Source organism: Schistocerca gregaria, chromosome 6 (assembly GCF_023897955.1).
Source record: "Schistocerca gregaria isolate iqSchGreg1 chromosome 6, iqSchGreg1.2, whole genome shotgun sequence".
Taxonomy (NCBI): Eukaryota; Metazoa; Arthropoda; class Insecta; order Orthoptera; family Acrididae; genus Schistocerca; species Schistocerca gregaria.
In genome coordinates, this window is record NC_064925.1 from 171,986,253 (window position 1) to 172,108,148 (window position 121,896).

Below are 121,896 nucleotides of genomic sequence, written 5' to 3' on the forward strand. Positions count from 1 at the left end.
AACTCCCATCCTGACTTTAAAATCCGTTATCCAAATCAAAGGCAGCCTTGTGAGATGTGACAGTGGTATGTTGTAAAAATAATATTCCAACAGCTGTTATTTTTATAGCTCATAATCATGTATACTCTCTTGGGGCATTTTGTTAGTGGCCATGGAGAGTGGGTTGTGAGTATCATGTAGGATATACAGGGAGGTACAGAGGCTGTGGTAAGGTTTCATTGAGTTCCTGGCATTGGGAGAGAGTGTGCTTAAATAATGGTTCATTTCTTGTGAAAGAAAGGATATTGCGGAACATGGTGTTGTACAGCTATGACACCGTGATGAAAGGTGCCTGGAGTTTAGGCTCAGGTGTTGTGATGGTTAAAATCAAAGCGTACTTGATTGGGCTTGAGTGTTTATGTGGAGTATAGACTAGGCTGCAAGGGTGTGTGATCTATGGAAGGGCAGAATATTTTGCAAAACGATGATTACGAGCCATACTATGTCTTTCGCAGTGAGAGTTGGGTAGAGTGAATTATTTGGATGGATGGAATTATCAATGGGACGAATGAATACAGTTGGCTCTGGTTTTGTGGCTGAGCCATGGCTTTACACTCGGGGGAATATGTGAGATTGGCGACGTCATAGGTGTTGCAAGTGGGAGGGGGCGATAAGCTTGAGGAAGTGTTTTAGAAAGTGAAGGCCTTCCAATGGGGCGGGTGGATGTGTTTTAACAATCGGCAGTCAGGTGGTCATTATACATTAGGCACTTTTGGCAATGGTAAGACTGGAGTTCGAACTGGGATTTTGAGGGTTCAACTTTCTGATGCCAGTGGTAAATCCACCCAGGAAAGATGGTCTTTTGTGGATGGGAATTCTGTGAATATTTAGACAAGGAAGTTGGGACTATGGTCATTTGTTACTCAGAGAACTTTACAGATTTCTGTGTCAGGATAGGAGTTGAATTCAGATTCCACTTCCTCATTTGTGGTCTGAGAATACCTTTGTGATCACAGGGGTGAGGTTGTGGTGTTTTGGCACTGGAGGGAGAGGGTGGTAGTGGTGACAGGATTTAGGTGGGAACTAGGGTGAAAGGAGTTGATAGAGGAGGTTGGTAAAAAAGTTGGGATTGGGGGATTTGATTAGAACTGAATCTTTCCTGGGCATTGTTTGATTTATGATGGGTTTTGGAATATATTTTTTTGGAGTTCTGGAGTTCTGGTTCAGAAAGAGTGGGGGTAGAGGTGTGAGCTTACAGTAAAAGAGGTGCAGGCATTGTATTTGTGTTATGTGATTTGATTTGGGGTTTTGAGTGTGATGTCAGGAGTAATGTCTGTATGTCATTTAAGTGGCTTATTGTCTGTGGTAAGATGGGATGCTGGCTATAGAACTAGAGTTGGTGGTATATGTCAGATCTGTAGATTACCTGAAAGTGGTGCAGATCCTGTGGGACGGCTTGTTGATGGAGAGGGTGAAAGTGTAACTACAGTGACTCTTTGGTTACTTACTCTTGTTGGGGTGGGTGCCGATGGTTCTGAGGATGTTGCTGCAGAGGAAAGTGTCAGGAGGGGAGGATATGTATGGGGGATGGAAGAATTGGAGAGGAGACGAGAGGAGGGGGAGGAAACATATGAAGCAGTGAGTAAGAGGAAGTGGTCCTTGTTGTGTTAATGGGAAAAGAGGATTTTTCGGTGAAACTTTTAATTGTACTTCTCATCAACAAATTAATAAAGTAAAATAATGGAGAGAGGGGGTAGAGGTGTGAGCTTACAGTAAAAGAGGTGCAGGCATTGTATTTGTGTTATGTGATTTGATTTGGGGATTTGAGTGTGATGTCAGGAGTAATGTCTGTATGTCATTTAAGTGGCTTATTGTCTGTGGTTAGATGGGATGGTGGCTATAGAATGTTAGATCTGTAGATTACCTGAAAGCGGTGCAGGTCCTGTGGGACGGCTTGTTCATGGAGAGGGTGAAGGTGTACCTACAATGGCTCTTTGGTTATTTACTCTTGTTGGGGTGGGTGCCGATGGTTCTGAGTATGTTGCTGCAGAGGAAAGTGTCAGGAGGGGAGGAAATGTATGGGGGATGGAAGAATTGGAGAGGAGACGAGAGGAGGGGGAGGAAACATATGAAGCAGTGAGTAAGAGGAAGTGCTCCTTGTTGTGTTAATGGGAAAAGAGGATGTTTCGATGAAAATTTTAATTGCACTTCTCATCAACAAATTAATAAAGTAAAATAATGTCTTATAATATCTAGGGGTACAGATAACTGCATTAGAATGAAGTGGTGAAAACAGCATTGTGATCTGAGAATCAGGAGATATTTGAATTTTAATTTAACTTATTGATCATAATTTACAAGGAACGTAGGTGCACACAGCCGCGCGGGATTAGCCGAGCAGTGTAAGGCGCTGCAGTCATGGACTGTGCGGCTGGTCCCGGCGGAGGTTCGAGTCCTCCCTCGGGCATGGGTGTGTGTGTGTTTGTCCTTAGGATAATTTAGGTTAAGTAGCGTGTACGCTTAGGGACTGATAACCTTGGCAGTGAAGTACCATAAGATTTCAAACACATTTGAACATTTCAACATAGGCGCACAAGGGGTAGCCATTGTTCAGCAGCAAGACGGTGTGGGCCACAAGAACATTAAAGTCACTGGTAACATGGACAGCCCACACCATCGGGTATGTTTGTATGTTGGTTTAGTTATACTAACTGTGTGCTAATGAAAAATACAGTGTACTTTACAGAAGCGGACAGCGCTGGGTACAATCTTCTTGAGGATTTGAAGGCAGTGTAGAAGGGCAGAAGAAAAATCTGTAGTGCATTATAAACTTACAAGTTGATATAGTTAAGAGATAGGAGGTATTCTGTCACATATCATTCTGAGAGTTTCTCCAGTGGAGCAATCAATGTACATTACTGTAGTACAAAAAGCATTAACAATTCTTAAAACGGGTTGCATGACTTCACTGACACCTAGGATGAGCATCAATGCAGCAATGAGGAGTGATACGCCATCGTTAGAAGAACGTGTCTTGTGGCTTGGAGCGAGCAGACGTGGGGCGAACGTCAGCTGCCCATTTATGACATAATAAGCTTTGCTTTTCCATATATTAAGTTAATGATGTGTCAGCAAATAAAGTCGCTTTGGAAGTGCATTTGTTACGTGTTTTCAAAGTATCTTTTGATTGCTAACAACTTCCACAGACTCTGACGGTGTCAGACAATGTGCAGCACATATATCAGACGTGACGCCGTCACAGCTCATGTTGTAAGTTGAATTCTTGACTACTCTAGTTTTTACTACCTCACTGTTGTGATTTTATTGTCACTAATGACCACTTAGTGGCGACAGTGAGATTATTTTATAATTTTGTGTCCGGGAGAATACCAAATTTTTACATGCCAATAATCCCTCGACTATCCTGGCGTTATGTTAAGAAGTACCATGTGGCAGATTGCAACAAACATATGCTACAAAACAAAGCAAAGGTGTGGAAGCTTAGCAGTGTAAGTTGGTGTGCAAGTCATTTTTTCTTGTGTTTCAGTATTGTCGGGTCATGAGTACGAACTTACAGTCATGTGAGCTCTGCGAATTCTGGTCAAAGAATTTGTAACTTTGTGCAACCACTATAACGAAGGTAAATCTAGAAAACTGAAGGACACTGGGCTCAACATTATATTTAGATTTTAGCAGATTTGTCTGTTATTCATTTATGGGTGTACCATGTTCTCCAAGAGTGTTCTCATAGTACAATTCTTTATCAGAATTCATATGGTGGAGCACAAAGTACAGGCACCTGCACTGCAGGTAAGATCAGGTGAGTTTAACAGTTCGATGAAGTGCTTTTGGACTTCAAAGATGGCAAACCAACAGGTAGGTCTGCTGTTCACTAGATCACACATCCCTGTTAGGTTTCCAATTGTTGGTTTTTTCTCGTCCTCAACCCTCACCTGGTCTGTTTTCTTTCGCTAAACAGTAAAAAGTCCCAAGTCACTTTAATGCAAAACATAAAAGGACGTAACAAAGAATGTTTCAGGCGGTTTCACTTTCCCCATTCGAATTGACACAGAAACTGCATCCATAACAGACAACTTACTTAAAGAGAAAGCCCTGCTCTATCATCGTTGTCATACAACTCAACCTGCAAAATCCCAGTCCCATCTTCAGTCCTACTACTCCCATAAGTACCAAATGTAAAAAGATTACCTCACAGCAAACTGATAAATGCCTGTCCACTTGCTGATATTTCAGATCGTCTCACTTCCTAAAACAGTTCCCCAAACTTTCCTCCCTTCCACCTACAACATATGCAATCTGTCCCATCCTTCCAAGTGTAAAGTCAAGCCCCCATCCATGAAACCAGAATTAACTGCGCCCATTTTCTCATTTACAACCCATTCATGCTAAAAATCCCCTCTACCCACTCCCACTGCTAAAGACATAATCAGATTTGTAACCACCGTTTTACAATATATTTGCCCTTTCCAAGGACCACATACCCTCCAACAAATCTTCCTTGCAGCCTAGTCCATATTCCATCGAAGCATCCAAGCCACGTGTTCTCACAATCAAGTCAACTTCGATTTTAAGCACCTCAACACCCCACACTAAATTTCTCCTAGTCCTCATCACTCCTCAACGCATCCTTCATGCTACCCTGATGTCTAAACCTCTTATCAGATTCAACTCTTTCCTCATATCTTTTTCCGATTTCAAGGCTCCCTTTTCTTTCCTCTTCACCTATGGACTACTCCCCATCCTATCTACCCACACACTGAATCCCATTTTCTCCCACCAATCACACTCTCATGTTACACTATCCACATGACCGAACCCACCTGAGCTCAACAACCCCAACACACTGTAATTACCCCAAAGGATTAATACGCCTCCCCTCTTCTCATGATTTCTCCTTGTTGTAGGTGTCTTCCATCAGGTGTTAGTGAAGTGTACTGTAGCTCAATGTTTGTTTTGCTGATAACTGTTTTTAAATGTTCTACAACTTTTTTCTCTATTTGGTAATTTAATTGGCATCTATAACAACATCATTTCATTTATTTTAGAATTCTCATGTATAGCTCATCCTTTCAAATAGCTTATCCCACCTTTGTATGTTTTAAACTCTTTTAGCTGAAGAGAGGAGTATTGTTCTACTGCCAGGCCACCCTCATCCCTCTGTAACGAGACAATGAAATGACAATAAAGAAAAAAAATTGGGCGAAACATCCAAGGGTTAGAATTCAACATAGTAGCTACTGCTAGCTTAGCCAGAGCCACTCTCTGGCCCTTGTCAATAGCTGTTGTTAATTATCGTCAGTTCTTGCTTACACAGGCTGGAGCTACCCTCCAGTGTTTCGCAAACATTACTCCATCACTGCTATCTGTCGTTGCCTGTGCCGCACAGGGTAGCCACGCAGTCTGAGGCACCTTGTCGTGGTCTGTGCATCTCCCTCCATCAGAGGTTCCAGTCCTCCCTTGGGCACGGGTGTCTCTGTTGTCCTTAGTTAGTTTAAGTTAGACTAAACTGTGTGTCAGCTTAGGGACCGATGACCTCAGCAATTTGGTCCTATAAGATCTTACCACAAGCTTCCAATGTTGCTGCCTACTTATCTGCGTGTTGGTCTTCTCATCAGTGTTGTGTGTCCCTGCCTGCTCATCTACCTGTTGATCTCCTCATCACTGCTGTATTTTGTCACTTGCCCATCCACATGTCTATCCACTCATCTCCTGAGTGGTCACATGACACCTCCTCTCAGTGCATGTTTCCTCGTAGCCTTTGAGTGAACAACTTTTGCTATCCTTTTCAACACAAACCACAGCTCATACTTTCACCTCCACAGACCTTCCACTGTCCAGTGGAACTCCCAACTAAAACTTTCATCTACACATCCTCTTTTTCCCATTAACACACCAAGGAGCACTTCCTCTTACTCACCGCTTTATATGTTTCCTCCCCTTCCTCTCGTCTTCTCTCCAATTCTTCCATCCCCCATGCATATCCTCCCCTCCTGACACTTCCCTCGGCAGCAACATCCTCAGAACCATCGGCACCCACCCCAACAAGAGTAAGTAACCAAAGAGTCACTGTAGTTACACTTTCACCCTCTCCATTAACAAGCCGTCCCACAGGATCTGCACCACTTTCAGGTAATCTACAGATCTGACATATACCACCAACTCTAGTTCTATAGCCAGCATCCCATCTTATCACAGACAATAAGCCACTTAAATGACATACAGACATTACTCCTGACATCACACTCAAAACCCCAAATCAAATCACATAACACAAATACAATGCCTGCACCTCTTTTACTGTAAGCTCACCCCTCTACCCCCACTCTTTCTGAACCAGAACTCCAGAACTCCAAAAAAATATATTCCAAAACCCATCATAAATCAAACAATGCCCAGGAAAGATTCAGCCCTAATCAAATCCCCCAATCCCAACTTTTGTACCAACCTCCTCTACCAACTCCTTTCACCCTAGTTCCCACCTAACTCCTGTCACCACTACCACCCTCTCCCTCCAGTGCCAAAACACCACAACCTCACCCCTGTGATCACAAAGGTATTCTCAGACCACAAATGAGGAAGTGGAATCTGAATTCAACTCCTATCCTGACACAGAAATCTGTAAAGTTCTCTGAGTAACAAATGACCATAGTCCCAACTTCCTTGTCTAAATATTCACAGAATTCCCATCCACAAAAGACCATCTTTCCTGGGTGGATTTACCACTGGCATCAGAAAGTTGAACCCTCAAAATCCCAGTTCGAACTCCAGTCTTACCATTGCCAAAAGTGCCTAATGTATAATGACCACCTGACTGCCGATTGTTAAAACACATCCACCCGCCCCATTGGAAGGCCTTCACTTTCTAAAACACTTCCTCAAGCTTATCGCCCCCTCCCACTTGCAACACCTATGACGTCGCCAATCTCACATATTCCCCCGAGTGTAAAGCCATGGCTCAGCCACAAAACCAGAGCCAACTGTATTCATTCGTCCCATTGATAATTCCATCCATCCAAATAATTCACTCTACCCAACTCTCACTGCGAAAGACATAGTATGGCTCGTAATCATCGTTTTGCAAAATATTCTGCCCTTCCATAGATCACACACCCTTGCAGCCTAGTCTATACTCCACATAAACACTCAAGCCCAATCAAGTACGCTTTGATTTTAACCATCGCAATACCTGAGCCTAAACTCCAGGCACCTTTCATCATGGTGTCATAGCTGTACAACACCATGTTCCACAATATCCATTCTTTCACAAGAAATGAACATTATTTAAGCACACCCTCTCCCAATGCCAGGAACTCAATGAAACCTTACCACAGCCTCTGAACCTCCTTGTATGTACTACATGATACCCACAACCCACTCTCCATGGCAACCAAAAAAATGCCCCATTCGCCAACAACCACTGTACAATACTCCTACCAAACATCTTATCCACACCATCTTCGAAATCACGACCAAAACCTGTGTCACCAAACATATTCGACATAGTCATCGTATTCCTTATTCCTTCCTCACCCATATAGAAAATACCTTCTCTTTCTATATGATTCTCACAGTCCTTAATGCCCTTAGCCATTTCCTGGCTGAACTACAGTTACAGAGTCAACTTACTGATTTCCATGAAAGTGACAGAGTCCTTAGTCCACATCACACTCACCCCAAACATAATTCCATGTCCAGCGTCGATTCTCTACCTTCCTACGGCATCCTACTGCAGAAGTCATTGATCCACCTGGAAGTGACCACCTACCCACCCTTCTCACTATCCCCTATACACTACTCCATCCCCACACACCCAAACTTGATTTCCATCCTAAAGTTATCCAAGACTAGCCCTGCATCAAATGGAATGCCTACTGAGAATCAATCAATATCCATATTGGAAGTCACCCAATACTGTTCTAGCCCCTTGGTGATGCTTCCAATGCTGCTTCCTTTCTACAACAGGGCTTAATAGATGTCATATACTCCTATTTCCTAAGAGCCCCACTCTCTCTCCACAAGCTCTACTGTTCCTCCAGGAATCCCCTTGATTCTGCTGGTCATTCCTACAGTCTAGTGGCCAGAACACACTCACATATCACTGGCAAATTCAGAGACATTGTAGAAACCTACAGAACTCTAATTGTATGAAATGTCAGAACTAGAGCCAGATAAGCACCAGACTTCAGACTCGTAATAAGTTCTCCAAGTACTGCAAAGATTTCCACTAGCCCATCGGTAACAACTTTTCACCTCACTACTCTCCCCTCCACAATAACTATCTTCTACCTGATAATCTGAGTACAGCTAATCACTTTTCAGCTTATCTCTCTTCATCTTTGTGCTTCTTGATAACTCTCCTTTCAACTACTCACTATTCCTTACAGTCCATGATTGTACAGTGGCCACTGTCCCACATTTTGACCCCAGTTTCCAGTACCTGAATTCTGTTACAAAGGCAAACAGAACTGAAAAAGCCAGTCACAACTCAAGACATTAAAGCCCTCTACAACAAAAGCAACTTTTTTTTTATTTTGGAAGATGGGATTTTAGGATTTATGAGTTCAGTGTCTGGCTGTGATAAGAAGAATGAGTGTGTTGTAGATGTTTGGGACAGGATGGGGGTGGAATCCATAGTTTCTGCTGTGATGTGTTTCTGTGGAGGTTTTTGGGTTTCAGGAATGGTTGGGGAGTGACAGCTCCTGGATGTTTGTGGGGATGTTTTGAGGTTTGGTTGAGAGGGAGTATAGATTGTGGAGTGGGCTAGATTTCTTACATGTAACCAGTGGAGTTTAAGCTGACTGAGATGAGGGAGACACAGCTAATATTGTCACAACTGCTGCATATGAAGCTGAAGTGGTTTTCGATATGGTTTGAGTAGCTTTAACTTGTGCTACTGCTTCTGGACACATCACAAAGCTGCAGCACATTTTGGAGCAATTATCTCTGAAGGAGAAGCCTGGTAAGTCTGAGGATTGAGTTATGTGAGTGGAAAGACTCATCGAGCCGGTAGACTAGTGGGGAAGGAAAGAAACATGAGAAGAATGGTGGTGACAGTGAATTGGGAGTGTGAGTGACATACAAGTGCGAGCAGGTGATTGTTGATGTTGTAGTCATGGGCTAGTTCATTGTAGATTATGATGGCAGCAACACTGTACTGGAAGGCAAAGAAACTTTGGTGATGGCTCTGACAAACAGGCAATGAAATGGTGGTGAAAGTGATGACTGGCAGTGAACATGGTGACTAGTGGCAAAGGTCATGACTGGCAGTCAATATGATGACTGGCTAGTGACAGTGATAACTGGCAGCAAAGGTGGTGACTAGCAGAAATGCTGATGACTGATTGTGAAGGCAATGATCAGTAGCAAAGGTCATATCAACGATAGCAATGGGTAGAGGAGGAAACCTTCCTAATCAGCCTTTCAGTGCTGATAGCATCGCAGGCAATTGTTATCCAGTGAAGACAGAGGTTTCAACACTCAGATGTTGTTTTTATTACTCCATTCCCTCCTCCCAGCGGATCAATGGTGGGCTAACAGTGGAAAAATACTTTACTCCTCAGCCAAAATACTCGTAGTATAAAATTTACAAAGATCAAATATTAATTTTAAGAGAGTGAACTACATAAAAATGCTTTTAGAATACATTAAATGATATGTTTCATTGATGGTACTTAAAATATCACATAGGGAAAATGTCTGACATAATGAAGTATGAGGAAGAAAAAACAAAGGGGGCATAGTATTACACCTCACTGAGCCTTGATGGGAGGGACCTGCATTTAGTTTGGGTAATGAGAAGAGGGTGGTTTATTGATTCTGTGGGGCAGTTGAAGTCATTATGGAGACACTTTGTACTTTTTTTTTCGTTGATGGTTACCACAGCAATGAATTTACAAGAGTGTAATGAAAAGTAAGCACCCGAATTTCTTACAGGAAAACTTTGAAGCTTTATAAATAAAATAAACATTAGTAACATTCTAACCACAGCCACTCACTGACAGACAGCAACTATGTCATCTGCTCTGATTCTCAAACAGAATGACCTCCATGCCAATCAATGGATTTCAGAAACACTGGCTGTAAAATCCAAAGTATGATTTTTGCATGACATCCTGAAATTTACTTACTTACTGGTCAGCCACTAAAGTCCACAGAAGCTTGGCCTCCTTTGTCACCTGCCTCCATTCTTCCATTTTCCCTTTCCATTGTCTTCCTTCTCTGATTCCTAACTCAGATTGGTATGAGGTCTTTACTCATACCTTCAAGCCATCTTTTCATGTGTCTTTCTCTTCTCCTTATCCCTTCAGGCGTTTCTAGAAACACTTTCTTACCACTTCAAGTTTCTGGAATCTCTGTACATGACCAGCCCTTCGTATTCTTTCTTGCTAGATTTTCACTACAGTATTCATTGGTTCAAAAAGTAGCAGCAGTTCTGCATTTGTCATTATTCTCTAGCAGTGAAGGTGCCGTTGATAAGGCTATGTCTTGTGGGAGGGATACTGAATGCCAGAGATCAAGAAAATTAGGCAGCTGTAGTATTTCTTGAAAACCAAAAATCTGTTGATTCAGTACCACAACAACATTAAAACAAGTATGGTTATGTGGTGCATTAAATGAAGTCTGTGATATTAATGACCCGATATACAATAATAATAGCAACCTCAGCCCTTTTGCAGATTATGCACTTATCCATAATGAAGTGTCACCTGAAAATAGCTGCAGAGATATACAATCAGATGTGAATAAGATTTCAAAGTGGAGCAAAGCTTGGCACCTTGCTTTAAATGTACACAAATGTAAAATTATGCACTTCACAAAAAAAAGATGTAGTAGTTTATGACAATGCTATCAATGACTCAGAGTTAGAATCAATCATTCAAATACATTGATGTAACAATTTGTGTCGATATTAAATGGAACGATAACATACGCTCTATCTCAGGTAAAGCAAGTGGTAGGCTTTTTTTCATTGGTAGGATTCTGGGAAACTGGAGTCAGGCTACTAAGGAGATTGCATACAAATTAACTGAGCATCCAGGTGGGATCCAGACCAAATAGGACTAACATGGGATAGTGAATGTATACATAGAAGGGCAGCAGGAATGGCCATAGGTTTGTTTGACTCATGGGAGAGCATCATGGAAATGTTCAAAAAGCTGTACTGGTGGACTCTTTATAATAGATGCAAATATACACAAAAAACCTATTTAAAAAAATTCGAGAACCAGTATTAAGTGATAAACTAACGATATTCTTCAGATTCTCACACACTACTCCCACAACTGCAAAAGTGTCACAATGATCTCTCCATTGGCAAAAGATTCTAGACTAGTACCCCATTCAGATCTACAGGAGGGCACCACCAAGCACGAGAAAAAAAATTGAATAACCAGCAAAAGGATAATGTTATATGAGTTGGGGCATGGAATCTCATAAGTTTGAAGTGCTAGAGAAACTAGAAAATTTCAAAAGGGAAATGCTACAGCAGCAGAAAATGATATAACAGTAGTAGGATTTGACATGAACAGTAGGGCAGATAGTGATTTATTGTGAACAGTTCAGTGATAAGGTCATTCTCATCACAATCGACTGCAAACAAATACTTATAATGATAGTTCAGGTATACATGCTGAATTTGCAAGCTGAAGATGAAGAGACAGAGAAAGTGCATGAGTATATTCAGTGGGTAGTTCAATATGTAAAGTGAGATAAAAAATCTGGTAGTCATGGGGGACTGGACTGTGGTTGTAGGGGAAGGAGAGAAAGGGTTACATGAGAATGTGGGCTTCATACTAGGAATGAAAGAGGAGAAAGACTAAAAGAGAGAGGAGAAAGACTAATTGAGTTCTGCAGTAAATTTCAGCTAGTAACAGTGAACACTGCTCAAGAATCACTAGAGGAGGAGGTTTACTTGGAAAAGGCTGCAAGATATGAGAATATTTCAGTAAGCTCATGTCATCATCAGGCAGAGATTCCAAAATCAGGAATTCGATTTACCCAGAAGAACATACAGATACAGATCACAATTTAGTAATGATGAAGAGCAGGCTGAAGTTTAAGAGACTGGTCAGGAAGAATCAGTATGCAAAGAAGAAGAATACAAAAGTACTGAGGAATGAAGAGGTACAGTTCAAATTATCTAGGGCTATAGGTATTGTGATAAGAAATAGCCCACTAGGCAGTTCAGATGAAGAGAATAACATCTCTGAAATGGCAATCATAGAAGTTGGGAAGAAAACATGAGAGGTACAGAAGAAATACTTCAGCTGATCAATGAAACAAGGAAGTACAAAAATGTTCAGGGAAATTCAGAAATACAAGTCACTTAGCAATGAAATAAATAGAAAGTGCAGGGAAGCTAAGGTAAAACTGCTGCATGAAAAATGTTAATAAAAATAAAGATTGTCAGAAGAACTGAATCGGCATACAGGCAAGTCAAAATAACCTTTGATGAAATTAAAAGCAAAGGTGACAACATTAAGAGTGCAATGTGAATTCCACTGTTAAATGCAAAGAAGAGAGCAGATAGGTGGAAAGTGTGTAATTAAGGCCTCTGTGAGGGGAATACTCATTCGATGTTGCAACAAAAGAAGAAACAGGAACCAATATGGAAGAGATAAGGGAACCAGTATTAGAATCAGAATTTAAAAGAGCTTTGGGAGAATTAAGATCAAATAAGGTGGAAGGGATAGATAACATTTTGACGTCATAACAAAATGACTATTCACGTTGGTGTGTGGTGATACACCATCAAACTTTTGGAAGAACACCATCCACACAATTCCCATGACTGCAAGAGCTGACAAGTGCAAGAATTACTATACAATCAGCTTATTAGCTCATGCATCCAAGTTGCTGATGAGAATGATATGCAGAAGAATGGAAAACAAAATTGTGGGTCTGTTACACAATAATCAGTTTGGCCTTAAGAAAGGTAAAGGTAAGAGCCAGTTCTGATGCTACAGTTGGTAATGGAAGCAAGACTAAAGAAAAATCAAGACACATTCATATGATTTGCTGTCCTCAAAAAAGCATCTGACAATGTCAAATGGTACAAGATATTCGAAATTCTGAGAAAAATTGTGTGTCTTTTATTTCAGGTTTTGCACTTTTTTAAAGATTTTGTTCTGGAAGTGTACTCATCGTCTAGGTGTTTGTTCTACAGTTTCTGAATCTAGTGAATTTGAGTTGAGTCCTTACCTAATGATGAGGCACAACAGATGTTGCTATTACTTCATGATTTCCCTCATGTGTTAACTAACAGTTTGACAGTTTGGGTAGACCAATAAAATAGAGTACTGAATTCAATTATCAGACTGAGAGCTCGTTAGGCAGTCGCTCTACAGACTTTCATTGTGAAGACAGGAAGTTGACAAAATTTTAACAGGGGATATGATTTATCCTTTGACTTCCCCCCCAGGTATCACCCATATTTTTGAGGATGTGGTTCTAGTCCTGTGGTGGGTGATTGCACCTTGAATCTGAAGGTAGTTCTTGAATCTGTCCCTCTTCCTCGTTTCCATCATTGGTTCACCTGATTCACTGGCACCAAGTACTTTACAGTACTTGATCTAAATCAACAGTATTATCAAATACCACCAGCAAAGGAATCCGAGGCTGCCACAGACTGGAACTTTTATGAATTTAACTGGGTGCTCTTTGGTTTCTCTACGAGCACAGCCGTGCTATCCAGATTGCTGGCTCGGTTTTGTATTTTGGTACATTTTAAGTCCTTTTCTGAGCATTTGGAACATGTCTGTCAGTTGTTGGGTAGGCTTGGTGAGGTAGGTTTAATGATGAAGGCATCAAAGTTCAACCTCTTGCACTTTGAAGTTTCTTTCTTGAGGCACTTGGTTTCTGCTCGTGGTGTCTGTGTGGAAAGCTCATACACTTTGGCGATATATAGGCTGCAACCTCTGAAAAGAAGGAAACGAGTACCCCGGCTCATGGATATGATTCTTTTTCAGCTAATGGCCCCTTTGAGTGAGTTGGGTTGGAAGGGCATGGAGTTTAAGTGGACAGAAACCCAGCAGGTAGCAATTAGTAGTTTTAAGGAAGCACTGAGTAATGCTGGCTGTCCTTGGTTTTGACTTCCCACTTATTGTGCAAACTCACGACTCCAACTCTGGAGTGTGCTACTCCAGAAGCAAAATGGAGAGAGACCGCCTATTGCTTATGCTTCTTGTTCCCTTACTCTGACTAACATTAAGTATTCCACGTATGAGTTGGAGGCACTCACGGTTCTGACTGCATTAGGAAACTTTAAGTTTTATGCCGAGTACCGAGAATTTGAACTTGAAACTGACAACCAAGCCCTTCCCTGGGTTCTGGCTCACCCATGTAAGACCAGCCACATTGCTTGTTGAATTGTGCACCTATCAGCTTTAAGATTCTTGGTAAGGCATACTAAGATCAATGAGAAAGTGGTGGCTGATACCCTCAGTCACTTGTTCTATTAGCAAGAAGTGTCACATTTCATTCGACCCTTTGGTGAGCTGGAAATTGATTAAGTTAGCAAAGCCCAGTTCAGGTAACCGGAAGGGGTTGCTGCAGTCCTCCTGTGTAGAATGGCCCATGGAAAGAATTTTTGTTGATTATGTGAGTCCATTATCCCAACTCAGGCCAGGTATAGATACATTTTTATGGCCACTGATGCTTTCACAAGCTTTGTTTGGCTGTGTTCCAGAATGGGAGTGACTACCAATATTAGTGTCAAACATCTAAGCAGAATATTTTTGCTCTTTTGTCCACCAAAATTATTGGTCAGCGACAATGCTCCTGCCTTTGTTTCTCAAGAATTTCAACGTTTTTGCTTTCAACATGGTGACATCCATGCAACAACAATGCTATATTATCCTCAGCCTTTTTCTGGCAAAACTTGTAGGCAGTTTTGATCACCTTCCGTAACCAAATGGGATCATTCCTTGCCATGGTTCAGTTGTGCTTTCAACACAGCAAGGCATGAGGTCCATCAGGCCACTCTGCTTCCTTGCTTTTCACCCACCCTATTAACTCCCAGCTTGCCAACTTGTGGGTCATTACGTATTTACTGCCAGGTAAAACAACACCTGATGTTCTTGAAGAAAGTTGGCAAAGGGCAAAGAGGAACATTGAAAGAGCCCATAAGAGATAGATGGAGTGCTGTAACCACAGGAGCAAACTTGCTAACTTTAAAGAAAGTGATATTGTTCTTGTTAAAAACTTTGGAGGGAGGAAGCAGGAAGATGTGATATTGTGAAAGTTAGCACTCACTTTACCAGCCCTTGGAGTGTCTTGGGTGTGCTCATCCCAGTCACTTTGCACATCCAGAATGAAGAGACTGGGCAAGTCAGGAGCGTATGTCAGCGGATTTAAAAGTGCTTTCCCCGACTGACCACAGCTTGTTGGCCAATCTCAGCCTGGTGGTCGAGTTTTTGGCAGGGAGGCTGAGCTGTGTTGTAATGTCGAATCCTCATGCCCAGCTCACCAGTACATCTGTGGTGCTGCACTGTGAGGCTTTCTTTGGTTTGCTTAGACAGAGCACAAGCTAAGGCAATGCACCAGGAGAGATTTACCTGGAGGTTGCTGTTTAAAGATGTTGCTGACAGTCTGTTTTGGTTACAAAGCACTCAGTGCAGAAGATTTGTCTTTGGATCTCACTCAGCAAATAAGGAGAAATAGCATAGAACATCAAGGAGGACATTCCTGCACTGGAGACATGCTGCAATCGAAAGACGTGTGGCATGTAACAACTTTTGTTTTCCAGATCTCTGTGTTTGTGCTGGTTTATCTGGAGAACAAAGCTTTGCTGCTCCTGGACTTATTAAGACTTGGTCAGCACCATAATTATCTTCATGCATTGGTGGTTTTCCTTGGACCTGACAGTGAAGTGTTTAGCACAGTTCTTGGACTATTATATGGTAGCTTGCCCGTTTGTCCTGTTGTGATGCATCAATTTCTTCTTTATTTTGACACATGCACATACTGCTTATTTAATGTACCTTTGGTGTGCTCATGTCAATCTAGCAATGCTACGGTCATAGTCCCAATGCAATTTGTTTTCACTTTTGTCTTCTATTACCAAGCATTTGTGTTTTATTGTGTTTACCTATTAACTGGGCTTTACATATCGTCATGTCCAGGCTAGTGTACCCGCTGTAAAGTTTTTGAAGCCTGTTCAGCTATCTGAGACACCTTTTGGTATTTCATGTTTGGATTTGTTAAAAGCTGCAACCTCTCTTGATGCACCTCTTTCCTTAAAATTATGTTAAAAATGGGAGTTGTAATATGAACCTGTTTTGGTTGACATGTCAACTGGGAGCATTGACTGGTCCAAAAAATTTAAGATGTTTTTAAATGAAGAACGCTTAGCCATTCTTAAGATGCTAAGACGAGCATAAGCAGAGGTACTGTAGTGCCACACTACACAGGAGACACTGTGTGGTCTATGTAAACATAAAATAATTGTTGTGGGCATTCTTGAAAGATACTTGTTGATTTTAGTATGTAAATGAAGAAATAAAAAAAGCAAATAATTTATACAGAACAATCTGCAATACTTCCTCAACACACACTTCCCTGTAGTGGATGATATGGACAGAGATGAGATCATTATACAAGGCATGAAATGAACTTAAATAGAAATGGAAAAGCTTTCATGAGTCAAAAAATTGTGTATTTAATAAACAGTGACTATTCTAGGGCCGGATTAATGAAGTTTTGTGGGTGGGGGGCAGTTGCCTAGAAGAGAAAGGAGATGCAGGGGTCCTCTCCTTGAAAGTTAAGGAAAAAAAGTTCAAAAATGACTGTTTTATGCTGTTTTGATACTCAAAAATATCAAGAAACTGCAAAAATGTCTTTTATTTTAGACAAAGAAGCTTTAAATTTCTTGAAATGTGTAACATTCACAACCTTTTCTAAGTAACTTCTTTTATATAACTGTTAACACACAGCAACAAGCTTATAAGGCTTTTGTTAACACAATGTTGATAACCAAATCAAAAGCAAATAATCTGAAATTAGAGCAAAATACTAAATCAAATGGCTCTAATCACTATGGGACTTAACATCTGAGGTCATCAGTGCCCTGGACTTAGAACTACTTAAACCTAACTAACCTAAGGACATCACACACATCCATGCCTGAGGCAGGATTAGAAACTGCGACCGTAGCAGCAGCGCCTGGTTCTGGACAGAAGCGCCTATATGCACTCGACCACAGCACCTGGCAACAAAATACTTTTAAAACTGTTGTTATGTGTATTTCAGACTTATACTTCCAAAGAAGTACAATGTAAACAGTGATGGTGTGGTGGTGTGTTGGGGCTTATGGGCGCTCAACATCGAGGTCATCAGTGCCCTGACACACATTGAAAGGAACGAACGTGGACAGACCTAAGAAAACTAAAGCACACACTCAAAGAAAGCAGGAAAAGAAGGAAAATGCTACATAAGAAAGTAAAACCTAAGGAAAGGGGAAACATAGCAACAAGAATGTCACAGGAAACTGTTATTGGCTGGCCACTTACATAAAACATGGGTTAGCTTGACACACAGTGAGCAAATTAAAATCCACTCCCTAAAATCTTTGTAAAAACATTTGACATGGCACAGAACTTTAAAACTTTAGCCACATTCGTCCGAGTGTTGCCTAAAAGAGATGGCAGGTCCGCTGGCAAGTCAGCTGCGTCCCGCTGGTCTGAAAATAAAACGCAATCCAATAAAACGTGGCGCACAGTGACCTGGACGCCACAAGCACCACACATTGGAGGGTCCTCTCGCTGGACCAGGTAGCCATGCGTCATAGGGCTGTGGCCTATTCGAAGCCGAGTGAGGAGAACCTCGTCCCGTCGATGGGGCTGAAAGGAAGTACACCACACACGCGTTGTGGGCTTGACTATACGGAGCTTATTGTCAGTCACTTCCAGCCACTCATCCTCCCACCGACGCATAACCCGTGAGCTCAACAGCGAGGTGACGGCGTGCAAGGGGATAGCACACTGAGATACTTGTGGGGCGAGACACGCCTCCTTGGCTGCGAGATCTGCCCTTTCATTCCCAGCAATGCCGACATGCCCCGGAACCCAGCAGAAAGCTACAACCTTCCCCAGTCGCTGTAGTCGGAGGAGGGCATCCTGGATGGTCTGGACAGTTTTGTCTGCCGAATACAAACGTTGCAATAAGTGAAGGGCACTGAGTGAATCGGAACAAACAATAAATTTAGGAGAGGAAGAATGTCTCATGTGCTCCAGTGCCCGCAAGATCGCAGACAATTCTGCATCAATGACAGCGAAAGTCTGAGGCAGGTGGACCTTGAAGACACGATCTGGAAAAACAACTGAGCAACCAACAGAATCCCCTTGTTTCGGCCCATCCGTAAAAACAGCTACATAGTCGTGGTGCTCAGACAAAATGGCAGAAAATGTTGCATGAAAAACGGTGGCAGGAGGGCAATCTCTCTTGTACTACAATAAATCTAAAATCACTCTTGGCCTCTTCAGTAACCAGGGTGGCAGGCAGTTAAAACCCTGCATTTGGGGTTGTACAGACTCCACACTGAGGGACTTTAGTACACGTTGCACACGGATCCCAAACGGCAACGTAGCCCGGGGACGGCGGGAAAAAAGGCGGTCCAGAGGGGGATGGGCAACAAGATGGTGAGGAGGCGAGCTGGGAGCTGCAAGAAACTTACAAGCCTGGCGCACCAGCAGGAGCTGCCGCTGGATGGTAGGTGGTGGTTCCCCAGCCTCAGCACAGAGGCTGGGTATGGGACTGGTCCGATAAGCACCCGTGGCCAGTCGAATCCCAGCATGGTGAACAGCGTCAAGGATCTGCAAATAAGAAGGCCTCGCTGACCCATATACTGTGCACCCATAGTCCAACCGTGAACGCACGAAAGCTCGGTAAAACTGAAGGAGACACGCCCTGTCTGCTTCCCAAGACCTATGGCTGAGGCACTTGAGGATGTTGAGTGTCTTCAGGGTTCCGGCTTTCAAGTCACGTAGATGTGGCAGCCATGACAACCTGGAGTCAAAAATTAGGCCCAGAAACCGCACTGTGTCTCTAAAATGTAGGACAGTATCCCCCATATGCAAGGCAGGCAAAGTAAAAAGATGACAAGAACGATTAAAATGAACACAAACACACTTATCGGCAGAAAACCGAAAACCCGTCTTTGCAGCCCACTCCTCTAACCGTCGCACTGTTAGCTGCAACTGAAGGCTCACGGTTGCAACACTGGAGGAGGAACAGAAAACAGTTGTCCACAAATAAGGAGCACTGTACTGGACTCCTCACTGTAGACGTTATACTGTTGATGGCTATGGCAAAGAGGGTAACACTTAAAACGCTGCCCTGGGGGACACCGTTCTCTTGCTCAAAGCAATCAGACAGTGTGTTACCAAAGCGGGTCCGTAAAAACTGCTGAGACAGGAAAGACCGAATGAAAATCGGGAGGCGGCCATGAAAGCCCCATTGATGAAGTTGTGCAAGAATACAGTATCTCCAAGTAGTATCATATGCCTTACTGATATCAAAGAAGACACCAATACAGTGATGCTGATGGAGAAAAGCCTGCTGAATAGCCGTCTCTAGGTGGGTCAGGTTGTCGACCATGGACCAAAATTTTCGGATTCCACACTGAAAGCAGCTAAGGAGCTGTCTGGTCTCTAACAGCCAGACCAGATGCCGGTTAACCATCCGCTCCAGTGTCTTACCGACACAGCTTGTCAAGGAGATACTACGATAACTACTGGGACATGTGCGGTCCTTTCCCGGTTTGAGGAGAGGGATGAGGATTGCCTCCCGCCACGAGGTGGGGAACACTCCTGTCTGCCATATGAGATTAAAACATTCGAGGAGGATTTCCTTTGACGCCGCTGGCAGATGTCGAAGCATGGAGTACCGGATGCGGTCGTAACCTGGTGCAGTGTCAGAAGTCTCACTAAGTAACAGTATCTGAAACTTTACTTTCAGGTACACAAAGCCATAGTTTTGAATGTAGTATTGTTTCTTTGATACACAGTGAGAATGATATTACATCATTACAGTATCTCAATCTTTACTTGCACATACATAAATAAAGCCATAGTCTTGAATGCAGTATTGTGTTTCTTGGTTAAATATCTGGCACAGAAAATCCTTTCATGAAAAACAATTGTGTTTGTATTTTTCATTTTAGTTCTGAATATAATAGAGGGAAACATTCCACATGGGAAAAATATATCTAAAAACAAAGTTGTTGTGACTTACCAAACAAAAATGCTGGCAGGTCGATAGATACACAAACAAACACAAACATACACACAAAATTCAAGCTTTTGCAACCAACTGTTGCTTATTCAGGAAAGAGGGAAGAAGAGGGAAAGACGAAAGATTGTGGGTTTTAAGAGAGAGGGTAAGGAGTCATTCCAATCCCGGGAGCAAAAAGACTTACCTTAAGGGGAAAAAAGGACAGGTATACACTCACACACACACACACACATATCCATCTGCACATTCAATGTCTGCTTGTGTCTGTGTATGTGCGGATGGATATGTGTGTGTGTGCAAGTGTATACCTGTCCTTTTTTCCCCTTAAGGTAAGTCTTTCTGCTCCCGGGAGTGGAATGACCCCTTACCCTCTCCCTTAAAACCCACATCCTTTCGTCTTTCCCTCTCCTTCCCTCTTTCCTGAAGAAGCAACCATTGGTTGCGAAAGCTTGAATTTTGTGTGTATGTTTGTGTTTGTTTGTGTATCTATCGACCTGCCAGCGCTTTTGTTTGGTAAGTCACATCAACTTTGTTTCTAGATATATTTCATTTTAGTTCTCTACACATACAGTGTATATTTTGCGTGCTTCATGCATATTAGCAACTGGTTTGCACTTTTTTCAATTTTTATACAAAATTGTAATCTAAGTGTGTGAATGTGAATTACTCAATCTTTTTACATCACAGAACAACAACTGTCATTGTATCAAATATTATCTGTACTTGAGTGAACATACCTTTTCTGTTCTTTCCACCCTTCTCAATACACCTACCTACAATTTTTTTCTTTGTTAATGATTATGTCTCTATGGACACAAACAAAGTGAGCCATGTTAAGTGGTTTTGCCCATAACAGTTTCTCAACCAGTTCTTATTGTGTTTGAGTGCTGAAAAAGATCTTTCCACTGTTGCAGTTGACAAAGGAAGGGAAGAAAGGATCAACATCAAAGATCTAACTGAAAGAAAAATTTCTGGACTGCAAAACTGCAAATACTCAACTGCATAACCTGGCAGGAGTTTTTTGTTTGCGTCTTCCACAACACCGCATGCACAGATGCCCTTCTCAGTGGCATTACATAAAGGTGCCCAAACTGTTTGGACATGCTGCTGAATTCTGGGCAAGCAGTCTGGCATTAGTGGGAATGACAACAATGGGGGCAAAGCAGAGAGTGCCATAAGGGAAGCACAGAGCATATGCTGTTGTGGCAAATCGGGAAGCCCTGCTAATATTTGGCACCCACAATTCGAGCAGGAGGGGGAGTACAAGTCACTGGTACAGGTAGTATATTCTCTCAGGCACACAAAGTAAAGTGGCTTGTGGAATACCGAATTAAATGACTAAAGCCATCAAAACTCTAAATTCGCTTGCTTGACTTTGGCAGAGAATACAAAAATTACCATTTGATTTTAATTTAGCTTCAACTCTTGGGGGGGGGGGGGGCACCCTCCTCCTCTGCCCCCCCTTCTCTTTAATCTGCCCTTGGACTGTTCTGTGTTGCAGTGTACTAAGACATTATCTCAGATTATCGAAAAGGCTGCAAAATGCAGTAAACTAGAATACAACCCTTCATCAAATGTCCCACTAACCCACACAGAAGAGCAAACAGGCTATTAGATAATGCTAAAAGTAAATGTAGAAGGATCAGCAGGTGCAGAAGCAACCAAGCAAGGACAACCATTGACATGATAAACATCAGAGGTGTCAGAGTAGAAGACTCCGGACAGGGTAGGTGCCGACTTAGGAGGACTGCTGCATTCAGCGAGGACTTTTTATGGCAACATGTCTGCAGAGGAAGAACTTGGAAAAACTCATAAGTGAAAGTACTCATCTCAGTTAGCAGTGTAAAGATATTGCTAAGAATTTAAATACAATACAAAGAGATGAAACAGTTTTAGTGCCACAACCTGGAAAAAATCAGTGCAGTGGAAGTGAAACACAGGGAGCTATTGAAATGCTTCGTGCATGACAGGAAGGAGAATCATTAAAATTAAAGACAACAGTCAGAATAATTCTCCAGATCTTTCATTACATAAACAATAAAGCAGACGAATTATAGGTAATATTCCAAGAATGTAAACCAAACATTCTAGTAGTCACAAAAGATGGGCTAAAAGAAAATCAGATGGATGTCTGAAACTTGAAAAATTATGACAACATAACCAGTTTTTGTAGTAAAGCTGTCCAAAACACCACAAAATATGCTATAGAAATGAGCTTTGAAGCAGCAGCACTGGAAATAAATGTGTATGGAAACGGGCTGTGTATTAGGCTTGTACCAATATCAAATGGTGTAAAAAAATGTCATTACTGAACAGTAATTGGAGATTTGAATGTAGACACCAGGAGAAATACAAAAAACACTAAGACATTACTGGACTAAATGCTTACTTCCAAACTAAAAATAAAAATAGATAAACCCACCAGAGGAACTAAGAATAGTGAAACTACTGTTGATTACATAATAAAAATGTTCCTTCATGCTATTGTGACATCCAGGTAATAAACCCCCTACTAACTTACCATTTTGCCATCATGACAGATGTTAACATACAGACTGCCAGAAGTGAGCAGAAGATATGGGAACAGAAAAGACAGATAAACCCACAAAACCTAATTCAATTACAAATATGTTAAATGGTAGAAAAGGATCAGCAATGTTTCCATAAGGTGATGTTCAACAGCCATAATGTATTTTATAAAATGCATTTTAACCATTAGCTGTTTATTTGTCCCATTAGTCATCTACCAATTTTGGTCATTAACCACTATCCAGGATTTAGCATACAACAGATTAGTTAATAGCATCCCATATTCTGTTGAAGCTGAACAATATCAAAATCGTCCATTAAAATGGTATAAACAATTTGTCTTAGAGTTCTGACAGTCATAACTTACGTCCAGTAGATAGACATCACAGGAGAATGTCTGTCTGCCTGTTTGTCACAAGGTATGACTCTCAGTATTCTAAGACAAATTGTTTGTACAATGTCACTGGATAATTTCGATATTGTTCAGCTTCAAAGGAATATTGTATGCTTTTAACTAATATTCTGTACCCTACATAAAGTATGATGGTTAATAACCTATACCAGTAGATGACTAATGGGACAAATGACCAGCTGATGGTTATAATGCGTTTCACAAAAAAAGTAGGATTAGTTTTTATCTTTATTTAATTTTTGTTGTAACCTCTAATGTCCTATCAGCCGAAGGATAAAAAACAAGTACCAAAAATAAGACAGCTGTGTGACTGGATAGGACACTCTAGGACAAAAAAAATTATACACCATAAAGAGTTAACAGAATGGAATGAAAATCAACAGATGTAATGAACATGTACAGACAAACAAATAATTACAGTTTCAGAAAAATTGGGTGGTTTATTCTAGAGCAAGTATTGGTCCACCTCTGGCCCTAATGCAAGCAGTGATTCAACTTGCCATCAATGAACAGAGCTGTTGGATTTCCTCCTGAAGTTATCACACCAGATTCTGTCAGTTGGCATATCAAATCATCAAAATCCCCAGAAGGTTGGAGGGCCCTGCCCATAATGATCTAAATGTTGTCAATTGAAGAGAGATCCGGTGATCTTGATGGCCTAATTAGGGTTTGGCAAGAATGAAGACAAGGAATAGAAACTCTTTCCAGGTGTGGGTGGGCAAAAATTTAAGTCCATGATGGCGTGCCATGAATGGCAAGAAATTGGGGTGTACAGTGTTGTTGATATACTCCTTTGCTGTACGGATGTCACAGATGACAACCAAATGGCTCCTGCTATGAAAAGAAATGACACCCCAGACCATAGCTCCAGGCTCCCAGATCATATGGTGGATGACAGTCAGGTTGGTATTCCATTACTGTCAGGACCATCTCCAGACACATCTTCAGCCTGGAATCTCAGTAACTCTAGTAGAATAGTCTTCAAATAGAGTTCTAATGACCTGTGAGGACATATCTTAAATAAAACATCCAATTTTTCTGAAACTGTAATCAGTTTTTTTGTACATATATGTCACATCTATCATTTCCATCCTATACAGATAATTTTTTCATTGTGCATCATGTTTTTTCTTCCTCTTATTCTCTTAGAGTGTATGTTATGACCTCTTCAAGTAAAAAAAAATTGAGACATACAATACTTTGCACTGCAGTTTCATCAAAGGGCAATATTCATGAAGACTGCTGTCGATAAAGGAGAGAATTACTTCAAAGACTTGTAGTGCTCCATAAATGAAGAGAGAGAACTGCCAAAATTGACAGAGAACAGCTTTTAGATAAGATTAGATTAGATTAGTTTTTTGTTCCATAGATCCGTGTTGAGGAGATCCTCGTGGATGTGGAACATGCCACTTTTTTTTTTTTTTTTTTTTAAGCTGAAATAACAATACTGATAGTATGAATATATACAACACATCATTTGTTTCAATTAAAAAATTCGTGAATGGAGTAGGAGTTGGCCACTAGTAAGTCTTTCAGGCTCCTTTTAAACTGATCTTTATTTGTAACTAAATTTTTTATGTTTGCTGGCAAATTATTGAAGATGAGTGTTACTGAGTAGTGGACCCCTTTTTGAACTAAAGTAAGTGCTTTTAAGTTCTTGTACAGATCATTTTAGTTCCTGGTATTGTATGCATGAACTGAGCTGTTTGTTGGAAAAAGAGATATATTATTTAGGACAAATTTCATTAAGGAGTAACTATACTGAGAGGCAGTAGTCAGTATACCCAGTTCTTTGAAGAGGTTTCTACAAGACGTCCATGAGTTTACTTCAGAAATAATACGTATTAAATGCTTTTGGACTCTGAAAACTTTTGTTTGACTTGAAGAGTTACCCCAAAATATTATACCATATGACATTATGGAATGAAAGTAGGCAAAGTATGCAAGCTTTTTCACTTTTATGTCGCCTATGTCTGCTAACACTCGAATTGCAAATACAGATTTGTTAAGGCGTTTCTGCAGTTCTGTGGTGTGCTCCTCCCAACTGAATTTATTATCAAGTTGTAATCCCAGGAATTTAAGACTGTGAACCTCTTCTATCTGCTCTTCTTCGTACTTTATTCATATGCTGGGTGGAAACCTCTTACAGGTTCTGAATTGCATATAGTGAGTCTTTTCAAAGTTTAATGCCAGTGAGTTGGCTTTAAACCATTTATTAATATCCATGAAAATATCATTAGCAGATCTTTCTAGAACTACACTTGACATACTATTTATTGCAATACTTGTGTCATCTGCAAACAAAACGAACTCAGCTTGTGGCAGTGTAACTGATGAGAGATCATCAATGTACATAAGAAAAAGCAATGGCCCTAAGATGGATCCTTGTGGGACACCACATGTAATTTCTTCCCATTCTGATGATGACTGATGACTTAATTGACTATTCCCTTGCACTGACACCCTTTGTTTCCAGTTAGTGAGGTATGACATGAACCATTTTGTAGCACTGTCAGTTGAAAAATGACAAAATTGATGTAGATCCTCTAGAGATAGTGAACACCTTTAACAGATTCTATATAACTGTAGCGACGAACTGCTAAAAAGCTTAAAACAGATTTAGAGAGTACAATTCCAAAAATCCCACATATAAACCCTACCACTGCATTCATTCCAGCAACTGATATCTAGATATTTCAAACCTAATAAAGAAACTAAAAGTCGAACACACATCTAGCCTAGATGGCTTTGCATCACATCCCATACAGGCATTTAAGGTAAGTGCGCTAAACCATTAACACATCTGTTGAATGCTGCTACAGAGGAAGATGTTTAAGGAAATAAAGATGGGTTATTAAACTACAGGCCAATATCATTGATCTCCACTTTCACTAAAATTTACGAAATGGTAATAAATAATAGAACTGAAAGTTTTATAAATAAATTTAAAACACTGCACTCATCACAAAATAGTTTCAGAAAAAGGAAATCAACAACAACAACATCAACTGATTTAGCTGAACATATTCTGAGTTCACTTGACAGGCAACAGATGAGTTGTAGGATCTTCATGGACCAGTCTACAGCATTTGACTGCATAAATCATCCCAGACTAATGGAAATACTCTATCAGTGTGGAATTCAAGGGAAATGCTATGATACTGTGATCAGAAGCCTATATCCAAATATATTAGACACAGCTCAGATGACGGCTGAGTAAGTGTGTAACTAGTTCACACCAAATAGTTTAAATCTTAATCTTATGAAGACCCTTATTATGTAAATCCAAACAAATAAAAAATTACTGCTGGTACCACAAATAGTAATTAACAGTTAAGGTCATATACAATTTGTCAGCTGCATAACAAAAATAGAATCAATATCTAGAGAACCAAATCAAAAAGCTCATTTTGACAGGTTTTGCACATGGAAATAGCACACATTGTGTTGATACAGTAACACAGATTTTCTTCTCTTATTCTTTGCCTATTCCTATGTTGCCATGGGACTGGCATGTTACTTTGGTTTTGATAATGTTAGCAATAGTTGGTCGTCAGATGCCCTTTCTGACACTACCACTCGCCCCCTGCACATGGGTGGGATTTGTATATATCATCCATCTGTGACTAGAAGAAATCTCATATTCAAGTGTGAGAATTTTTTAAATGTATGCTTAATGTGTATCTGAGGCAGAATGTGGCTGTCAGCTCAGAATTTACCTACCCGAATGTGGAAAACCACCTAAAAAGCAAATCCAGGCTGACTGGCACACCATCCTCCATCATTAATCCACTGGATGGATTTGATCCAGGGGCAGCACATCTCCCCACATCCTGGAAGCACATTAAGCTATCCAGGCAGTCTGGAGACACAGATGGTAGTTCATTTTATAAAGATGGTTTTTGGAATTATCTTTAGCTGAAATGAATAAAGTATCTACTCAAAACATGCATGCAATAAAAATATTGTACAAAGATATACATTTTGTAGGGGCTGCTACTGGAATTGTTACACTCACTTCCTAGTTCGTTTACTCCTTAACAGTACTGGTGAATTTTGATGCAGTAATCAAGGGAGTGGACTCACATTTAAAAGGAGTGGCTTTCTAAATCGCAACTAGATTTCTTATGTTCCATTTGTTACTTTAGGTGCAGAAGAATGGGTCCTTTGAAAATGATGCAGTAATCAAGGGAGTGGACTCACATTTAAAAGGAGTGGCTTTCAAAATTGCAACTAGATTTCTTATGTTTTCCATTTGTTACTTTAGGTGCAGAAGAATGGGTCCTTTGAAAAGGAGACGGCTAATTTCCATTCCTGACAATCTCTGGGCTTGTGCTTCCTCCTCTATTACTTTAACATCAACTGGATATTAAACTATAGACTTCCTTTCTTTCTTCTCTTAAATACAAGGTGTGTTTAAAACTAGCCTAAGCTTTGCTTGGAACATGTTTATTGTTCATTGTACTTTATTTTAAGCACTCTCTCTTTCAAAGTAGTTCCCTCCACTGGCAGTACACTACTGCAACATCCAAGTCTGGGTGTTTCCTCTAATCAGGCTGCTTCCTTCACAAAGTATCCCCCAAACATCATAGAATTGCCTTGCAAACCTTCTCATTTACCTTCTAACCAGGTGGTACAAATCGTGATGAAATGTCTCTGTAGGAAATACAAAGAAAATATCACCTTGATTTTTCACCAACCTGTGCATTATTATTATTATTATTATTTCAAGAAGACTAAAGGTTTTGTCAGTTTGTAACAAAATTTTGCTATCACACATTGCTCCGTGAGCACTTTCATTGTTGTAACTTTGTTACAAATCTGACAAAGAGCTAGCACATGTGCTCACTTCAGTGGTTGTAGCTCAGCAACTAACAATCAGAGTGAAACAACCACAGTGCGCTCTGCTTGCTGGTTGATGTACTATTTCACAAGGTCAGTTTTTTTTTTCATATTTGTATCTATCGATAAAAGTCCAATTTCATGTGAACTGCAGTTTATATGATCATCACACAAGACATCAATATTAAATCCATATAGACTTTATCATCTGTTTTAGGGTTCAGAAAGGGTTGCTGCTTTCTGATGCCAAGGTCTTTTGCAAGCTGGTGGGAGATAAACAGCCAGGAATCAAGAATCTCTGCAAATGCAAAAGAAAATTTAAGTTGTTTCTCGTCAGTCACTCATAGAAATGATTCACTTAACTGGGTCCAAGTTATGTGAATATCTACTACCTTTGTGGCAAGTAACAGTGTTCTGTCTATGTAATTGTTAGTCTTTCATAAATATCAATGGAATCATGCATACATTAAGCAGGCACCAGCATTAGTGTAACACAAGACACAGCAGTTTTTTTAAGTAACAGTTTTAATGTTAATTTTACTGCATTCATTTTAGCATGCATAAGTATAAATGAGATATAGCTTTTGAGTAATATACAGTTAGTGTAGTATACAATTATTTTGCCACTACTGTTTCTCTTTCTACATGTATTTCTTTACCTGAAAGGACTCGTTCCTAACGTGACCTATAGTATCTAATTTATGGCTGGGAATATTCATTAGTAACAAACTGAAGGAGGCTCAAGTGGCTCTTGTGAAATATAAGTTCCTGGGTTTAAAGGCCAATCCTGTTCAGATTTTTTGCATTTTAAATAGCAAACAATCAATTAAACACATCACATATCTCATTTCACTGAAGGTGAAGAGAATCCAATTGTCATAATCCTATAAGTACAGTAATGGAAAATCCTAAATGGAATGTTAACAGTGGTATTAGGATACCCTGATCTACAGACAAGCCTATAATGAGTGCATTGGTGACTACTGCAGTTCAGCTATCGAATTTGAACAAAGAAAGTACATACAGCAACCACAAATCGCTGCTCTCTCTCTCTCTCTCTCTCTCTCTCTCTCTCTCTCTCTCTCTCTCTCTCATGATGCTGCGCAGTTGGGAGTTACATCATCTTATAAAATAATTTTGTGTAACCTATCTGACACTAGGTAATAACAGTATTATAGGTTTGTTTCTTTCTGGAAGTACTCATTATAATTTACAGAACTAATGACTTTCAGCCATGTTAATGTGTTTTAATATGCTTAAATGGTTGAATACCAGTGCTACAAAACCATTCAAAGAGGAAATTCATTCATGCAGATAATATTCTAATAAGCATGCTGAGTAATAAATGCCAACGAACTCTAATAATAACATCTCCCTAGCGACCTCCAGTTGCATCATTAACGGACAACAAGAATCACTTTTTAGGTAATAGAGAATCTGTGTGATTCACTTAACCATTGTTATCTTCTATAGTTGGAATCTTTTGTATAAAGTCACCAAGCACATTTTCCACACACATTATGATTTTTTTCTTCTGTGTTGATAAGGACCTTCGCTTCTAAGCCATCACTTACATGGGAAAATACCTGCAATTGATATTATAAAGCATTAAAAAATGGAAATTCCAGAGTAGAAATAACATTTACATGTACGTATAAGAGTCAAACTTGAATATGCACATTGACTATCTAGAAGTACCAGTACCTAATGCAGGTTTGCATATTAAAGTGTTATAGACTTGGGACATAAAATAGTATGCTCTAATTATTCCCAACCAGTAACATGTTATGGTACTCTTTTATTGTGGGAGCTTTGTAACATATTGTACATATTGAAGTGCCAAGAAAATTCAGTACAAAAATGTATACTGCACATTCAAAGGGTTCATGATGCACATTATTAATAAAAACTGTAACATGTAGCATTAACCTTCTTACACATATATCAAATCATCATCATCATATACAGTAAATTAAAATTATTCAAGGTAAAACACTTCAGTTACAAATATAATACAAGAAATAAATAAAGTTTTACACATTCATTCAACACTTAAAATTATTTGATCAGGTTCCCCAACACATGAACATAGAAAAAACGCTTTCAGCATTGAAAAGCAAACTTCGTAATACTCTGTTATAGAAATTTTACTTTTCAATGAAAGAGCTGATGAGGTATGAATTTAAGCAAGCCATCATTCATCACAAGCCTTACTATGTAGAAATAGCAGCTCATTCTCAGTAACAAATCATACTGATTTTCAGATACTGTTTCTACCTCATTAGCCTTAATTTTACATCTGTAGGTTACATTACAAGGGATGAAAGCTGAAGCTGTCTGGTAGAGTTTTGCACAGAGCATAATTTAATCATCACTAGCACTTGGTTTAAGACTCAGAAAAGAAGGTTGTATATGTGGAAGAGAGCTGGAAATACTGGAAGGTTTCAGATTGATTATGTAATGGCACGACAAGATTTTAAATTGTAAGACACTTCTATGGGCAGATGTGGACACTGAACACGATTTACTGGTTATGAACTGTAGATGAAAGAAATTGGAAAAGGATAGGAAATTAAGGATATGGGACATAGATAAGTTGAAAGAACCAGAGGCTGCTGAGAGTTTTAGAGGGAGCATTAGGCAACAGCTGACTAGAACAAGGGAAAGAAATGCAATAGAAGACAAATGGGTAGTTTTAAGAGATGAAACAGTAAAGGCAACAGAGGATCAAATAAGTAAAAAGATAAGGTCTACTAGAAATCATTGTATAACACAAGAGATATTGAATTTAATTGATGAAAGGAGAAAATATAAAAATGTAGAAAATGAAACGGAGACAGAGAGTACAAACATGTGAGTGCAAGATGTCTCAGCAGGAATGGCTAGAGCACAAATGTAAGGATTTAGTCTCATGTTTCACTAGGGGAAAGGTGGATACCACCTACAGGAAAATTAAAGAGGCCTTTTGAGAAACGACAAACAGCTATGTGAATATCAAATGCTCAGATGGAAAACCAGTCCTAAACAAACAAGGGAAAACTGAAAGGTGGAAAGAGTATATAGAGGCTCTATACAAGGAAGATGTACTTGAAGGCAATATTATAGAAAGGGAAGTGGACGTAGGATGAAGATGAGATAGGAGATATGATACTACAAGAAGAATTTTACAAACTTCTGAAAGATCTAAGTCACAATAAAGGCCTGGGAGTATATGATATTCTGTCAGAACCATTCACAGCCCTGGAAGAGCCAGTCATGACAAAATTCTTCCATCCAGCGTGCAGGTTGTATGAGATAGGCAAAATACCCTCAGCTTCAAGAAAAATGTAATAATTCCAATTCCAAAGAAATTAATTGCTGACCGGTGTAAAAAATTCTAACCTACGAGGCGTGTTTTTTAAGTAAGGTCCATTTGAACATAAGTACACAATGAAAGGTTATTTCAAAAAAAGTAAATTTATTTTCAGAAAGTACATACTTCACTATATTTTTTGACATAGTTGCCAAGTTTGTTCAAACAAGTATCATACTTGTCAACCAACTCTAAAATATCCTCTTCATAAAAACTTATCATCTATTCTGATAACCAAGAGTTCACTGTTGTTTTCATGTCGTCATCATCATTGTAGCAGTTGCGACTGACTTGTTGAAGTGAAGGAACAGATGGTAATCGCTTGGCACAAGATCAGGACATTAGTGTGGGTGGTCTAAAACTTCCCAGCCAAAACTGTCCAATAAATCACAAGTCTGACCTGTAGTGTGACATCTTGGATTGTCATGGAGATGGACAATTCCTTTTGTCAGCATGCCACATCTTTTGTTTTGAATCACTCTGTGTAGCTTTCTCAGGGTTTGGCAGTATGCTTCTGCATTGATAGTGGTTCCTCGTTGCATGAATTCGGCCAACAAAACACCATGCCTATCCCAAAACACCAACATCACGATTTTGCACTGAGACAGAGTCTGTTTGGCCTTCACCTTTACAAGCAAGTGTGTGTCTCTCCATTCCATACTCTGTTGCTTCGATTCGGGTGTGATATGCGAAACCCACATTTCGTTTCCAGTTACAATCTGACTCAAGAAGCCGTCACCTTCTTCATGACAACGAGTCGAGAACTTCATCACACACTTAAATCTTTGGTTTTTGTGGTCCTCTGTCAGGAGCTTCAGGACCCAACGGGAGTACCGTTTCCTAAACTTTAGGTGTTCAGAAACAATGTTGTAAAGCACTGACCTCAACACGTCACGAAATTCACTTGAGATACCAGTTATTGTGAAGCACCTGTTCTTGTGAATCCTCACTTCAACTGAAGGCACCAAATTGTCTGTAATCAAAGAAGGGCGACCGGAGTGGTCCTCATCATGGACGTTGTCATGGTCATCTTTGAATTCTCATACCAACTTACACACTTTACTTTCACTCATAACAGCATCACCGTACACTTCGCAAATCTGTTGATGAATTTCTGCAGCAGACAGGTTTCTTGCTGACAAAAACTGTATCACTGAGCGAACCTCGCATATGGTGGGTGATTTGATAGTCTTAAACATTTTGAAAGCACAGAACAGAACCATTCAGGTTAGCTACAGAGGTGAAACTGAGCACAGTTGTTCCCGAGGCATGCCGGTATACAATGCACATGCTCATTGCAGTACGCGCACGAACTACTAGTGTCCACAACAAAACGGACCCTACTTACAAAATATGCCTTGTATCAGTTTAATAAGTCATGACTGCAAAATACTAACACAAATTCTTTACAGAAGAATGGAAAAACTGGTAGAAGCTGACCTTGGGGAAGAACAGTTTGGATTCTGGTGAAATGTAAGATCACAAAAGGCAATACTGACCCTATGATTTATCTTTCAAGATGAACATCAACAAAAGCAAAATGAAGGTAATGGAATGTAGTCAAATTAAATCAAATGATGACAAGGGAATTAGCTAAGGAAATGAGACACTTAAAGAAGCAGAGGGGTTTTTCTGTTAGGGCGGCAAAATAACTGATGATGCCTAAAGTAGAGAGGACACAAAATGTAGACTGGCAATGGCAAGAAAAGCATTCCTGCAGAAGAGAAATTTACCAACTTTGAATATACATTTAAGTGTTAGGAAGCATTTTCTGAAAGTATTTGTCTGGAGTGAAGCCATGTGAGGAAGGGAAACATGGATGATAAACAGGAGTTAGACAAAAAGAGAATAGAAACTTTTAAAATGTGGTACCACAGAAGAATGTTGAAGATTAGATGGGTAGATCACATAATTAATGAGGAGGTTCTGAATAGAATTGGGGAAACAAGAAATCTGCAGCACAACTTGACCAAAAAAGGTACCTGTTGAAAGGACACATTTTGAGACATCATCAAGAATCACCAATTTAATACTGGAGGGAAGCATGAGGATAAAAATCGCAGAAGGATACCAAGAAATGAATACAGTAAGCAGATGCAGAAGGATGTTGCAGTAGTTATTCAGAGATGAAGCAGCTCACGCAGGACAGAGTGGCATGGAGAGCTGCATCAACCTGTCTTCGACTGACAACCACAACAACAACAATTTTTGTAAGTACCCTTTACCTTAATCAAATGATTAGTAAATTTAAGTCATGAGATGAATAAATCAAAACTCACCACCACACTACAAAAATAAGGATGCCATCCACATATCTGCACAGTTGTAAATGTGAGTTGTGCATGTTGGTGTAGTTGTGTACAACAAAAATAAAAATGGAAGAATATTAGCATGACAAAGATAGTTAGATGATACCCAGCTTTACTGCACATGATTTGTCATCAGAAGATGAGTAGTTAGCTATCATTTTGAGAACTTGCCTGTTGGCTTCTGTCTCAGATTCTTCAGCTGACATTTGTTTGATGATATTTTTGACATTTTCCCAGCATTATCAAAGCTTCACTGCATTGTCCCACCCCCCCCCCCCGACCCCACCCCCACCCCCTGAATTGCTGGAGGTGGACTGGAATCAAACTCATGATTGCAGATTATATGTATCTGGTGTACTAGTGACTGAGGGCTTTTCTGTGTACTCATTACGACTGTGATTATCCCCTTGCTACCTACACCAGTCGTTCATTGCAGCACTGGAATCCAGATTCCATTCATCTTGGGGCTTTCCTCTTCCTTTTTGAAGCTATTGTCATTTCTGTATATTTCTGTAGCTTCCCTAAATAATAGGGTGTGGCATATCTTCTCCACAATAAGAACTTCCAAGTTGGCAAATTTTTATTATGTGCTCAGTATCACACAGTGTGATTTGTCCACCTGCCCTACTTCCAATACTGCTTATGTTTGGTTATCCTATTGTTGACTGACTGTTCAGTCATTCCAACATAGACTTTTTCACATGTACATAGTATGTGCTACATTTCCGGCATTGCAAGTGGGTCCCTTATTTCTTTGCCAATTTGAGAGACTCTTTGATCTTCTTTGTCAGTTTATAAATATACTTCACGCCATGTTTGCAGAATATAAGGCCAGTCCTGTCCATCAGTCTAGCAATGTATGGCAGAAACATTGTACACAATATTTTTGCTTTCATTGTGTCATTTTTCCAAGTGTTTGATTCCATGAAACTTTTTAAATAGCAGGTGGAGTATCTGTTGCCCCTCAGAATATAAGTGTTCATTCTTTCCACACGCTATACCAGATTGGAATAATTGAGAATTGTGAAGGTGGTTTGATGAACCCTCTGCCAGGCACTTAAATGTCATTTGCAGAGTATCGATGTAGATGTAGAATACTTTCTACGGGACAAATCTTACATATGAAGTGTTACTGCTCACATATTCATCCCATTTGTGTTATGAGCATATTAATCATGCCTCTTTTTTTGGCATGGGTGTTGATTTGACAGTTCATGCAGGTATCAGCCCATGTGTTTCAGTTTTGGATACATACTGTATTCCAGGTTTTCACAAGCCCTCATCACCAACACATCTAGAAGGGGTAACTGTTGTTCTCTTTATACCTCCATAGTAAATTTTATGTTGGCAAGGAGACTGTTCAGGTGCCTTAGGAAAGACATCGAGGTGTTCCTCACCATGGATCATGCAACAAAGGTATCATCAACCCATCTGTACAACACCTTAGTTTTACGTAGTGCGAAGTCCAGTGCCCGTGCTTTGAAATGTTCCATAAAGAGTCAGTCACCACTGGTCTAAGAGGACTACCAATGGTGATGCCTCCCAGCTGTTGTCATTCCACATGAAAGGGTCAACAGCTACCCTCTCTAGATGTGCTGGTTACGAGAAATGATGAAACGCTGGGACATAGCATGGACATGGACAACACAAAATCACCATCCAAGCCACAGAAAGAGCATGATTAATACACTCATAATGTTTGAAAGACAAATATATGAGCTGCAGCACCTAAGACACGAGATAAAACACCAGAAAGCATTCTGAGGAGCAATCGGTACTCCAGCAGTTTATTAAGAAGTGTTACAGAATCACTCAGTGAAGTGACACAACAGAAAAAGAAATGTTGGATAAGGCCTTTCTACCATACGTTCATAGAGTGATGGACAGAACAGGCCATATATTGTGAAAACACTGTGGTAAGATTATTTGTAAACTGACATCAAAGAATGTCTCAGATTGGCAAAGGAAAATAGGGCTTCACTTGCAATGATGGGTATATATCACACACCATGTACATGTGGAAAAGTCTATGTTGGAATGACTGGATGATCAATCAACACCAGGATCACTGAACATAAGTGGCATTTCAGGTTGGGACAAGTGGATAAATTGGCCATGACAGAGAATGTGCTGTGTGAGACAGACCACATAATAAAATTTGCTGGCACAGAAATTCTTAATTTGGAGAATAGCTATCGCATCCACTTGTTCAGGAAAGCTAAAGAAATCCACAAAAATGACAATAGGTTCAACAAGAAAGGGGCATGCCTCAATGTAAACTGACAATGTTGACAATGTAAACTGACAATGCCAGCCACTCGTGCTGGTGAAACATCAGGAAAATCATCAACCAAGTGTCTGCCAAGGAACCCAAGACAGAAGAAAACAGGTAACATGGCAATAAGTGGCTATGAAAGCCTTAAGAGTTTTGTATCCCCGTTTTAATAATATTACAGAAATTTTATAACTGACATTCGTCGTTACTACTGTCAGAAAACAGACATTCTAAATGCAGTGATTATGTCTTCAGGAGGAATAATAATTATTTTAAAAGGTGTAATAGAGACAAATTTGAAGAAAACATACCATATAGCATGTTTCGAAACCAAAACAAATACTCATAGAAGGTGTCAGGCAAAAGGAAATGATTAAGTTGAAAGTTGTTTTGATAAATTCCACCTGCAACTTCAGTACACTTTTGAATGCTCTTGATATTCCATATGTAGCACTTTTGAATCTACCCTGCCATTCTTTTATAAGGGCAGCCTATTCATAATTCAGAATAGAATAGAATAGAATCAGTGATCAGTTCATCTCCAGTGCTTACTTTCTCTTTATTTCAACCATCCTTACAGCCAAAAACCTAAAGAGATAGGTTCTCGGAACTCTGGTGGCCAAGAAGGTGATCACTTCTGCCAGCGTGTCTTATGGGAATTGTCAGGATTAGATAATATCATCTGATGACTAGAATGCTGGAAGAACATTCTTTTAACCAAAAGGAATCTCTTCCAGTACTGCTGGAAGCAAATTTTCAAGAGAGTCCATATAATGAGCCCCTATAAGATGATATGGCAATACAACTGGCCTAATTAACTGACAGTCTATCATACAACACAAATTTACAGATAAATGTTCTTGGAAATATGTCTCTAAAAAGGGTGTGAATTTCTATTGGGCAACTGATGTGAGTTACGAATGTTATCGATACCATCACAAGTGAAAGTGACTTCATCAGTAAATAATCTTAAGGAAAAGATAGACAAGGTAACATAAAATATTAAATACTCAGCAGAAGTAAATGTAAAATGAAGGATATTTGCCAAAGGTCTCCCAGTCATGCACACATAACTAGACATAATATGGCATGAAGTCAGTGTGACTATAGTGCCAAATGGGACTGGCACAACACAAAACAGTTGGAAGAATGGAAAAAACAGCATGTGTCAATCAATGAGCAGTTATGGTGCACTGTAGTGATGTTCTTTATTACAAGATGGCTGTGAGACAACATTTTGGTGACTTCACATGGGGAAGAATCACTGGGAAATTGGAAGAAGGATAAAGTGCTATGAGTGTAGCCCAGGAGTTTGGTACTGCTCACAGCATTGTTTCACATGCATGGGGAGTGTTCCAAACCATAGGTATCACAGCCTGAAGGAGAGGAGTTGGTCATCCAAAATCAACTACAGCAATAGATGACTGCTACATGGTGCAACAGGCAAGAAGAGACACATGTCAAACAGCTGCCACAATTGCAATTTAACAGGACTGCAAGGCAAGCAATATCATCCTCCACAGTGGCACTCAAATTGTGTCTGGGTGATCTCTGTGACTCATGACCAGTACATTGTGTTCCATTTACACCTGTATGTCAGTGGCACCATTTGCAATGGTTCCTAGAGCATAGGGACTGGACCAATGAGGAGTGGGGTACACATGCTCTTCTCAGATGAGAACAGATTCAGTCTGAATAGTGATTCTGGATGTACCCTCATATGGCTATATGTGGGAACATGTAATGCACCTATGAACACCGCTGAACATGATCTTTTTGATGGTTCAAGGTGCTATAATGTGGGAAGGCATAATGTTGCATGGGCATACTGACCTCCAAATCTTTGAACATGGTACACTCACTGGTCAACTTTATTATGACCTGTGCTCCTTCCTTGTGTGCATCTTTCTGGAATGCATTCAGTCCTAACTTCATTTTTATTAATCAAAGTGCACTACTGCATCAAACAACGTAGGTGTAGAAGCTCTTGGAACAAGGGGATATTTGGTGAATGGACTGGCCTGTCTGTTCACTGACTTAATTTCCATTGATCACATGTGGGAAACAGTGGGGAGATGTACTGCAGCATGTCCACATGCACCAATGACTATGCAAGCAGTTGTAAATGGCACTGGTAGAGGAATGGAATTCGTACCACAAGAACTCCTTACCATCCTTATGGCAAGTATGGGAGCATGTTGCAGAGCATGTGTTTCAGACTGTTGTAATCACATGACCTATTAAGGACCATGTCCCAACTTTTGTGATGTTCAGAACACCATCATGAATCGCGATGACTTCAGTATAATTACTGTCTATGAATAAAAGTGTCTATTCTGTTCATCACATTGCATATTCTTTCAATTATCTTTTGCAAAATACTGTAGCAGTTCTTTCATTGCATGGTCCAAGTTTTATGTAGCTATGTAACTTCTCAGCAATGCGCAATAGATCATAATGATGTGGACCAAGTCATTTTACATTCACATCACAAGTTAATTTGTACATACGGTTGCACTTTGAACATTTCTAAGCTTTTTTATTTTTTATTTTACTGTTTTTAATTACATTAAACAGGAGCTCATTGCATACATGAGGAACAGTGGTGTATCTAAGATTGTATCTTGGGGAACCTCATATGTGATTTCTCCCCAGTGAGAATTATGTCCATGGACTACAATGCTTGAATTATTAAGTACAACTTCCCACATTCTTTTGTCAGATATGACATTAACCATTGGTTGGCTACACCATAAGTCCTATAAAATGTCAATTTATCTAAGAGGATACTGTGATTCACACACCCAAATGCCTTAAAAAGACAACAGAAAATACCAAGTGGTGCTATTTCATTATTTAATACTTGTAAAATTTGGTGTGTGAACATGTAAATGGCATTATCAGTAGAGAAATCCTCAGTGTTAATGTAATGTTTGACACATTTTTCTATGTGGAACACTTAAACATGTAAAAGTTTGATATGTGCCTGTTGAAAGACTTCATTCTACCAACTCAGTAATGTCTTCTACTTCATACACACACTGTTGATTGTCACTTTCAGATGAGGTATGACTGCTGGACAGATGAGGTATGACTGCTGGACACTGCACCGGTCCCATGCAGTTTAGTAAAAACCCAAGTAAACATTTTTTAATCTAATGCTCTTTTAGAAAATTGTCTATCATATTCTCTACAAGAAGCATAAGAATTTCTATTACAAAACCAAGACACAGATACCATGCAAGTATATGTAATAATCTACAAGTATATGCATAATCTACAAGTTGAATTAGTCAAATCACAGTTGAAAAATTTAATTATATAAACTCATGCAGAAAGTCAGAACTTGAACCTCAAACCAAAAATGACAGCAGTAAATAAACTCTTGGAAATTGCAGAATAGCATATGTAATGAAAACTTATCTCTCTAATGAGCCATACCTCATGTAACCAATGAAACTGGACACACATTAAATGAAATGTTTCATTCAAAATAGTATATACTACTGCCTTCTAAAATATTCACTATTCCTCCTGAGACACCTTATGCCAATAAAGGAAATATATATAAAGAAAATATACAAACAAATAAAGAATACAGAGAGATATACATACATTTTAACAGAAGTGAATACGTTTAATTAAGAGATCATTCTACTTTTATAGCTGATGTCAGTTTATCCATGAGTACATTTTGAAGGAGAGAGATAATAAACTGTTTCATACCTGCCCTCAAATTTTCATACTCTAAACGTGTCTCTTCATTGAGATAGAGCTTCAGTGCTCACAGCCTGTCTAACAGCAAGGAGCTGAGTGCTGGAGGGATTGCGATTCTGATTCTGCTTATACTTGCGACATGCTTCTTCCTGGTGTCGCTCCATATAGCGGCGTTGGGAAAATGCCTTATTACAGACAGCACAGTGCCATTCCCATTCATGATGATTTGCAGTTCTCTGATGAGCACGCAAGTTTGATCTGAAATATTCATTCACAAGCTACATATGAGATTTATTCATCAAACAATAAAAAGTTTCAGTTTCCTTCAACATTCAAACAACATACATAATTGAGGAAGATTATAGCTTAACATCTGAGCAACACTGAGGTAATTATAGAGATAGTGGCAGCACAATTTGTCAAGGAGGTGGCAGAAAATCAGCAATGAATCACTAAAGAACCATCCTAGGATTTATTTGTAGTGATTCAAGGAAACAACATACAAGATATTCCACATGGTTACAAACATAACTCTTGTATCTTACCTAGTGCATTACCTTCTTCAGTCACAAGCCACAAATCCTAACCTGGAATCAATCACAATTACATTATCCCTTCAAGTGTGTCTATGCCATTCCATGGTGGGATTACTACCATCAGTGTCACATGTACTCTTTCCATTAGACACAGCTGAATGTTTAAAATTAGCTCAGGTCATCAGCACACAGTTGTGGCCAGGAAGTGCAAGCCACTAACTTTCCTCGTATTTTGACCAAATATTGGTAGAAATTTCTTAAATCATTGGGATTCAGACTAACTACTTCCATAAACACTCACTAGTATGCCTTAGTAAGTTAAGTTATAAAGACATTACAAGAATTGAAACAAATTACTTCCAAGAGTAATTCCCTTTGTGAGTATGCATCAGTCAGCTCTGCTACAGGCAAGCACATATTATATTATATTATTTATATGTCTGTTGATCTATTTCATCATTCATTCTTGATACTGATTGTTTATCTTCATAATAGGATCCACATAATACCGTTAGTTTCAGAGTGTTAGTAAATCAGTTAACACAAACACTTAACACAAGCTGCTTTTGATCCTGTGTTACTATATCTAACCATCTGGCCTTGACTTCCTTGAATTCTTTATCACAGACATAAATAAATGTTATCAACTTTGTGATTAAATGTTTTTGTTCTATGAAAACATACTGAAGTGATGGGAATCACAACAGGTATGATTGGTTACTTCTCATAAAACCGTGAACTTTGAAGCTTCCTGTATAATTTTCATGCAGTCTTATGTATTGCAGCTGTTAAAATCAGCACCAGTTTCCAATCTCCAATACGGGTTGTAGTCATCAAAACACAACTTCATATGTACAATTACATACTTAAATGCCTAAATAGAGGTTCTTAATACATCTGTGATGGAATACAACTGTGGTAGAATATAGATTATATCGACTGCATCTGACAGCACTCCTGGGCATTGTGACTTTATGGCACATTGTAGTTTCTGCAAAGTCTCCTCACAGTGCTGCGCATTGACCGTGGTTCAATATCTGAGGAACTCAATGAGCAGATGGCCCCTGCAGTTGGAAAAGATCATCATGACCTAACCAGAACTTGTATGAATAGCTTTGGATTTATTTGGCATGAGAGCTGAGGGAAGTTTCTGCTGTTGGCTTTTCTAGTTTGCCGGCTGTCAGAATGCTGTCAGATGGAATCATGCTGCTGCGTGGTAACACTAGCTTTCATACTGAAAATCATATGAAGGATATGCTTCAATGGTTTGCTTGGGAAACATTGCAACATCCTCTGTGCAGCTTGTATCTTTCACTGTGTGATTTTTATATCTTTGGAATCTGAGGAAAAAGATGCATGGACATTGGTTTCAGTCTGAAAAGGAAGTGCAAGAGTAGGCGTAGTTGTGGATTCATCAGTGGCTGACCAGGTTCTACAAAACAGGAATTGATTGGCTCATTTCCCAGTGGGACAAATGTCTTAAGACATGTGGTGATTACTTTTGAATGGAACCATTTCATGGTACTGGTGGGTGTTTGATTTTCATTTGACTGTCCCTCATACAATGATATAAATGTGGGAGGGCATCGGAAGTTTCTGATTATTTGCAGAGTGTTGGGAAAGTTGGAGTTGACTGATGAAGTTTTTCAAACACTCACACTTTGTTATCATCAGTACCTGATCAAAACAAGTGGATGAATGACAGTGAAACTTCCAGTATGCAGCAAGGCACAGTATATCTATATCCAATCAAGGATACCAATCCACTCTGTAAAGAAGAATAAGTTTTAAGTGCAGAGATCAAAATGTTATTATGATGGAGAAGGCAGAAATACTTCACAGCATGCTATTCATTTTTTCTAAATGAGTATGCACAATGATGAGCCATATGTGTGTCCATTTCAAGTTCATAGCATTATCAGTTTTTAGTTAAGTGTACATGGGAACATCAGGTTTAGACACTGGAGATATGTCTTTTTTTATGGTGTCTGGTATTATGAAGCATACTTCTTACCAAAATGTGCGATCAAAGGGGAGATGCCCATACATCAATGGTGGAATTTTTTTCTATGGATGACATTTACTCTCACAGCTATGGTATCTGTGGTTGTTATAGAAAACATTACAAAGACAGTATACAACACAATCACTGCTAACCAATTGCATCTTATGATGGCCCTCATTTTTCTCATTGCAACAAGAACTTCAGTGTCACAGGACTAGAACCATCCAACAGTGGCTTGAAGAGTATGATGATGGAGTCTATTGTGTCCTCACCTTAAGTGTAATCTGGAATATTTTCAGATACCAGCTCAAAAAACAGTATTTCATAGTCATGTGGTGACCACAGCTATTGATCTGTGAGACAAGGACAAGATAAGTTAATCCCTGTGTCCGATCTTCTATTTCTCTCTCTTTTCTTATTGTTTTTTGCTCACTTTGCCTGTGTAACCTGTTTGCAGTCAAAGGTGAAACCATACCTCAGTTTTGTGGCAACACCTGTGATGCTCTCTGGAGACATGTAGTAACGTCGAAGCATAACAAGTTTTGACTTTATGGAGAAAGAGCTTACTGGATCTATTACAGAGGAAAAAAATCACACATTTTTGTAGTTGCAACAACGGATCAAAAATACCATAATGAATTATAAAGCAACTACAGACACTATGGTCATACAAATGAAGAATTATAGAGGACAGCACAATACTTCCACTGGACTCTGAAGCCAATAAGAAGATATGTCAATATCATTTACTTTGTTGTGATGCTTTTACTTTTGGACTTATGAATACAGGGTGGTATGTTTAGTGTGTCAATGAAATATTAACAAAGATAAATAGCATCATACACTGAATGTTATTTCACATTAAAACTTGTCTAATCGAACATTTCCTCTCACATCAGAGTTACAGCTTCAGACACTGGTGTGTAACAAGCAACTGGGAGACAAATCTCTGAAGCTGCTTTTACTAGAACTGAAAACCAACACAAGAGGTGACTTATTACCAGACAAGTCTCCACATCTGCTGTAGCTAAACCACATACTGTCCAATATTAGAAAGGTTTTAGTTGCTCACACAGATTTTCCACTCAATGTTTTGGCTGATAAGGGGAAGCCATTGTCAATAGTTCACAGGATAATGTTTACTGTACTGTAGAGCATGGTAATAATGCGGCCGGTCCTGGAAAAAGCATGCATGGGATGACGACACCCAGCGGCCCCAACCCGCATACATCTTCCAGTATACAGAAGGCAACAGCCAATTGCCTGCCAGCCAGTGTGCAAGCACTACACACCACAATAGTGACTTTACAATGCACCAAGGCAAGTTTGAAAGATTTTGGAAACAGTCTATCATCTTTAAATGAGCAAGAAGGCAACAAGAGACGAGATAATTGTGGCTGGTGCTGGTATCACCAATGGTTTGGCAGCGATGCCCACAAATGTGTCACATCATGCAATCACCAAAATGTATCCAAGGCCCCTAAATGAAGCACGAGGCAGTCTGATATTTAGTCACAACACTTCCCCCCTTCCCTGCCTTCCCAATCAGTAATCAAAGGGACATACAGTTCCATTCCAACCCACAGAGTGCATCTGGATGCGCTACATGAGAAGATTTCCATGGAATTTCTAACGCATGTGTCCCCTGACAGCACAACAGAGAAGGCATTCATGAACATACCAGATGTTACTCCACTGGCTACAGGATCAAATAGTAAAAGTCACTTCATCACACAGGTCTCATCATGCTAATTTTCTGCAGAATGCAAAGGAAGTCGACAGGGGCAATAGGCCTCAATTCAGAGGTGCTCATCATCATTAAGAAACTTACGGCATCAAGGTCACACCAGTTCTGGGTTCCGAGGTTACTACAAACGATGGAGTATCTACAGGTGACACTAAAAACCAATACATCTCATTTAAAGCAGGTTTGAGGATCATAGCTTTGAAGAACTAAGATCAGCTGACACTGAGAAGGCAAGGAGTCATTCTTCACAGGCAGACAGACCACTGAAGATTTGTTTCATGCACTTGGAAGGAACAGTTTCAACACATCTGTTTGTGACTGACAAACTGCCTGGGACCACATTTCTGGTAGACACAGGATCCAGTTGTAGTCTACTCCCACAACATTGCTTCAAAGGAGACAGCTCTCCTAGCATGAAGTGGCTGGTGGCCACCACTACCTTCCTCTTTCAGATGTATGGCAAAAGATGTCTTGAATTGGAACTTGTTTTAACAAGTTATTTCAATGGAATTTCATTGTGGTCGATATCACCGAGCCCCTTATAGGAGCAGATTTCCTACACCATTTTTAGTGGGCTGCAAACTTCTACAGGAGCAGATTTCCTACAATATTTTTGGTGGGCTCCAAACTTCTACAAGGGAAAGTTTCTGCCCGTATCAGAAATTGCCTCACATCAAATTAACTCCAGTTCTGAGTACATCATTCAACAGTTTCCAGAGATCACATCACAGACAACATCCCATCAGCAATGCAGGCTTGGCAACCTGCACCATACTTGGACTGCACTGGGCCCACCAGTTGCTGCTAAACCAAGAAAACTAACACCTAAGCAGTGTTTGGTAGCAAAGCCAGAGTCACAAGAAGCTGTAGTAGCATCCTTCAATAACCAGTGGGCTTTGCCAGGTCACGTGTGTGTGTGTGTGTGTGTGTGTGTGTGTGTGTGTGTGTGTGTGTGTGTGTGTGTGTGTGTGTGTGTGTTTGTTTCCGTTTCTGAAAAAGGTTTTGACCAAAACCTAAGTGTGTAAAGATATCTTCGTTGTCTTTATGGAGAGTATAAGTCTATACTTTTCATAATACTGTTAATGTTATAAACTTATGAGTCTCAGCAGCCCTCAGTGAGGTGGGTGGTATGGTTGCAGGCCTGTGAGACCCCCAGTAGGTACACTGATGACTGAGAAACAATTAACTACAGGTACATATTACATCACTAGCAAAGAGAGCAGACATACCCCAGCCCAGCAGCTCAGGCCAAGAAAGGCTCGCAGGCATTGGCTTTTTCCCTGGTGAGAAAGAACTGCAGCAGTGACCTACAACAGCAGGACTGTGGCACCATGGCACTAAGTCCTACAAGGAAGGTCAGTGTTCAAACCATGGCTGCAGCTGGTGGTGCCCAACCCTCTCATTTTCTGATGTGGGCCTGGTGTCACGGTGATGCTGCCTGACTCTGAACACCTCTGCATCCATTTATATGACTCTGAGGTGCTGTTGTTACACTAAAACCCCACACCCAATCATGTAGTTCATAATAGGAGTCTTGCCCTGATGTGATGACATCGTCCTTCCTGCTGCGGCTACTACCACAGTGCAGAGCAGTTTGCCGCTGAATACTGCTACCCATACTGCTACCCTGTCTCACAATCCTTTTGCATACACATTCCCTAACTCACGTGTTAATGTACAGCAGTCACTGACCAGTAGTAGCTTGGCACAATGCCACATTGCAGCTCCTTACAAATTATTCCAAATTCTACTGAGAGTAGGTAGTGACACTACAAAACATAGGTTTGTCTGTTACCAGTTTCTTCATTCTCTTCTAAATAATTCATGTCAGTGCTTCACGACTTATTAAACTGATGTTTGTAATACTCACACCTGTCAGCAAAGGTCTTTTTTGAAGTTGGAGTTATTGCATTCTTCATGAAGTCTGAGGATATCTTATCTGTCTCATATATCTTGCACACTAGATGGAATAGTTTTCTCATGGTTGGCTCTCCCAAGGATCTCAATCATTCTATGGTTCATTAAATGGACATTGTTTCAACTAAGGTCTTCCAGTGCTAGTAGTAGTAGTAGTAGTAGTTTTATTCATCCGTAGATCTCTTTTTACAAGGATATAGGACATGTCAAAGTATTTACAAGCTTAGATCAATTTACAATAAGCTAATTCGTATACACATATATTTACAGACTTCTAGTTAGAGACAGTCATTAGATTTTACTCCTGGTATACAATAATTTATTTACAAATAACTCATTAAATAATGTAATGCCACACTATTCACTCATATTTCACTATCAGTCACTGCACACACTATACACACATTGTTTCATAACACTTCACTCACTACATACACACACACACACACACACACACACACACACACACACACAGGTGATCCTTGGGCCATTTTCTGTACTGCAAGTTCCCATTTGCTATCCTGAAAAACTGAGTCAGCATCCCTTCATAATGAGTGAGATGTTGAGCTCAGAAAGAGGAAGAGGTGTTAGTATTGTGCTATGCATAGCTTGAGGGGAAAGTGTCTCTAGAAAGGAAAAAAGAAGAAAAATAATAAAGTGAAGGTGTTATGTGGAATATTGGATGTTTTATAATCATCATTATTATTATTATTATTTGTTTGTATAACATTTTTTTTATCAAACCCCTACTCTGCTTTATCTAAGTAATCCTTCAATGTATAAAATGTATTGCATAACAGGTACTTTTTAGCTGCCTTCTTAAATAAGTGTATTTTTGAAATTTCTTTAATCTCTTTTGGTAATTTATTGTACAGTTTTATTCCTTGGTAGAAAATGCTGTTTTGAGTTTTATGTTTATTTTTTCTTGGTAAATGTAAGTTGAGTCTATCTCTTGTTGCATGGTCATGGACAGAGCTGTTTGTGCAGTAAGTGCCAATGTTACTTTTGATGTGTACAACTGACTGGTAAATGTGTTCACATGGAGCAGTTAAAATTCCCAGTGTTTTGAACAGATCTTTACAATGAGCTCGACTACTATTTCTGGTTATTATTCTTATGGCTCTTTTCTGGAGTTTGAAAATTGTGTTCATATTTTGTGGATTTGTTCCCCAAAAAAGAATGCCATAGCTAAGAATTGAGTGTACATATGAATAATATGTAACTAAAAGACACTGCATGTTACACACAGATGATAAAATTCTAAGGGCATAACATGCTGATGACATTCTGTTTGCAAGTACCTTTGTGTGTTCGCACCACTTCAGCTGAGAGTCAATATTCATTCCTAGAAATTTTGCATTTGTTACACAGTCTATAGAGGTGCCATCTACATTTAATTTAACATTGTCATTTTTCCTCTTCAAACTGAAGTTCATGGCATTAGTTTTCTTTATGTTTAATGTCAATTTGTTGCTTATTGACCAATCGTAAACTTCCTTGAGAGTTTCATTTGCTTTCTCGGTAAGGAGTTCTCTTGTTCTCTCAGTGACTATAATATTGCTGTCATCAGTGAAGAGAATTTTCTCACCATGAGTAACACTACTGGGAAAGTCATTGATGTATATCAGGAATAGTATTGGTCCTAATATGCTACCTTGTGGAACCCCTATATTAATATGTTTTGGTTCTGATAAGTATTTTACTAAATGTTTAGATCTATTTGAAGTATGTGTTATCTCTACTCTTTGTACCCTATCTGTTAGGTATGATCGAAACCAGTCATTAGCTACCCCTCTTATTCCTAATGCTTCTAATTTATTTAATAGAATCTTGTGGTCGACTGTATCAAAAGCCTTAGAAAGATCCAAAAATATGCCTGTGACACACTCATCTTTATCAAGAGCATTAAGTACAACTTTTGTGAATTCTACTATGGCTGACTCCGTATTTTTGCCACTTCGAAAACCAAACTGTGATTTGCTTAAAAGATTGTATTTATTCAGATAATTCATTAATCTGTCTTTCATAATTGCTTCTATTATTTTTGAGAATGCTGACAGCAGGGAAATGGGCCGGTAATTTTCTATGTCTTCTGCATTACCTTTCTTAAGCAAAGGTACAACTCTTGCCTGTTTTAGCTGCTCTGGAAATGTCCCTGATGTGAAGGATTCATTTATTATATTTGTTAATGGGCCTTGTATAATCACTATGCATTGTTTCAGTACACACATTGGTACATCATCTAAGCCTTCTGACTTTTTATTTTTTAGCTTTTGAACAGTTTTATTGACTTCATTCTCTGTGGTTGGAAGTAACATCATTGTATCTAGTGCAACAATTTTTGCAGGTGTTATATTTGTTTTGGGGAATTTTTGCTGTTAACTTCTCTGCAATACTTGAAAAATGCTCGTTTACATAGTTTGCTAAGTGTTGTGGATCATTTATTACCTTATCCCCCTCCCTTAGCAGTATGTTATTCTGCGTTTGTTTGCCTCTCCCGGTTTCCTTTTTTATAACATCCCAGACTGCTTTGCTTTTATTCTCTGCATTATATATTATTTTGTCATTAAATGACTTTTTTGCAGCAATCAGCACCTTCCTATAAATCTTTTTGTATCTATGATAGAAATTTAATTCTTCTCACAGTATCATTTCTCCCATCTCATCTTCATTTACTTCCCCTTTCTTTTCTATAATATTGCCTGCAAGTTCATTTCCCGTGTGCAGTCTTTCTATGTGTTCCTTCTATTGTATTCTGTCCTTGTAAATGAACACAGAGAAAGGTCAATTTAGGAACACCAACTGTCAAATAACAAAAACGTTATTTAGTAGAAAATGAAACTTATCTTCATCGTTCTCCACTGCTGTGATCGGAGTAATCACACATGGAGCAGCACATACAAATACAAATCTTGATACACAAGAAAGAACAAGAGGCACAGAGCTGCATAAAATGACCAGTCTGAATCTTGAAAGCAGAATGTCTGAATACACTTACAACAGCACTTGCCCACAGGACAGAAGTTAACACACTCTCTTTACACAAGTCAGTCAATAGCTTGACAGAGAAATGAAATGTTGGCTCTGTATTATGGAGGTGGAAATAGAATGCATGCTCAAAACTAGCCCAAGCTGGAACTTACACAGAATTGTCTCTCCTGGCTCTTGCAGCCATATTTCATAACAATGCACTGCAATGCCAGCTGGCAACTCTGAGAAACATGGGTCTTGCCTCATCTCGGTTAGCACTACTGCTGATGCTGCTTCTACTTGCAGCATCATTGCACTGATCAACCTTGAAGCAACATTACTGACAATCAATGACACCGCACTTTCCATTTTTCAGCTTTCCACCTTTCAGCATTTATTATTGTACTCCAAAGAGCCAAAGAAACTGGTTCATCTGCCTAATATGGCGTTTGGCTCCCAAGAGCACACAGAAGTGCTGCAACATGACATGGTATGGACTTGACTTATGTCTGAAGTAGTGCTGGAGGGAACTGACACCATGAATCCTGCAGGGCTGTCCGTGGAGTTCCCTTCTGAACACCATGCTGCAAGGCATCCCAGATATGCTGAATAATGTTCCTGTCTGGGGATTTTGGTGGCCAGCAGAAGTGTTTAAACTCAGAAGAGTGTTCCTAGAGCCACTCTTTAACAATTCTGGATGTGTGGGGTGTCACATTGTCCTGATGGAATGTCCCAAGTCTATCTGAATGCACAATGGACATGAATGGATGCAGGTGATCAGACAGAATGCTTAGGTATGTGTCACCTGTCAGAGTTGAATCTAGACATATCAGGGATCCCATTTCACTCCTGCTGACATGCAGGGTCCATGGAATCATGAGATTGTATCAAACATGTCCATCCACTCGATACAATTTGAAATGAGACTTGTGCGACCAGGCAACATGTTTCCAGTCATCAACAGTCCAATGTCAGTCTTGATGGGCCCAGGCCAGACATGAAGCTTTGTGTTGTGCAGATATCAATGGTACATGAGTGGATCTTCAGCTATGAAAGCCTGTATCAATGATGTTTCATCGAATGATTCGCACTCACACTTGTTGATGGCACTGCATTGAAATCTGCAGCAATTTGTGGAAGGGTTGCACTTCTGTCATGTTTAAAGATTCTCTTTAGTTGTCATTGGCCCCCTTCTTGTGGGATCTATTTATGGCTGCAGAGATGTCAGAGATTTTATGTTCTGCTGGATTCCTGATATTCACAGTACATTCATGAAATGGTCATACGGGAAAATCCCCACTTTATTGCTATTTCTGAGATACTGTGTCCCATCTCTCGTGTGCTATAACACCATGTTCAAACTCACTTAAATCTTGATAACCTGCCTTTGTAGCAGCAATTGTGCCAGGCACTTGTTGTCTTATACAGACGTTACCGACCACAGCGCAATATTCTGCCTGTTTATATATCTCTGTATTTGAATAAGCATGCCTATACCAATTTCTTTGGCACTTCAGTGTATATATGTTACTCATGGAAAATTATAGAAGTCATTTGAAAACTAACTGTGATGTACTTGCTATAAGTGAAGGTAAAAAATAACTTTGGTCACAGTTTCTACATATCTTTCTACTATGCAAAGTGGTATTCTTTACTGTGATGAGAAATAATAATAATATTAATATTAATAATAATAATAATAATAATAATAATAATAATAATGTGCTCACAGACATAAATAGGAAACAGGATGTTAGTAAACTTGAAAGTAAACTCAACACATGCTCTTAGTCATGTCTATAGTTCCTCTATTAACTGAACTTTGTATTCCTGGTTTGCAGATTCATGTCAAAACTTGAAAAAAGTCTATTTTTATTACACCACACCCATAAAATCAACAATAACTGTTGTTCCACAATGTTAATCAGTATACTAACAAATTTTAGGTAATCAATGGTAGGTAAACAGCAGCTGGTTATTTTAGTCAGCAAAATAATTTATTGCATTGCTGCATTTCTGCTAAATACACAAGACAGTAATTAACAGCCTTTTTGAGTGTGTAACATACTCTCACACATGCTTTTGATGAATTACATAAGCCTTCTAAGTTTAATGAAAGTTATTAGTGAATATTATAGAAGCCATTTTTCATAATTGTGTCTCAGTAGGACTGTACACTATCATTGATACCACATAGAAGTTCATATCCAGACTGAGAGGGATCCATCCATTGTGACGACAAGGGGATTCTGCATCTCACAATAGCTCTGTTTCTCTCACTATTGGGTATGACTGACCTGCTCACACCCTCAAATCTTCTCTAATTAATCTGTCTTTCCTCAGTAGCATTTCAAAAAAACAAATGAAGAAATACAACAAGCTTTGACCAATTATGGCAAATCCTTAAAGTACAGAGGGAAAAGTGGACTTATAACCGTCACTCTAATGTGGATAATGGATTTTAGTTATATATGTTGCTTTAAGAAAGCACATACCATCCTCTCCCATCATCCACGGTTATTGGGCAGTGATAATATATGACTGTCAACAATGCATGTATGCAGCAATAGACGATTTTCATCATGTACAGTGTCCCAAATTCAGCTCTCCATGAAGTGTAATCTAACTTCCAAATAACACATGGAGCATACATCTGCAAGCCATGCCCATCTGCAAAGAGATGCTTATAAGTGCTATCCAAACATTTTGTTAATGAAAATGGCCTACCAACAACCTTTCCAAGTTTGCATTCCATTTCTGATCTTCGGAGTGCATCAGGACAAACTGGACAGAACCCTCTGCCATAGGTATACCTTCCAAGTCAGGTGACAATGCTGTAGTGACCACCCCTGCACCAACCACACTGGACAATGTGGAGGTCGCACCAATGGCCATAGATGTACAAAAGCTTGATACACCCAAATCAAAAGCTTCACTACCTTAATGAGGAAAAATTCAAGTCATAAAAAACCTGAATCTTCCGTACAACAACCACAAGATCGGCATCCTGAAAAAAACACCTCTTACGTGAACATTTTCCTTGGAACTTTTGTGGGTGCTCAGCGATGTAATCGTGCTGGAGTCCAACAGACCCACATACACTTCAACGGCACAAATGAAAACAGAAATGCAAGAAAGGCAACCTCATACTTATAAACCCAGTAATAAAAGCAACAAACCTGATCCGGGGTCAGAAGACAACTCCCAGACGGGCGCACACCACTGACCAGTTCCCATGTCTGTATGCCATTAAAATCTAATAAATCAGTTTAGCCAACTGGCATCTCACAAGCTTACAAGCAACATGCTCATGTACCATGGGTAGACAACAAAGAAGACTGTTCTTGTGTAGTGATGATGCAAATATGCATCAACACTTAATCTCAACTGCATAACATTAAATTAAAGACAGTATATGTGACCTGCTGGTGTTGCCATTATTTTTCTTCATGAGGCTAGATCTCTGAAAGTTGCTGATATTTTAGGATATGAATCTATCATAAATTCAGGTAATTATGCTTGTACAATGGTATTAAGTAACCAAGGCATTAAATGTGGCCTGCAAGTAATTCTACCCACAGGGTCAGGTACTGCATCCCAGTTACTAACAATATCTATGACTCCTAAGGTTCTCAACATGATACAGAGACACATGGCTTTTACCAAGTCAAAGTGTCAGGCATATTCATTAATCTGCATATGCCAATTACTTTAGGTGGAAATTTCAACTGCATCATTTCAAGAGAGGATCAGACTCCAAATCATAATTAATGTGAACAATTTCACACAGTTGTAAACATAAATACTACTCCCATATCAGGCCTTAGGCTTCTTCTGACCAGTAGATGACTGCCTAAAAGACAGTACAAAGAGTATCTACGATTGTGGGCCATTTGATTAGGATGCTGCAAATCCTTCCCACCATTATCACCAGTAAAAGAATCCTGATAATGCCAATGGTTCCTTTTTCAAGCAGCTCCTCATTTGGCCTCACAAGAGTAAGTGGACCCCATTTCAGGGATAGCGTTTTTGGCCAGTAATAAAAACATGTCTAATATAGGGAGTCACCCCCTTTCTGACGACAGCCTTGTCAAAGAGGAGAGAGGAGCAGAGAAAGGTGGTGTACAGCTTCTTGCCCTTGGGGTGGGAACTGCCCCTGAAAGGTGAAAGAATCAGCAATAGTCAACAGCATGAAGAAGAAAAAGACAATGGAAATCACTGCATTAAGACAAGAAACATGTGTCCATAGAACATGTGAACTTTAACCAAATAGGTGCCATGATGATCTCTCCTTTCACAAAACATTACAGACTAGTCTCCCATTCAGTTCATCAGGACGGAACTGCCAAGAGGTATGTGACCATGACAAAAAGACTGAATAACCAATGAAAGGGTAACATTCTATGCATTCGAGAGTGAAATTTTAGAAGTCTGAATTTGATAGGAAAGGTAGGAAATCTGAAAATGGAAATGTAAGGGTACAGTCTAGATACAGAGGATCAGTGAAGTGAATTGGAAAAAAGACAAGGATTTCTGGTCAGACAAGTGTCTACAGCAAAATATTGTGTAATGAGAGTAGGACATATCATAAAGAGGAATGTAGGGTAGAGTGTGAATTACTGTGAACAGCTCAGTGATAGAATTATGCTCATTAGAATAAACAACAAACCAATGACAACAAGAATAGTTCAGTAGATGACAAAGAGACAGAGGAAGTATATGAGGAGACTATACAGATAATACAGTGTGAAATCATACAGAACTAGAACATTGTGGTAGAGGAGAGTTTTTGGAGAATATGAGTTGGGTAGGAAGACTATAAGAGAAGAAAGACTAATTGAGTTCTGCCATAACTTTCAGCTAGTAATAGCAAATATGCCATTCAAAAATCAGAGAAGAGGAGCTATGCCTGAAAACAGTCTGAAGTCACAGGAAGGTGCCAGCTGGATTACATCATGGTGAGTTAGAGATTCTGAAATTAGATAGTGAGTTGCAAGACATATCCAGGAGCATACATAGATGCAGACCATAAATTAATAAAGATGAAAAGTAGGCTGAAATTTCAGAGAATCATCTAGAAGAATCAATATGGTAAGACAGTAATTCTGAAGTACTAAGTAATGATGATAATTAAAATCACTAAGTCTGTAGATACTGTTATAATGAATACCACAGTAGATGGTTCAGTTAAGAAGGAATGGACATCTCTAAAATGGACAACCATAGAAGCTGGAGAAGCAAATATAGTTTCAAATATGAGGGAAAGGAAAGAACAGAACAATATAAGATACTCAGGAATGACAGAAATAGGAAATGCAGAGAAGCTAAGTAGAAATGATACCAGGAAAAGTGTGAAGAAATCAAAAAATACAAAATAAATATTTGTGGGAAGGACTGATTCTACATGCAGAAAAGATGAAACAACCTTCAGTGAAATTAAAAGCACGGGCATCAGTGCAGATGGGTGGTAAAAGTATACTGAAGGCCTCTGCGTGGTGGAGGAACTATCTGATGATGTAATAGAAGAAGAAATGGGAATCAGTATGGAAGAAATATGGAACTAATATTAGAGTCAATGTTTAAAAGAGCTTTGGAAGACTTGAGATCAAGTAAGGCAGGAGACATAGATGAAATTTCTTCGAAAAGTCTAAAATTATTGGCAGGAAGTACAACCAAACGACCACTGAAGTTGGTGTGTAGAATCTATAAGACTGAGGATACAGCATCGGAGTATTGGAAAAATACCATCCATGCAATACTGAACATAGCAAGGGCAGATAAATTTGAGAAATTTCACATAACCTGCTTAACAGCTTATTTATCCAACCTGCTTGCAATCATAATTTACAGAAGAATGGAAAAGAAAATTGATCATCTGTTAGATGGCAATCAGTTTGGATCTAAGATAAATGCACTGGAGAGCCAGTTCTGATTTGCACTTGATAATGGAAGGGATACTTAAGAAAAATTGAGACACGTTCATTTGTTGACCTAGAAAAAGCATTCAACAATGTAAAATGGTGCAAAATGTTCAAAATTTTCTGAAAAATAGGTGTGAGCTATAGGAAAAGATAATGTAAGTAAAAAAAGACGGAACAATAAGAATGGAAAAACAAATATTGAATGCTTGGCTGAAAAGTATGTAAGACAGGGCTGCAGTCTGTCTCATCTATTGTTCAAAATGTACATCAGAGAAGCAATGACAGAAATAAAAGATAGGGTCAGAAGTGGAATTGAAATTCAGGATGAAAGGATGTCAATGATAAGTTATGGTGATAACATTTCTAATCTCAGTGAAAATTAAAAAGAATTACAGGCCTAATGAACGGAAAGAGCACATTAGTGAGAACAGAATATGAATTGAGGATAAACCAAAGATAGACAAACACAATTAGGAGTAGCAGAAATTTAATTAGTGAGAAACTTAGTATCAAAATTGGAAACCACCAAGTGAAGGGACTCTACTACTTTGGAAGCAAAGTAATGTATGACAGACAAAACAAGGATGACCCAAAAAGAAAACTATCACAGGCAAAGAGGACATTCCAGCTCAAAAGAGGTCTACTAGTATCAAACACTGATCTTCATTTGAGGAAAAAAATCATGAGACAGCACATATGGAGCACAGCATTGTATGGTAGTGAAACATGGACTGTGTGAAAACCAGAAACAGAGAACTGAAGCAGTTCAGATGTGGTGTTATGGAAGGAATCTAAAAATTAGATGGACTGATAACACAAGAAATGAGGAAGTTCTCCCTAGAAATGGTGAGGAAAGGAACAAATAGAGAACACTGACAAGAAGAAGGAATGGGGGGGGGGGTGATATTTTAAGGTATCAGGAAATAAGTTACACATTATTTGAGGAAACTGTAGACAGTAAAAATTATAGAGGAAAAAAGCTCACAATAACAAAATGAAATATTCGTCTGTTGCTTTAGCTGTGGACATTATTATTCTATTCAAACTCTGATGGATTATTTACAATGAATTTCATTAATGAATGTGTGTAATGTGAAGCTGAGGTTAGAATTCCAAAAATCTGGAAGAGGTGCCTAAGGAATGGCAGGGTGATGTACACCATATATTATTCATATTCCTCATGTTCATACAAAGATCAAAAAAATTGAAAGCTATATTTTATATCCCACTGCTAGATATTAATTGCATCATTGGAATCTAGAAGGACAAATCCTTGTGATAGTCTCTGGAACAATCCTCGTAATAAAGTGTGTGTCAGTTCTAATGATATATGCATAATAACTTTATTACGAAATTTGTTTTCAACAATCCACCTAGGTTTTAGAGTAACAGAGACATTCACAAGTACAACACTAGAAGGAAATATGTTGTACATTACCCTTTAATGAATCAAACTTTGGTATAGAAAGAGGTGAAATATGCATCTGTAGAGCTCTTTGAGAATATACCCATTGGAAACAGAAATAAAATGCCCAACATGTAGCATAAATTTTTGTAAAATAACTTTCTCCTTAAGAGCTCCATCTAAACCAGAGACGAATTCTTCAGTAGAGATAATTAGACGTTTAAAAAATAGTTGTAAATGTCCAGTTTATGGCCGGATAAATATTATTTTAGATGTGTTTATTTAGTCATATACAAGTGTTCTATGTTTATTCTGTTGGCCCATTCCACATCATAATGTTTATCATAAATTTGATCTATAGAACAACTAACTAACTAAGTAAGAAACTAATTTTATAAGTACCTGTGTACTCATATCTGTCATATGCAATCAGTATCAGATAAATAGCAGTTGAACATTAAGGCTGCAAAAACAACAAAAGCAGCAGCTTTTTCAAAGTTGTGGCTCTCCTGTTAATTGGATATTGTGTCCATTTTAATCAGATAAGATTATTACCAATTGTTAATAACGTAAGTAGGCTAGTACTATGATTATATGTTAATTATGATTCAGTAAGATGCTTAACAAATCAAAAATATTATGAAAATGATAGATTGCTACTAACCACAAAGATGACATGTTGAGTGGCAAACAGACACAATAAAAACACAGTTACACACTTAGCTTTGAGCAAAAGCCTTCTTCAGAAGAGAAAAGAACACACACACACACACACACACTCACACAAGCAAGCACACCTCACGTATACATGACCCCTCTCTCCTGCCTCTGTGGCCAGAAAGCAGCACCCTTTAGTATGGTGGGGAAGGAGGATGAGGAAATATAGCAGGATACAGGTGGGGGGGAGAGGAGACAGCACTGCCTGACAGAGTGTGCAGGGACTAGATGGTGGCCAGACAAGGCTGCCTGGTGCAGTGTCAGGACACTGTGGGAGAGGAGAGAGGGAGCAGGAAAGGAGAGCAGCAGAGATAGGAAAACACAAGTGGTGTTGGCAGAGGGTGGAGGGCAGTAAGGATGTGGGACATGAATTGGGAAGAGGTGATAGGACACAAGGGGTGGAAACTTTTGGGAGGATATGGGGCATAAGGTTATCTTAGGTTCAAGCCAGGATGATTTCTAGAGCACAGAATGTGTTATAATTCCCATTGGCACAGTTCAAAGAATCTGGTGATGGACAGGAGGATCCAGATGGCTGGGGTCGTGAAGGAGCCACTGAAATCAAGCACGTTATGTTCAGTTACATTTGCTTGTGTCCACAGATTGGCAGTGGCCATTCATCCTGGTAGACAGCTGGTTGGTAACCATATCAATTAAAGGCTGAGCAATGATTGCAGTGGAGCTGGCATATGAAATGGCTGCTTTTGCAGGTGGCTTAACTTCTGGTGTGGTTGGATAAATCTGTAACAGGACTGGAATAGAAAGTGCTCAGTGGATTGATTGAGTAGGTCTTGCACCTGGGTCTGTACAGAGTATGATCCCTATGCAAGGGGTTGGGATTGGGAGTGGCAAAGGGGTGGACCATGATGTTGTAGAGGTTGGGTTGGTGATGGAACACCACTTTAGGAGGGGTGGGAAGTATCTTGGGTATGATGCCCTCCATTTCAGCGCATGCCAAATAATAATCAAAGCAACTCATTCTAGAAATAATCAAAGGCCTGATGAAGGATGTGGCTAAGTTGTTCCAGTCTGGGGTGGTACTGATGAGTAACAAAGGGGCTACTCCTTTATATGTAGTTCTTGGGGGTGGTAGGACGATTGGGATGGGGGAGGTATGGCATGGGAAATCTGTTTGCAGACTAGTTCTGGAGGATAGTGCTTGTCTGTGAAGGTATTTGTAAGACCTTCAGCACATTGAGCAAGACAGTTGTTGTCACTGTAGATAGGCTGTCCGTGTTGTGAGCCTGTATTGGAACTTTTAGTGCCTGGCAGGGCTAACGCAGACAGAGGTGTGACTGAAGCCATAAGAGAGAAGGAAGCCAATATCCAGAAAGCTGTCACACCGGAATGAGAAAGACCAGGTGAAGCAGATGGAAGAGAAGGTGTTAAGGTTGTAAAGGAATGAGGGTAGGGTGACTTGGCCCTGAGTCCAGATTAAGAAGATAGCATCAATGAACCTGAACTAGACCAGGGGTTTGGGGTTTTGTGAGGCTAGGAATGTTTCCTCTAGATTGTCCATAAACAGGTTGGCACAGGAAGGCACCATGAGTGTGCCCATAGCTGTCCCACAGACTAGTTTGTACACCTTCCCTTCAAAGGAGAAGTAGTTGTGCATTAGACTAAAGTTAGTAAGATGTATGAGGAATGAGGTAGTGGTTTTGGAGTCTGAAGGTGATTTGGAGAGTTCAATAGTAGCAAGACTATGGCCATGATGGATGTTAGTGTATAGGGAAGTGGTGTGAACAGGGATGAGTAGGGATCCTGGAGATAAAGGTGTAGGGATGATGGAGAGTTGGTGAAGGAAATGGTTGGTACCTTTGATGTGGGAGGCTAGATTTTGGGCAATTGGTTGGACGTGTTGGTGAATGAGGGTCTCAATTCTTTCTGTGGGGGCACAATGACCAATTACAATGAGGTATCCATGGTTGTTGGGTTCGTTAATTTTTGGAAGCATGTAGAAGGTGGGTGTGCAGGGTGTCAGTGGGATGAGGTTCTAGGAAGGACCTAATGTTTTAATCTGGGATTGAAGGTTATGTTAGACTTCTGGGATGGGGTTGCTCTTGCAGAGTTTGTAGGCAGAGGAGTCAGACAAATGGCAGAAACCTCCCACCAGGCAGTCACTGAAGTTCATAACGACAGTAGTGAAATCTTTCTCTGCAGGTGGGATCGCTAGGTCACGATCCATTTCGAAGCTGTGTATGGCTGTCCTTTCTTCTGCTGATAGGTGAAGGTCTTAGGAATGGAGGGTTGTGAAGCTGAGTATAAAGAAGTTTTGGAAGGTTATCAGGGAGTGGTCACAGGGGAAGATCACTGCTAAATGAACTCGGAGAGGCACAACACATTCTCTGCTCACAAAATCACCCTAACCTCAACCTAAGATAACCTACGAAATTCCACAATCTCCACTCATCAGTTTCTACCCCTTCTGACCTATCACCTCCATCCAATTCACATTGCCCACCCTCATTGTGCTCTGCTCTCTGCCTGCTCCACTGGTCTTTTTTTCATCTCTGCTGCCCTCCTTTTCTACTCCCCCACCTCCTCTACCCCCAGCAGCCTCACAATGTCACACCAGGCAGCCTTGTCTGCCCACCATCTAGTCCCTGCACGATCCGTCAGGCAGTGCTGACTCCTCTCCTCGCACCTGTACGCTGCTATCCCTCCCCCTCCCTTGCCCCACTCAGGAATGCTGCTTCTGCTCAACATTACACCGTTGCATTATGGCCACAGTGGCAGGAGAAGGCAGTCATGTATGTGTGAGGTGTGCCTGCATATGTGTGTGTGTTTTCTTTTCTTCTCTGAAGAAGACATTGGCGGAAAGCTAAATGTGTAGCAGTCTTTTTGTTAAACCTGTCTGCAACTCAATGTGTCATCTCTGTGGTGAGTACCAATCTAGCCTTTTCGTACAGGTAACACTGTGGATAATCCAACCTGGACTTTCCGTTGTTTGATAGTGTCTAGCAGGTGATGCTCTCAGCTACAATATTACTTTTACTTGGTCTACAGCCCAGGATATTTTCCTGTCTTTCTGGCATTTATATAACAAGGAATGAATGAAAAATGTAAGACCCACCTATCAGCAAATCTCTTTGCACACATCGGGCATTGAAAAGGCCGTTCCCCCGTGTGCAATCTCAGGTGACCTTTCAAAACCCATGGTCGGTCAAATTTCTTCTCGCAGTATGGGCATCCATGCAGAGGAATACGTTTTGTCATTGGTTCTGGATTGGATTTTGTTTGCTGAGTCACTGATCGATCAAAACTTGGTGCAGAAACATAGTAGGAGTTGGTCTGCAATGACTTTCCATGAACATAATTTTGTTTATTTCTACTGATCTCATTCTTCTGAGTATTTTCGATTGCATTTGCTACTGTTACTGGTAATGTCCGAAAATTAGTTATCTGTGATGAGTGCACATCAGGCTGCATGGCTAGTTTGTAAGTAGGAGACAAAAACTGACTTTGGAAGTTTTGTGCCATATTTACAATTACCTGACATTTATCCCCAGTATTACTCTGTACAGCTGATGATGTGCCAACAACATAAGTTGGTTGCAAAAATTTGAGAGTTCCTCCAGCAGGCATCCGTACAGTATTTCCATCCTGCTTTTTCAGTGATACCTGCTCAGTATTTGATATTTCTTCAGTTTTACATTTCTGGTTAGCTATGTTCTGCTTAATGACAGACCAATACTCAGCTTTTAGATTATATTTTTGATCAACAGGTTTTAGTCGCCTATCTGTGTGCAATTTTTTTGTGATAAATAAGTTTCTTGTATGTGACTTCTTTACATGCGAAGAAGTCATCTTCCTTTTCAGTTTAAGTTCATTTCGAAGATCATACTTCGTGCGCTCAGATCGGGAAGCATTGCCATTATCTGGAGACACTTTGGTTGCATCTGTTTTACAAATTACTTTTTGAAAACTGTAATTTCTGTCACCCCCATTTTTTTGATTATAATTTCCTGTTTCCTCTTCAGAGGTAATATCTTCGTCTAAGCTAAGTGGAGGTGAATCAGAGCAATCTTTATCACATTTGTTACTAAAATGACCTAGGTGATATCTTGTCACAAATGGCAGTTTTGACCAGTCAGGAGCCTCATCAGTTTTCCTTGTGGTATTCTGGTGGTTCTTTGACTTTCTCCCATTCTGTCCATTACCAGATGATGATTTACTGTTTTGTGAGTCATATGTAGAATCTGTTAAAAGAATGTATGCATTAGAACATGTGTAATACTGTTTATGAATGATTTTTAATTACTTAACTGAAAAACAAAATTACAAACAAATAAAAGTACTGGGAAATTTCTGTACATACAGAAACTGAGATGACAGTAAAAAGAAGAAATAGAGATAACTCTGAAGCCTTCATAATCAAAGAAACAAAATTACCACAAATAAATAACTACTGACTTGCTAATGACACAATATACTAATTAATCATAGGAAAAGACTAGCAGTACATCATTATCATATACACTGTGAACTGTTTGACAATAATGGAAATCCTGGCTGGAGCAATACGTAAAATAGGGGAAAGGCAACCACTCACCTATAGCAGATTGATACTTGGAGTACATAATATATAACAGAAAACAGCATCCACGTTAACTTTTGAGTACTAGCACTAGCTCTTTTTTCAGCAATAGTACACACATCTACACACACAACCAACGGACAGTGCAAGCAGTTGTGCTGGAAAGCTAGTGTCAATGCTATTCTCTGATATGTTTAATGTGATCCATACATCGATCTGCTATAGGTGAGTGATTACTTTTCCCTTATTTTACAGACTGTGGGATCTACTTTTCATATTTGTTTGACATTTTGACATCAGTGACGTTATGTAAAGGATCTTGTAAGTTACAAAACTAAATGTAAAGTAACAATAATATTACAAAAAATGTAGGCAAAAAAGACAATGTATAACTGCATTCAGGGTGAGATAAATGGCACATTTGTCAATTACTGAAACTGTAGCAATTATTATTTTTAATTATGTAAGCTCTTTGTGTTCCAAACATTTATCACAGGGTAGATGTTTGCATCATAATATTTATGTTCATATTTGTAAACATTTATGTCTGTTTCTGGTGTGGCAGAGATTCAGTTCTCTGGAGTTGGTTCTAGAATTTTTTTCTGTATGATTAACATACTGCTTGTTTCACCACTATAACAATGTAATAATAATATGTGACTCAGTGGCCTAGTGAAAGTTTTGCAATTGGATGTCACTTCAGTGACTACATATCCCTGACCTACCCACTAACCCTACTTCTGATAATGATTTGTTAATGTGAAAAATCCCAAGCTGCCTCAGGATTTAGAGTTCATATCAAGTTGCAGGTCCCACCATGTTGCTGGGTAATTCATTTCACAGGTTGCAGTAAGGCGAAGGCAAACTATGTCCAACAGAATAGTGTCAAGTTTTTTTCATATACTATGCTACTGCAATGTTCCCTGATATGTGTATATATTATCAGATTAGAATTTGTAGATTTCTTATGGTTGAGAATTTCTGCACTTGAAATGTCCTATATTATGTTTGTGACAGAACGGATCTATCAGACTTTGTCACTGTAGCTGTCTTGAATATGTTGGAATTGAAATGCTTCAACATCTATGGAACTTTCATCAATTCACATGAAGACTTCTCTCTGTTACTATCCTCATATATTGTCCCATAAATGCAACAACTTTTTCTACTCAAAACTGTAGTGCTTCGAGAATTTCGGCGTAAATTCTAGAACCACTCGTCCTTATACCATCTAGCGTATCTACTGTGCCTCCTGTTTCTGTGGGCCAGTTGGAAGTTTGTTATGAGAAGACTGTAAGAGTGGCGGTCTACTGATGATGACAAGTGTTTGCCACTAGCGCCACAGATGCTGTGTGAAAGAACACGGAGTAATTATTGGCTATTCTTTGCTGTGTTAGTGAACGAAATTATTGTAAAAAGGCAAATGAACAACTGATTATAGATTTTTATCTTACTTCATGTCTTAGTCCTGCATGAGGCAAGACATATGTGATGTCCATAAATCATTTGGTTGTTAGACCAATGTTTTTATAAATATGTTTAACAGAGTCTAATGTTTGACGACTAAGTTGACTTGCAGAAGTTGTTCTCTGTGAAAGTTGAAAATATATTATGATTGAACTGAAAGTATTCTATGAGTACCCAATTACTTCAATAATAGAGAAAGAATCTAATTAATTCCTATAACCAGCGAAAATCTTCAGAGAAGAAGCTTTCAGGAGATTGAAGTAGCTGAATATCCAGAGAAGAGGATCGCCAGGTCACAACACAAAAGTCAGCTGATGAGAGTGAGGTGTAAATTGTGAATGCAATCCACTTTCGCACCACTTCTCGTGTCATCAAAACTATTAGAACATTAGGAACATTGTATAAAAAGTGTATATATCAGTTTAACTGCTCATTACGTGAATGAATGATCAACATCCTTATTCCTCTACTGCTTTGCACAAATATCTTGCAGCATTTTTCACTGCAGGCAGTTACTCTGGGCTTTCTGCACTGCTCCAAACTGGGACAATGATGCATGGAGCATAAACAAAAGACCAATCAGGTACTTCATCTTGTGGAGATAATGTGATCACTGCCCCACCTTGAAGACATGTGGTAGCCTTCCATATATTTATTACAAACAAAAATAGATAACAAAACTTCCAAAAAGTTTCATACTCTTACTAACAAACTCCTCACTGCTTAATGATTGTGACTATCCTTTGTCATCGAGATAGACGTAAGTCTTTCAGATTGCTATCAGGATGGCAAAGCTGTAGCGTGGGATTATTATGCCACCACACTGCATTAGAGCAAATTTAATCCCATTCCAGAAGTTGATGATGATCCACAGTGACCCATCAAGATGGGTCACACTGTCAGAAGTCATGTAGTTGGCTGATCCAGGCCCGCCAGACGGGTAGGCCATGGCACGCTAAAGTACCTGCAGTGACGACGTTAGTGCAGAAGAGCAATAAGAGTGTTCACAAGAAATGCTGGAAAATCTAATAAATGGATGTCACTACACCATAATAATCACTGAATCAAGTCCTGTGGTATGAACACCATCAATTCTAATGGCCATCTGAACTCAGAGCTGGAGAACTGTGGTATTTACACATGCAGGCAGAAGGCAATGACATGAAGCTTTGTCCGTTATGACTGAATGTAGCCTACTTCTTCACTAGCTGTTTGCAGTTCCCATTCCACTGTATTTGCTTAACAATTTGTAAAGCACTATTAGATTGTCAAGTCTCTACCTACTTGCATGACTACTCTGCAATTCACATTTAAGTGCTTGGCAGAGGGTTCATCGAACCACAATCATACTATCTCTCTACTATTCCACTCCCGAACAGTGAGCGGGAAAAACGAACACCTAAACCTTTCTGTTCGAGCTCTGATTTCTCTTATTTTATTTTGATGATCATTCCTACCTATCTAGGTTGGGCTCAACAAAATATTTTCGCATTCGGAAGAGAAAGTTGGTGACTGAAATTTCATAAAAAGGTCTCGCCGCTACGAAAAACGTCTATGCTGTAAAGACTTCCATCCCAACTCGTGTATCATATCTGCCACACTCTCTCCCCTATAACGTGATAATACAAAACGAGCTGCCCTTTTTTGCACCCTTTCGATGTCCTCCGTCAATCCCACCTGGTAAGGATCCCACACCGCGCAGCAATATTCTAACAGAGGATGAACGAGTGTAGTGTAAGCTGTCTCTTTAGTGGACTTGTTGCATCTTCTAAGTGTCCTGCCAATGAAACGCAACCTTTGGCTCACCTTCCCGACAATATTATCTATGTGGTCCTTCCAACTGAAGTTGTTCGTAATTTTAACACCCAGGTACTTAGTTGAATTGACAGCCTTGAGAATTGTACTATTTATCGAGTAATCGAATTCCAACGGATTTCTTTTGGAACTCATGTGGATCATCTCACACTTTTCGTTATTTAGCGTCAACTGCCACCTGACACACCATACAGCAATCTTTTCTAAATCGCTTTGCAACTGATACTGGTCTTCGGATGACCTTACTAGACGGTAAATTACAGCATCATCTGTGAACAGTCTAAGAGAACTGCTCAGATTGTCACCCAGGTCATTTATATAGATCAGGAACAGTAGAGGTCCCAGGACGCTTCCCTGGGGAGCACCTGACATCACTTCAGTTTTACTCGATGATTTGCTGTCTATTACTATGAACTGCGACCTTCCTGACAGGAAATCACGAATCCAGTCGCACAACTGAGACGATACCCCATAGCTTCGCAGCTTGATTAGAAGCCGCTTATGAGGAACGGTGTCAAAAGCTTTCCGGAAATCTAGAAATACGGAATCAACTTGAGATCCCCTGTCGATAGCGGCCATTACTTCGTGCGAATAAAGAGCTAGCTGCGTTGCACAAGAGCGATGTTTTCTGAAGCCATGCTGATTACGTGTCAATAGATCGTTCCCTTCGAGGTGATTCATAATGTTTGAATACAGTATATGCTCCAAAACCCTACTGCAAACCGACATCAATGATATAGGTCTGTAGTTAAATGGATTACTCCTACTACCTGTCTTGAACACTGGTGCGACCTGCGCAATTTTCCAATCTGTAGGTACAGATCTATCGGTGAGCAAGCGGTTGTATATGAGTGCTAAGTAGGGAGCTATAGTATCAGCGTAATCTGAAAGGAACCTAATCGGTATACAATCTGGACCTGAAGACTTGCCCGTATCAAGCGATTTGAGTTGCTTTGCAACCCCTAAGGTATCTACTTCTAAGAAACTCATGCTAGCAGATGTTCGTGTTTCAAATTCTGGAATATTCCATTCGTCTTCTCTGGTGAAGGAATTTCGGAAAACTGCGTTCAATAAGTCCGCTTTAGCGGCAGAGTCGTCGATAACAGTACCATCGGCACTGCGCAGCGAAGGTATTAACTGCGTCTTGCCGCTTGTGTACTTTACATACGACCAGAATTTCTTCGGATTTTCTACCAAATTTCGAGACAATGTTTCGTTGTGGAACCTATTAAAGGCATCTCGCATCGAAGTACGTGCCAAATTTCGCGCGTCTGTAAATTTTAGCCCATCTTCGGGATTTCGCGTTCTTCTGAACTTCGCATGCTTTTTCCGTTGCCTCTGCAACAGCGTTCGGACCTTTTTTGTGTACCACGGGGGATCCGTTCCATCTCTTACCAATTTATGAGGTATGAATATCTCAATTGCTGTTGCTACTATATCTTTGAATTTGAGCCACATCTCATCTACATTCGCATAGTCAGTTCGGAAGGAATGGTAATTGTCTTTTAGGAAGGCTTCTAGTGGCACTTTATCCGCTTTTTTAAATAAAATTATTTTGCGTTTGTTTCTGATGGATTTGGAAGAAATGGTACTGAGCCTAGCTACAATGACCTTGTGATCACTAATCCCTGTATCAGTCATGATGCTCTCTATCAGCTCTGGATTGTTTGTGGCTAAGAGGTCAAGTGTGAGTGTGTTTTCACAACCATTTACAATTCACGTGGGTTCGTGGACTAACTGCTCGAAATAATTTTTGGAGAAAGCATTTAGGACAATCTCGGAAGACGTTTTCTGCCTACCACCGGTTTTGAACAAGTATTTTTGCCAACATACCGAGGGTAGGTTGAAGTCCCCACCAACTATAGCCATATGAGTGGGGTATTTATTTGTTACGAGACTCAAACTTTCTCTGAACTGTTCCGCAACTGTATCATCAGAGTCTGGGGGTTGGTAGAAGGAGCCAATTATTAACTTAATTCGGCTGTTAAGTATAACCTTCACTCATACCAATTCGCACGAAGTATCTACTTCGACTTCACTACAAGATAAACCACTACTGACAGACACAAACACTCCACCACCAATTCTGCCTAATCTATCTTTCCTGAACACCGTCTGAGACTTCGTAAAAATTTCTGCAGAACTTATTTCAGGCTTTAGCCAGCTCTCTGTGCCTATAACGATATCAGCTGCTGTGCTTTCTATTATCGCTTGAAGCTCAGGGACTTTTCCAGTGCAACTACAACAATTTACAACTATAATTCCGACTGTTCCTTGATCCAAGTACGTCCTGTAATTGCCAAGCACCCTTTGACATTGCAGCCCATCCCGCACTTTCCCGAGGCCTTCTAAACTAAAAAACCGCCCAGTCCACGCCACACAGCCTCCGCTACCCGTGTAGCCGCCAGCTGAGTGTAGTGAACTCCTGACCTATTCAGCGGAACCCGAAACCCCACCACCCTATGGCGCAAGTCAAGGAATCTGCAGCCAATACGGTCGCAAAACCGTCTGAGCCTCTGATTCAGACCCTCCACCCGGCTCTGCACCAAAGGTCCGCAGTCGGTTCTGTCAATGATGCTGCAGATGGTGAGCTCTGCCTTCATCTCGTAAGCAAGACCGGCAGCCTTCACCAAATCAGATAGCCGCTGGAATCCAGAGAGAATTTCCTCAGATCCAAAGCGACACACGTCATTAGTGCCGACATGTGCCACCACCTGCAGCTGGCTGCACCCTGTGCTCTTCATGGCATCCGGAAGGACCCTTTCCACATCAGGAATGACTCCTCCCGGGATGCACACGGAGTGCACACTGGATTTCTTCCCCTCCTTCGCCACCGTATCCCTAAGGGGCCCCATTACGCGCCTAACATTTGAGCTCCCAACTACCAGGAAGCCCACCCTCTGCGATTGCCCGGACCTTGAAGGCTGAGAATGATCCTCTGAAACAGGGCAGGCAGCTGCATCTGGCTCAGCCAGAGACAGTGCCTGAAACCGGTTTGTCAGACGCACCGGGGAGGCTTTCTGATCAGCCTACGGGGACGCCTTTTGCTGCCTGCCACGCCTTGGAACGACCTCCCAATCAACCACAGGCGAGGGCTCAGCCCCACTGCGGGCAGCAACCGGGGCAACCACAGCGGCAGACCGATCTGGGGACAGACGGGACGAGGTTGACATCCCCGTGATACCCAAGTCCGGCTCCCCACAGTGGTGCCCATTGGCAACAGCCTCAAGCTGCGCGACCGAAGTCAGCGCCGATTGCAGCTGTGAGCGAAGGGATGCCAAGTCAGCCCTCATCCGAACACAGCAATCGCAGTCCCTGTCCATTCTAATCGATGTTGAACAACAGTTGCCGAAACACGAGTCCGTGCCTAGATAACGCAAGCGAAACACGCAAAGAATGTATCAACTAACCTGTACAAATGCCTAACGACTGCGCTACAATCTGCTGAATTTACGATTCCAGTAACTAAGACTCGAAATTGCACCTCCTATACGAAACTCACACGCAATTTGAATAGGAATCTACGAAGTAAACACTAAAGCGTGATGCTACAACTGTCAAATACTATAATACGCCAGAAATATATGAATTAAATAATGCAAGTACCCAAAAACACGCAAAGAAATTAATTAAACTATCTAACAAATAACGTGATATGTGTTATTTCATTTGAGGTATAACTTGTTGCTCCATGTAACAAGAACTAACAAATTTATCTTCGTCTCACTCTCTCTCAGTGGATATTCTGCTGAATGTGGCACTTGTGCCTGATGTTTGATGCCTGCTACCAACATAGCAACATGTGCTCATATCTGTGACTGACTTACAGTATTGATTGTTTCTTTCCACTGTATAGCTATGTCACCACCTCTGTCTGGTATCACCTGTGACTGGGCTATGCACTATAACATATGTGTATTCAATACCAAACATCACAGAAAAATTATACAACTTCAAACAATGTAAATTTTTTTGGCAGTTGATCTTAGCTTAAAAGTGGTTATCAACAAACTGAAATACGTCCAGAAGGCAGGCCTAAGAAAGCATTCACAGCACAATCAGGTCATTAACAGTACAACAGCATACCTTTTGGATTAAAAAATGCTCCTACTATGTTCCAGTGCCCGTTAGATGGAGTACTTCACAGGTTGCAACAAAAGATATGTCTGGTGTATCTTGACAATATAATATTTTATGCAAGAAATTAAGAAAAGCATGTTATGTTTTTGTATGAAGTTTCAGCAGACTGAGAACAGCACATCCTACACTTAGCATATAGAAGTCTCATTTTGCTCAAAGAAAAGCTAATTACCTCAGCCATATTACTATCACGGGGGAGTAAGGACTCATCTCACATCAGCTGTGCATGATTTTGCAACACCACAGACAACAAAACAGTTCTATCATTTCTTGGTCAATGAACTATTATCATAAATTTGTAAAGGGAATTTCTGAAACTGCACAAGAATTAACTCAGATACTTCGGAAGGGATTAAATTCCAATGAACAGTAGAGACTCAAGAAGCTTTTCAAAAAATGAAGAAAGCACTAATGTCTGATACTGTGTTAGTACGCCCTGATTTCGAGAAGCAATTCATACTTTTCTGAGCAGTGTGGTAGGCTGTACTCTGAGTCAGAATTACAATGGAAAGGAACACCTTGTGTCATACATATCTAGATAGTTGAACAAAGCTGAATGAAATTGCTCAACAACTGAAAAAAAGATGTTGGCAGTAATACATGGAATTTCTTATTTTCACTGTTATTTGTATGGGCTGAAATTTAACATGGTAACAGATTATCCATCCTTGAAGGGGTTATTAGACCTAAAACACCCTTCAAGTTGGTTAAAAAGATGGGCACCCAAATTAAATGAGTCTGATAATGAAGGGGTTCATAAGCCAGGAGTAAAACCTACCAACACAGATCCAAAGCGGTCACAATGGTTTTGGACACTTTATTGAAGCCACTTTTGCAATAGCAGTATCTCCATAAGGACACCTTAGTCAGTGTACCAATACATGCAACAACTATTTCTGTGTGAATGTATCAGTAACAGACTTCTAACACTGCCTAAGGAAAATCATGTAGGAAGAAGCTATGATGGATGCAATGCTACAGAATGTTCGTGTAAAGCAGATGCCATTACCAGAAAAATAAAAATAGCTATCAAGATATATGAGGAATGTGATATTAAATCTTCTCTAACAGAAGCAGAGAAAGTTCACTCTATGATGGAACAGGCAAAAACTTCAGTGGTGACATAACCAACTACCAACTAACAACAATGTCTGATGAGACAGCTGCTATATGACATGAGCAGCAAACAAAAATTAACAAACAGCTCGGCAGCCTGCAGTTTCTAATGGTCACACTTCAGAAGCAGTTATTGCCACTGACAGTAAAAAAGCAGACCTGCATTAGGCAAAATAGAAAAAATGGTTCAAATGGTTGTGAGCACTATGGGACTTAACTTCTGAGGTCATCAGTCCCCAAAAATAGAGAAGACAGTCACTCATTCCACTGGCAGAACTAAGTAGATTGCAAACAGAAGGATCACCCACTGTGCTGGGACCACAGGCATATTGGTGGTCACGCTACAAGATGCACATCATGTGCATTCACGATTGGCCTCCAGGGCCTGCATTAGATGTTGCAGGTTGCACTGTTCCACAAAAGCATCAAATCATAATAAATTAAGGAGTCATCATTAGCCCTGGAAGCACCATTGAAGACAAATGGCAACCAAAATTAATGAAGACACAGCAGTCAAAATTGGCCTATTTTAAAGCGAAAAATCAACCACGGTCACACAAGCAGTGTTTACATTATCACACAGTCTGTAACTAATGGACACGCAAGTAAACCATTCCTGCCTTATTGACTTAGGTTCACATGTAAATACACTGCCAACAGACAGAATAAAACTGCACCAGTGGTACACCCCTCCACTTTAGTACAGCTAGGAACTCGCCCATTACAAAATTTGGTGAATGTGAAGTAATAGTTGACATGGGTTTCAGCTGAATGTTAAAATGGAGGACCACACTAACAAAAGTTATTGAGCCAATATTGGAAGCAGTTATCATTCACCACCCAGGACTGGAACTAATCTCCACATGGCACATATCAAGATGGGCAGTGACATAGCCACAGGTAATATAGGCAAAACTGCTACAAATACTATCAACTCACCTTAGAATTCTGTTATACCAGAGGTCAGATAGGAAGTTATCAGCCATGGTGCACCATATTATGAAACACCTGGCCAACCAATCTCTCAACAGCCAGGGATTTTGCCACGTAACCATTTTCTGTGCCAAAAGCAAAATTTGAGGAAATGTTACAAATGTGTATATAAGCAGATTCAACAGCCCCTGGGCATCACTATTACATCTAGTGAAGGAGAAGGATGGGACCTGGAGCCTCTGGAGAAATTACCACACTTTGAATGCACATGCCATCCACGAAAGCCAACCAGTCCCTAATGTATGAGATTTCATGAATTTATTAGCTAGAACTACAATTTTTAGAGTGATTAATTGAATAAAGGCTTACAATCAGATTCCTGTGGCAGAGGACATCCCAAGAACACAGTAATAACATATTTTGGTCTTTTCAAGTATCTGTTCATGGCATTTGGTCTAAACATTGCTGGCAAGTCATGGCAGTGTTTTGTAGATGAAATGCTATGAGGAGTGAGTCCTGTTTCATTTGTCTATACAATATTTTGGTTATTTTCCCAGACAGAAGAATTACATGAGAAATGCCCCAGTGCAACGTTCAGCAGCATATGAAAGTACGCTTTGACAGTAAATGAAAGGAAATGTGCTCTGTACCAACAAGTCACTTTCCTCAATCGTAAGAGTTCTTTGGCTCATATCTGTCCACTCAGAGAGAAGATAGACGTTCTTAAAAACATCCTACATCCAACAGATTTTCAGCAGCAGCCTGATTCCTAGGAATTGTTCTTTTCTTCTATTGTCGACACCTGCTGCAAACAACAGAGATACAGGCTAGAGGACTGGTCCCCTGTGTATGCTGCAATTGATGTAACACAAAATTTAATATATTTATAAATGAAGTTACAAGTCTTTTTGAAGAAACCTTTCCAAAAAAAAGTCAGTGAGAGAAAACCTGTTAAAATGTGGAAAAAAGCCTTAGATTACTAAAGGCATCAAAATTTCTTGAAAAACAAGTAGAGAACTATATGCTGCAGCCAAGAGAGCAAATGATCCCATTAGGAGTATGCACTATAAACTCTACAATAAAGTTCTGAATTAAGACCATACTAGCAGCAAAGAACATGTGCTTGAAGACAGAAATTGATTACTTGAGCAATAAAGTAAAAACCATTTGGAATTTTGTAAAGAAGGAAACAAGGAAAAATGCAGTTAGTAGTGAAAATATCTAAATAAAAAGTGAGGGTCATCTTGTTAGCAATCCAAAAAGAGTTGCAGACACATTAAACAAACATTTTTAACAGTAACAGAAAACATAGGTTTAGAAAGCTCCATGAAACAAGCCATCAATCTTTTGAAAGCCAGAGTACCTAGCTCAGTACAACTCATGAATGTAACAACAGTCACTGTTCAAGAAATTGGAATAGTTATTAAATCTCTGAAAAGTAAAAACTCTCTCAGGATTGACAATATTTCCAACAAATTATTAAACTACTGCTGCAGCCATGTAAGTAAAGTCCTTTGCCACATTTTTGATGCATCACTTAAGCAAGAAATAGTTCCTGACAGGTTTAAGTATGCACTGGTAAAACCACTGTATAAGAAGGGAGATAAGACAGATGCTGCTAACTATCAGCCAATATCACTACTCACAAGTTTTTCAAACGTTTTAGAGAAAGTAATGCATGCCAGGATAGTTAAGCAACTCAGGGATCAAAATATCCTCTGCGAAAGTCAGTATGGATTTCAGAAAGGTTTGTCAACAGCAGATGCAATATTTGCATTGCTGGCAAAGTCTTCAAATCTATCAACAAAAAACGAAAGCGTTTGACTGTCTCAGTCACCAGATTCCTTAACAAAAAGCTGCACATCTCGGTATAAGTGGTTCATCAGGGAAATGGCTCAACTTTTACCTGTCAAACAGGAAACAGAAAGTTGTAGTGGATAGTAAAAATGGAGTCCCATTATCTTCAGAATGGGGGACCATCACATGTGGAGTGCCCCAAGACTCAGTTATGGGGCCCCTACTTTTTATTATCTTCATAAATGATCTGCCTCTTTGTACAGAATATTGCAGACTCACCATTTTCACTGATGACACTACACTACTTATTATTAATTCAGTAGATAAACTTGAGGAAACAGCAAATAAGGTTTTAAGTGAAACAGTGAACTGGTTTAACATTAATGACCTTGCTTTAAATTACACTAAGACAAACTACATTCCATTTCATACAACATTCAAAGGCGAGTAAATAGCAGTAAAAATAGGTGAGCAGATGATAACCAGTGTGGACATCTCAAAATACCTAGGCTTGCACATTGACAGCAAACTGAAATGGTCAAACCACATCATAGATTTACGCAAAAGACTGAGTTCAGAAACTTACACATTACACATTGTTTCTTCTTATAGAAGTATGGAAACCATGAAGTCAGCCTATTATGGTTGTTTTCATGCCATTATGGCATACTGAATTATATTTTGGGGTAATAAGTCACTGGCTAAAAAAGTACTGTGTGCACAAAAAAGAACCATAAGATCATGTGTGGAGTCCATCCTAGAGCCACATGCAGGAATCTTTTTAAGAAACTTGGAATCCTTACATCCACTGCGCAATATATTTTCTCTTTGATGAGCTTCATAAGGAAAGAAAAATCCATTTTTAAACTGAATAGTGAGTATCATAGTCATGAGACAAGAAGAAAACATGATATCGACTATGAACAGGCAAATCTAAGTATGGTGCAGAAAGGAGTCCGTTTCACTGGCTGTAAGATTTTTAACGCCTTCCCTTCAAGAATTAAGTGTTTGGTAGAAGACGAGCTCTTGTTTAAAAAAACTTTAAGGCAGTTCCTATTACAAGGATCATTTTATACGATAGAAGAGTCCCTGAACTACAATGTTCAGCATTTATTTTATTGTTAAATTTGCATCTACATTCGTAATCCTGACTATTCTTTATTGTAAACATATATTTTTCAATATTTATTGTCTGCAACACTTATTATTTTGTAACATTTATTTATATATCAAAATTGATTTTCTGTAGAAGAACCCAAGTTACTGTTAACTGTAATATGAAATCATTAACATGGATCACCAAAACTAGAAATAAATAAATATATAATAAATAAATATGGCACTACTGACAGCAGAATTTTCAGGTAACAACACTGCAGGCTTATGCCTCCTACCATGGCTCCCAGAGGTGCAACACACCCTCAAAAAGGAAAGACCCATCTTACAAAAAGAAGTTCTCCACTCTCATCCAGTCCATAATGCACCATTAGCACTAGTGGTAGATGCTAGTCAGCATGAAATGCAGAAATTGATGTAAGTTGAAGAAACAAATGGTCTTGGCTGCAGGGTTGTACTTATTATTTATTTATCAATGACATGTTTCACCTCATTTAGGCATCAATATGTTTCAAAGGGTTTGGAGGTGGATGCTTGGGTCAGTTACACCAAACAACACCTTACAATCAGGACTTCATTTATTCACCTCTTTACACAAGAAGGCTTACAATGAACTGGATGGCAGAACTGCACGAAGATAATGTTTAGCTTAGTTCAAAGACGATACTCAGATCGATACTGGTGCCGACTTCATCAGCGCCACATAGCCCCCCCCCCCTCCCCCCCCCCCCTCCGCTGTACGGAGTACTCTTGAGAGGCCGTGAGTGTGGGGGGGGGGGGGGTTACTATGGCGTCGGCATGGGTCCATTGTGGAGCTGGATCACGGTCAGCTCGACTGCCCTGGTCAGTCGTGGTGACAGCTGGGCATCCAAAACCCGATACCCATGACTAGACAAAAGCTCGAGCAACAGTTTCTGCTGTGATATTGGGGATGGGGACAGCCTCGACCCTGCGAGTTGTTCGGTCGATAGACGAGAGAACATAACAAAAGCCATTGGGGGGGGGGGGGGGGGGGGGGGGAGCGCCGACAGTGTCAATATGAATATGGTGCTTGTGTACTTTGTAGTGTTGGCATGTGATGCAGGAGCATGCCCATTGCTGGCAGTCCTTGTTGACATTTCTCCAAACAAAGCGCTCCGCTACGAGGCGGGCAGACGCGCGAACACCGGGGAGGGCTAAATTGTGCAGTGTGTTGAAGACAGCTCAATGGAGCATGGTTAGGATGAGGGGGCGTAATGTGCCCGTACTGTCATTGCACCAGATCTCACCAGAAATGCCAGGGAAGGTGGTGCGCACAAAGTGTAGTGAAGAGGTAGAGTCTGAAATCAGGTTTTATGTGTCCTCGTCGGCGGGTTGGAGGTTAGGCAGTTCAAAGAGGTCTAACAGCAAATGAACGGTGTCGACTCATGAAAGGAAATCAGCAACTATATTGTCAGCACCCTTTATGTGTCTGACATCAGTGGTGAACTGAGATATGAAGTCCATGTATCTGAAGCAGCGAGGAGGCGGGTCAGCTGGCGGGTTTGTAATGGCCGCAGCCAGGGGTTTATGGTCTGTTAAAACATAGAAAGGGCGTCCATCAACATCAGTCTTAAAATGCTTGATTGCTTTGTAGACTGCGAACAACTCCCAGTCAAATGCGGAATATTTCCATTGTGCATTGGTGAGCTTGTGTGAGAAGAACTGCAAAGGCGGAGTTTGGCCGTCGACTGTCTGGTTAAGGACAGCTCCGATGGCAGTATAGCTTGTGTCTGTGGTGATGAATAGCTGCACATTGGGATGAGGATGCGTGATGGTGCAGGACTCGGCAAGAAGATTTTTGAGGGCAGTGAAAGAGGCAGTCATAGCAGGGGTCCATGGAACAGGCCAAGATCCAGAAGTCTTGGTGCTTGCCAAGGCATTCGTCAGTAGAGCCTGAATCTCTGCAGCCTACAGTAGATGACGGTGATAATAATTAACTATCCCCAGAAAGCGCCAGAGCTCTTTGAATGACGAAGGTCTTGGTAGGTTTAGTACTGTTTGTACTTTCTCAGGGGGTGGTGAAATGCCGTCAGCAGAGACCCAAAAACCAAGAAAAGTGACAGCAGGTTGATGTAGCTGCCATTTGTTCTGGTTGGTCATGGTGCCTGCTGCCGAAAGAGTGTTCGTAACAGTTTGCACATGTAGAATGTAGTCCTCAACGGAGGAGCTGAACACAAGAATGTCATCAAGATCATTGATGAAGCGTTGCCAGGTCTGGGTTGCGTTTTTCAGACCGAAGGGCATGAATCGAAACTGAAATAACCCAATCCGGGTGGTGAATGCGAGTGCACTGTTTGTGTTGTCAGTGGCAGTCGCACGGCGGTGTGTAGGAGCCGAAGTTGCATTGTTTGAGATGCTGTCCGCAAGGGGTAGGGTAGGAGCTGTCAGTTCGGGAACACGTGACACTCGTTGCACTTGCACACTTGTGTCCGGCCGAGTGTCAAACACTGCCGTGTTAGGAGGGTGTGGCCATGCAGAACTGTCAGTACACATTCTGGCAGTCTTGATAGCACAGTTGTGAGGGGTAGTGGGAGGTAAATACAAGGAAGTTCGATTGCTGGGATTGCAAGCAGATTTGGCGCACTTACTGACCTTGCTTTGTCCTTGGTGTAGTGTCTGTAATTCCTTTGCTGCATCGGAGAGCTGGAGCTGTGTTTTGTGGAGCCGGAGGGAGAGCTCAAAGTTTTCCTTGCATAGGCAAGCAACGTGTTCAAGCTCAACAAGGCACTTATGCATGGTTTCTTGTAATGTCGTCGACAGAGACAAACATGTACAGATGAGATGAGATCGGACTAATGTGTCACAGGGTGGGTTGCTCGACGGAGCACAGGGAGAGTGAGTCTTGGACAGATCGTGAAACACAGTGTTTCGCACTAGGTCTGGTGTAGGTTTGTGGTGTCGCAAGACGTCAATTCCGAGTATAGGTTCGTCAATTTCGCACACTAAAAAAGTCCACTCGATTTTGCAGTTTGCGGAGAGTGAGACGACATGTGAGGTTGAACCCGAGCATTGTAGTTTTATGGAATTCACAGCTTGCAGTGAAGTATGATGAGGGCAGATGTTCGACAATGCTAAGGACATAGGCAGCAGTGAAACATCAGCGCCTGTGTCCACTAGGAAAAGGTATCCCGACTAAATGTCTTTAATGTAAAGTGGTCCACAATTATCCTGTCATTCCCAGACAGAATGGGGCACTGGGAGGTGCGTGTCATGTTGTGCGCAGGAGGTGGCATGCGAACCTACCTGCAATTGGTGTTTGGGAAGAAGCAGAGCAGTCTGCAGTTACGTGCCGTCTCACCAAACTGTGTGTGGAGTAACAGTACGGGTAGTGCGGTTGCATTTCCTGTGGAAAGTTCATTGCCAGTGGCAGTGGCTGAGGTACGGAGACCACAGCAGGTTCAGTTGTGGGAGGGGGCAGAAAGAGCCGGTGACAGTTGCTTGTTTTACTGCTTCCCGGGGAAAGCGGAACTGTCGGCACAGTATGGGCCCATCCGCGTCCGGCCGCAGGGTGATGAGCCTGAATCTGAGACTTGTCAGGTAAGCAGTGGCTGGCGAAATGGAGCAGTGATGCATTGTGTAGCTTGTCAGCAATCGTTATTCTTTGCTCGACAGGTCCAGGAGGCCGTTGAGCCAGAGATAAGTGGATGTGAGCAGCAAGTTTATCTGACCAGATCGCGAGGAGAGATGTGCCAGAGATTAGATCGGCACTGGCCAGGGCATGTAGCCGTCTCCAGAGCTGGGAAGGTTTGTTGTTGCCTACTTGCTCGACATGGAGCACTTGCCGTATTGTTGCCTCAGTTGAGTGTGTAAGCCGACGTAGAACTGTCTCTTTGGCTAGAGTGTACCGGGTAGATGAGTTCCGGGCGTCGACCAGGTCAGCTATCAAGTCCTCCTGGTCGTGCAGATGGGTGATGAGGCACAGAAACCTGGTTGACTCATCGAGTTTGTAATGGTCAAACACTTCATCCACAATTTTGAACCAGGCTGTTGCTCTGTGGAATTAAACAGCAGCAGCGTCAGTAAGTGTTGTAGAATGTTTGGAAGAACAGGTTGAGTTGAGTTCGTTGGGGCACTGTCTGAATTGAACTGTTGTTGTTCTAGTATTCCAGGAAAGTGTGCCTCCAGGAGATGTGGCAATGACAGCTGTTCGGGTGGCAGCGTGAAGGTGACACGTAGTGGTTGAGTGTGATCCATCGGGTGTGCACGAATTGATGCATAGAGGAAGACCGACACGGATGAGGCACCGAGCTGTGCCGAGAACGGTAGTGGAAGCTCGACTGGAGCTGGCACATGGACGACAGGTGAGAAAAAGTTCAAAGTTTTAGTCCACAGAAAGCTCGACGTTTGATCAGAGCCAGGGCCACCTGAGTTGCAGGGAGGCTGTGGACGTGTGGGCTGTCCAGAAGCACAGTATGGGGAATGATGTCGAACGTAGGACGGAAAGTGCGAATGTTCACTGTTCCTAGTCACTCCACTCAAAACGGTGTGCAGATAAAGTGAATGTCCTGGCAAAAAACACTGAGGCATAGCAGTGGGACGGAGGTGGAGGTCAGGCACAGATAACAAGTTATTGTTCGTGTTACAGTTTGAGGTATCAAAGTAGGAAGGCATGTGCTGATGCTGAACCGAGGCAGGCACAGGCGTGGTTGGATGCTGAGGAGGTTGACCTGTGAACGAAGCAGTTCTGGCCATGTGGCAGGTATTCACATGGCACAGCACAGATAGCGGCGTAGCAAATCGTTGTCCTGGCAGTGGTAGGTTGTCCAACAAAGCCTTTGCAGAAATCGGCATTGGTCCCACACTGCACGGAGATCCGTAAGAGGTAACTGCACAGTCGATGAGGGAGGGCACATGTGGAGGGAACAAAAGTGTTTGATAGCCAGAGTCATGCACACTCCTAATCTCACTTATTGTTACAGGCACGAAAACGTCCTGCGAAATCGGCGTAATCGGCGAGAGAGAGGCATCGTGTTGCAGTGCTGGTGGGTGTACATCGCCCACAACATAATGCATGTAGATCACAAAATCCAGCGTTAGGCGTTGGGCCGAAGCCATTGTTTGAATGTTGTGTTTATGTAACACATGCAAAAATAACCGACGCGGAGGCTGCAGACACAGTAAAACAGCGAAAACGGAAGACATTACAACTCGGGGTCACCAGTGAGGTGGATGCTCGTGTCAGTTATATCAAATAACACCTTATAATCAGGAGTTCATTTATTCACCTCTTTACACAAGTAAGGCTTACAAAGAACTGGATGGTCGAACTGCACAAAGATAATATTTGGCTTAGTTCAAAGACAATAGTCAGGTCAATACTGCTGTTGACCTCATCGGTGCCACAGATTTTTTCCCTCCCAGAAAATGATGGGGCACAGGTGAACTGGAGTGCATATGACTAAGATCTGCTGACCACGTATGAAGCTGTGTGGTACTTTCACCCTTATGCAGAAGCCAGGGTATTTGTAGTGTATTTTCATTTTTAAGAAACTCAAGGAAAGTTGTTCTTCATGACAATTCCATTCATTGGTCAATTTACCACAGTGTGAACAACATAGAAACATTTACAGAAATATTTATAAAGCAATTTAAATGCCTTTCAGCTCAAATACATACATTCAATAGGTGCCAAAGACCTTATTAGGTGTTATGTGTCTTGCTCTCACCCAAACCATTCATGCCTGAAATGTTACATAAAGTAGTATTTGACACTGTTCGTAACCTCACCTACCCAGTGCACAACCCCATTTAAGCTAATGACAGAGAAATCTCAGAATTAAAAAAGACAATTGCCATTGGTCAAGTATGTGTGTAGCATGTCAACAGTGCAACGTTAGCAAATATATAGGGTGCTACACGAAGATAAACAAATATTTTAATATGATATTCTACAAATAAAACTAAAGAAAAAAGTTCATATAAATATATGTCTGCAAATGTTTAATTATGGAGTTATGGCTAATAACAGATCTTGCCTGAAATTTAGCAAATTTGATAATATGAGCCATAGCAAACTGTATGAGGTTAAAGTAAAGCATGATTTCCATTTGTTTTGTTGTTATTGATCTGGTGAATTTAATAAAACATGTCATAGACATGTATCTGCAGTCCAGATCTTTTCCAGAGCATCCAGAGTAGCAAAGACATAATTCACAATTTTTTTTTAAATTTATTAACTACTTGGCCCAATTTGTTTCTTAAACTCCCGACAATCGCACAAAGTTTTCAACAGAAATTGTAGAGAATTTAATTTTGGAAAAATGATGGTAATAACTTTAACTGAATTTGTATGAATGTATCAGATAATCTGCTTTTGTTAATACCATAGCACACATGAATTCATGTTGAACGGGAAAAAAGCAAAGCTCAGTGTTAAGAATGTTGTACAGTGTACATACACAATGAGATTTTTCACTCTGCAGCATAGTGTGCACTGATATGAAACTTCCTGGGAGATTAAAACTGTGTGCTGGACCGAGACTCAAACTCGGGACCTTTGCCTTTCACGGGCAGGTGCTCTAACATCTGAGCTACCCAAGCACGACTCACACCCCATCCACACAGCTTTACTTCTGACAGTACCTCGTCTCCTACCTTCCAAACTTCACAGAAGCTCTCCCCCAGGCTGTGGCTAAGCCCTGTCTCCACAATATCCTTTCTTTCAGGAATGCTAGTTCTGCAAGGTTTGCAGGAGAGCTTCTATAAAGTTTAGAAGGTAGGAGACAAGGTACTCATGAAGTAAAGCTGTGAGGATGGCGCGTGAGTCATGCTTGGGTAGCTTAAATGGTATAGCACTTGCCCGCAAAAGGCAAAGGTCCCGAGTTCGAGTCTCGGTCCGGCACACAGTTTTAATCTGCCACGAAGTGTCAGTGTACATAAAATTTCACAATAGATTTGTAATAAATGTTCAAAAATATCTCCACCAAATTTGACATTTTTAGCTGCATGTGTATGAGCAGATTTTGTTGCTCATTTCAGTTTCACAAGGTTGTTCTTAATTTTGTCTATTGCATTCATATCGCAAGCAAGTAATGCAGATACACATCTGGCACATGTTTTATCAGATTCACAGACCAAATAACAACAAAATAAATGGATATTGTGCTTTACTTTAACCTCATACAGTTTTGCAATGGCATCACATCAGCGAAGTTGCTAAATTTCAAGCAAAATCTTTTATTAGTTATAACTCCATAACTAAACATTTGCAGTCCTATGTTTATATGAACTTTTTCCTTTAGTTTTACTTGTAGAATAACATATTAAAATATTTGCATATCTTCGTGTATCACCCTGAATACATAAGGCATTCAGAGAACTTCAAAAAACAACAGGCTGCTATGGGCCTGCTTCCATCATCATAGGTGTATCAATATATATTTATGATAACTGTTAAATATGCATGCTGGTTAGAGGTGATGTCAGTCAGTGACATCTAAGTGGAAACAAAAGCAAGAATTTTTTAGCACCTTGGTGTGCCCATTTCAGTTGTCCAGCTAATGTCACTGTGGATCAAGAAAAGCAATTTGTGTCACTGCCATTCCTTGAATCTTTCAAGTTGTGTGGGTTCCAACAGCACCACAAACAATGGATTGGTACAGCACTGGCATAGGATCTTAAAAGCCACACTTATGTGCCAGGCATAAAGTCTCCCCATACACCATTTCTACTGTCAATGTTCCAATGTCTGGTTTGAAAGCTATAAGATATGGGGAAGCCCAGTGTGGCCTTCAGTAGCATGGTAGTCCAGGCGATCTCATGTATAATGATTAAAGGTGTATATATTGTTCTTTTGTCTACTGGGCTAACCTTGCCAATGTTGTGTTTTCTCTTTGTTCTTTTTGATAGTGCTTTGTTTAGTTACCATTGTAAAGTTGTATACTCATAATAAGAAGAATAAAATAGTTTATTCAGTTATGTGTGTATTACAGAATTATTACTGCATATATTATAATAAACTCATCTAATGTTGTTTCAGTGAATAAAAAATTGAGTCAAATTTGCAAAAATCTAAGATAGTAGGAAACCACTTATCAGTATGAGGCTGCAATCCTTCTATCCTGGATGCATGCACTGATTCAGTTAGAAAGGGTTTCATAAAGCCATTGTATCCTCTCCTGATAAAAGCTGCCCACAACTGTTGTAACTTGTTACAGGCACTGGGATAGAACTGATGTCGCAGCTAGGACCACAAATATTCTATTGGGGACAGATATGGGCATTTTGCTGGCCATGAGAGTACCTCAACATCATGTAGACAGTTTATAGAGACATGTGCCTTATGTGGACAAGCACTGTCCAGTTGAATAATGGCATCATGACACTATCACATGAGATGTAACACATTAGGTTGCAGGATGACCATGATGTTACTGCTGTACTATCAAAATTCCCTTAATCAGTATTAGTCATGACCTGAAGTAATAATAATAATGAGCATATGGCATTGGTGGTCGGGAGACCCCTCGCGGGGCGGTTCGGCCGCCAGTCCACAAGTTCTTTAACTCCACCACAGCCAGCGACTTGCGAGTGAATGAGGATGAAATGATAATGAAAGATTTAAGTGAGTTTGAATGTGGTGTTACAGTCAGCACATGGGCAATGGGACACAGCATCTCCTCCGAGGTAGCATTAAAGTGGGGATTTTCCCATCCGACCATTTCACAGATGTACTGCGAATATCAGGAATACAGTAAAACATCAAATCTCCAACATCGCTAAAAAAGAGCCTGCAAGAACAAGACCAACGATGACTAAAAAGAATCATTCAACATGTCAGAAGTGCAACCATTCCACAAATTTCAATGCTGGGCAATCAACAAGAGTCAGCATGCAAACCATTCTATGAAACATCATCAATATGGGCTTTCGGAGCCAAAGGCCCACTCATGTACCTTTGATGACCGCACAACGCAAAGCTTTAAGCCTCGCCTGGGCCTGTCAACACCAACATTGGATGGTTGATGACTAGAAACATGTTGCCTAGTTGGACAAGTCTCTTTTCAAATTCTACTGAGCAGATGGACATGTGCGGGTATGGAGACAACCTCATGAATCCATGGACCCTGCTTGTCAGCAAGAGGACTGTTCAAGCTGGTGGAGGCTCTGTAATGGTGTGAGGTGTGTGCGGTTGGAGTGATATGGGACCCCTGACACATCAAGATACGACTCGGAACAGGTAACATGTATGTAAGCATCCTATCTGATCACCTGCATCCATTCATGTGCATTATGCATTCCAAAAGGCTTGGGCAACTCCAACAGAACAATGTGATGCCCTACACGTACAGAACTGCTACAGAGTGGCACCAGTAACACTCTTCTGAGTTTAAACACTTTCACTGGCCACCTAACTCCCCAGGCATGAACATTATTCATCATATCTGGGATGTCTTGTAATTTGCTGTTCAGAATAGATCTCCACTCACTCATACTCTTATGGATTTATGGACAGCCCTGCAGGATTCATGGTGTCTATTCCCTCCAGCTCTACTTCAGACATTAGTTGAGTCCATGCCAAATCGTGTTGCGGCACTTCTGCGTGCTCACAGGGGCCCTACATAATATTAGACCAATTTCTTTGGCTCTTCAGTGTATATATCACACAGTGATATACTTTTGCACTTACATTCAGTTGTATAAGTGCATACTGTTTGTACAATGTGTTGTGAGTACAGTTCGTAGTAAAGAAGTAATAAATAATGACATCATGTCTCATGTGGTACTTTTACTGCATGAACAGTGGTAAAGTGGTATGTGGTACACATTTTTCTTTTCATAATCTTGTAGGGGTTATCAGCAAGAAAAATTTTTGTTATGGTTCAAAGTTGTGAGTAAACTGTGTTGCAAGTTGCTAAAAGCACTTGTTCTCCAATACTGGATGAATAAAGTCTGGGAATTCACGTGTATTCTGCTCTATTTCTTTTTCATTCCCACCCCACTTCTTTTATATGTAGGTGTTTCTTACTTCCCACAGCCAATGTTGCCTGACCAAGGTATATGTGTACCAATTTTTGTTGAAATTGGTCCAGTGGTTTAGGAGGAGATGTGGAAAACAAACACACACACAAACACACACACATATCCATTTTTATAATATGAATAGATGAATTTCAATATGAAGCTACATGAAAAAGATTTTTCTAATTTTATTTTGTCTGTTCTTGAGGCAGAAGTGTATCCTAAACTACATTGTTACCTAAAGTGAATTGATGGTGTAATCTGTAAATTCCATGGCACCATCACATAAAAATGCAAGTACACCAATTAGGATTGTAGTTACAAATTTCCCCTCAATGTAAACTCAAGTAGAAATATTATATTGTGTAGATATAAATTCTGATAGTAGTAATGCTAGTTATCAGAGTGGTAGCTTACAAAATGTGACAAAAAAAGGAAATCCTGTACTAAGTGTTTCTGAAGTCACAGCTGGTACAAAGTCCCACAGCACAACATTATACATTTTGCCTGCAACAAACAAAGGTATCTGGACTACCTCGGATCAAATCCACCAAGGCCTATGGTGCTATGCAGAATCATAGTACACATCATCTAGGCAGTGCCTTCAGCCAACATCAAAATTCCATTATTATTAGAAATAAGTGTAACATTAAGCCTAGAGACTCAGGCCAACACCGATCTTTATTCAGGGATCTACAAATTTTTATTATTCCATGTGTTTACATTTATGAACCATTTGTCTATCTGTATCAATCCAGAATTATATACAGAAAGCCATTTTCAACATAAGAAACAAAGATAATTTCATGTTGCCATCTCATAGACCAAACCTCACTCCCAGACTGCTCATAACATGGTCATAAAAATTTATAATAAACTAAAAATGAAAAACTTTCACAGCTTGGAAATAGGTTTGCTGATGATAACATTAAGTGCTGTTCTAGAGCAAAAATATTGTTATTCACGCATGAAACTTTTTAAATGATGGTGAAGATTTCTTTGTAGCATAATAAAACAAATTTGTATGATTTTTGTAAGCCAACATTGTTTTGTTCTTTATTTGACCCACTGTTACGTATCTCTGGTACATTATCTATTGAGACAAGTCTTATACATTAAAGCAATGATTTATGTATGTATGACATGAGACAATAAAATTCAGATTCTAATTCTAATCCACTCAGACAGATGATCCCACTGGTTATAACACATACTTCCAAATACCTAATTAACACTGAATATATTGGTGTATTGGCTCCCTGCCTTTGGAGGTAACTTAAGTTGTTCGGTACAGTACAGTAACCAGCCTACTGCTTTAGGAGGGAGAATAACATTCAATGTGATATGAAATGGAATGAGCATGTGAGGATTGTGATAGGGAAGGCGAATGACCGACTTCGATTTATTGGGAGAATTCTAGGAAATTGTGATAAAGTGTAAAGGAGAACACATGTAGAACATTACTGTGAGATATTCTTAAGTACTGCTTGAGTGTTTGGGATCCATATCACGTAAGATTAAAGGAAGACATCAAAGCAACTCAGAGGCAGGCTGCTAGTTTTGTTGCCGGCTGGTTTGAACAATATGCATGTGTTACACACATCGGAGGTACTTCAGAAACTCAAATGGGAATCTCTGGAGAGAACACGACATTTTTTTCAAGGAACACTATACAGACACTTTAGATAACTGGCATTTGACGCTGACTGTAGAATGATTTACTGCCTCCAATATACACTTCACATAAGGTATGTAAAATCAGGGCTCTTATGGAGGCACATAGACAGTCATTTTTTCCTCTCTCTATTTGTGAGTGGAAAGGAAAGGAAATGACTAGTAGTGGTATGGGGTACCCTCTGTCATAAGCCATATGGTGGGTTGCAGAGTACCTACCTAAATGTAGATGTATATGTAGATGTAGCTGCAGAGTGTTACCTATAAGCATGTATGCAGATCAATAAAATTTTCTGTACTAACATTTTCATCAGTAGCAACCAACATTTTTAGTCTAGACACCTTTGGGTTTCAAAGACAGGATTCAGTTAACATCACCTTTAATAGTATTCCATCTAACAATTTTGACAATTTACATATGGGATGTGCACGAAACTTTCAAATCCACATATAATTAAAACCTAATGATGTTCTTCATTTTTTCTGTGCTAGGCCCATACCTTTTGCTATGAAGGAAGTAACTAAAGTGGAAGTCAATAATTTAGAGTGATCAGAATGTTTGATACCAACTGCACCTACCCAAAGGTGACACCATAATTAAGAAGCTTAAAGACACTATTGAAATTTTTGTAAGTGTTAATGCATCTGTCAGTACTCTCGAGCCATTGTAAATGTTTTTCTAATTCCAAATCAAAAAATGCTACAGGCTAAGTTATCACGTCAGTTCTACTGCAGGATAGCTTTTGCTGAAAAATGCCTGTAACCACCCTTAGGTGCAGAATCAGAACATTTTACATTAACAAAACTCTGCCAATGATCTGTTACTGAAATTAGATAAATCATAATACATGCAATTCCATACTGCACCAGTTCCATTCACACCATTAGATATAATGCATAATGATAAACCAATAAGTCAAGCAAGCAGAACATTCTGAATTCATAGGTGTTTGTACTGATAATATGAACTTAAAGTCACATGATACAGATTTTGAATGTCAAAACTCTACCATTTGTGCTTTGCCAGTAATATGGGATTCTGGAGATGATAATGTCACAAAGTTGATTTACTTTTCTTATTTTCATGTCTTATAGTCTCATATTCTGGTGCAACTCATGATTGAGGAAGAAAGGGTTTGTTGCACAGAAGTTTGTAATAACGATAATATGTGGTGTCCACTTTAGAACATCTTGTAGATGTCTCTTTAAACATCAAGCCATATGGACAACAGTTTCACGGTAAATTTCTATGGCAATGCAATGTCGTGATACAATGCAAAAAGCTTAAAAAGGAAAAAAGATAGTAACTCATCATATAGTAAAGGTGTTTAGTCACTGAAAGACAAATAAATCTGACAGAGAACTTTGTTAGCACCAGAATTAATACTCTCTCCCCCTCTCTCTCTCTACATCTACATCTACATCCATACTCCGCAAACCACCTGACAGTGTGTGGCGGATGGTACCAGGAGTAATTCTATCGGTTCTCCCTTCTATTCCAGTCTCGTATTGTTGGTGGAAAGAAGGATTGTCGGTATGCTTCTGTGTGGGCTCTAATCTCTCTGATTTTATCCTCATGGTCTCTTCGCAAGATATACGTAGGAGGGAGAAATATACTGCTTGACTCTACGGTGAAGGTATGTTCTCGAAACTTTAACAAAAGCCCGTACCGAGCTACTGAGCGTCTCTCCTGCAGAGTCTTCCACTGGAGTTTATCTATCATCTCCGTAACGCTTTCGTGATTGCTAAATGATCCTGTAACGAAGCGCGCTGCTCTCCGTTGGATCTTCTCTATCCCTTCTATCAACCCTGGGTACGGATCCCACACTGCTGAGCAGTATTCAAGCAGTGGGCGAACAAGCGTACTGTAACTTACTTCCTTTGTTTTCGGATTGCTTTTCCTTAGAATTCTTCCAATGAATCTCAGTCTGGCATCTGCTTTACCGACAATCAACTTTATATGATGATTCCGTTTTAAATCACACCTAATGCGTACTCCCAGATAATTTATGGAATTAACTGCTTCCAGTTGCTGATATGCTATTTTGTAGCTAATGATAAGGGATCTATCTTTCTATGTATTCGCAGCACATTACACTTGTCTACATTGAGATTCAATTGCCATTCACTGCACCATGCGTCAATTTGCTGCTAGATCCTCCTGCATTTCAGTACAATTTTCCATTGTTACAACCTCTCAATAATCCACAGCATCATCTGCAAAAAGCCTCAGTGAACTTCCGATGTCATCCACCAGGTCATGTATGTATATTGTGAATAGCAACGGTCCTATGACACTCCCCTGTGGCACACCTGAAATCACTCTTACTTCAGAAGACTTCTCTCCATTGAGAATGACGTGCTGAGTTCTGTTATCTGGGAACTCCTCAATCCAATCATGCAATTGGTCTGATAGTCCATATGCTCTTACTTTGTTCATTAAACGACCATGGGGAACTGTATCGAATGTCTTGCGGAAGTCAAGAAACACGACATCTACCTGTGAACCTGAGTCTCGTGGACGAATAGCATGAGTTGGGTTTCACACGACCATCTTTTTCGAAACCCATGCTGATCCCTACACACACACACAAATACACATACAAACAAATCTGTACAGCTATACTGTGCTGGAACTGCAGTTCTGCAGCTTCACCAGGTAGTATGATTCTTTCAGTAGTAGTGAGCAGGGAGAGAAAGGAGATGGGAAGCAGGGGGGAGGGTTGACAAGAGTGGCTGATTGCTAGAACAGAGAGTCAGTAGCTGCATGGTAAAGGAATGCAGGAGGAATAAGCAGCAGGCACAAGAGACAGAAACACGACATAGGTACAGGTAGTGGCACTGGTAATTTCGTGCAGTGCACACAGTGACAATAATATGGAGGAGTCGATTGGGATGGGGGTCAAAGAACGGAGGAAGGGAACATAGCAGAGAAGATAGGTCCAAAATGAGTGAAGTTAAATTCCAGGGATAGGTGTCAAGGTAGATCTGGGGTAGGAGCAGTAGTGAAGACTAAAGCCAAGAGGATTATGGGATTGTGGGGAACGATCCAAATGGCATGGGCTGTTAAGCACTGATTGAAATCAAACATGTGCTCAGTATTATCCTCCAAAGGCTACTTATGAAACTTCAAGAACTAGTATTGGGTGAAAAGTCTAGAGATATCCTTCTGGCCCTGCACATTGCTCCCATATGGACTGTGAAGGCAAAATTAAGACTAATTACAACACGCACACAGGCATTTAAGAAGTCATTCTTTGCACACTCCATATTTGACATGAACAGTAAGAAGCCTGAACATATGGTGTCATGCTATGTACCATGTGCCATTCATTTCACTGTAACCTGCAGACTATGTACGTAAATGTAGAAGGCATTTTCTGCTCCGTCTGTACTGTGTTTTTCTAAGTTTACATTTTTCAGGCAATGTGATGGTTGTTTATGGATAAAGCTTTCCCAAACAAACCAATACCATCTCCTCAAATTCTACTGAATGAACAATTCTTCACCAAGAGATTTGGTCAGCTCTCCATGTATTGAATGGCCCAGTTTCTTTTAAGTTTCTCTCCACTGTGACCTTTTTTTCCATTTAAAACAGTGTTACCACAAGTTTCCCCAGGTGAAATTCCCTGATATTTCCCTGATTTCCAGACAAGTTTTAGCATTTTTTTCCCTGACAAATTTAGAAATCTTAAAAGTACGTAAGGATTTCTGTATTTCTCCCCCATGTGACATCAACACCTTTTGTAATGAACTGTTTTAAATGGAGAAAGCAAGCCAAATGGTATATGTGTTTCATTAAGATCACTGCGAGTCCACATCAATAACACCAGAGCAGAGACTCATATGCATTACAAATTATACATATTGCTACATAATTAAGTGTGTCTTATTACAAAGCAAATTACATGCCTTCTCTTTAGCTCCAGGAATTATTAGTTTCATAAACCAGGGGTTGTGAGACTGAAACTTAGATGGATAATGTTACAATGTATATAAAATTTTGTAGAGAGTTACTCAGAAAATTGCAAAAACTGGTCTCTCAGTGCAATCTGCATCCACATCTTGTAATGCTCCTGCTACCAATGGAGACGTAAACTGACTCAAAATTTTTGTTATAAATTGCAGTAGGCCCTATTCTCAATAAATAATTGAGGTTTTTGCAAGTCATAAAGGCTTTAGAACAGGAAATGAGACATTAATTTTGTATATTTATCAAGAGTGATAATGACTGTTGATCATGATTGAACATCATTCCTGTTTGCTGCAGGAGCCCTAGACTTATTTTTTGGACTAAATTTTTTATATGAATATTAGGTTTATACATCACAAATAATTTTCTGACATTCAAGTTTCATGATTTTCTTCATTTGTTAGTAATTTTCATTCCCAACATCTCACAACACACAATTTCCGTTCAACACACTACAACAGCTCATTTTGACAGCTGACTAACAAATTACACAAAATTCTAGACTAGGGTAATTAATTACTTTAGTTTAACAGTAAACCTTATATAGATTATTAACAATGTGTGATTTATATACATTTTGTTTGTAATTTATAATGGAGAAAAAATTGTGGAAATAAATTAATATGTGACTACACGTTCATCAGAAATAAAAACATATTTTAAACATTATGTATTATGAAATGCAAAGCTTTCTTGAGCTAAATACTATCAATTGAATGTTTTTGAACAATTACTATTTAAACATTCACATTCCATTAAAGACAAATGTGTATTTTAGCTCCACGTCCATACTCCGCAAAACCACTGCAAGGTGCATGGCACAGGATACAACCCATTGTATCGGTCATAAGGGTTTCTTCCTGTTCCATTCATGTATGAAGCATGGGAAGAATGAGAATTTGAAAGCTTCTGTGCATGCAGTAATTATTCCAATCTTATCCTCATGTTCCCTGTGTGACCGACATGTAGAGGATTGCAGTATATCCCTAGAGTAATCATTTAGAGCCAGCTCTTGAAACTTTGTTAATGGACTTTCATGGGATAGTTTAAATCTGTCTTCAAGAGTCTGCCATTTCAGTTCCTTCAGCACCTGTGTGACACCCTCCCATGGATTAAACAAACCTGTGACCATTTGTGCTGCCCTTCTCTATATACGTTCAAGATCCCCTATTAGTCCTATCTGATATGATTCCCACACATTTGACCAATGTCCTAGGATGAGTTGCACGAGTGATTTGTAAGCAGTCTCTTTTGTAAACTGGTTGCACTTCTCCAGTATTCTACCAATAAACTGTAGTTTACCGCCTGCTTGCCCACGACTGAACCTATGTGATAAATCCATTTCATATCCCTGTAAAGTGTTACACCCAGGTATTTGTATGAGTTGGCCAATTCCAATAAGTGACTCGTAATATTATAGTCATAGGATACTACATTTTTTTTGTTTTGTGAAATGTACAATTTTACATTTCTGAACATTTAGAGCAAGTTGCTAATCCCTGCACATGTTGAAATCTTTTCGTGATTTGATTGAATATTTATGCAGTTATTGCTGTTTACTATTAATTCAACTATTTATTATTACTATTTACTATCAATATTGTCAGTAAGTTTATTAATATACAACACAAATAGCAAGGGTCCCAACACACTTCTCTGGGGCACACTGGAAGTTACTTCTACATTTGATGATGACATGTTGTGTCATCCCTACCAAAAAGTCCTCAATCCAGTCACAAATTTCACTTGATACCCCACATTATTGAGCTTTTGACAATAACAGTAAATGTGATATACTGAGTCAAATGCTTTTTGTAAATCAGCTTGCCCAAACAATTCACATGCAGCTTCAATTTATATCTCAGTCGATATGAGTTCTGAGTGCGTGCAGTGTGATGGCACACTGAAATACTTGTGGAAATACTTCCTACAGCTGTCGTTATCTGAAGAGTTGCCTAATCTAAACAACCATTGTATACACTCCACACACAGTCAGCTACCTGATAGCAACCTCTGATGTATAGTGCACACCCGACCTATTAAGGGGACCCTACAGTTCTCATCATTATGGTGCAAATTCAGGAAGTTCCAGCCTAGCTTGTCACACAACTTTCGAAGTCCCTGGTTCAGTCCTTCCACTTGACTCAGAACCAAAGGGCCATGATCAATTCTAACAACAATGTTGCAAATTTTGGGCTTTGTGGAAACTCCATACACAAGGCTGATCTTCTCAACCTTCTCTGCCGGTCTCTGGAATGACCCAAGAATGACTTTGGAGCCCAGACAACATGCATCATTTGTTCCAACATGTGCCACAATCTGCAGTTGGTTGCACCCTATTCCCTCAATGGCTGTTGGAATAGGCTCTTCAACACACTGAATGAGGCCCCCAGGCATACACACTGACTGCACCATGTGTCCTTTCCTGTCCCTTGCTGCCTTTTGCCTAAGGGTACCATCATTCGCCATATGTTTGAACTACCGACAATTTACAGAGGCGTACCCTTTTGCTTTGTGTTTCCCTCCTCCTGGCACTGCACAGAACAGGTTTCCCCACAACAGGGAAGTGAGTCCCACTGGGTCAGGTTCAATGAAAGACAGCACCTCAAACTTGTTGGTTAGGGAGATCAGTACACACCATGAGTCCTCCCTGGTCCCCGTCCACCCTATACAGGACACCTAGTTCTACCACTGACACACCATCAAGTGAACGGGTAATGACAGACCCTGCACTTTCTTGCAGAGGAGACAGGATCCACAGGAGGCGATGGCACTTGAGGTACCTCTAGTACAGGTGTCACAGGTACAAGACCCTCGAGACCTCTTCAGACACACCAATTTGCAGCAGCTGTCAATTGTTTGACAGTAGTCAGGGCAATTTTCAGTTCCCTGCAATAGTAGTGACACTAATGCTAAAGCTACATCGCTCCATATTTAAAATATTTCAAGTTTGTGTAACAACAGTAGTATTGAAGGGATAGATCACTACTTAACACACAGAGCAGACACTAAGTCACAGAGTGGCATGATGAAAATGACACACATTCACACTAGGACTGCTCACACAAACATGGCTACTGTATCCAGCCGCTGTGGCCAAATTCAGTATACAGGCATAAATAAGTGTGTGTATCACTCACAATTCCTGATTTAACAATGTGCCATTTTAAACCTTGAAACAGCCATTCTTGTATTCTTTGTATTGATGGTTTTGTCATTAATTTTAAAAAAACACAAACTTGCTTGCATAACCATAGCCCATGTTCACAACTGTACTGCTAACTCAAATACTGGGAATTATTAGAGCACAACTCGATTTTATATCGTGTAAACTATGACACAGTCAAGATTGTGAAAGTTAATTGCTGTTACAATTCTTAGATCAGGTGTATCCCACTTGCACACTATTTCAAACATTTTTGGGTAAATTGTTATTTATTGAAAGTTATGCTAAAGTGAAGTATTAAGCACTGATGTAAACAAATTATTATAATCATGTTAAAACATACGTATATGTTGTATCTTTATGATGATTAAAATCCCATCCATTCATAATGTGATATTACATATGGCATCAAACCACTCAGAAGACTAAGTACTCAAAAAAAAAAGTATTCCACAGCGGAATGTACAATATGTATATGAACCAAGAAGGTTCAATAAGAATGGAAGATCAAGACTGAAGTGCTCACATAAAAATACTATTCAATCCTTACATCAAAGAAGCAATGACAAAAATTCAGAAGTTGAATTACAATTCAGGGTGAAATAATATCAATGATAAGATTCACTGATGACATTACTGTCCTCAGCAATGCAAGGAAGACTTACAGAACATACTTATCATATTTACCATGTACTACACTGCTCTGCAAACAAGGCAAGTATTGTGTGTTGCCGCCTTCAGGAGGGCATGAGTAAATGGCTCCCATCGACACAAGTCACCGAGCTGTTCACAATACTAACATGCACTGCTTGGGCTGTTTACTTCATAGCCCCACCCAACCTCCATACATCCAGTGGTGACAACCTTGCTGAGAAACAGCATGCCTAAAGTGGCAGAAAGCTCTGTAGTCCAAGCACCAATTTCTTAAGCCAAGACACATGCCCACTCGGTGCAATTCTAATATCCCTATGCTGGCGAGTATTTAGGCCACTGCAGGAGCATGCTGTGGTCAGTATCACTTTGGGCTTCACACCAACCACACCAGCAGCCCACCAGCTGGCATCGTCACCATCGCTGTGAGTACATCTACACTACATAGGACAGACGTCCGCCACTCCCAGGTGCCACGCTTCACTGCATGTCACTCCTCTGGCAGCTGCTGTCGTCAAGCGATTTCCGCCAACATCCTCCCATACCCACTGTCCTGGAAGTGTCACTATCCCACCAGCAGCTATCATCATTGAGCCATCGCTTCCAACACCTGCTGACGCGCAACATTCCTGAAGCCTGTTGTCCGCAGGTTGGATCCTACTGTTGATTATCCTCAGCAACTTTCTGCTCTGCCACCTACCAACACTCATAGACTTCATCATGTAGGTGCATTCCATGAAACATCCAGGAAAGAAATTTATATTTCGTATTTATGTTGTATGGACAGTTGTCCCCCGACACTGTATTTGAGTTCTGTTTCTTACATCAATAATTAACAGTTGCTATGGCATTTGCACATTTCCTTGGTAGTCAATAGTAGTCCCCAGTCATGGATACAAAAATAATTAACTGAATGAAAGGCCTACTGGTCATAGGGTATTGACTGAAAGTAAAATGAAGAAAGATGAATGTAAAGAGAGGCACCAGAAATGATTAATAATAAACTTAAAATCAAAATTGGGGACCACCAAATAGACAAAGTGAAGGAATTGTGTTACCTTGGAAGCATAATAACAAGTCACAGATGGAACAAGAAAAACATAAAAAGCATATGAGCACAGGTGAAGAGGGCATTTCTGGCCAAAAGAAATCTATTAGTGTTGAACAATGTTGAACATCAGACTTCATTTGGGGAAGAAATTTCTGAGGATGTATATCTGGAACACAGCATTGTGTAGAAGTGAAACATGGACTGTAGGGAAACTGAAAAAAAAAGAGAATCAAAGTGTTTGAGATATGATACTATGAAAGAATGTTGAAAATCAGGTAGAATGATAAGATAAGGAATGAGGAGGTTCCCCACAGAACCAATGAGGAAGAATGTGTATGGGAACACTAACATGAAGGGTATGGATGACAAGATGTGTGCTAAGACATCAGGGAGTAAATTTCATAGTACCAGAGGGAGGTGAAGAAAGTCTGTGGGCTATTGGTCTGACTGCAAGTATAGTACTGGTTTTCTTCATAACAGTAGTAGGAGGGAGAGGGTGGCAAGCCTATTACCCCAATCACATTTTACCCTCACAACAGCTCACAGGTACTCATTTATAGCAGGCAAAGTGGACCCAGGGCAGTCCTAGAGAGACTAGAATGAGGAAAAATTCCCACCCCTGTTCAGGATTGAACACTTGACCTACTGCGAGCTGTAGAGGCTAAAGGCTGTAGGGGAAAGTCACAGGTTGGGACATATCCAAGAAATAATTGAGGAAGTTTGGTGTTAATGCTACTCTGATATGAGGAAGTTAGTGCAGCAAAGGAAGTTGTTGTGCACTGCATCACAGAAGTCAGAATATATAACAAATATGTGTAGATCGTCCAAAAACAGGTGGATTAAATAAAATATACTGACAAAAAAATTGTCACACCAAAAAATAATCAAGATAGAGTAATGAAATTTTGGGATGCATTTGTCTAGGTTACATACTTGTGATTAACATTGCAAGATCACAGGTCAATGAAAGAACAAGATATGCCATTGCAAATTTGGATTGCTGATAGATAAGTAACCAGCGTAACCACCAGAATGTTGAATTCAAGCATTCAAACATGGCTACACTGTGTTGTATTGGTGCCGCATATCAGTTTGTAGAATGGAACTCGATGCCTATTGCACTTGGCTGGTCAATACATGGATGGTTGATGCCACTGGAGTTGTCTGGCGATGTCCTATACATGCTCAATTGGAGATAGATCTAGTGATGCAACAAGCCAAGCCAACATGTTGACACACTGTAGAGCTTGTTGGTTACGACAGCAGTATGTGGGCGAGCGTTATCCTGCTGGAAAACACCCTTTAGGATGCTGTTCATGAATGTCAGCACAACAGGTCAAACCACCAGAATGATGAACAAATTTGCAGTCAGGGTACATGGGATAACCACAAGAAAGCTTCTGCTGTCATATGAAATTGCACCTCCAAGAGTTGATCTATAGTGTATCTAGCATGCAAACAGATTGGGTGCAGGTCCTCAATGGGCGTCTTTCTGCCCAACACATGACCATCACTGGCACCGACAAAGAACCAGATTTCATCAGAAAACACAAAAGACCTCCATCTTGATTCCAATGTGCACTCGCTTGACACCAGTGACCTCGCAAATGGTATTGGTTTGGTTTCAGTGGAATGTACGCCACAGGGCATCTGGCTCGGAGCTATCCTAGAAGTAATCGTTATGTAGCGTTAGTACACATTAACCGAGTGTTAAAGTACTGAATTTTACGTCCTGAAAAATTATACTATCTCTGTAGCAAATAAATTTCCAAATGAAACTAAATTCTAAAGTTTAAATTTGCGCATAAAATTTCCACCCAATAGGTACATGAAGAAAGTCTGTCAAATTGACATTCATTGCTCGGAACTACATTTTTGTCATCACCACTCAGAACACATTCCATTTTAACAGACATTGTAAGTACTTCGTTGAAGAAAAGATAGATCCCCACAACAACATTCCTGAAGTTCTTCCTCTGAATGATACTTTTGTTCGATACCAGTACTGTGATCACTGGCTAATGTAAGATCCTCGTCTTTTTCGTTTATTTCTTGATCTATATCACTGACACCTTCCTCCATAGGCCGACTAACAATTTCATCAAACTCGGGAAAGTTAAAACACGTGTCAACAATAAATACAGAAGGCGATACCGTAACCGACAACAAAACATCATTGGCTTGGCAGTTTAGGGGGACTACAGGAGCATTCCACCACAACTGGCCTCGGAGGGCGAGTTCGAAAACTTTCGCGCTGTCTGAGAGACCACACCTCGTGAGTTAAAGGTTATTCTTCTAAGGGACAGTATGACAGAGGGGACTTGTCCTTTTAAAAGACGAAAATCGAAGATTTTTCTGTTCTTTGCTTATTTGGAAGAAACTCCACAAGTACTTCGCGTTTATTTCGGCGAAGTGTTTCCAAGTAAGTAAGGCATCTTTGAAAATTTCAGTAAAAGAATACGACGAAAAACAGCGGTTACACTTCTATTAGAACCCGCAGTTTGCTCCACTATTTTTATTACTACATCATTTACGCAAGTGCTTTGTTTATAAGATCATCGGACTGCGGACCAACATAGACTTCAAGCATATTCTGCAACATTTAGTATAAACTCCGTAATATAGACACTAAACACTTAAAAAATAAGAACTTACCTATCGAAATACGTCTACATCCTGAAATGGTAATACTAGTAGTCACATGGATGGCAGTTGTTAAATAGAGCACACATATAGATGAACTTATTTTTATACTTCCTAACAATAGCCACATTCGAACAACAATGGTGAAACTTGAAACTTCCTGGCAGATTAAAACTGTATGCCCGACCGAGACTCGAACTCGGGACCTTTGCCTTTCGCGGGCATGTGCTCTACAAATTTTTTTTGTTTTTTTTTTTTTTAATCTCATTTTGTTCGCTTTTGTTCGTTGCATCTGCTCGGGGCGGACGTCGTAAGACATCCATTTATGTTCGTTTTTGATCGATTGACTCAGTTTTTTTTTTATTACAGAGGGCGCGAAACCCTCTGACCGAACACGCTGAGCTACCGTGCTGGCTACTCACAGCTTTACTTCTGCCAGTACCTCGTCTCCTACCTTCCAAACTTACAGAAGCTCTCCTGCGAACCTTGCAGAACTAGCACTCCTGAAAGAAAGGATATTGCAGAGACATGGCTTAGCCACAGCCTGGGGGATGTTTCCAGAATGAGATTTTCAGATGGTAGAGCACTTGCCCGCGAAAGGCAAAGGTCCCGAGTTCGAGTCTCGGTCGGGCACACATTTTCAATCTGTCAGGAAGTTTCATATCAGCGCACACTCCGCTGCAGAGTGAAAATCTCATTCTGGAAACAATGGTGAAATACCGACCTTTACAATGTAACTCGAAGCTGTGCAAATTCATGACCTTGGAGAACCCAAAGAGCGAAAAGATATCTGTGACATACACGGGTTAATAGTCAAAGCTCACACGAATCAACTATCTTCAAAACGGCTATTTAATGTTACGGCGCACAATATTGTTACTACTTCACACGATGCCACGGAGAAGCGCCTCTCTGCAGCTCCCGAGCTTCCATACGGAGCAGCACGGCACGGCACTCCTCCACTAACAGGAGCGAATTAATGAAGTTTTGTGGGTGGGGGCGGTTGCCTAGAAGAGAAAGTGAGACCCAGGGCTCCTCTCCTTGATAGTTAAGGGGAAGAAAAGCTACTGTTTCAAGCTGCTTTGATGGTGTTCTACTTTAAACAAAAAAGTTTTAAATTTCTTGAAATGTATAGTATTTACAACATTTTTCTGAGTTATTTCTTTTATATAATTGTTAACACACAGCACCAAGCTCGTAAGACTTTTGTCAACACAGAGCTGGTAAGAAAATTATAAGCAAATACACTAAAATTAGAACAAAAGACTTTTAAAATTGTAGTTCTTAATTTGTTATACTTTTGCCAGTTTTGTTCGTAAATATATACATACACATATTTTGAAAATTATAATTGTAAAGCATGCTGTTGTAGCAAATTGAGAAGCCCTGCTAATATTCGGCGCCCACAATTCGAACAGGAGGGGCAGCACAAGTTACTGGTGCAAGTAGTACATTCTCTTGGGTACACAAAGTGAGGTGGGTTGGAGAGCACTGAATTAAATAGCTAAATCTACTGACCAAGACTAAATTCGCTTGCTTAACTTTGGCGCATTTTACAAAAATTACCCTTTGATTTTAATTTAGTTTGAACTCTCGGAGGGAGCGATCGTCCCCTCCGGCCCCACCTCCTTTAATGCGCCCTTGACTGACAACCAGTGTTGGCAGGCAAAAATAAGGATTTCCGCTACGAGCGTATCGGTTTACAAATTCCGCTGCAATATCAGATTATATAACCTGCACAAATTAGCGACGACGTGTAGAGTAAAAAAAGAACTTTAAATATGAATAAGTATATTCCACATGTCTGTGGCTAGCCATTTGACGATCAATGACACCAACGGCGCCTGTGATTAACTTCAAGGAAGCGGATCATTCACACGGTCGCTGTTAATGTAATGATTGTAGCTTGATGCAACAGGTACCTTCTTCTTAGTTGGATTTTAAACCTGCGAAGGTATAAGGTATTCATTCGCAAGCGGGTTTTGTTAGATTTATGTTTAAAATGTTTTAACGTTTCTTAAAACGTCAGTGAATTACATGAGCATGTACACTCCTGGAAATGGAAAAAAGAACACATTGACACCGGTGTGTCAGACCCATCATAGTTGCTCCGGACACTGCGAGAGGGCTGTACAAGCAATAATCACACGCACGGCACAGCGGACACACCAGGAACCGCGGTGTTGGCCGTCGAATGGCGCTAGCTGCGCAGCATTTGTGCACCACCGCCGTCAGTGTCAGCCAGTTTGCCGTGGCATACGGAGCTCCATCGCAGTCTTTAACACTGGTAGCATGCCGCGACAGCGTGGACGTGAACCGTATGTGCAGTTGACGGACTTAGAGCGAGGGCGTATAGTGGGCATGCGGGAGGCCGGGTGGACGTACCGCCGAATTGCTTAACACGTGGGGCGTGAGGTCTCCACAGTACATCGAAGTTGTCGCCAGTGGTCGGCGGAAGGTGCACGTGCCCGTCGACCTGGGACCGGACCGCAGCGACGCACGGATGCACGCCAAGACCGTAGGATCCTACGCAGTGCCGTAGGGGACCGCACCGCCACTTCCCAGCAAATTAGGGACACTGTTGCTCCTGGGGTATCGGCGAGGACCATTCGCAACCGTCTCCATGAAGCTGGGCTACGGTCCCGCACACCGTTAGGCCGTCTTCCGCTCACGCCTCAACATCGTGCAGCCCGCCTCCAGTGGTGTCGCGACAGGCGTGAATGGAGGGACGAATGGAGACGTGTCGTCTTCAGCGATGAGAGTCGCTTCTGCCTTGGTGCCAATGATGGTCGTATGCGTGTTTGGCGCCGTGCAGGTGAGCGCCACAATCAGGACAGCATACGACCGAGGCACACAGGGCCAACACCCGGCATCATGGTGTGGGGAGCGATCTCCTACACTGGCCGTACACCTCTGGTGATCGTCGAGGGGACACTGAATAGTGCACGGTACATCCAAACCGTCATCGAACCCATCGTTCTACCATTCCTAGACCGGCAAGGGAACTTGCTGTTCCAACAGGACAATGCACGTCCGCATGTATCCCGTGCCACCCAACGTGCTCTAGAAGGTGTAAGTCAACTACCCTGGCCAGCAAGATCTCCGGATCTGTCCCCCATTGAGCATGTTTGGGACTGGATGAAGCGTCGTCTCACGCGGTCTGCACGTCCAGCACGAGCGCTGGTCCAACTGAGGCGCCAGGTGGAAATGGCATGGCAAGCCGTTCCACAGGACTACATCCAGCATCTCTACGATCGTCTCCATGGGAGAATAGCAGCCTGCATTGCTGCGAAAGGTGGATATACACTGTACTAGTGCCGACATTGTGCATGCTCTGTTGCCTGTGTCTATGTGCCTGTGGTTCTGTCAGTGTGATCATGTGATGTATCTGACCCCAGGAATGTGTCAATAAAGTTTCCCCTTCCTGGGACAATGAATTCACGGTGTTCTTATTTCAATTTCCAGGAGTGTATATATATAGCAATATTTTACTCACCTTGAGGTACCTGTTCGTCTTTGTTAGAGAGCTAAAACACATTTTCCAAACTTATGGATATTCTGGGATGATAGGGAGATATTTTTGTCTTGCATAAGACGTGAGTGTCATACAAATTTAAATTGTCTAACTTCTCGTCCTCGGTGAAGAAAGGAGGTTTGATGAAATTGACTGCCATAATTCTGATAAATCTACTTTACTGAACAGATATATACTGCACATATTTTACTAAAGACAATATGATATTAAGACAATATTTTATTACATTTAGCTGTCATCACGGCATGTATTTAATAATATACTGCACATATTTTACTGAAGACAATATGATATTAAGACAATATTTTATTACATTTAGCTGTCATCACGGCATGTATTTAATAAGATGAAATCTTTAGTTAAATTACTTATTATTGTTACTTAATAAGATGCAACCTTTAGTGAAATTATTTATTATTGCTCCTTTTTATATCTGAAAATTGTAAAGAACGCGTAATCTCCGCAACTGAGCTATCGAAGAGAATTTCAATGTTTTATTTGTTTACTGATCCTATCATTACGAGTCTTCGTCAGACGATTCCATCATGTGTTCGTCTTTGTTAAAGAACTGACACATACATTTTCCGAACTCAAGGATATGTTCTTCGTACTTGGATACGAAATGCAACAGTTGTACTTGTTTTGCAGGTCTAATAGTTGTCTTTAACAAGTCATATCTCCATTGCCACGCAGTGAGCTAAAGTATTATTTTCGCTACGCTGGAATTATTCGGGAACAAATACTCAAAATGAATATTCTTGCGTGCAGATTAAACTATGTACGCAACATGCAAAGTCCACCACATGTTTAACCTGTATTATTCTGTATACTTACTAACGAAATACTGAATTAAATATTTTTTGAATTTGGAATGCAAATTTTCGGAGGTTTAATTCCAGACGAAAGCAATTAAATTACGCCACATTTTTAATAATTTTATAATCTCGTCGCAACTCAGCGAAGACCAGAAAAATCCGCTATGGTTGGCGGCGACACTTCTGACAACAGGCGCACCCGTTGCTGCGAGCAGCTTCGAAATTGCCGCTGCTGCTACTGCTGCGCCGCTGTGTGTCAATTTCGTCATGGAGCCTGATGAGGAGGATGCAACTTTTACTTCTACAACCGAACAAGAAAAAACCAAATACAGGAAATTTAAAAGGAAATCCTGGGTTCGTCTATGTCTAGAAGGAAGAATAGCTAAGGGTTGCTTTTCATACATTGTGACGACCTTCAACAGGACGACGAGGAGTTTTTTTTGTATTTCCGAATGTCGCGGGGACCCTTCAACGATGTTTTCCACGTTTCAGCCTGCTATACAAGGGGCAAGTACCAATATGCAATCTCGCATTCCAGAAAATGAGAAGCTTGCTGTCACCTTAAGATAAGGAAAATTTATACTTATATAAAAACAAAAAGTTTATTTTGTTAGAAATTATAGATCAAATCATTATTGAAATTATTCTAAATTAATTTCTGAAGACAAACTTCAAGCAGACGTACTGGATGTCAGTTCGTAATGCTGTTGACTTGCCGTGTGGTTCTCAGTTTGTGCGCTCTTTAAGAGTGACTGAATTAGCCTGCGGATAGCGTGGGAAATTTCCATGTTGCAGGCTGAAAATATGGAACTGAGAAATGTGAGGTGTATTATGTAGAGCTACAAGCTACTGCGTTACTTTGGTTTCTTGCCTTTCTTAAAATATTTATAATTTCCGTCTTTGTGTCGGATTTCACCAGAGTTAAGCTCGTCTCCTTCTCTAGGCTCCTTCGCACGTTTCTTCTTTTTCATTATGCACAGAACCCAGATCACCGTGTTACAAGTGTTTTTATATTAGGATATGATTTGAAAAGCAAAACAATTGCTTCTTGACTGTAAAGGACATTTGTCATTTTCGGCGTCTTGGAGCTGGAAATACAATGACGGATGTTCATCTGCAATGCTGTCCTCCCCCGGTAACTGGATGGTGCCGGCACGGTAGCTCAGAGTGTTCGGTCAGAGGGCTGCTTGCCCTCTGCAATAAAAAAAAACTGAGTACAAGAAACAACGATCAACTTGAATGGATGTCTTGTGACGTCCGCCCAGACCAAACGCAACTAACTATATATCGAAAAAAGAAAAAAAAGTGGTCGGCGTGACAGAATGTCAATCCTAAGGGCCCGGGTTCGATTCGCGGCTGGGTCGGAGATTTTCTCCGCTCAGTGACTGGGTGTTGTGTTGTTCCAATCATCATCATTTCATCCCCATTGACGGGGCAAATCGCCGAAGTTTGCGTCAAATCGAAAGACGTGCACCCGGCGAACGGTCTACCCGACGGGAGGCCGTAGTCACACGACATTTACATTATACCTACAATACTGACTTGCCCTATAAACTATATCTGGTACAATACGACAAGTGTATCAGGCTATATAGCAGTGTTTGAGACGTGTCTGCTTCTCCCCTCTGACAGCAAGTCGACTTCTACAATCTGCCCAGTCTTTGAAAGGACAATAATTTCACCAACGGCATGGTGGCTGTAGGTGATAAACATAAACATGCCATGAAGTCAGCTGGCAGTGGGTCGCTTTATTAGAGCTACAAAAACTTTTTCTTCATATTGTTGCCAGGCGTTAGTGATTGCCAAATTCATGTTCATTGATGTTGGTGCGTATGGAAGATCGTCAGATTCAACATTGTTCAAGATTTCATTGCTTCATAAAAGGTTATTTGAGGAAGACGTTAAAATTCCCTCAAAGCAGGCAATTTATCAAGACTCTGATTACTTTCCTTGCGTAATCATCGAAGAAGGGAGGTTTCGGTATGTCATCATTCTTACTGCGTCCTAATGGAGGAAGCTTCTTGTCAGTTAAAAAAAAAAAAAAAGCATTTTAGCTACTATCTTGTCGACCTAGGAGTTATATTGAATGTACTTTTGGCAATCAAGCTAATACGTGTAAAATTTTTCATAGGCCTTCGAATCTGCCTCCAGAACTTGTTGAAGATATTATAAAAACAAGTTTGCGTTGCACAATTTTGCATGTGATCGAAATGGATTCATATTTGAAGACAGTAACATTACTTGTGGTTTGGATGAGATGCCAACAGATTCGACACAAGCCGTAATAATTATGAACGATGCCTGTAACAATTTTGCAGACTATTTTATGCGTACAGAGATAGAAGTAACAGTAATATGGCAATTTAAAAAAAAAAAAGAAGAATGAGGTCACCTTGCTCAAAACCTCATTCTTAAGAAGACGTAAAGACGAAGCGTTAGGCGCACTGTGATTACGAAAAAGTACCTGCAAGATGCTTGTGTCGAACACATCGCCTTTGAGTGTGCTATCAGGAGCTACTCCGACAGGCGCATACCCATCGGGTTGATAGGATAGATAGGAGGCTATACATCCACTCCCTATCCCCCGCCCCCTCAGCTCTTAGCCTCTTAGCCGTCGAAAGAAAAATTATGATCTTCGCAAACCGAACTCGAATCCTGTCCAGTCACAGGCCTGTATCAATTAAATATTCATTTGAACACGTTTAGTTCATGTAATGGGTATGGTCTAGTAGCAAGTGTACTCAAAGCTAGTAGTCGCGATGTTTAAAAGCTACTTCGCCATCTAGTTGCGGTACAGCGTACGCTCTCGTACTCAGGCGAGGAAGAAAATTTCATCCATTCCACACCCTATGTCGTTGATTGGCTGAATAATATGGATTGCAGACGGGAACTCACTATTTTATATTTGAATTCAATTGAGATTTGATCTGATCATTTTAGTCCTCTTGTGTATATATTTATGTGCCTTGCGAAACATATTACTAAAATTTCTAGTGAATTCCCTCGGGTTCAGTCTGGACTGGTTGATACAGCGGCTGTTGCAGAAGTTTAATATTCTTTTCAAGCAAAATGAAGCAAAGTGTTGCTTATTGAATACACAGAGAAAAGTAAAATAAACTTTGACTGGCACCATTATTTGACAGTTAAGACTGCGTGCTGTATGTTTCACCAGCTCTGGTTCACCCTACAGTAAATGAATGCAAATTTCAAGTAAAGCAGTTAATTGCAATTTAGATTTTCATGCTCTATGTTATCGTAAAATTCCAGTTTGGCACTGTGTTCCGCGAAACATGCATAGTGGTTCTTTCATTCTCGCACCTTTTGCAAACAGAAACTACACGGCAAAATAATTTTGCTACATGTTTCTTCACTATCTTAATGAAGTTCAGCTCTGTGAGAAAAAAGCTGTGGAGTTTCTTTGTAATTTCCAGAGAAACAATGTTTCTTAATATACGCTATTTAAGTAGATCTTCAACAGAATACCATAATTAAGCACTTTCCGTCATTTTATTCTGTGTGGACAAAATATTCGAGTTACGTTTGTAACAAGTTTATCCGTTTACACTTGGTTTTATCGCTTACGACACGTTTTAAATTGACTTTACCGTTACGCTATTATTATATCATCTTGTAACGGTTTTTGACAATATTATGAGAAGGATACATTGCTACTCACCATATAGTGGAGATGCTGAGTACGTCTTTTAAGTTATTCGCTAAAATCTCATTGCTAATATAAGGCTTTGGCATTAACATTATTATGTTGTGTTGTTGGGCTAAAGAGCTTTCGGCGCGAAAAAGCCTTCTGAATGTGAGCGTGAGTTGTGTTTCCATGAATATGTGTTTTGTATGTTTTCTAATTCAGAAGAATGGCTTTTAGCCGAAAGCTTACTTGTTTAACAGACTTTTCGTTCTGCCTGTCTGCGACTGAGCCTCACCACTATATAGTGAGTAGCAGTCTAACGTTTTCATGTTGTTGTTGTGGTCTTCGGTCCTGAGGCTGGTTTGATGCAGCTTTCCATGCTACTCTATCCTGTGCAAGCTTCTTCATCTCGCAGTACTTACTGCAACCTACATCCTTCTGAATCTGCTTAGTGTACTCATCCCTTGGTCTCCCTCTACGATTTTTACCTTCCACGATGCCCTACAATGCTAAATTTGTGATCCCTTGATGCCTCAGAACATGTCCTAGCAACCGGTCCCTTCTTCTTGTCAAGTTCTACCATAAATTCCTCTTCTCCCCAATTCTATTCAATACCTCCTCATTAGTTATGTGATCTACCCATCAAATCTTCAGTATTCTTCTGTAGCACCACATTTCGAAATCTTCTATTCTCTTCTTGTCCGAACTAATACTGTCATTATTCAATCGTGGATTTTCCATTGTTTGTAACGGTATTTGAAAACATAAAATGCGAAGAACAGAAACCTTAGCACTGGCGTCTGTACTACGGTCCTCTCAATTAAGAATTCCGTATGATTTTGTGTCTCATCGTGCAAACACACCATTTACTGACTTTCCCTATGTCAAATTTTTTATATTGACGAAAAATTAAGCAGAAAATAATGAAACCGCAAAAAATCAAGGCCATTGTTTCCACATACAACTGAAATCCTCACTGAACAGAAAAGAGGTAGATTCTAATACCTGTCCGATCAGGTTAATTCTTTAGGTTTTGCTAAATCGTTAGGATAAAGAATAACCGCCACAGACGGCATAGATCGGAGTTCGAGTCTGCTGTTCGCAGCGTTGAACATGAAGATCAATCTGAAAATTGAAAAAGCTAGCTGCGAATTACGACGTTTTCACCCCTTCCCCAGAGAGCGGGCGAAGCACGGCCATTAACTCTGAGCGCGGCTCGCTAGCATCAGTGGGAGGTGGCCATACATCATCACTCTTTAGCCCATTAACACAACATAATAATGTTACTACAAAAGCCTTATATTAACAGTGAGCGAATAATTTAATGAAAGATCTACTGAGATTGGGACTGTTGCTTTGAGAAGCATAACGTATGATGGCCACATACAAATAACTCTTTGAACAACTGTTCAGCATCTGTCAATAACAACGTCCAAGTCCTGGCCCACGAAAATAACATTAGCGGCATACATACCGGCCCCAGACGCGACACGACAGGCGAAAGAGCACGAGCTCTTACCACGTACGCTCATTTAAACGTTCGGTCACATGACCACTCCTTGATTCAGTGCAGACCACCATTCGTAATTTTCATATTAATTTCATATAAATACTTGTTATAATATTTATGAAAGACTTTCCAGTCATTTTGTAACCTATTAAAGTCACTTATACACTATTTCATCAATTTTAAACGAATCCCGTTACACATATATCGCCACATTCGGCACTGTAGTCAAAATCACAACTCCAGTTCAATACACATCGGAAGGTATTGGAATATTAAAGAAGGAAACTAAACTGATGCTGATAAGATCATTTGTGTCTCTGTAGAGGATTTCATAGTTGTGGCACTATTTACGTAAATAAACTAAATTGTTCATAACATTTTTTATTTGTTTAGTTAGAAAAATAATATTTCCATGATTGCAGGCATTATCCTCTTTCGTCTGTTGTATCACGAGTGTGACTATCGTTATAGATTCAGTTATCATTTACTGTAAACAACAATGGCAATAATATCAATAACTTTTTAACTATTAAAGCTTCAGACATGGATATGTTCAATGAACTCGTCTCACTGCCGCGGCTCCAAAACTGTAATTGGTATTTCTCCAGCATGTTTGTAACAAGTTACATATATTTTCGTTAAAACAATATTAGTGACGAAATTTCATGTCACAGGTCCCTTCATATTAGCTCGTCCCACGACCATGTCGCCGGACCAAACGTCTCTTTCTGCCTGGAAAAACCTCGATGACCGCTGGGCCTAGCAGCTTGCTGGCCGCCTTTACTTCCGCTGAGCTCGTTTGTCACAATCCATCTGACAGCTGGCCGCCCCAACAGACATTTACACCGACCCTCAGCCGACCTGTCAGATTCAGTCCGTCCTGCAGATGTCAAACCAGCTGCTTGAAACGTTATTGCATCTTAGGTAAGGACAGGTGCACACTTCCGCCATTCATAAATCCTGTTTATTTGTCATGAAGGTACGATTGTATAAGGCCGTGGGGTTTACATCTTGGGTTGCCAGGTGTTCGGACTTAGCGTGATATGTCCAGCTTTTTATAGTCCGGTAAAATATTTACACGTCCGGCTTTTGTAAGAGTTTTTGACGATGAACTAGAGAACGTACGAGTAGGGCACATTCCAAGCTAATGATGTATTACCTGTTAATTTTACAATTGCCGATGGCAGAACGCGGAACTAAGTTTTTTTTACATACTGACTGGGGAAGACGTCCGACAATACTCGATAGCACACGAATGACGTACGTGGCTCGACTTTGTACAGTCTCGTTATTGTCATAGTGCGTTACTACTGCTGTGTATTCTTAGCGTCTGCCGAAATAGACAGAGATCGCACATATATAAGTTATCGAAGAGTACCAGAGAAGAAAACCGGAAAGATTTGATAACACTGTTAGAAAGCGCTCTGGGCAGAGCAGCAGCCGCAGTAGGAAAGAGTGTAAGAACAGTGCGTAATGTTGTGAACGATAGTAAGAAAGCCCGCATCTCGTGGTCGTGCGGTAGCGTTCTCGCTTCCCACGCCCGCGTTCCCGGGATCGGTTCCCGGCGGGGTCAGGGATTTTCTCTGCCTCGTGATGGCTGGGTGTTGTGTGATGTCCTTGGGTTAGTTAGGTTTAAGTAGTTCTAGGGGACTGATGACCATAGATGTTAAGTCCCATAGTGCTCAGAGCCATTTGATTTTGATAGTAAGAAAGCCAGAACGATAGGAAAATTATGACACCAAGGAAGAAGAAGAAAACGAAGGGTGTCGACGACTTTGTTTAATGTTTACTGAAAATAATGTTCTTGGGCTATTACGATTTTAAAGGCGAGTTTCCCACCCTTCGAAAGTTTTATAGTTGGGTGAAGGAGGATACGGATATTGATTTCACGAGGAAACGAACCACTTTATGGAAAATTTTTGAGAATGTAAGATTTCGTTTTAAAAACATGTAAAAATAGACGAACATTTCTGGTTGAGAGCGAGGACATTGTAGCACTGCGTGCACACTTAGAACTTAAGGAGAAAACGAGAAAGGTGCGAAGAAAATCGTCGTGCACACTGATGAAACATGGGTGCATACACAACACACTGTCAGTAAATGTTGGCAGCATAGTGACGTACCAGGTGTGCGGAATAATGGGAGCTCTGGGCAAAGAGCAATAGCGGTTCATTCGGGAGGAGAGGGTGCGGAGCTATGATCGGTTTCTGCTGCGGATCATCAAGATTTAAGTGAGTTTGAAAATCGTGTCATAGTCAGCGTACGAGTGATGGGACACATCATCTACAGATAGCTATAAAGTGGGGATTTTCCAGTACGAGCATTTCAAGAGTGTACCGTGAATATCAGGAATCCGGTAAAACATCAAATCTCCGACATCGCTGCGGCCGGAAAAGACCCTGCAAGGACGGGGCAAATGACGACTGAAGAGGACCGTTCAAGATGACAGAAGTGCAGCCCTTCCACAAATTGCTGTAGATTGCAATGTTGGATCATCAACAGGTGTCAATGTACGAACCATTCAACGAAACATCATCGATATGGGCTTTCGGAGCCATAGGCCCACTCGTGTACCCTTGATGACTGCACGACACAAAGCTTTAAGCCGCGCCTGGGACCGTCAACACCGACATTTGATTGTTGTAGAAGCATGTTGCCTGGTCGGACGAGTCTCATTTCACATTGTATCGAGCGGATGGACGTGTACGGGTATCGAAACAACCTCATGAATTCATGGACACAGCATGTCAGCAGGTGACTGTTCAAGCTGGTGGAGGTTCTGTAATGGTGTGGGGCGTGTGAAACTGGAGTGATATGGGACCCCACGACTCTGACAGGTGACACGTACGTAAGCATGCTGTCAGATCGCCTGCATCCATTCATGTCGATTGTGCGTCCGATGGAGTTGGGCAATTCGACACCCCACACGACCAGAATTGCTAGAGTATCTCCAGGAACACTCTTCTGAGATTAAACACTTTCGCCGGCCACTAAACTCCTCAGACATGAACGTTATTCGGCATATCTGGGATGACTTGCAATGGGCTGTTCAGAAGAGATCTCCACCCTCTTGTACTCTTACGGATTTATGGACAGCTCTGCAGGATTCATGGTGTCTGCTCCCTCCAGCACTACTTCAGACATTAGTCGAGCCCATGACACGTTATGTTGCGGCACTTCAGCGTGCTCGCGGGGGCCCTACACGATATTAGGCAGGTGCACCAGTTTCTTTGGCTCTTCGGTGCATTATGGACGAATACTGGCACAGACACTCACTAATGGACGAAGTTACTGAGCTTCAGCCAGACAGTGAAATGAAATTTTATTCTTGTGGCAGTGAGGATACATCGAATGAGGCAGGATCAGACTCGACAGAGACGGCTACCCGGGCAACAACAAATGAGGCAGAACTGTGTGCAGAATTGGCGTCCCGCCCTTACATATGAATCAAAGGTTGTTGACAAAATTGTATGAACTTTTTTTCACCAGGTCACGTTTTTTATTACCGTCTTTCTTTTTTCATTTGAAATCCTCGTTCGCGTGGTTTTAATTATTTTTATTTAACCATCACAATATTTAAACGTTTGAAAAAGGTGAGTCATTGATTAAAAACCAAAAGTAGAATACGTAGTCTGTTTCTATTGGTTGTGCAATGCGGTCAAAAATGTATTTTTAGCTAAAAGATTGCATGATATTGTGAACAAAGTCATTTCGATAATGTTTTGAAAATTAAAGAAAATGTTACAGCACCTGACAAGATTTGAATCCACAACCTCTTGCGGAGTAGGAGGATGTGCTGTCCACTGCACTACTTCAGGTGTCGGTATAGGCTCTATTATGTTAATGTATCTTGCAGTAGGTACTGGGAGATGAAACTTGCACAGGATTGGGTAGCATAGAGAGCTGCATCAAACCAGTCTTAGGACTGAAGACCACAACAACAACAACAACATGTTAATGGTATACATTCTCGCGCAAAATTCTGAAACTTTTTTTTTTGTCCATTACTTGCAAACGAGGGCCTACTAAGGTGAGTCGCTCCAGGATGTGATTCCTGGGACACTACCTACACCACCTTATATATGGTGTCAGTCGATCATTCTCCTCCCAGCCCCACCCCTGTGGGGACTTCTGTTTGTTAGTTAATAGGTCGTACAATAAAATTTCATTTTCATGTCGTTTTCTGTAGAACAATATATTGAAAGGGAATGTATTTTTATTTGCTGCACTCCCAACTCAAGTTATTAGATCCGAAAACAATAATTTTACTTTAATTTCGCACGAATCTCTGTAAGGAATGTGCTAATAGCAAATGTATTACGCGTTCGCTTCAGTTACTAGATCGAAATGCAGCAGCTTTTTTTTTTTTTTGCTTTTCCTATATTTTCCTGTTGAAGAATATATTAAATCCGGATGTACCTTTGTCTCCAAAACGCAAGCACAGCTACACTTTCAATCTTAAAACAAGAGTTTTATATAATCAATGTTCATTTTCATTGTCTTCTGTACAAAAATGTGTTAACAGAACATATATTTCTTTTATCTGTTGCACGTGCACCAAATACAGTTCACGAACAAAGTTACATTTTCACTGAGCGCAGCTATACCGTTTTTGCATCGTCCGAAATCACCAATAGCAGCACACGTCAACAGCTCGCAGCGCGCCCATGTAAAACGGCAATTAGGTTAGATTAGGTCAGGTAAACTGAACGGGTAATAAGGGCATGGAATAAATATAACGAGGAATGTGATTATATATATTATAAGGATATATACTCTAGATATTCCAACGAATGCTATTTTTCTGTCTATATCGTAGGTTTTTCTTCGTTGGCCGAACTAGCAATTAAGAAGACTGACCACTTAGTTGCTATTATAATCGTTGAATTATAAGGCTGTTTACAAATTGTATTTTTCGTTTAAACACCTTAAAGGTTGATCACGCAAAAACTTACTGTAATTGAGTGTTAATAAATGATTGAAAATACTCGATTGGCTCGGTATTTAAAAATCTATCACTGAGTCCGGCTTTCTTATTTTCGGACCTGTCAACACAATTACACCAGAAATGTTGAATACATCTGACTTGAAAACCATTTCAACTGTATGAAGTCTATGCAACCAGTGTCATCTCAACGTCAACCGATGTCATTACACAGTTAAATCCTGGCCGGCCGCTGTAACCGAGCAGTTCAACGCGCTTCAGTCCGGCGCCGCGCGGCTGCTACGGTCGCAGGTTCGAATCCTGCCTCGGGCATGGATGTGTGTGATGTCTTTAGGTTAGTTAGGTTTTAGTATTTCTAAGTCTTGGGGACGGATGACCTCATATGTTAAGTCCCACAGTGCTTAGAGCCATTTGCACCATTTTTTGAACAGTAAATTCTACCAGCACCTAAAAATAGAATCGCGAGATAAACCACTGCCAAGGCCGCTGGCGTCGAGGAGGCGCAAAAACTAACCGGAAGAAAAGACGAAAGAAAGACGATTTAAGGATTAAGCGAGAGATGTATGAGAATTCTCCTACCCCCTTGTTCCTATCTCCTATCTTCGAGAAAAAGTCTTTCCTTCGGCTTGCGAGTGTAAATGCACGCTGCCGTCACACTGTCGTTCCTACCGTCATTTCGTCTAAGCAGCATCCTAAAGAAGACTATCGGATTTTTTATTATGGAGACTCGACTTTAAGCTTTAATTACAAGCAAACCAATAAGCCTATCTCAAAATGAAGTACACCAATATTTTTCTTGTTTTCTCTGCGTTACGCTGTACGGAACGGTTTGAAAGTTAAATACATATTGTTTTATTTTAGATTGTAGTAAGGAGTGTCCGATTTTCGACGTCTGCGTTACGAACGGCTCACTTCAAAACTATGTAGCTTGAAATATCTTTGTCCAATATTAATGAAATTTTGTTATAGGCACGTATAGAGGTAGCGGAAATCTCAAGCTACAGAATTTTTCAATCATCCACAAAAAGTTGATATCATGTTTGTATAGCAACTTTTTCTCTGCCCAGAATAAACACATAACAGAATGCGTGGATTCGCTCTGAAGGTCTCGTTTATGGTTTTAAGAAACTACAAATACTGTGAGCATAAAGTGTGATGCGGATTTTATAAAGAGTTGTATTTGAGACTGGTCGTGGGTTTACTGGACCTCGCGCTTAACACTGTGCACGGCTATGAATATGAATGCGACGTTGCCGCGAACCCTCGGTCTGCCGAGTAGACATCACGAACAATGTTTATGTGACAACACTGTACTTGTTTTGCTGTACTCCAGCCTACATTTCTGGCTCATGTGTGCTTGCTACTACTTCGCTATGGCCGGTATTACACTATCATATTTCTTTGCCAAAGAAAAAAGATCTTTGGCGTGGCGCTAAAAAGGTGTATTACATTGTCGTTATATTTTATGCGCTGCAGTTGTTAGTACAACAATTGCATTGTCTGTTTAATGGAAAGAAAAGCGGCGGAAAAAAGGAAGCGTACTTGGATAAGCCATAGGTATTACGTCGAGATCGTAAAAGCACTCAGCAAAGTTTGTTACAAGATCTGCAAGTGGAGGCTGTCAAGTCTTACATATATATTACTTACGAATGGATGAGAGTGCATTTCAGTATTTGCTCAGTCAAGTGGTTTCTCATATTACAAAACAGAATACTCTCTTGAGAAATGCTATACCTGCAGAAGGCAGACAACTGTGACACTAGTATTTCTTGATACAGGTGACAGCTACTCTAGTTTACAACACAGCACTCGAATATCACCTTGCACATTAACCAACGTGAGAGGCGATTTATAAAGCTGTGCAAGGGGAATATGTAAAAGTAAATAAATGTTTAGTTGTTGGGCAATAAGAACTATTTTTATTTTTGATTAATTTAATTAATGGAATTAGTGTTCCAACAACGACCAAATTAATAAGAAGTACGAAACAGATGAAGCGCTTTTTAACTTGTGGCGTCCATGGTTCAAAAATAGACAAAGCAGAATGGAAAGCTAAGGAAGAATTTTCTATTATAGAGTGTGAGGACATCCTCTATTCGGCTTGCTGAAAAGCTGCCAGGATGTTTCCAGAAGTAGAGGTGGATGGCTGTAACTGTGATTTGGCCTCCACCTGCCTATCAACACGAATTATAGCATGCACTGTGCCCTTTGCTCATCCCCCCTCCCACCCTAGTCGAAGCAAGTTTATAAGGTTATTAAAACAAAAAAAAGAGTCGAAGGAAAACACCAACTTGGAAGCCATGTTTGCAAATACAATTATAGACGTACAGAGACATCAAATAGCTGTAGCGACTCCAGCGCTCCAAGCGGTCACATTTCCCGCCGTAGATTTCATCATTTTTATTTGACGACAGGCGAGATTTGACAAAGTTCCCTATTACACCGTCAAACTTGTTTGACATAAATATTTTACGTATCAGCTTTGACAAAGAAATATGATGATGTAACACCGGCCTAAGGTATTGTAGGTGCTCAAAGGTCGGCGACCGGAAGCTGAAGCAAATATGCTATTTGACCGAGGCCTTCCTATTGCTGCCAACTGAGGAGTGGAGCGACACGCGACTATGGTAGATGCAACCAAAAAATGTGGATGAGATATTATGATTTACTTGCCTCTCCCCTCCCACCAGGCATTAATTTGGCGCTCCCAACTTTCTGTTGGTACGATTGCTGTGTAAATAAACATGTATTCAAGATTAAACCTCCTGTGGTTGGTTTTTGATGTTATGGAAGTTTCTAACTGTTGTGCATGTGGACAAGTACATCCTGTCACTCAGGAGGTAACTTTTCTATAACGTATGCTACGACGAGGTGAGGTCTCTGGGACCCATATGTTTGGACAGTGATTTAAGGCGAAAATTATTTGGAATTTTTAATTTAAATAAATAATATTTAGTTTTCTAATATCTTAAGTATTGTTTCAGAACTCTTGGTTGATATTACTTCGATAAATGAAGCGTCTGCATGCATTTACTTTTTATCAAACATTTTGTGCGGTTATTTTAAATAGTTCACGTTAACGAACTGTTAGAAAACTCAATTTTACATTCTGAAGAATTATAGTATCCCTGCAACAAGTAAATTTTCACATAAAACTGAATTCTTACGTTCATACTTTGCGCCGGCCGCCGTGGCCATGCGGTTCTAGGCGCTTTAGTCTGGAATCGCGCGCCCACTACGGTTGCAGGTTCGAATCCTGCTACTGGCATGGATGTGTGAGATGTCCTTAGGTTAGTTAGGTTAATTAGTTCTAAGTTCTAAGGGACTCATGACTTCAGATGTTAAGTTCCATAGTGCTCAGAGCCATTTGAACCATTTTCATACTTTGCACCTAAAAATTGCCCTCAGTTTCAAAAAAGAAGTCTGCGAAAGTGACATTCATTGCTGTGATATACAGTTTTCTTTATAACAACAGTGAACACATATGATTTTTTATTGGAGACACAGGGGATTCCATCACAATTGTCCTGAAGTTCCTCTCAGTGACCCTCTACTAGCAGAACTGTGATCTCTGGCTACTGTAAAATCGTCGTCTTTTCCGACTCTTTCTTGATCTATATCTCTGACATCTTCCTCCATCTACTAACAAACAATTTCGTCGTTAAAACAGACACGTTCCTGCGAGCAAATTTTGTACCATACTGAAGAAAATAGGGACATAGGTCATGAGGAGCGGTCTAGGAGACCACAGCATAGCCATAGCTCACAACAAAACATTATAGGATTGACGAATTTAATATGGGGGGGGGGGGGGGGGATTTCCAGCAGAACTGACCGTGGGGAACGAGTTCGAAAATTTTCGTGCGGTCTGAGAGACCGTACCTCGTGAGTTACAGGTTATTCTGCTCATCAGTGTCACAATGGCTTATGTTTAAAGCCGCAGGCCGAAGTAGAGGCTTCTTGTAAGCGGAATATAGGAACACGAGAGATAGGAGACCTCATGTACCTCTTTCCAATGTAAACAAAAGTATGCTGTTCCACTGGACATCGACTGTAGTGCTCAAGCCTCTGGTAGTGTAAATCTACTGGAAGTACATTATTGTATATTAGACAAATTGCTACTTACCGTAAAGAAATTCCTACCTCGAGATATTTTGTTGTTATTCTAGAGCGAATGAAACTTTGATACGCGAGAAATCCGCAGAGCCTTTGTTAGCCATCACTGTGCCTAACACTTATCCACGTATTTTTTGTATCAAATCTCAATGGACAGTTGGTTTCTAGTGCTTGCCAACGGTGCCCATAAATGCGCCCGTAATTAGGCATTTTGTTTCACTATCGCCGGGCCGCCTTTCATTTTTATTCAACACAGAATTTTAAAATTTACATAGAAAACAATTGTAGTAAGATAGTTTACGGATGGTGGTGGATGCGGGGGCAGCTTTTGTATTTCTGTGGGCAGGGGATGACGTGCACCTGGCGCTGCTGTTAAGTATAAATCTGATACTTCATCACATACACTAGTTACTGAGCCAACAATTCATGACAAAATGTACTAACTAATTAGTGATGGTGGATAGTGGAAATGATACGCAAACCGTCTTTGCCAGCAGCTTTGTTCTGTCATTTACTGCTCAAAATTATTAAGGAAGAAATGATCAGCTCACAAACTTGCCGTAGTGGATGCACCGGTTCCCGTCAGAGCTGTCGGGCGTGGCCGGCACTTGGATGGGTGACCATCCGGGCCTCCGTGCGCTGTTGCCATTTTTGGGGTGTACTCAGGCTCGTGATGCCAAGTGAGGAGCTACTCGACCGAATAGTAGCGGCTCCGGTCAAAGAAAACCATCATAGTGGCCCGGAGAGCGGTGTGCTTACCATACACCCTTTCTATCCACATCCTCATTTGAGGATGACACGGCGGTCGGATGGTCCGGATGGGTCAATTGTGGCCTGAAGACGGAGTGCTTTTACAAACTTAGATGATTAGTCTTGAACTATCTACTGCTTCATGGCGAAGATTTCTTCCTACACAAAACTAGAATACAGTACTTTCTAATCTTTACTCGTTCGCTGTTTAGTTTTGTAAATGATTTGGTCCTCAGGAATGGAAACGAGTTAGCGTCTGATTTTGTACAAACTAAATTTGTCTTAAGAGCAGACACCACAACCACATTCGCAGTGCATGAAAGGAAATGATTTCTTCTTTTTTCTTTATTTTCGAATATTGTAGAAGATACTGCGGACGACGAAAATGTGCAATAGATTCTTCAATTACATTTCGATCAGTGACATAAATCAGTGACACAAACTGCTACGGTACTTCCTTTTCTCCTCTTTTTCATATTTTCCTACATTAATATAATGATTCTGTGATATCACAGACCCCACCCCCGCAACATGCATACACAGCCCACTTTCACACACACAATACTGCTATAAACTATTTCAACTCTGAGATTACTGATGAAGTGGAGTTTTTTCTGCGTTATCGATACGCGATAAATTCGAACGGAATACTTGAATGGTATTCGAACACGGATCCCTGCCTTCAGCAGATCAATAGCATAGTGGAGAATGTTATTGGTGACTGCAAACTCCCTATTTATTTATTCTTGTTTCATATATCAGATTGGGTAGACCATGCGAGACAAAACTTCTTGCTTATGGAACTAGCTAGAAAAGAAGTTTGTAGAATGTTGGTTAGAGAATTTATAAAGGAAAGAATTGAATAAAACACGAAAAAAATTGTGAGAGAGTAAACCAATAAATAACGCATTACAGAGAAATGTTCTCTGTTACTGCGAGAAACCCCTGTACAGAATAGAATGAGTGACCCACAAGGAAACTTTCTTCCGGTATCAGAACAGTTCAGGTTCATCACTCCGTTCTTTTTCTTTTCAGTTTGGAATCCTACTTAAAATGAACCTGCTGAATAGTTCGCATCTTACTGCACAACCGTTACGGAAGTGCTGTCGAAGAACACATTGTTTTTCCGTCAAGTGTTCACTGAATGGAATATAGCAGTTTCTTCTCAGTGAGTAAATAGTGTCAACAAAACCCTCATGATGCAATATGTGTACAGGGATGGCAGAGTTACTTACCAGGGCCACATTGGAAAACGACGATTATTTTTGTGCCGCACGTAATATACTTAGCACTAACAATAGCAGACAAGAAAAAAAGGGAGTGGGGGTGGACCAATGAGAGAAGAGAATAATACCGTGTTGCGGGAGTTTCAAATTGAAAATATTCAATTTATCATAACATTACATAAACGGAATCTTTTTTTTGGGGGGGGGGGGGGCGCTTTGATACTTGCTTTGGGCCACATCCGGCCCACGGGTCGCAGGTTGGACACCCCTGGGCTATACAAAGATCACGAACTGACACCGCAGTTGACAGCCGTTTAGCTGGCAAATGAGTGATTTAGCTGTGGTCCGGAAGACTGGATTTTTTCACAATCATTTGGCTTCTTTTCTAGCTTTATTTTCCCCTTGACAACAGGAAAGCATTAAAATCCACGTTGATTAAAGGAAAATTACTCGCATAGAACTAAAATTTTAAAAATCGTTTCAATATTCCATGAAAACGTATTACTAGATCGAGTTAAACAGCACAACAAAGCAAACTAAATCTTTATTGGAGGTGTGTTCTGAGCTCGTCAGAATACACGTACACAAGACGAAAAACAAAGAGCTCGGACTCGTACTGGAAACGCTGTTCCTGCATAGCATAGTATCGCAATTTCACAATAATGAAAGAAATTGTTCTAAGCAACGTCAATTTTGATTCATGCAGGATGAATCAGAAGTCATACACTTGAACTTCACAGTTGCAATAAACAATGTGCCAACGACGGAACTGAGGAGGGGAACAGCGAACTTTTGTTCAGTGCAGTAATACGAGTATTACAGTGGAGGTATGTGAAATATATCTTGTAAGTATCTAGCAGAAACACTATGTATATTTTTTATTGTGAGGAAAAGATATACAAAAGAAACTGTCATGAAGATGTTTATTTAAAAACCTTTTTCGTCAAAATTCGAGATTTGAAAAATGGGCTAATATTTTATACTCGTGTTACAGAAATAAAATTTTCAAATTGTTATATTGCATTCGAAGTAATAGTGAACCCAGAATCATTTCTCTAATGAGATGTTCAAGGCTCGCCTCTAAATTTTTATTTCTTTGCTTTTCCCTCCGGCTGTTAAAACCATTAAAATCAAAGATCGTGCACGCTTTAAGAAATGATGCAAAATCCTGTGGAGCAGTTATTTCGTGTAGTCGTTTTAAACTGAATTACGTACCTGATATGAGTAAATTAATGTTCTAGGACTTGATTCCAAAGTAAAAACAAATTCCATCAAAATAGTAACAGCGTTGATTACGTTTTGGCTTGTCTGTGTACAAAATATGATCAAATTGTTCATCATATAGTTGGAGTTATCCAACAATATCTACCTTTCTGGATTTTGGTATACGTCTTAAATACCTTACACAGTATAATTATTGCCAAAATAAAACTTCGCAATAATACTTTTTTTCTTTCAGTTTTTTCTGGCTTTTTTCGTAGAAACATTTAGCTTATTTGGTTTTGGAGAGTTGGCTACTCCCAGTCGGCATATAGTTTTAACTTGTCGCGTATGATCAATATCGCAACTTTCATGAACGAGCTGTCACACACATAATGAAACATTACCAGTGATGTCCAGAGAAGAGTCGTTCAGTAACACTGTTATAAAATTCTGCATCCTCCTACATATCGCCTGGAAGAAATGTGTGAAAAAAAAGCTTTTGTAGACAGACATGTTCCATCAACCATGGAACGGGAAGATAGCTGAACTACAAGGAACAGTGGCTCATAGCTATTTGTTAGGTTTAAATACACAGTTATTTATTTATTTGTGAATACCAAATATCCTTGATGAGAGCGTATCGCGAGGATGTAGAAAGTGTCAGACAAATCACAGTTCAACAGTAGATAAATGGTATTCAAACAATTACATGAAAAGTGAGGTTCAATTGCTCAGACGAGAAGTCAGACGATTGCAATGCTAAAAGTGATATATTAGTGCTGTATAGCAAATTCATACAGCTATGCATAAGTTCATCACAGCTGGCAAAGTATTGCAAACTGTCAAAAATATACTGTCAAAAAAATTGTAAAAAAGTAAAAAAATAGAATGGAAAGAGCCGTTTTTTAGTCATATTCCCAGTGACCGATTTGACATGAATTGGAAGTTTATACGTCTAGGCTTGAATAATATACGCCCTTCTTTACCATAGTGATAATTTTTTTGTTTTGTGTAGATCATGTTTAATTCTTTTAGCATGATCATGGCTGAAAAACTGCATAAACGAAAAAATGTACTGCCATACATGTGAACATCCGTAGCTGTTTGATTAAACGCCTGGTAGAGCATACAGGCTGGATTCGTAATTTTGACGACCCCCTTCTGTTCCACAAAGACTCCCTAATGTGATGTCGTATTTCATAAACGACTGGAACTGTCCTATATGTACAGCTTTGATTGTATGCAACAAATAAATCCTAACAAACCTAGTGGCAAATCCTTACTGACTGTCCTTTAAACTCAGGGCAAAACGTGATCATGACGAGGTATATTTTACGTTACCATTAATTGCAGTGGAAGAATTGAACAGACTAGCTACAAACTAATACGCTACAGCACTTGAATCTGAACACAGTCCGGTGGCATACCTTAAACAAATGATAACCGTATTTTCGACAACTATTTTTCTGAACTTATTTAGCCACATTTTAAATTACATATTCCCGTATTTCTCCGCGTCGAGAGGGAACATCCTTTTCACATTCAAAAGTACGCAGAGGAGGGGGCCCAGAAATTGTAATCGTTGGAGCAGAATAAATCTACCAACAAACTGTAATTAAAGCACTTACTTTTCTGCTCCTTTTGGTACGTGTACTGTGGCTACAAGCAACAACGTCCGTAATAATATGGTCTATTGGCACAGAATTACATTCAGAAATCTTGCGAAAGTGTGAACTATTTGACGTGCAGAGAAATTTTCTATTATTGTTGCTATGTACTTGTTCGGTGACGTCATGAAATTTATAAGAACTATTCTCCGCAAAGACGCAAACATTCTGATTATTTCTTTGATTACAATTAATCTAATATTAACAGTATAATCACAAATAATTAAAATTAGATGGATTCATGTTAACTTGGAAGTTGTTTCTATATGTTCACTTTGAAGCTGTTTCTATAATTTGCGACTGAACCCAAAGCATCTAAATATTCTATTGTCCATCAAGTAGCCACAACATGAGAACATGAGGAATCAAACACAATAATTGAAAATCCCGGTTTCATTCAACATTTATATCTAGAATTACGGAGAACAGTACGTGGAAAGTATAGACCAAGGTAAGCATAGAACATACCTGCTATTCGCAGTCTGTAACATTGTTTCATGAATCACTGATAATTTCTGATCTGTCGCTTACAACTTACCATTATTCGTCACTCGGCGTGGATGTCGCACGCTTTTGTAGAAACAATGAGGCATAATGTATTTTATCACTTAGAAGAGAAATCGTGAAATTAAGATAATGGCCGAGGCCAGACTGTCACTAGCTGCTACCTGTTCAAATGTTTAATAAGTGAGGCCCGAATATCCGATCTTGCTTTGTTTGGCTGCTTGCCCAGTATTTACTTTTTAATAATAATCCTCGGCCGCTTCGAAAACGAAAGAAATTATATTTCACGCTACAGAAACCTAAACGAAATGATAATAAGTTTTTGTTAACTAGCGCAATGAGCTGTCTCGGGGGCTAAACAAGGAGAGAGGGCAGCCCATGGTTTTGAGTGGTGATTATTAATTGATGACGTAAGAAGTATGAACTGCCTGTTAAACTGCTGAATCTTTTCCCACTTCTTCGTAGGGTGGGTGCAGATGAGCATTTGGTACACGCCTCTAGATAGCTATAACCGATAAGCATTAACATCATTTTTCAAGTTCTTCATAAATACTTGCGTACATCATTTGCCCACTTATCACTTCAAGTTATTTTGCTAATATTTTACAAACTTGAAAATTTTCCTAGTTATTTTTACACAGTTAATTCTTTGTTGAACTCAAGTATTACTGTACAGGCGCAAATAAGCTTGCTGGCTAGTGCCTTTAAGACAAACAACAAAATACAAACTCTCAACTCTATATCCTTCAGTGAATGAACTTGTTGCCGACTTAGAACGTCAGTTTCATTGTCTTAAAAGCAGCGGTTACTCACATACTGTGACTTCAGCGGTCAGTATTGGAATCATATAAATGTAGTGTCTCAGGCTCCCATGATATGTCACAACTTTAGCAACAATAATTAAAATGTGGCCTACGATGAACAAGTAACCACTCATTGTAGTCTGTTTCTGCAGGCGGGAAAAGTGTTGTATTGGCCATTGGAGACTAAAAATGATTCCCCATTGAATTACATACGAACAAAAAAGGACACCAATTTC

General features: G+C 40.2%; 1 protein-coding gene across 1 annotated transcript; it reads right to left on the bottom strand.

Annotated features, from left to right (window-relative positions):
• Nucleotides 1–28,519: 28,519 nt before the first annotated feature.
• LOC126278402 (uncharacterized) lies at nucleotides 28,520–121,063 on the bottom strand. The gene is made up of 4 exons (XM_049978504.1): nucleotides 120,892–121,063; nucleotides 59,957–61,082; nucleotides 39,675–39,923; nucleotides 28,520–29,598 (listed from the first exon to the last, which is right to left on the bottom strand). The coding sequence occupies exons 1-3, from the start codon at nucleotides 120,944–120,946 to the stop codon at nucleotides 39,710–39,712; spliced, it is 1,395 nt and encodes a 464-aa protein (XP_049834461.1). The 5' UTR covers nucleotides 120,947–121,063; the 3' UTR covers nucleotides 28,520–29,598; nucleotides 39,675–39,709.
• Nucleotides 121,064–121,896: the final 833 nt, after the last annotated feature.

Coding starts and splice junctions, on each gene's coding strand:
- LOC126278402 (XM_049978504.1), bottom strand. CDS start 120,946: ATGCCTCATTGTTTCTACAAAAGCGTGCGACATCCACGCCGAGTGACG. Junction 61,083..120,891: donor ACGCCGAGTGACGAATAATG/GTAAGTTGTAAG, acceptor TTCTTTTAACAG/ATTCTACATATGACTCACAA. Junction 39,924..59,956: donor GCAAAGAGATTTGCTGATAG/GTGGGTCTTACA, acceptor TGAATATTTCAG/ATCAAACTTGCGTGCTCATC.